The 144,179-nt window shown below is 36.0% G+C and overlaps 7 protein-coding genes across 8 annotated transcripts; 5 read left to right on the top strand and 2 right to left on the bottom strand.

Moving 5' to 3' along the window:
- Nucleotides 1-55,627: 55,627 nt before the first annotated feature.
- LOC141661961 (non-specific lipid transfer protein GPI-anchored 21) lies at nt 55,628-56,836 on the bottom strand. The gene is made up of 4 exons (XM_074468997.1): nt 56,407-56,836; nt 56,291-56,317; nt 56,119-56,184; nt 55,628-56,016 (listed from the first exon to the last, which is right to left on the bottom strand). Exons 1-4 carry the CDS (start codon nt 56,747-56,749, stop codon nt 55,802-55,804), a joined length of 651 nt encoding a protein of 216 aa, XP_074325098.1. The 5' UTR covers nt 56,750-56,836; the 3' UTR covers nt 55,628-55,801.
- An 863-nt stretch (nt 56,837-57,699) lies between these two features.
- Nucleotides 57,700-58,782, top strand: LOC141659252 (non-specific lipid transfer protein GPI-anchored 26-like). Of its 2 annotated transcripts, none has more exons than XM_074466046.1 (3): nt 57,700-58,151; nt 58,272-58,331; nt 58,426-58,782. In XM_074466046.1, exons 1-3 carry the CDS (start codon nt 57,836-57,838, stop codon nt 58,518-58,520), a joined length of 471 nt encoding a protein of 156 aa, XP_074322147.1. In that variant the 5' UTR covers nt 57,700-57,835; the 3' UTR covers nt 58,521-58,782. The 2 variants fall into 2 exon arrangements, with proteins under 2 accessions (XP_074322147.1, XP_074322149.1); XM_074466048.1 differs by having other exon boundaries at nt 57,705-58,151; nt 58,275-58,331.
- Nucleotides 58,783-59,058: 276 nt separating this feature from the next.
- Nucleotides 59,059-64,048, bottom strand: LOC141659251 (protein CDC73 homolog). Its single transcript, XM_074466045.1, has 4 exons — nt 62,966-64,048; nt 62,776-62,858; nt 59,888-59,981; nt 59,059-59,366 (listed from the first exon to the last, which is right to left on the bottom strand). The coding sequence occupies exons 1-3, from the start codon at nt 63,975-63,977 to the stop codon at nt 59,889-59,891; spliced, it is 1,188 nt and encodes a 395-aa protein (XP_074322146.1). The 5' UTR covers nt 63,978-64,048; the 3' UTR covers nt 59,059-59,366; nt 59,888.
- An 8,286-nt stretch (nt 64,049-72,334) lies between these two features.
- LOC141661960 (uncharacterized) lies at nt 72,335-73,047 on the top strand. Its single transcript, XM_074468996.1, has one exon. The coding sequence runs from the start codon at nt 72,459-72,461 to the stop codon at nt 72,822-72,824; it is 366 nt and encodes a 121-aa protein (XP_074325097.1). The 5' UTR covers nt 72,335-72,458; the 3' UTR covers nt 72,825-73,047.
- Nucleotides 73,048-73,922: 875 nt separating this feature from the next.
- On the top strand, nt 73,923-76,458 carry LOC141661959 (wall-associated receptor kinase 2-like). Its single transcript, XM_074468995.1, has 3 exons — nt 73,923-74,848; nt 74,952-75,119; nt 75,185-76,458. Exons 1-3 carry the CDS (start codon nt 73,936-73,938, stop codon nt 76,420-76,422), a joined length of 2,319 nt encoding a protein of 772 aa, XP_074325096.1. The 5' UTR covers nt 73,923-73,935; the 3' UTR covers nt 76,423-76,458.
- A 1,331-nt stretch (nt 76,459-77,789) lies between these two features.
- Nucleotides 77,790-86,764, top strand: LOC141659250 (uncharacterized). Its single transcript, XM_074466044.1, has 6 exons — nt 77,790-77,947; nt 78,637-78,736; nt 79,820-79,864; nt 81,544-81,652; nt 84,219-84,450; nt 84,832-86,764. Exons 1-6 carry the CDS (start codon nt 77,900-77,902, stop codon nt 85,042-85,044), a joined length of 747 nt encoding a protein of 248 aa, XP_074322145.1. The 5' UTR covers nt 77,790-77,899; the 3' UTR covers nt 85,045-86,764.
- On the top strand, nt 85,960-86,442 carry LOC141661110 (uncharacterized). Its single transcript, XM_074468089.1, has one exon. It carries the CDS (start codon nt 85,960-85,962, stop codon nt 86,440-86,442), a length of 483 nt encoding a protein of 160 aa, XP_074324190.1.
- Nucleotides 86,765-144,179: the final 57,415 nt, after the last annotated feature.

Here is a 144,179-nt window from a genome sequence, read left to right as displayed (position 1 = left end):
TGACACCACACACTGATAGTGATGTATCCAGCATGTTAGATTCCATAGGTTATTCTCTTAACTCTGCTAATTTAGGGAGTATTAGAAGAAAAGGCCTTAGGAAAGAATGGAGTTTCCTTGGGGATGCCTTTATAAAGGTTTTCTCTGGGAAAATTAGTAATTTTGATGCCATAACTTCATCTCTGGTTAATATGCTCTATATGCTTGTTTCTGATAGGTATTTTAACTTTAGCAACTATGTGATGCTAGAATTAGGTACTAGATTAGGTAACAAAGCTAATAGACCTAATAACATCTATTATGCTAGATTCTTTATGTTATTGGCTAACCATGTTGCTGAAGGTTTAGTCATAATCAATGAGAATAATAAACTCAAGTGCTGGGCACAAGAGAAAAGAGTTCTTGCAGACTTGATGAGAATGGATCTTAACAACAGTGTGTCATTGGTATATTTACCAATCATGAATGCACCTCAGGTAGGTGAGGTAATTGCTTCTACAACTCCTACTTCTTCCAACCCCTCTATTTCTTTATCTTCTAGTGTGGCCATGAAATCTGTGATGCCCCAACAGATTTCTACTAAGGTCACCAAAACTAAACTTTCAAAATCAAAGACAAAAAAATCCACCTCTGTTGTTTCTCAAAAGACAACAGTTGTAACACCAACTATTAACCCTGAGGTGAGTGAACAGGGTGTGAGTGGTGAGGGGAGGGGTGAACATCAAAGAAACCCCCAGGATAAGGAAGGAAAGTTGAGTGCTTCCCAAGCTAGCCAAACCACAGTTTCTCAAAAAGCTGTGGTGGTTGAAAAGGTATCTAGCACATCCCTAGTAGCATCCTCCCAAAAGGATGTTACTATTGAAAATAGTTCCAAACCAGGAACACAGAACAAACGAGGGAGGGACACTAAAGCCAAACACTCACCAACAAAAGCCTTTATTAGAAGAAAGAAGGCTAGAACCCAATCTTCTACACAGGGTGCACACACTGCACAGATACATCCATCTGTATCTATGCCTTCTCAAACTCAGTTTGATGTGACTCCAATAAATGTGGAGTCACAGCCCCATTCTCTCACAATAATCACACATCAATCACCAAACACTTCATCACCATCTCTGGATGTGGATATGTTATTCCCATCAATTCCTGATTCTCCCTCTTTACAACTCAGGGAGAAGCCCCACTCAAATACAGGTGATCATCATCTCTTGGATGATTTGTTGGATCACCCGCAAATTCTTTCAGATATAATTGAAGGATCTGTGTCACCACATCTCAAATCAATCTACACAGATTCAACAGTTATATCACTTTCAATTTCAACTTCTTTTCCTTCTTCAACGGATATCACTCATCCGTTGACAAGTGGTTGTTCTTCAACGGATAAGCTTAACAGCAGTTATCCGTTGATAACATTAGTTTCACCTTCAACGGATATTCCACATCCGTTGACAGTCTCTACACAAATAACTGAATTAATCCCAAGTGTCGAAGACATGAATACTGTGCAATCACTCTTAGGATTGAGGGAAGGGAGTGACAATTTGAGTGAGAGGCTGGGTTGCTCCCAGGAAAAAGGAGAGATTGAGAGCTCAAAAATGCATGCTATTTCTTCCAGCATGGCAAAAGTAAGTGAGTGGAGTACCACCTTAGTAGGTGAAGGTGAGGGAGTGAGTTGTGTGAGCCAGGGGGAGCCCCTGATGCAAGAACATAGAGAAAAAGAGAGAAAAGCAGGTACAGTAGATACAAGGGTGGAACCAGCCATTGCTAATGAGTCAATGATTGTGGATGATGCTGAAAAGGAAAGACAATTTCAGCAACATTACAAAGCTGTAATTGATAACATTTCCTTGGATGCTGACACTTTTACTCATCCTGTGACAGCCTATCAACTGTTGGCTGCTCAGGGCAATGAGAAAGCAGAAAGGTCACTACATCTAGTGCACACAACAGAATCTCTTCAAAGGGATAAAGCTGCCATTAACAAAATGCCTTCTACAGCTGGTGAGCCATCTGAGGAATTTGGAGCAAATTCTGATGATGATGACTCTATTTCTTTTGATGGAAGCATGAACTTAGGGGGAGATGAAGGCCCTAGTTCAATTCCAAATCTACCTGAATGGGCCTTGACTAAGGAGTACAGATCAGGGGAATTCAATGTCTCTTTAGTCAAACAAATCAACACTATTCAACAGGCCATTCAGAATACTTCACATGCAAGTATCAAGGCTATCCTTCAAGCTCACCTGGACTCACTGCATCTCATGAAGCTGCAGTAAGTGAAGCAGAATCTGAGTATGGATGATCTCAGGAAGGATATTGCTGACTTGAAAACCTATACTTCAGAAAAATTGGATTCAGTCATGCCCTATGGTACATTGCAGGACTTGGTTTTGAGATTGAAGAAAGAATCTGTTACTGAAAAACGGTTGGCCAAGTTAGAAGACAGAGTTCAAGTTATTGAAAATTCTGTGGCCACCATTCTTCACAATCAACAATCTCAAACCAGTCTCCTAATGCAGCTGGCAAAAGCACAAGGCTTGACCCCTCTCCTTGATGATAACAAAAAGGGGGAGAGTAAAAGGGAAGGGGAAGGAGAGCCATCTACAAAAGTCAACATATCTAAAGTGCTAGTTCCTGCCATCACTACTTCTCCAATCATTCAAATCAAGGGCAAGCCTGATGGAATTGATTTGATTCAGCTAGCAGCAGCTGAAATTCAAGTGAAAGAGCAAAGGAGGAGAATTGATGAAAGGTTGCAACTGTTGTTTGGTTCTACACAAGACAAATCAACATCTGTGAAATACAGCACAAAAATTGAACCAATCAACATGGAGCTCATGCCAGTAGGGAGTCATAAGGATGGAGAAGCTTCTTCCAAAGAACTACAAGCTATAATTCTCAAGCCCAATGAAAGATCCAATAAGGACTCAACAAAGAATCCTTTAAAAGAAGTGGACTTTCCTCCTCCAAAAGCTGATGAGAACAAGATTTTAGGCAGAAGTATTGCTTATCTCAAAAAGACCATGGATGAGGCTGTAAGGAGAAATAGAGCTATTATCATTAGAGAGGGAAAGAGCATATGTGTGATGCAAGGACATCCCAAATTCTCAATAGCCAAGAAGGAAGAAGACAAGCAATTAAAGGCTGACAAAAGAGCACAAGCAAAGCTTGAACAACAGCTAAAGTCAAGTCTAGTTGAAAAAAAAAGGGATTGAAGTCAGGGGTGAAGACAAGACTACAAACCTAGATGAGGTTTTAGGGAGTATATTTGGTGAGAGTGTGGAAGAAAGAGAGGAATGGCAGAAGGGAAACAGAAGAAAGGCCAAGGCACATAGAAGGAGTGGAGATAACACTGAAGTAACCAAATCTATATCTAAACCACTACCTTCCATACCTGAACCCCTTGTTGCTGATCCCACAATAAACATCCATGGTGAACCAATCATTCCAAAAGAGGAACCTATTGATTGGGACACTATCAAATTGCCTACCTTTCTAACCACTCTTCCACTACCAAAGAAACAGAAAAGAAAACCAAAATCTACACCTCCCATAACCTCTAAGAAATTCACTCAAAAACAAAAACCTAAGCCTAAGTCACCCATTTCTAAAGATGATTATGTTCACATCTGTGACATAAAAGAAATTTCAGACATTGAACTCTATCTGGATGAGCTGGAGGATGTAAGGGGAATAGCTGCCTACAGACAGTTACCAGAGAGATTAGTGTTCAGATATAAAGGAGCTGGGGAAAGAACATGGCCTCTCCACAGGATTCTGGATGAAGGCTACTCTACCTTGATTAGAGTCTATTCAACTATACAAAAGGATTCTGGCTTTACCAGAACTGCCAAGACTGAAATTCTCAACAAGATAGCCAATATAAGGAAAACTTGGAGGGAGCCCAATGCTTTACCCAGGACTTTACTCATTCAAGAAAGGGAAATGAAAATTCTCAAATCACCTCATTGGTTGATGGAATTTAGAGATGATAAAGGAGTCAGAAGATTTTTCAGACTTGAAGACCAACTCAAGATTGCCAGCAATGAAACTCTCAAAGAAATGCAATCTAAGTTGGATGTCAGTGTTGAAGATGAAGCTGAATTCTTCAGACAACTCCAACTCCAAATTGAGGAAAATGACAAAAGGCTAGGAAAGAAAACCAGGGAACAAAGAAGAAAAAGATGATTTGCTCAGACTAAAGGAGTGTCCTTGGAAACACTGTAAATCTTCAATTATCTCCTAGTACATACACTTTTGCAGCATTTTTAAATTTCAACTTAGTTTCAATTCATATATCTGTTAAGTGTTTTGTTATCATCAAGTTAACCCTGAATTTATGCCTACAATTCTTATAGACATAAATAGGGGGAGATTGTTAGGAATGTATGTGCATTAGTTTGATGATATGTTTAACAAAATACTTAAGTAGAAATTTAGTGTCTGTAGCCTCAACGGATAAGACCACTTTGGCTATCCGTTGATGGTGTAGCTTTACTTAGAAATAAGTCTAGTGTTGTAGCATATTTCAGTCTCTGTATTTAAAATGTAATTCTTGGAAGTTGAGAGAAACTATGAGTCATGTTGACTACTAGATGATATGCAGATAGGAAGGCCAATTGTAAATACTTCATGCCTTGTAATTTTGTATAAGTGAAGTGGTATCAACGGATGACTTAAAGACCTTCAACGGATGAGAAGCTAAGCTTCAACGGATGTCTCTAAAGCTTCAACGGATAAAGTCATCAACGGATAACATCCTTCAACGGATGAGTGCATCAACGGATGAAAGCTTCAACGGATAACATCCTTCAACGGATGAGTGCATCAACGGATGAAAGCTTCAACGGATGTTCTGATGATTAGCCGTTGATAAGGGGTAGTTGTACCTACAGACAGAGGCACATGGGTTGATAGAGACAACTGAGATGTGGTAGCCGAATTTCAGGAACAACAGAAAAAGCAGCCGTTCTTCTCTGGTACAAAGATGCAATAGTCAACAAAGTACTGGAGTGAACAGGAAAAGAAGCAAGTGAAGATCTTATTTTATTACTGTATTTTATATTATTCTTCACTTGTACACTTGGTAATATATAAACCAAGTAGAAGCTAGTAATTAGATGTGAGATTTTCCAGAGCTGTTTAGAAAAATATTGAGAGAAAATTCATCTAGTTTGTACTAGGATGCAGCTGTGATCAACATTGTTTAATCACAGATTTTCAAAAATACCATCTCTGGTGGAACAACAAATCCACCAGAAAAGTTTTTAAGGTCTGTTGTGTTCTTTACATTTGTGCTTGAATATATATCTGTCTGTATTAGCTTAAAGCAATTCACACACTTGTTCTTCTTGAACACACAACTTTCATAAACTGCTCAAAACTTGAAAAAGTTTTGAGATTTACATTCAACCCCCCTTCTGTAAATCTCATTGTTAGTCCACTAGGAATAACAAAACTTAATATACTACATTGTTTAATGCATCAAGTTAGATTTTACTTAAATCATTAAACTTAAAATACCATACAAAAAAAATTGAATAAATTATGTTATCAATAGACTAAAATATAGATAAGGAACTTAAATTTAGCGATATTTATTTGACAACAAAGATACATGTGTATCAAACCCTCAATATTAAAAATAGTCACAACTTGTACTTAAACTATCGTGTCTTTAACAGGCGGAGGAAGTGGATGAGCGAGAGGTGTATGAGTGTCAATGGCAGGTGGATCGGGACATTTAGGACCACCAACGGGCGGAGGACAAGGTGCACCATTTTCGAAATCACAACGACATATCCACCAATATATTCCGGCACCGGGAGCTATGCAAGATGCTACTACTTTTCCAATACCTACATAACAACTTCCGCAAGTCTGTTCACATTTTGATAAATCTGGACACCCTCCCCCTGCTGAATCAAGATTACATCCGCTTACCTGAAATACTGTGAATTCACATTTATTAAAATTAAAATTAAAATTAGTAGAGTATAATTTGTGTAAGTAATGCAAGATAATCTTAATTTATACACGTTATATAAAAAAATATAATTAATTTTAATGAGTACTTATTAAATCTCAGATCAAGAAATAAACCGAAACGAAAGAAGGAGACGTTTTTGTGAGCATATTAAATATACAAAATTATCAAAAGAAATAAAAATCTGCTTTTTTATACTAAACATGTATTTTTGGTGCTTAATAATTTATGCAACAAACTATAATAGTTTAATGTATTTATTTTAAATGGATGCACACACATTATAATTGATTTTCACCAAAAATTTAAAATACTTGAAAAAACTTGATTCGGTAAATATGTGACCGTGTAAAATTGAATCAAACTTTGCAAGTTTAAAATCTTAATAGCGTAAAGTAAGATTCATATAAAATTTATGCATTAATTTTAACTATATGTACCTGGGATGGACAAGAAAAGCATGAGAACTAGGGAAGCAATTAGCTTAGCCATCTTAAGAACAAAAGAAAAATAAGATGGTGAACTTCACTACCTAAAAATTACTTTTATAGTGGAAAGAAAACGTAAAAAATGTAAAGAAGAAAATCCGTTATTGATTTACATTTATTATATTGCTGGATTTTTAGATGATGCTATTACTATTTTTTTAATCCATGTAGATTTTATTTGATATTATCATTAAAATTAATAATATTGTAATCTACAAATATAGATTGTGGATGTTGTTATCAACGCGGATATTATCATCAATAATAATGATAATAATTGACAAGATAATGTTAGTTCATAATCTCAAATATGTTATATTAGTGTGAGTGTGAATAGAATATAAAAGCTTATTCTTCTTTATCATTGGAAGACGCTCGAAAGTAGGACTGTTAATGGATCAGATATATGGCCCGATCCGAAAAAATCTGATTATACTTTATATATATATATATATATATAACTACTCAAATATAAACTCTCTTATAATGAAAACTAAAAACTAAAATAAAATTTCTAAATCACGTCGAAACATATCACATATGGTATGCAAATTGATCATTGGAAGATGGAGAAAAATACAGTGAAGTCGTATTTAAAAAAATAAATAAATTACCGTTTGACATGAAAAATCAAATTAAAAATGGAGGGGAAAATATGAGATTAAAAGTATATTTTCACGCAGAAGGAATTAAATATGAGGCAAAGGAGATGGTTAGAATTGATCAAAGATTACGATTGTACAATTAACTACCATCCCAGAAAGGCGAATGTTGTAGCAGATGCGCTAAGCCGCAAGGAAATACTGAATATGTTAATTTTCATCCGAGGAACTAATCAAAGAATTTGAGAAATTGGAAATAGAGGTGCATGATCCAGAGATAGTAAACGAAGTAATGTATGCGATGTCATTTCAACCAGAAATTTTGGAAAAGGTTCGATATTGTCAAGAACAAGTGATGAACCATGAGAAAGATAAGTTGACAGGAGAAGATGTGAGAACTCCGAAGGATGAAAAAGGAATATATCGCATTGGCTCGCGTATTTGGATTTCTAACATTGTGGAACTAAAGCATGAGATTTTGCACGAAGCACATAACTCGAGATTTTCGATTCACCCTGAAAGTATGAAAATGTACAAGGATTTGAAAGAAAGTTATTGGTGGCCGAACATGAAGAAGAAAATCACGGAATGGATAAGTAAATTTTATACGTGTTAAAGAGTGAAAGGGAACATCAGCGGTCAAGTGGATTGCTTCAACCACTTGATATACCTGAATGGAAATAGGAGTATATCGCGATGGATTTCGTGGTAGGATGGCCAAAGACCAAGTCTAATCATGATGCAATTTGGGTAATAGTTGTTCGACTGACAAAGTCAGCACAATTCTTACCAATCAATGAAAGATTCTCATTGGAAAAGTTGGTCAGGCTGTACTTGGATGAAATCGTAATGCGTCATGGAGTACCAGTGTCTATCGTATCTGATAAAGATCCGAGATTTAACTCAAGATTTTGGCGACAATTTCATGATCATTTGGGAACTAAGTTGAAAATGAGCACCGCGTATCATCCACAGACATACAGACAAAGCGAAAGGACTATTCAAACGATCGAGGATATGTTGAGAACTTGTACACTAGATTTCAAAGGAAATTGGGACGACCATTTGCCGTTGATTGAATTTTCTTACAACAACAGTTATCACACGAGTATCGGCATACCGCCCTATGAAGCGTTGTATGGAAGAAAATGTAAATCCCCTACCTATTGGGACGAGGTTGGCGAGCGCAAGCTTTTGGGCCCAGAATTAGTGCAACAAACAAAAGAGAAAGTGGAAGTGATTCACAAAAGGCTAGTAGCTGCTCAAGATCGACAAAGAAAGTATGTAGATCAAAACAGAAAAGATATGCTATTCGAACCCGGAGATTAAGTATTGTTAAAGAACTCTCCATGGAAAGGTCTATCCAGATTCAGGAAGAAAAGGAAGTTGAGTCCTAGATATATTGGACCCTTCGATGTGTTAAGGCAAGTCGGAAAATTGGCATTCGAGCTAGCGTTACCTCCGCAGATGCAACATCTTCATAATGTATTCCACGTGTCTCTGTTGAAAAAGTATAATACATATGCTAGTCATGTGATCAAGTTAGAACCAGTGAAAATTCAACAGGATCTTTCATATGTGGAACAACCAGTACAAATCTTAGATCGAAAAGATAAAGCGCTTAGAAATAAAGTGGTGCCTTTAGTTAGAGTTTTGTGGAGAAATCCTAAAATAGAGAAATCGAATTGGGAATTAGAAAGTGAAATGCGAGAGAAGTATCTACATCTATTTGTTTAGACTAGATTATGAGGATAGAATCCTTTTAAGGGGTAGATTGTAGCGACTGGGAATTTAGCGGCGTGAATAAGTGAATAAAGTATAATTTTGTGTTGTAATTCTGAATTTATTTGAATAAATAAAAGGTTAAATGATTTTGTGGTTAATTGTCGTTATTGTATAATAGTAACTGGGAACTTAAAGAAACTTGTTCTAGTTTGATGAGTCAGCTAAGGGATTAAGTTGTGTCGCCGGACCGTCAAGTTGAACAGAACCCGTATTTAAAAGGGATGAAAATATTTAAAAATGGGAATGTGAAATATATGTAATGATCTGGCGTGTCTGCATAATATTTGAGGTGTGTGTGTTCGAATTTATGATTAATGTTATTTTTTAAATGCTTTAAAAGGATTTATAAGGATTTTATTGATCTTAAAACATTTTTATAAAATTATAAAAATGTGATCAAGGTATGAAATTTTCTTTGTTGCTTTCAAAATAGTCCAAGGGACTTTTTAAAATAATAGTTGAGTTATTTTGAGGACTTGAGATTTTTAAAATGATTTTATAGAGTTTAAATTCTATTATTTGGATTTATTTGTAAAATCCATAACAAATTATTTATTTGTTCAAAAATTTATATAAAAATACTAGTGAAAAGCTAATTTTGTGTTTTAGTTAATAAAAATCAAAAGTTTATTCATTTGAATATAGAATGTGGGTAATTATTATATTGCAAATATTTTGTAAATAAAAAAATAGAATAAAGGGAAGTGGATTTGTGCAAATTACAGAATTTCCCCTGAAATGTTTTATATATACTCCCTTCCTTCTCCCCTTTTTCTTCTTCTTCACCGACTCTCGGCTCTCTCTCTCTTTTCTCTCACTCTCGAACTCTCTCCTTCTTTCTCTCACTTTGTAATTCCTCCCTCTCATCAAATCTTCCATTAAACCCCATTAATCAAGCTTTTTATGCTATATATGTATGTATATTTGCCTGCATGCGTGTTTAGGTGTGTGTATGGTGTTCGGTTTTGAGAGAAGCCCCGAGTTCTTATTGATTTCTTCAGTTTTAGGCTTGAATCTTTGCAGTCCTGTGATGATTGAGTGTTGCATGTTGGTTTTGCTGTAATTTTAAGCATATTGGTGAGGTTTCGAGTTGGGGGCCAAATTCCGGCAACCCCGAACCCTTGCCGCCACCGGTGATGAACTCCGGTGAACCGGTGGTGTGCTATGATGCTTGACTGAGCTCTATTAATTCAAAAATATTCATTTCGAGTGTTGCATGTTATGGTTTTTGAAAATTTCGAATGTTGTTCTTGAGTTTTGAAAGAAATTGGGTTAAAATATTTGTTGTAGTTGACTTGTACGATGATTGTTCATAGTTTTGATTCGATTTATGGTGTTAATTCGATTGTAGGTGTTAATTCGATTGTAGGATTGATTCGGTTGATTTTTGGGTTAAATGTTATATGCATGTCAAGTTTTTGTGATTGCATGTTATAAATCAAAGTTTATAAAGGGTTAAATAGTTAAATTGCATAAAGTGACATTTTAGAGTAATGTATTTGGTATGCTAGAATGAGATTGATTTTGATTTCGAGTTTTACAAAGGATTTTGATTCAAAAATTTGATAGTGAGGTTCGGTTTTTGAAGGAAATGACTCGAATGAGTGGTTTTGTTTTCCCAAACAATCTAAACAAGAATTACAGAAAGGGGGGGTTGCATGTAATTCTGGCTTCTTTTTCAATTTTAAGAACAGTTCTACTATGAATATATATCTGTGTTTGATTTAGCAATGGTGTTGAATGAAAGTAGTAAAGAAATCAAATCACAAAGTAATCAAATACAAGTATTTAAAAACTTTCTGGTGGATTGAACTTTTCCACCAGAGATATATATTAAGTAGAGAACCCCGTGTTACAATATTGTACACATCTGCTTACAAGTTGAACTACAAGAACAGAGCAATTCTTTACAGATTTTGCCTTATCTATTTCTCTGGTAATTGCTTACTTGATTTCTTAATTCTTAAAGTTCTACTTGCTACACTTGGTTTATATATATCACCAAGTTACATGATAAAAGGACAAACAAATAAGACAAAATGTTTCTAGTCTAATTCCATGCTTCTTCATTTCTCTATCCAGCATCTTTGAATATCTTCAGTTTAGCATGGAAATGGAAATGCTTCTTTGTTCTCTAAACCCTGCAAATAGGCTACCACATTCCATTTGCATATAATCAACGCATGTGACTGTCAAGTCACTATCAACTGCTCTTTTGAATTTGAACATCCGTTGAAGCTTCATTGAATCATTCGTTGAAACTTCATTGAATCATCCGTTGAGACTATGTGAATCATCTGTTGAAGCTTTAGTTGAGCATCCGTTGAAGCTTTGTGAATCATCCGTTGAGACTGTTTTCTTGGCAGTTAACTCCATTTCATTTATACAAGATTACAAGGCATCTAATATTTACAATTAACCAACCTATCTTGCATATCAAGCTAGTAGTCAACATGACTTAAACATTCTGAAACATCTAGTTCACTAAGGCATTATAATATGCATGAATGTGCTACTAAACTTATTATTACATAAGCTACCCTTTCAACGAATGTTGAATTGATCATCCATTGAAAGCTTCAAAATCACTTAAATAAAATCTACTAAGTGTTTTGTTCAAGTTATCATCAAGTACACAACATATTCCTAACAATCTTCCCCAATTTATGTCTACTAGAATTATAGCCATAAATTAAGAGAAACTTGATGATAACAAAACACTCTATGAATACAGAATAAAATAAAGTAGATAAAATTCACAAGTGCTGCAATTTATTGAAAATTCTTACAAAGGAAGATTTGTAGAGTATCTTATAGATCATTTTCAAGGTGTTCCTCTAGACTGAGCAAATTTAGATTACTTCCTTGACTGTCTTGACTTCTTTCCCAGCTTCACATTATTTTCCTCAATTTTATGTTGGAGTTGCTTGTAGAACTCAAGTTCATCTCCAATTGTCTGATCCAGCTTCTTTTGCATCTCCATGAGAGTTTTATTGCTTGAAATCTTTAGCTGATCTTCCAATCTGAAGAATCTTCTGATACATTTTTCATCTTTGAACTCTGTTATGCAGTATGGCCTCAAATGTACCCTATCTCCAGTAAAAGGAATTGTCAATACTCTTGGGAGTGCATTTGGTCCTCTCCAGCTATTCCTTATTTCCTCAATCTTGTTTAGTACCATTTTCTTGGCAACTACGTTGAATCCAAAGTTTTTCTTGATTGAGGAGAAGATAGTCATCAAAGTAGAATAACCTTCATTGAGAATTCTGTGAAGGGGCCATGTCATTTCTCTTCCACCCTTGTACCTGAAGACTAATATTTCTGGAAGATGTCTGTAAGCATCAATGGCTCTAACTTCTCTATCTCTTCCAGATAAAGATTTATGTCTGAGAATTCTTTGATGTCACAGATGAAGAGTTGATCTCCCATGTTGACAAAAGGTTTGGGTTTGACCACTGACTTGGATTGAAGTTTAACAGGCTTGACCATCTTGACTGTTCTTTTCTTTGTCTTTCTTGGTTTGGCATAGATTTGAATGTTTAGATCAGGAAGTGGCAGGCTGTCCCAATCTATAGGTTCATCTTTGGGAATTACATGTTCACCATGGAAAGTAATGTTAAGATCAACCTTGAATTCAACCTCCTCCAATGTAGGTATGGCTGGTTGACTTGAAGTTGTAGATTGGGTTGGCATGTATTCTTCCTTATCTTCATTGAAATCTAGCTTCCTCTTTGCTGGGAATTTGTACCTTATTTTCTTAGACTGCTTTGGTTTTTCTTACTTTCCTTCAATCAGATTCGCAGATATCACAGCAGGTAATGCAACTTCTGTGGTTGCAGGCTTCTTGGCTAGGTTCTTGGCTTCTAAAGCAGCTTGCTTTTGTTGTTGTTTGAGCCTCATTTTTTCTTCTTTCTTAGCCTCTGCAAACTGTGGATGTCCAGCCACTACACATATTAGTTTACCATTCCTGTAGATCTTAGAAATTCTTTTCTTTAGCACTGAGTCTTTGGGATCTTTGAAGAAGGCAATAGATCTTCCAAGAAGTTTCTTCTCATCTGGCTTAGGGGTTTCATATATAAGGTCCAATGGATTTTTGTCTGAGTTCTTTGGATAGTTTCTCTTTGGCTAAAAAATCACATTGGCCTTTGGAGATTTGACTGTTGAGGGTTGACCCCTTTCCATGTTCCCTAAGCTCATTTCATTAGCTGAAATTTGTCTCAATTGAGAGAAGTGAGAAAAGATCTTGTCTTGCTTCCCAATTGGACCAAACTTCTTCTTGATGTTTTCATCAAGCTTCTTCCATTTTTCATTTAGCTCTAACTCAACTACTGCTATATCAAGATTTTTCAACTTGTTATTTGACTACAACTTAGTTGCTACTATCTTGATCAAATCAATACTGTCAAAGGTTGGTGGCTTAGTGAAAAAAATTGCTGGAACAATCACCTTGCTAACTTGTATGTTGAGCACTTTCTCCCCCTCACTTGTTGACTCCCCCTGGCTAACTGGAATAATAGAGTCTTTCGCCCCCTTTTTGTTAGCATCAAGTTGAGTGGAGGTTGAGGTTTGTGCAACCACCAGTTTCTGAAGTAGCAGAGTTTGTTGATCTTGATGGAGGTGAATTTGAGTAATAGATGTTTCCAGGGTCTTGAACCTGGTGTCTAAGGAGTCCACTTTGTTGGTTAGATCAGAGTTTTTCCTAAGATGTCTATTGATATCTAGCAGTGTGGTGTTAGGAAATGTAGCATCCAATCTTGCAGTAATATCCTTTTTGACTTGACCAATTTCTGTCTTGAGCTCAGTTACATCTTGGTTTTGCTTTAGAGATTGAATTTGGTGCAGTTGAAGAGATTCTAGGTGTGCTTGAAGAAGTCTTTTGGTGTTGGCATTTGTAGTAGCTTGAAGGGCTGTCTGAGTTTGTTGAATGATGTGAAAGAGAGTTGATTTAAAATGGTGCTCATCACAGTCTTTGCTAAACATCCAAGATGGATGGTTTGTACTAGAGCTAGGGCTTGCTTCTCCCCCTGTGTGCATGAAATCTTCTTCATCCCCAAACAATTCCTCAGAACCACCAGTTCGATAGTCAAATTCATCACCAGTTGTGGAGGGCATGACAGTGATTGCATCCTTGGCCCTTTGCATAGAAGCAGTTGTGTGCACCAAGTTGAGAATTGTTACGTGCCGATTCTTAATGATCAGGAGAAGCTCAGGATCTGACTATTTTAGATGTCATCAGGATTTGTTGTGCCATCAGGATTTGATGTATCATCAGTATCTGCAGAACATCAGCATCTGAAGGCAGTCTGTTGTAAAGATTGATTCTGTTCCTTATTTTGTGGCATAGATATATGTTACGTTCTGAGTGATAGGACTTTGTATATTCAGTTAAAGATATATATCATTTTCTGTTAGTAATTGATAATGCATATCCTAGACTGATTTGTAGCAGCTGTGTATTATATAAACACAGTTTAGGTCATCACATAGTGATTAACTCGAGCATTGTACGACCTAGCAGCTCTCAAGAACATCAGTATATCTTGAGAGAGTTTGCAACAGTTTTTATCAGAAATATAAAGAACTTATACTTGTTCGAAACGTTTATACAATTGTATCCAACCCCCCTTAAACAATTGTATCATTACTGGGCAACAATTGGTATCAGATCTAACTGATAAATTTACAATCAGAAGCGATCTAAACATGTCTCTGAACAAGTATGAAAGTATTAAAATCCCCATTCTGAAAAAGGCTGAATATCCTACATGGAAGGTGAAGATGCTTATGCACCTGAAGGCTACAGATCCAGATTATCTCGACGTAATCAATGATGGACCCTACATGCCAACAAAACTGGTGCCTGCAACTCCTACTGTTGCTGAACACTATCAGTTGAAGGAGAAGAGTGAGTGGACACCAGAAGAGAAAGTAGCTATGCTGAAAGATGCAAAGGTAAGAAACATTTTGCATAATAGTCTTGATTCTGTGATGTCAAATAGGGTTATAGCCTACAAGACTGCCAAGGATATCTGAGATGCTCTTGAAACTCAATGTCAAGGAACAATGGCCATCAAGAAGAACAGAAAAGCTGTTCTAATTCAAGAATATGAACATTTTGAGGCCAAACCTGATGAAAGTCTCACCGACATCTATGACAGGTTTCTCACCCTTCTCAACAATCTATCTTTGGTGGGAAAAGTGTATGATCGGGAGGATTCAAACACTAAATTTCTGAGAGCCTTGAATGAGGAATGGGAGACTCAGACTTCAATCATACGACATCAGTATGATTTGGAAATAATCACTCTGGATGAAGTCTATGGCATGCTGAGAACTCATGATCTGGAAGTTCAACAAAGGAAAGAGAGGAAAAGCAACAAGGAAAATTCAGTTGCTTTGAAAGTGAATGCTAAAGCTTCAAAAGAAAGGTCTGTTGAAGCTGCAAGGAAAAAGAATAATCTGCCAGAATCAGATACTGATGATTCATCATCAAATCCTGATGATGACACTGATTCTGAAACTGATGAGAACATGACAAATTCTGATGTCATGCAAATGGCTGCATTGCTAGTTAAGGGCTTCAAGAGGATGCAATTCAGGAAGTCTCAGAAGAATAGAAGCTTCAGGAAGAAGTTCACTGGAGGAGAAAGGAAGTCATCTGGAAGAGGAGAAAGAAAGGAGTCTAAAGTTGGAAAAGTCAACAGGTCGAAAATCAAATGCTACAATTATGATGAACCTGGTCACTTTGTTGCAGAGTGCAAAAATACAAAGCATGACAAAGGGAAGAACAAAGCCTTGATTAATTCAATCAAGGATTGGATGGACTCCACTAATTATGAAAATGAATAAACATGCTATGCACTGATGGCTAGCTTTAATGCTCCTGCTTCCTCTGATTCTAAGGTATCAACCCCTTTCTTCTCTTTTGATACTGAAGATATATCTGAACTGAAATCTATTCTTAAGTCTCTCCATGGAAATTTTAAAAATAAGATTCTAGAGAACAATAGACTGTTAACTGAAAATGAAATCTTAAAATTTAGGAATGATCAGTTGGAGTCTGACTTAGTAAATCAGATTGAAATTCAGAAAGAATGTGAGAAAGCTAAACATACAAAAAAGATACTAGAAGCTAAGTATAGTATGTTGGAAAATGAATTAGAAAATGAGAGGAAAACCCTTAAGCCTGGACTGCTTCAGGAAAAAAGGTTCAAGAAATGATCTCTAAGAAAAACTGGAAAGAATATCTTGGTTATGTAGATGGAATTAAGGATGTTGACACTGAAAATAAAACTACCCTTAAGACTCCTGTTAAGTTTATCTCTTCAGAAGCTAATGAACCCAAATCTATCTTTGAAAAGGGTTTAACATCAGCATCCCAAGAAAAGTCAGTAAGTGATAAATCTCAAAAAAAGGAAAATAAGGAAACCATTAAGACTGTTAAGAAGGAAAAGAATATATGACTTTTGTCTAAAAGACAATTGAAAAAGAAATTATCTGAGGTTACTCACAAACCTCAAGCTAAAAGTCCTAAAAGAAATAAGAATGGTAAGCAAGGTATTTCTAAGGATTCTAATTATAAGTTTGTTCTCAATGCTCCCAGAAAAACTTGTTTTAACTGTTGTAATTCTAATCATCTTGCTATTGATTGCAGGAGGAGTAAGAAAATGAAAACTGCTATTCCTGAGTCTGATGTTATGGGTAGATCAGTATTTTATAAACCACAAAATCCTTGTTTTCATTGTGGTAGTAGTTGGCATTCAATTTACACCTGTAGTTCCTATCATAAGCTGTATCACAACTATTATGAACCTCTGCCTAAATTTAATAAAGCTGCTTATGTACTCAATTCTTCTAGTTCTACTAAATCTACTTCTGATAAGACAAATCCTGACAAAGGAAAAATTGTCAGAAGTATTTTTGAATCACAAAGGCTTAAGTTGTCCAAAAAGAGGACCCAACAAGTGTGGGTCCTTAAAAATCCTTCTAATTAATTACTCTTCTGACTGCATGGTAACAGGAAAAATAATCTTGTCTTGGATAGTGGATGTTTAGGACATATGACTGAAAATAAATCTCTGCTGTCAGAGTTTGAGAAGAAGGCTGGCCCCGATGTATCTTATGGAGATGGAAATGTAGGACACACTCTGGGATATGGCAACTTGATAATTAGAAAGGCAGCAATAGAGTGTAGCTCTGGTGGAAGGACTGAAGCATAATCTTCTAAGCATCAGTCAAATCACTGACAGAGGTTATCATGTGGTGTTCTATGACTCTCACTGTGAAGTGGTTCACAACAAGTCAAAGAAGATTGCCTTGATGGGATACAAACATGGCCATATGTATGAAGCTAGACTGCATGAAAGTCTCGAGCAAGAAGCTACTTGCCTTATCTCAAAGACATCAGTAGATGAGAGCTGGAATTGGCATAATAAGCTCTCACATCTCAACATCAATTCAATAAATGAACTTGCCAAGAAGGAGCTAGTAAGAGGATTACCAAATATGTTATACTCATCTGATGGTCTTTGTGATGCTTATCAAAAGTCTAAGCAAAGAAGAGTATCTTTCAAAAGTAAAACAGAATTCTCTATTACTGAACCATACCATATGTTACACTTGGATCTCTTTGGACTAGTAAACATAATGTCTATCAACAAGAAAAGGTACACACTTATAATTGTTGATGATTTCACTAGATACACTTGGGTTTATCTTCTACACAGGAAGGATGAAACTCCAGAAATTCTTCTGGATTATATAAGGCAAATTGAGAATGGATCCACCCACAAAGTGAAAATATTGAGAAGTGATAATGGTACTGAGTTCAAGAACTCAAAAATGGAGGAAGTTAGCAAGTACAAAGGCATACAACAATAATTCTCAGGTCCTGGCACACCCTAACAAAATGGTGTTATTGAGAGAAAGAACAGAACACTGATTAAAGCTGAGAGGACTCTGTTGGAAGAAGCAAAACTACCCACTTACTTTTGGGCTGAAGCAGTAAACACAGCCTATTATACTCAGAATATCACACTGATAAACATACATGGTGTTACTCCCTATCAGATGCTGAAAGAAAAGAAGCCCAGTCTCAAACATCTTCATGTATTTGGATGTAAGTGCTTTGTTTTGAGAACTCATACTGATCATCTAGGAAAGTTTGAATCAAAAGCTCATGAAGGAATCTTTGTTGATGATAAGAAGATTCATGGTTTTGAAGAAGACTCTCATGAAAGTCTAATCTTTGCAAATGAATATGCATTGTTGGAATATGGATCAAACTCCAATGAATCGTCAAATCCTGATGATCCAAATCCTGATACTCCTTCAGATTCTGAAGATGATCATTGTACTAATGAACCTACACATGTTGAGGGGGAGAAACAACAAGGTTCAACTGATGATACTAACACTGAAGAATCAACTCAAGGTTCTTCTCAATCTGGTCATTTAGAATCCAATGTTGATTCAATATCAGATGGACATGAGTCAAGTCCCAAAACTTCATCAGGAGATGACTGCACTGATTCAGGGGGAGCCTCAAATGAATTTGATGAGGCATACAATGCAGGGGGGCATCTAGCTCTAGAAGAACACTTCCCAGTGCCAGAAAATGGACTAAAGATCACACTCCTGATCTGATCATTGGAAATCCTGATGAAGGTGTAAAGACAAGGAGTGCAACTCAAAATGAATGTTTGTATCATAATATGCTTTCAAAAGAAGAGCCAAAGAAAGTAGAAGATACACTCAAGGATGCAGATTGGGTCATAGCTATGCAAGAAAAGTTGAATGAGTTCGAAAGAAATGAAGTTTGGAAGCTGGTGCCTAGACCTAAAAACAGGTCAATTGTAGGCACAAAGTGGATCTTCAGAAATAAGATTGATTCTGATGGAACTATTATCAGAAAAAAGGCAAGATTGGTGGCTAAAGGATATTCCCAACAGGAAGGCATTGACTATGATGAAACGTTTGCTCCTGTTGCTAGGTTGGAAGCAATTAGAATTTTCTTGGCATAAGCTGTACACAAGAAATTTAAAGTCTTTCAGATGGATGTCAAGAGTGCATTTCTCAATGGAGAACTTGAAGAAGAAGTCTATGTTGAACAACCACCAGGTTTTGTGGATCCCCAACATCCTGATTATGTTTATAGACTTGACAAAGCACTCTATGGACTGAAGCAAGCACCTAGGGTATGATATGAGACCTTTGCTCAGTTTCTGCTGGAAAGTGGATTCAAAAGAGGTACAATAGATAAAACTTTATTTTATCTGAATTAAGGTAAAGATCTGCTTTTAGTTCAAATTTATGTGAATGATATCATTTTTGGATCAACTAATCAAAAACTGTGTGATAAGTTCTCAAAGTTGATGTAATCAAGATATCAAATGAGCATGATGGGAGAGATGAGTTACTTCTTGGGATTGCAAATTAAACAGAATGATAATGGTATCTACATTAATCAGTCAAAGTACACAAAGAATCTGTTGAAAAGGTTTAATATGCAAGAGAGTGCAGCTGCAACTACTCCTATGACAACTGCTACAAAGTTTGATCCTCATGAAGGAAAAACAGTTGATGTCACAAACTACAGAGGTATGATTGGTTCTCTTTTGTACCTAATGGCTAGTAGGCCAGACATTATGTTTGTCACCTGTCTATGTGCAAGATTTTAGGCAAATCCAAGGGAGCCACATCTTATTGCAGTAAAGAGAATCTTCAGATACCTCAAGGGTATTGTATCACTTGGTCTCTGGTATGCAAGGGAAACTGATTTTGAATTATGTGGATATTCAGACGCTGACTGCAAGATAGACAGGAAGAGTACATTTGGGAGCTGTCAGTTTTTGGGAGGCAGATTAGTCTCATGGTTCAGTAAGAAGCAGAATTCTATTTCTACTTCAACTGCTGAGGCTGAATATATTGCAGCTGGGAGCTGCTGTGCTTAGTTGTTATGGATGAGAAACCAACATATGGACTATGGATTATCATATTCTAAAATTCCTATTTATTATGCTAATCAAAGTGCTATTGCTATGACAAGAAACCCAGTGCAACACTCTCTTACTAAACATATCAGCATCATATATCATTTATAAGAGAGCATGTCATGGAAGGAACGATTGAGCTTCGTTTTGTTCCTACTGATCAGCAGCTGGATGATATTTTCACGAAGCCATTACCTGGAGCAACATTTACAAAGCTTGTCAATGAACTTGGTATGGTTACTTGGGACATATAAATTCTTTTAAATTTATATTTGATCAAATCCTGATGAATATTGATCAAATCCTGATATGTACTAAATATTGTTCAAGATATAAAGCTGGGAATTTTTGATGTATTTCATTATATGCATGATAAGTTAAGTGAATTTATTTGCTAAATGTGCATGTATACATATATATCATTGTCATCATTACAAATCAGTCTAGTGAGACGTGCTTTAATAAGATATCTTTTGGTTAAATCATTAAGTTAACTCTGCACTTAATAATTAATCAGTCTCCTAGTCCCTTGATACTTTCTTTCTCTCTTGGTTATTTAAACCATCATTCTCATTCAGTCAAATCATCTCTCTCTAAACACAAAATGCTCTCTTCACTTTCATTTCTCATATCTCTTTTTTCTCCATCACAAAAATGGTTCTCTGCAATATGTTCATGAACTACGAAAACTTCAGTGTGTAGTTTAGCTGCGAAGACTGGTAGCAGGAATGGCACATCACTGCCATTCCCAATAAAGTGTGGAACTGGGTTCCACAGGAGGTTCTGACAGATCTTCTGTTCTTCGAGATGGATTGTCGCCTCCATCTCGATCGTCTAGAGGAAGAAAGACCATAAGTTCTTCGTCAGCAAGAACAAATCACCCGTCTTGCTGTGCTTTTCATGGAGAGTAGGAGGAACTAATAAAAATCATCAGCTTCTTCTATTAGACTAGATTATCTTGTAATCATCTATGCATGTAATCGAAAAATTTCATGAAATGTACTCTCTTGAATTATTAATGAAATTTTGTTTATTTTGCTTACAAGACCTAATCTATGCTCTTTAGTTGTGTATGCATGTGCTTGTTCTTAAATGTAGCCTGTTAATCTCTAAATTGCACTATTAACATGTATCTATTGATGATTCTTGAGATTAAAATTGTGGTTTTCTGATAAGCTTGAGTTGTTTTGACAAACACTGATGAATTTGAATCGACAAGTCCTGACGATGTCAAATCCTGATGATAGGTCAGCTTGTTTTAATTTAGAATATTATTGAAAAATGATTTCTGAATTGTTTAATGCTGAAAATTGATTGTCTTCTTAATTATTGTTTAAAAGTGGATGAATTATTGAACAAAGTCACACAACAATTTACTAAAAGAGCAGTGCGTCCTTTGTTGCTAGTTTCGCACATTATTCCATTTTTCACTCCAATTCTTCAGTAATTATCCTCTATCAGAAGTCTAATTCACTAAGCTTCCTTCTCCGAGTGTGTTACATGCAACTAAGCTTCGCAAACTTATATTTGCACAAGAACCTCTGTGACACATATTATCATACACACAACCTCACTATTCATATCTAACGAATACCTTTCTTCAGAGCCTACAAACATCATGTCATCTTCTGAGATTTCACCTTTCTTCAGCCAAACCACCATTATTCATGGCAACACTTTGGAACCAATAATTACTTGGATCCGCTTTCACATCAGCAGTTTCCTCATTCTTTTCATGATATACAGGATTTTTTTACTCAAATGTCCAATTGGATATGCTCTCACAAATCCTACTAAGGTATCATACAGGGCTGTAATGCAAGTATGAGATACAACTCTAGTTAATGAAACAAATACTGCTTTCTCTTTTGAACATAAAGGACGTAGGTATGAGGTTGATGCTGATGTTCTGATTCAAGCATTGAGGTTGCCTGCTTGTGATGGTGCTCCTGATAATTATGCAACTGAGCAGCTGTTTGATATGATCAGAACTCTGAACTATAAAGGTGACATCACAACAGTTGGAAAATTGACAAGGACAAAATTAAAGAGAGAATGGAATTTCTTCTTTGATTGCATCAGCATATGTTTCTTGAATAAGACAATAAATTTTGATGCTCTTCCGTCCACTTCTCTGAAAATTGGGTACTCTCTTATCTATTCTGTTAATTTTGACTATGGTAACACCATTCTGCAATTCATAATTGCTAGGAGAACAGATGCATCAGGAGTAATAGGGTATATTAGATTGCTTCAACTGATTTTTAATTTTCTATGCCCTAATGCTGAATTTGATAATGATGAATTGCTTCCTGTATTTCAAATTTCTGAATGGCTATTACAGATCATATTAAAAGAGATGAGAAGAATAAGTTTTCAAGACCTCATTTCCTTCCTCAGGAGGTCAGGCAATTTCTACTGAGAAATAGACATACTCCTTCACAAGTGCCTGCAAATCCTGATGCTAGCACCTCTGTAACATTTCCTGATGCTGTGAAACAAGACACTACCCATCTTGTTTCTAACCCAAACATTTCTTCTCCTAAATAGAACTTCACTCCATCTCCTAAATTAGCCTCCTCTGATGTCTCCCAAAAGACATCAGTTGTACTAAAGAAAAGGCTGGTTAAGAAATCTGTTCAATCTAAACAGAGAGCTCAACAGGCCTCACTGAGTGAGAGTGAGAAGAAAGAAGAATACTTTCTAGTCCGGAAAAGAAGACCGATCATGCAAGATGATTCTAACTCTGATGATCAGATGCCCATTGGGCCAAGGATGAAGATAAAGAAATCAACAGTTACAATTCTTGATGACTCTGTTGATACAGCTAGAACTAAGGAGCCAACTACTGATGCTAGTGCTTTGATCAAAAAGTTTCCAGTAAACAAAGAAACTGCTGAGCCCAAGAAAATTGACAAGGGCAAGTTGAAAAGAAGAGCCGAAGATGTGGTTAGGTACATCAGAAAGAAGAAAAAGGCTCAGTCCTCTGCTATGGATGTCAGTCCACAAGAACCTAAGTCTCAAAGAGATTTAGCAACTGAGACACATCCAGTAACACAAGAACCATCTTCTCAAAGGGAAGATGCAGACAGAGAGGCTGCATAAATAATTGTTGATTTTGCTCAAGGTGATCTTCTTGCTGACTCTGAACAACTGCTGCAAGAAAAGAAGGCTCATCAGGATGTATTGCCAAAGGTGGACGCAGTTATTAATGATCTAATGTTTGAGGAGAGTACACAAGAACCTTCACCAATTCTTGCTGAAGCAACTCATATTCCTCAGGCCCCACAAGAACCATCAGTTCAAAGTACTGATGCTGGCCTAGTTCATTCTCCTGACAAATCAAATCCTGATGGCACAACAAATCCTGATATTGATCAATTATCCATTCAAGCAGCTTCTACTGATGATTCTTTGTTGCTAACTAGCTTGTCAAAGCATCCTGATGCTTTGTTTATTCCTCCGCTATCATCATTTCCATTTGAGGACTCACCTTCAGGTATTGCTTATTTTCCTCTGTTGTTCTTCATATTTGTATGATTATAAATAGTCTCTTATTTGAGGTTACCTCTATTTATATGACAAGCATACTACTCCTCTCAACCATCTCTTATTTCTTTACAAAATGTGTGATTGTGCTTTTCTGTGAGACTATCTTTTTCAATTTTAAGAACAGTTCTACTATGAATATATATATATATATATGTTTGATTTAGCAATGGTGCGGAATGAAAGTAGTAAAGAAATCAAATCACAAAGTAATCAAATACAAGTATTTAAAAACTTTGTGGTGGATTGAACTTTTCCACCTGAGATATATATTAAGTAGAGAACCCTGTGTTACAATATTGTACACAGCTGTTTACAAGTTGAACTACAAGAACAGAGAAATTCTTTACAAATTTTGCCTTATCTATTTCTTTGGTAATTGCTTACTTGATTTCTTAATTCTTAAAGTTCTACTTGCTACACTTGGTTTATATATATCACCAAGCTACATGATAAAAAGATAAACAAATAAGACAAAATGTTTCTAGTCTAATTTCATACTTCTTCATTTCTCTATCCAGCATCTTTGAATATCTTCAGTTTAGCATGGAAATGGAAATGCTTCTTTGTTCTCAAAACCCTGCAAATAGGCTGCCACATTCCATTTGCATACAATCAACGCATGTGACTATCAAATCACTATCAACTGCTCTTTTGAATTTGAACATTCGTTGAAGCTTCATTGAATCATCCGTTGAAACTTCATTGAATCATCCATTGAGATTATATGAATCATCCGTTGAAGCTTTTAGTTGAGCATCCGTTGAAGCTTTATGAATCATCTGTTGAGACTGTTTTCTTGGCAGTTAACTCCATTTCATTTATACAAGATTACAAGGCATCTAATATTTATAATTAACCAACCTATCTTGCATATCAAGCTAGTAGTCAACATGACTTAAACATACTGCAACATCTAGTTCACTAAGGCATTATAATATGCAGGAATGTGCTACTAAACTTATTATTACATAAGCTACCCTTTCAACGGATGTCGAATTGATCATCCGTTGAAAGCTACAAAATCACTTAAATAAAATCTACTAAGTGTTTTGTTCAAGTTATCATCAAGTACACAACATATTCCTACCAGGTTTTTGGTTTGAACTATAGTTTATGCTTGATTTTGAACTTGCATGATGATTATTGTTAAGTGATACATGATTTACAAAGTTGCATGATGTATTATGTGGTTTGGTTTGAATTTTGGGATTTTAAAAGAAAGGAATGAGTTGTTTCAATATCGAGCTATATAATTTGCAACTATAACTAAAGTATAGAGTTTTGAGTATAAAGGTATAGTATACTATGTACTATGTGAGAGTATTTGTGAGTATATTTGAGTATATACTTTGAGTATTATTGCGATATGGGGTAATCGTTAGACGTTCTGAGAAATGTCGAGTGTTGAGTACATTGCTAATTAGGGGTTCAGTTTTGGATTGTAGATTCGGATAGCGGAGGCATTCAGACTAGTACAGGAAAGACTATCTTAGGTGGCAGTAGCTCAATACCCGTTAATCAGGAAAGCAACTTAAGGCAAGTAACTCTGCCTTCTCTTGTGAAGTTGAGTCTAGAGAGGAAATTTATTGATTCCATGATAAAGTAGTTACTCTTTATTGCAATTATAATATACTTGTATTGATTTTGAGAAACCCTAACATTGTTCCTTGTGATAACTTGATATCAACCCCTGTTCAGACTTTTTATAGTAACTCTGTTAATTCATATCTTGATTATTCTATTGTCCCCTATTTTTTACCTTGAAATCTCGTAAACTAAGAGAACCCTTATAATCTTCCTTACATAATGCTTTGATTAGCCTAGATTCTTCGATAACCTTGAACCCTGTCATGTGTTGATCTTTGAAACTCCTCTAACTTGGAACCAGTACACCCTGTTTATCATTTGATCAAGTTCCCTCAAATGGATTCCTGTTTACATTTGGTTCATTCACTTTCTTTGAAATCTTAAATCGAACTTAAGAATGATTTTCGACTTGAATGAGTCCAAATAATTTCGCATTCTTGGTAATGTTAAAATGAATTTAGTCAACTCTTTTCCTACTTCCAACACAAAGGTTTTCCAAATGACTTCCTAATGGATTGGATAGAGACGTAAGAGGCTAGTGGGAATAGTCCAGTCACGTAAGAGGCTAGCGGGGCTAGTCCAACATAAGGCTGGAATAATGCCATAGGTACCATAATGACCAGATGGAGGTTAGTACGGACTGATCACCCGTATTATATTTAAAAAATTAAATATTCCAATCAAAGGTTCCTTTATGTTCTATAAAAGAGAAAACGTTCACATTCTTTAAGCAATTTGTTTTTTTTTCTTTAAAAAGTAATAAAATGAAATGAAACGACTTGAGTCTTCATTTTGGTTGTAATGTTGTGAACCCTGTCACTTTACGATAATGATAAGTTCCAAAGTTTGATTTATTGTTTCCTTCTATTGAGAAACTCTTTAAAGTCCTGCTAATGATTTGTGATGAATGTCGGCTTTCGCCCAACCTCGAGCCTTTAATCTTGAAAGCCCAAACCCTTGTTCACGATCTTTACTTAGCCAACATTGGAAAGCTGCCACCTATAAATTCAAAAGTAGAATGCCTCGGATACTGCTATTGCTAATGTTATTGAATTATAGAACTGTCTATTTTGTTACTTGCTGAGCTTCTTTGTTCATTTATTTGCTTTGATCTAACCATGACAGTTAAGTAAGAAGATGGTCAGACTTAGGCACACCGCTCACAAGAGCGTCCCTGGCGGTCCCTACGGGGTTGTAGGTTTCCAGATGCCAGAGCAGGTAGTTAGTATGTGTGTGAGCAAGCGTGTTGTTGGAGACTATTATTAGCTGGATCAGATACAATGGGTTATCTGTCGGTTCCATGTCGGAATCGATCATTTGTATTTAATTATATTTTGGGTTGTAATATATTTGTTCTTCTTGGTAGTTATAATCTTGTCTCATACTTAATCCTGTTTAGATCCTGTTAGTATTTAATCAGGGTTTATTATATCTGCTGTTGTTATATTAGTTTAATAATATGCGGGTCCTCATTTCCTAACCCCGAGATTGAGGGCGTCATAGTTATGATCTAATTCTCGGTGTCAAGTGGATGCAAACAGTGAGTCCAATCACTTTTGACTTCACTGCAGGGCACATCATAATTAACTGGAAGTAGGAAAAGGTGGTTCTCCAACAAGATAGTAGCAAATCAATGCAATTGAAGGTAAGGACATGAAGGAAGAAAGGTTGTTACCAGGAATTGAGAAATTATTACAGAATTATGATGATGTTTTCAAAACTCCAGGTGAGCTACCACCAGATAGAGCTCAGAATCACTCCATTCCCATCAAGCCAGGAAGTCATCTAGTAAATTCCAGTCCGTATAGATGCCCTTACTTTCAAAAGGAGGAAATTGAGAGAATCACAAGGGAAATGTTAGATAGTTGAATCATCAGGATTAACTCATCAACATATGTTTCCCCAGTACTTTTGGTGAAGAAAAAAGATAACAGTTAGAGGATGATTGTTGATTACAGAGCTCTGAATGTTATCACCATGTAAAAAATAATATCCTATTCCAGCTATTGAGGAGTTACTTGCAGAATTAAAAGGGTGTTCAGTCTTCACCAAGCTTGATCTAAGGAGTGGCTATCATCATATTAAGGTACATGAATAGGATGTCTTTAAAACTCAACAAGGGCATTATGAATTTCTTGTAATGTCATTTGGGCATAATAATGCCCCTTCATCATTCCAGAGTTTAATGAATGAGATTTTCAGTGAACAGCTCAGGAAATTTGTGCTTGTATTTTTTGATGACATCCTTGTGTATAGCAAGAATGAATTAGAGCATGAAGAGCATCTGGAAATTGTTTTAAGCATTCTAAGGAAGCACAAGTTGTTTGTAAAGAGATCAAAATGTGAATTTGGCAGCAAGCATATTGAGTATTTGGGTCATATAATATCAAAGAATGGAATGGCTGCTGATCATACAAAAATTGAAGCTATGCTGGAATGGCCTAGGACTACTAATATCATATCAATTAGAGTATTTCTTGGTCTCGCAGGATATTATAGGCGTTTTTTAAGAAACTATGGAATTCTCAGCAAACCATTGGCCTTATTGCTGAAGAAGGGGAGTTTTGGATGGAATAATGAAGCAGAAACACCATTTGAGAGATTTAAGCTGGCAATGACTAGCACACCAGTGCTGACTATGCCATAATAGAGACAGATGCTTGTAATTCTGGAGTTGGAGCTGTCTTAATGCAGGAAGGCAAACCAATTGCACATGAGCAAAGCCTTAAGTAAAAAACATTTAGGATTTTCAACTTATGAGAAAGAAATATTGGCTGTGATTATGGCTGTTCAGAAATGGAGATCCTACTCACTTGGTCATAAATTCATCATAAGAACTGACCATGAGGCCATTAAGTATATTCCGGAACAAAAAATCAGTACTGGAGTGCAGCAGAAATGGTTGTCAAGATTATTGGGGTATGCTTATAGAATCTCTTACAAAGAGGTAAGGAGAACATTGCTGCAGATTCAATGTCAAGAATTCATAAAGAAAGTATGGCTTATTCTGTTATCACATCAATCCAGCTAACTTGGAAGGAAGAATTGCAGTATAGTTATGTTGATGATGAGATTGCAATTGACTTATTTTCCGGGTTAAATATTGATGGAAGCACTCCTGGAGACTATAAATTATGCAAGGTGAAATCAAGTGGAAAGGAAGGTACTATGTAGGGACCGGATGCAACTTGATAGCAAAAATAAGCCTGAATATGCATAGTAATATGGAGGGTGGACACTCAGGAATTACAACAACTATTAAGAGGGTAGAACAATTCTTCTATTGTCTTGGGTTAAGAGCTGATGTCACCAGGGTAATAAAAGAATGTGATATCAGTTTGAGAAATAAATCATAGAGTTCCAAACCCCAGATTGCTTCAACCCATTCCAATTCCTGATAACAGCTGGGAGGTAATCTCTATGAATTTCATAAAAGGATTACCAAAATCTAAAGGGAAAGATTCAATATTAGTGGTAGTCGACAAGTTTACTAAATATTATCACTTGATTCCCTTAACTCACCCTTTCTCTGCCAGCAAAGTAGCATAAAATGTGCTAATCCAGGTGATCAAGCTCCATGGAGTACCAGCAGTTATCATCAGTGATAAAGATCCTATCTTCACTAGAAATTTCTGGCAAGAGCTCTTTAAATCCACGGGGACTGACATAAGGCTAAGCTCAGTATATCATCCTCAATCAGATGGTCAAACTGAAAGGGTTAATCAATGTATTGAGATGTACCTCAAATGCATGACTGACCAAAAACCATCTGATTGGTGCAGCTGGATTCTCATGGCAGAATGGTGGTATAATACCACCTTTCATACCTCACTGGGATGACTCCTTATCAAACATTGTACTGCCAACCTCCACCTTCTATTTTATATCAGGGTGCCAAGTGTGATGATCCAACTGAAAACCAGTTTATCAAGGACAAAATTCACACTCAAGGGTTACTCAGGGAGAATTTAATTAAGGCACAGGAGATGATGAAATATTTTGCAGACAAGAAAAGAAGTGATAGAGAGTTCCAGGAAGGAGATGAAGTATAAATTAAACTCCAGTCATACAGACATATGTCTGCAAGGTATTATGGACCCTACAGGGTGATAAAAATGATTGGTAATGTTGCATATAAGATTGAACTGCCAGCGGGAACTAGAATCCATAATGTATTTCATGTTTCCCAACTGAAGAAAAAATTGGGAACCAACAAAGTGGAACACATCAACCTACCTGGAGTGAATGAAGCTGACGAACTGGAGCCTAAACTAGTAAAAATCTTAGAAAGGAAACTGATTAAGAAGAGAATGCAACCAGCAGTGGAGGTACTGGTCCAATGAGAGCATTGCAGTCCAGAAGAAGCAACCTGGGAGAGCTGGGAAAAATTCATTAAGAAGTATCCTCAATTTAATTTTTGAGGACAAGAATTTTCTGAAGAATGGGGAATTGTCATGATTTTGGCGGGAAGACAATTATTTGATTTAAGTAAATGCTGTCATTTTTATTAGAATCAAGTTAGTTATGGGAATTTTAGGTGGCGGTATCCTATTGGTAGAATTATGAGTAGTTGTTGGCCTATCATTTGGGCTATAGTATTGGTCCCCCCTTTTTGTTTATATGTCACAACAATGAACATGGGCTGGCATGGATTTATGAAAATTGTTATTTCCTTTCTGTCTATTGTCTGTTCTTTTTTACATTTTTAGATCTACTTTCATTAGCATTGCTAACAACTCCAGTCCAATATGATGTTGCTTTAGTCAAAAAAATTGAAGCCGTCAAAGAAAAAAGAGAGTCCGATACTAATTGTATTGGCTAGTAAAATGATTATAGTCACCTAATATGGTGATTTGAATATCATTGTAGTGATTTTGTATCCAGAATTTTTGATGATTTTTATAGAAATTTGGTAATTTGTCAATAAATATTCTAGTAAATAGGATTCAAATTTGGTGATTGTGTGTGGATGAAGATTTTGATTTAAATTTTGGTGACTTGAATATGAATTTGGTGCATTGAACATGACCGTGTGATTATGTGATGGATTTTACATTAATGATTATTGTTCATAATTAATGATTCTTAGGTTGGAGTAAGTAGATGTGTAGTGATAATTAAGGTATTGATTTTGATGGTATAATGATAGTGCAAGAGTCTATGGTATGATGGTAATTTGAATTTTGGGGGCCAACTGCCCAGGAAGGACGAGATGGAAGTGGGTGGGTAGAAAAGCTGAGTCTGTAGAACCTGATATTTGTTTGGTTTTGTATTTTACCATGGACGACACTTAAATTACAAAATTACCATAGCATATTCGGCCTAATATTTATAAGGGTTTTCAGTTTTCACAATAGCATGTTTTTATTAGAGTATCCACACACACACACACACATATATATATATATCAATACTATTATATTAAATACGAAACATTAAAAGTTTGGTTGGGAGTCCTCTGGTCACTCAATTCAGAGTCGTTAGATATTTATGATCTAGTTGATGAGAACCGTTAGATATAATCCAAAAATAATTATATAAGGGGCTGCAAAGTTCCCAACATCTTAAATTTATAATATAATCCTAATTTTTTTATATAAGACGGTGAAAGGTTCAAATTCCACCAACAACATATTAAAACTATAATTTAGCCCGCAAGGGTTGACTCAGTTGGTTAAAGAGGGGATAATTATCCTCTGGGTCACATATTCGAATCCCACAGGAGGAGAATTTGTAATTATGCCTCCTGAGCCAGAGCATGTCGCTTAAATGCGGTTTACCTTGGTTCACGTGGTTTACAGGTTATTGCGTGAGCCCTTAGGGTTTACCCAGTGTGCACCCGAAGGGTAGCGGCTGAGGGTTACCTACGATAAAAAAAACTATAATTTAAAATAATATCTTTATTTATCTATTCATCTATACTATATCGTATGGTCACCTAGATTTTGTCATTATCTAAATTTATAGTCATATTAAGTATAAACATTATATTTTTTAAGAAATATAAAATACTCTTATTAATAAGTTAATAATATTAAATATTCAAATCAATTGAATAAGCGAAAGAACATATGAATGAGAGTTATTATTCGGATTAATATTAGTGGAGTATCTCGTGGCTTATTTTATTGGACTAAATTTATTATGAATTTCCCAAAAAAAGAAGAGAAAAAAATAATTGATCTAAATTTGCACTCGCGTCTTTTCGCTCTTTAAGTTAAACTGTTCAATGTGTGGCCACGCATGCATGCGACTTTTAGCATTTTGGAAATTTAAAAGTCGTTTTTTCATTGATATTTTACTTGTTTTCTAAATCAATATTTATATATAACATACAATATTCTCACTGATATATTAATATATTAATATTAATAATTATATTTTAACTGCATTGAACATCTTACCGGGGAAAACATTGTCGGGAGGTGTTGGCTGGAAAATTTTGTACGATGATTCTTTTGTGCTAGTATAACAACAAACTTGGGGCACCGGTTCTCATCTAGGAACTTGCAAGCCTGGATGCAGGTAAATTTTAGCAGATCTCTTTGAACAAGAGTAACACAAGAATTAGGCAATTGTAGTGCTTAGATTTATTTATTCAATATTATTTGTGTCTGTGTAGCTAGAAGAATCAGTGTTATATGCTTAGTTACTGCCTAGGTATGGCCGTCAACATATTTCCCAACACTACCTACAATGATATCTTAGACAATTGATAATAGATATCAATTTAAAGAATAAGATAAAAGAAGAAAATAAGAGAGTAAATTTCTTCCTTCCTATTGTTTCAAGTGGTTTTTTGTGGACAAATTATAACCGGTCAAAACTACAAAGCTTTCACAAAATATATATTACAACTAACCATCTGAAGTCCAGATTCTAGCGTGTCCCTCATAGGAAGCTGCAAGTAGAGAACCGTCGCCCTGAAATAAAGGTATGTAAAAATAAACCACCAATTCAGACCTAAATGGGTCAGACCTGCAATAAGTATGACAGTAAATAAATTCAATATAAGATACAAGAGAAGATAGACAAAGTACATAAAGTAAACTACATGTCAACAATTATCTTGAAGGACTTATAATAGAAAACTTTTAGTGAACCACGTTATGATCAAGGGTAAAAGGAAACATTAGACACTTATATTATGTTTATTTGTAAATTAAATCTCAAAACTGCCAATTGAAGAAATAATGCTTCATTCTCCTTCCTACTCATTTCTTATACAATCTTCGTTATAACAAATGGAGCATTAAAAGTCTGTTTCATCTATGATTTCTTACATACATCCTTCCTTCCCCTTAAAAATCAGTTTCAATCTATCATTTCTTTTCATTCAATTATTTCTCCAACCAAACAGAGCATCACGTTCAACAAAATGAAACGCACGTGTACAAACTTATTTAATTACAGATGCAAGTTTCAATTAATTTAACAGACCAAAATTAATTCAATTTCATAATTTTTTTTAAAAATTTCGAAGGATAACATCTCCACTGATAACATCAGAAACAACTTAAATCAAGTAGCATCACATTGAAATTATATAATTCTACATATATTACATCAGGATTACCGAAACAGCTATAAAAACAACATAAATGATAAATAAAAACATTGGAAATGGAGCAAGATATAAGAAAAGTGTATATAGAAATGGACATGAGCCTTCTAGGTAACGAAAGATAAGGAAATTCAATTCAAGAGCAGTGATCTCAACCATTTTCTTCGACTGAGGGTCTGGATTGTATTGAATTATTCAGGGAATGCGAGAGGCTAAGAGATATGTGATATAATGAAAACCCTAGTTAATGATGATTTGTATGTATACACACATTGGTCACACACACTAGGTGGGGGTGTAGGCGAAGTGTGTTGTTGTGCAAACTCTCACACTAGGTGGGAGTTAATCATATATATTTTTATAATTACAAGTTTTCATTTTAGTTGGTAAATCGATAGGGAAAAATTACTCAACTAATTGAAAAATTAAAAAAATAGGGTTTCAAAATGAAACCCCCAATTCTAAAGTTAGGGTTTAAAACTTACCCAATTCAATCTTTAACCTCCAACTTAGCTTTAAACTCAGACTTGAACTCCAACTTGAACTCCGACTTGAACTTGAACTCCAACTCCAACTTGAACTCCGACTTGAACTTGAACTTGAACTCCAACCTTAAACTTCGAATAAGAGCATATAGGTTTATATATGTTTTATGTTTTACGTTTTTTATTTTAATTTTTATTATTTTTAATCAAAAAGAGGGGGAAGATGTGTGTGAAAAGAGGGGGAGAATTTTGCTAAGGCAAAAAACGAGGAGGGGGGTCGCGCTGATTAAATTTTTTAAAACAGACGTATAACATCGGTATCGATTGGTTAAAACCGATGTAGAAAACACCTTTTACATCGGTTCCAGAAGCAACCGATGTCTAAGAGGCGATATATATTCTACTTTTTCTAGTAGTGCTATTTGGTTACTTGACTATCTATATATCTTAAACTTATTCTTACACACCGTATTTTAATAATATAACTAAAGTGCCCTCATTGCTCGTTTATATATCTTATATTCATTTCTATGGTATTTATCTCTCAACTGTTTGCCAACATATATCCACGTAGCTATATGTATAAGGAAAAAGAGCAAATTTAAATAATTAAATTTAGTTAATCGTGTATATTTTACTTTACTTTGTAATACTTATTCTTATAGCCTTTCGATGTCTCATTTATTGATGTTCAAAAAATCTAAAACTCAAAATATGATTTAAAAAATAATTGAAAAATCTTATTCGGAGAAAGTCTGGCCCGATTTATCCGGACCGCGGGCCTTAAACGGACCTCTTTTTTATGTTAAGTAAAAAAAATGATCGGACCCGTATCTCGAAAAATTCGAATAATATTAAAGTTCAGATTTATAAAAGTCCGGATAAAATTTAAACTACACAATATTTCTAATAAAATTATTAACTATATTACACTCCCTCTATTTCAGTTAAGTTCTTAACATTTGAAATAGTGAGATCGACACATATTTTTTTTTTGCCAAATTCAAAGGAGATTTCATTAATGACTTAAAAGAGATTCAATCGGGACAAACCCCCAACTGATCATGCAACCAGGTTGAAAAACAAATAGAGCTAAATAATTAGCCATTTTGTTTTCGGATTGCTTAACAAACTGAATACAAATATTCTGAAAATTAAAAATGAAGGTAATGGTTTCCCGGACAATCCAGCACGCATCTCCCCCGAAAACAGTAGCTTCACAATTGACCCTCACATTAATTCGATTGATATTGCAATGTTCAGAGGACTCAGTTGCAACAACGGAGTTTAGAGGCCTCATATTATGAACAAATATTTTTTGTGAGAGGTGAGCACATGTGATTTTCACCACCGTTCCAAACGCACCCCAGCTATCTACCTGCCGGACACCAGCTATAGACCTGCCGAAAGTGTTGTTGATGCGAGATATCCAGATCTCCCAATACACCATCCAATTCATTTTCAACACAACCACCACATCGCACAAAGCGAGACACATCGCATAAAGCGAGACAATCAAACACACAAATAATAACTTAAACAAAACAATACGAAAAAACCCAAAATTCAAAAATCTCGGAATAACACCAAATTGTAATATGTTGTTAGACCAGAGATTTTGAATCCAAAAACTGAATTTTATTATAAAATCCAAACTCTTACCTTAGTAGATCTGAAAACTAAAGTGAAAAACTGTAATGGATTTTTCGAGTTTTGTAAAACAAATCTCGATTTTATTAAAGAAAAAGTGAATAAAAAAAGAAGATGAAGATGAATATGGAAATAGAGATGGGTAGAAAGGGGGAAAAAGAAGGTAGGGCGGCTAGGGTTAGGTGAAGTTAGGGCGGCCGACTCTCATGCGAGAGAGAAATTTTTATATATGCTTGTAGTTTGGTCTTAATTGTGGGAGGGTAGGTTAATTTTTAGATCGACACATATTTTAAAACTCTTAAAGTTTATAGTTCTTCCTTCTAAATAATAATTAAATATTTAATTTTTATTAAAAAAGAAAAATTGTAATAAAATTATATAACTACATTTTATATACCTTAAAATACGCGTGTGTAAATCCCTTTGTTTAAAATGCATGCACATCCCTTTATTTAAAATGTTAAAAACATAATGGAAGTACTTAAAGTAATTCTACTGGTTTCTCGGAAGATTTTTGAATTACATATTCATGTAGGTATTACTGTATTATTGAAAACCTTACAATATTGAAAGAAAAGCGTTGGTCATCCTAATTATTTTATTTTGAATGAGTAAAAATAGGTAATAAAGATAATACTGTTATAGAAAAGTAAGTGGATGTGGTTAATGAATTTTTTAAAAAAATATCAATAAAAATTCTGACCAAGATTGTTGTAGTAGTGAATCCAGGTTTTCCCTCGAGGGATTCTAATAACTCCCATAAATAATTTTACTTTTATATTAACATAATTAAAAGGGGGCCCAATTTGATTTTTTATTATAAGTAAAATGGCTCAGAGATATTAATTTACTCTGGACTAATATATAATAGGATGGGAAAACCTTATTTGCACGATGAATAAAATGACTAATAGTAAGGTTTGGGATATTAATTGCTATAAAATTAAGTTAACTCCCATTACCCACATTACTAATTTTCACGAAAATTATAATGGCTCATTAGCCTGCTTTGGAATTATAATAAAAAGGGGTAAATTTGTATTTTCACAATGAATAAAATGGCCAAATTTGAGATATTAATTTGATCTTAAATCAGACTATTTATTTGCTTAAAAGTTAGGTTTAAAAGGAGTGAACGATAAATTACAAATAAATTCATCGACCAACAAAGTTGTAGTTACATAAAAAAACAAAGTTGTATTATACAAATTCTTTTATGTCAAAGTTAATCATACCGACGATATATTATATTTTTGTTTTGACTTTAATCATGTCCATGATAAAAAAAATTGTAGAATGACATATATAACAGCTTCATGACTAAAATTTAACGAAAATTCAAGGTTTTTAGACAAACTCCTTATCGCATTCAAATTGTATGTAGACTAATTACATATCAAAGAAAAGGACATTTAAACAAAAATGTGAGTATTAATATCTAGGTGCAGTCAGCCTATTACATTAATAGGTTTACGAGAAGGTGGATGAACAAGAAAGGCTTGAGGAAGAGAAGGTCCAGGACACTTGGGACCTCCTGTAGGAGGACATGGAGCACCATCTAGAAAGAAGCAACGACATATCCACCAATATATTCCTGCACCTGGCGCTGCACAAACTGATCTTATTTTCCCAAAACCACGAGAACAACTACTGCAAGTTTTAAGACATTTACTTGCATCTGGGCACCCTCCTCCTACTGTATCCACAGTGCACCCCTTTACCTGAAACACTGCAAATTATATTTATTAACAACCAAAGTAACAAAAATAAAGACCTATCTCTTTCCGTCTCATATGTCTAGTTACAGTTGGCTCAAGTGCTCAACCCTAGATTTGTTAAAACCTGTATAAATCCAATTATTAAAAATATAAAGATTAACATGGCATAAAGAATATGTATGTACCTAAGATGGATAAGAGAAACATGAGACGAAAAGCAGCACATATTGTAGCCATTGTATTTGTAGGCACACCGGAAAATATTTCACATATGGATGTTCTTATATAGTGGGAACAAAAACCTAAATAGGGGAATGATTTTTTTTTTTAATTTAATAATTTGATATAATCAAATCGGGTAACGTTTGATGTTTTTCCATTCTATAATCTTAACAGATTACATATTTGGAATTTTACATTAATAAACAGAATATATATGTAAAAGTAAGAAGATTTTGTTAGAGATTAATTAGGATATTGATTAGAATTTAAATATTATAGAAATTTTAAATATTCTTATTTTATTATTCATAATAATTTAATACAAGTCTTAATCAACAAGTAGAATATCTAGTACATATATATTCGAATTTCAATCAATTAACCTGACAAAAAAAAATTCAATCAATTTTGTTACTATTTTCTTATATTCATAATAATTTAATAGAAGTCTTGATCAACAAGCTGTATAATGTCACATAACATATATAATAAAATTTCAATCAATTTCCTAAAATATCTCCAACGATTTCAAAATCTTTTTATTTTTTGAATGGATTTGGTTGTAGTCTTACAAGTGAATCTTTTTTTTTTGAAATACTTACAAGTGAATCTTAATTACAAAAGTAACATATAATTGCTTGCTAAAAGTACATGTCATTCACGGTTTTTGAATGTATTTAAGAGAAAATCATAGAGAAACGCTAAAGGTATCAATACAAGTTAATATATCATTATAAATTTTGGATTTGCATTCTCATTATAAATTTCATAAGGAGTAACAAATACTTTATTTATAACAATTTTGGTACCCTCCAATACTATCATATTTCAAGTTTATTCAATCCTTTTCATCTGATGGTACGGGTTCGTATATTGTTAATAACAATATGTGCATGTCCGTTTATTATCAAATAAAAGAAGTATTGATACAGTTAATTAATGCATGTGTGCAATTATTTTTTAACTTTTCTATGCCTGGTCCATTGTAATTGTTACAACTTTGTTTTTGATTTTATTACATCATCAAAGTAAGTGTATTTGATTAGGTAAATTATTAAATAATCATTTTTTTTTGAGAAAAAAGCTAACTGATTTGTAATGATGACGGTGATGATGATAATCTTTTTAAATGATATAATATATCAAAATTTCAAGAAAATTATTTAAAGCAGGTACAATTATTTTTTTTGCTAAATTAAGCAGGTACAAATTATTTGACCTTGGCGATTTGTTTGATTTTGGTTTTGATGTGTTCTTGAATAGTGATTAAATTGATATAATTACTTATTACTCCATGTTTGTTCGTTAATCAAATTGACCAAATTTATTAATATTCCTAATATTTTAAAATTGAGTAAAAAAATTGTCACTGAAAAATAAATTTAAATTTATAATTTTCGTTTTTTAAATAATATAAAAATAATTTTTAATCATTATTTTTTTTATACCCGTTGATCTTCAGGGGTTGTGGTTTTTCTAGCCCGCTGGAAAAAAAATGAAACTATAGTTAAAGCTTAAGGATCCCGTGCTACTGTACGATCCCCAGTGGTAGATCAAGGAAAAGCTGATACCCTGAATGATAACTCCAATTTTTCTCCGGGATTTTTTTGTCAATCCGGACTCAGCTTCCATTTATACAAAAATATGGATATTTGAGATTTAGTTGTAGGTCGAGTTCCTGCAAAACAGAACCAGAGGGGGTGGCGTCCTTGCGACACCTCCGATGTGAGAATAAGATAGGATTTTGGAGAAGAATAGTAGAATATGAATTATGTAGATGAGTGTGGTGTGTGTATATAGGTGTGTTGGTGAATAGAATGAGTAACCTCAAACACCTTTTGCCCGACCTTTTATAGATTTCCTATTAGGATTTGGGGGTTTGTACCTTAAATTTGGACCGTTGGAGTGTGCTGGATTGGGGAACGCGTGAACGTCTGTCCTCAGATCCGGACCGTTGGATGGTTCCAGATCCTGAAAACCTGGACAGTAGGGATGATGCCACGTGTCCATCCCTTATTGCATTCTTGGACCTGGGCTCTTCTTATTGGGCTGTTTCTTGGGCCTATATTAAACATGGCCTATCATTTGACTCTCACTACCCGTATGGGGGAGTAGATTTTGTTTCTTGTTTAGTCTTTTTGATTTGTTTTCAAGGTTGGGTTCCTTGAACTGTCTAGAAGAAAAACTTGGGGGTTTTCTTTGATTTGTAGTCCCTAACTCCGGGGACTTATGAATATGAGACGTCGGGGTTGACTTGATTAGTCTTTTAGTATTTCTGTTCAAGTTGGAGTTCCTTGAATTACTCATAAGAAAATTTTGGGGTTTTTTTTATTTGTTGCCCCTAATTCCGGGATCTTATGAATATGAGACGCCGAGGTTGACTTGGGTAGTCTTTTTGATTTATATTCATGGTTGGGTTCCTTGAATCATTTAGAAGAGAACCTTGGGATTTTTCTTTGATTTGTCGCCCCTAACTCCGGGGTCTTATGAATACGAGACGTCGGGGTTGACTTGGTTAATCTTTTTTGATTTGTGTTCAAGGTGGGGTTCTTGAGCCATTTAGAAGTAAAACTTTGGATTTTTCTTTGATTTGTAGCCCCTAACTCTGGGGTCTTATGCATATGAGACGACGGGGTTGACTTGGTTACTCTCTTTTGATTTGTGTTCAAGTTGCGGTTCCTTGAACTATTTAGAAGAAAAACTTGGGGGGTTTCTTTGATTTATTGCCCCTAACTTCGGAATTTTATGAATATGAGACGTCGGAGTTGACTTGGTTAGTCCTTTTAATTTGTATTCATGGTTGGGTTCCTTGAATTACTTAGAAGAAAAACTTGGGTTTTTTCTTTGATTTGTAGCTCCCTAACTCCAGGGTCTTATGAATATGAGATGTCGGGGTTGACTTGGTTAGTCTTTTTTGATTTGTGTTTTAAGGTGGGGTTTCTTGAACTATTTAGAAGAGAAACTTGGGGTTTATCTTTGATTTGTAGCCCCCTAACTCCGGGGTCTTATGAATATGAGACACTGGGGTTGATTTGGTTTGTCTTTCTTGATTTGTGTTCAAGATGGGGTTCCTTGAAATATTTAGAAGAAAACTTTGGGTTTTTCTTTGATTTGTTGTCCCTAACTCCGGGGTCTTATGAATATGAGATGTCGGGGTTGACTTGGTTAGTCTTTTTCATTTGTATTCAAGGTTTTGTTTCTTGAATCACATAGAAGAAAAACTTGGGGCTTTTATTTGATTTATAGCCCCTAAATCCGGGATCTTATGAATATGAGACGCCAAGATTGACTTGGTTAGTCTTTTTGATTTGTATTCAAGGTTGGGTTCCTTGAATCATTTAGAAGAAAAACTTGGGGGTTTTCTTTGATTTGTAGCCCCTAACTCCGGGGTCTTATGAATATGAGATGTCGGGGTTGACTTGGTTAGTCTTTTTGGTTTGTATTCAAAGTTTTTGGGATAAAGATGGATGGATAAGGACGAGATGTCTTTGATTTGACAGGACTTTGAGAAGTTTTGGCGGATTATCCGGGGTGTCAGAAGTCTGTTGGAATTCGAAGAGGTTTCATATTTATGCATATATGTATATATATTTTTGTGTGTAAAACTCTCCCACTTTTTTTCCCAAAAAAACGTGCAAAGCTAATAATTACAAGGGTGTAATTATTGATATAACATCACAAGAAATTAACTGCAGCGGTTTCATCACTTACGAGGCCAATTACTTTCCGCCACGTGGAAAAACTGTCTGGCCAGACTTACAAAAACGTTCACCTTTTCACTTTTTACCCCCTATAAATACTTGCATCTTCCTCTTGTTTTTTCTTTCACGCCAACACAAAGTCGAGAGCAAAAACACACAAATTTTTTGCATTTCAAAGCTTTTTTCGGAGATTTTTGAAGCTTTTCTATAGAAGCCTCATCTTTTCTCCTATTTTTTTGTAAGTCTTCTTCTTCTTTTCTCCTTTATTCTTTGCATTTATCCTGCATGCGATTGTATTGTGACTATTAGACTAGTTTGTTCAAGTTTTCGAAGAAAATTTTCTTATTTTGGCTAGTTGTAATTATCGAATGGTGTTTTTGGATTTGATTTTTCGTTTGATGTGATAGGAATGATAAAACTTGTTCGATTTGCTTAAGAAATATGGGTTTTGTTTCTAGTAATTCGGTCTGGGATTGGGGTAATGTTATGGTGTTATTGCTTTTTATGTTTTGATGTATAATTGTCTATAAATGGCGTAGATCTATTTTTAATGTTTGATTTTCATAAAACAATGTTTCTGAATTTCTTTTGTTTTTCTGTTTCGGGTTCGAGTGTGGCATTTACTTCAGGTAATACACATATATAGTATATGCAAGGTAGAAGGTTTAAACAACTGGCTAACCTAAGAAAGAACAATCCGAATAGACCCGAATTTATAGGTGACATAGAATCCAGCTCCTCTTCTTCTTCCAGTGAATCCATAGAAATGCCTCCCCGTGCTGAGACACCGGTCCAATTTTTGGTCGAGACCTTAATTTTAGGCCCCGGGGCACATTAGCAAATGAGGATGGGTCCTGGACGGGAGTTGATTACTATTTTGTACAGTATAAGAGAGATCCCCATCCTTTAGGATTACACTACTCGAATTTGTCTGCGGCCTATGGGGGTTCGCAGGGATTAGATGGTCGGGAGCCATATGATGAAGTCGTTTTGGATAGGTTGTTTTTTAATACTCCGAGGACACGATATGAGTGTGACCCGGTTCATAAAGATATTGGGGATAGATATACCGATGCCGAGGTGGATAGTGTGCTTAGGCAAGCGTTTAACCTCGATGGAGGAGTTTGAGTGAAGGTGGCCGGAACCACATGAGCGTGTATACTATAAGCCGGTCGGGGGCTATGCTGGGATTCCTCTAGAGAACCTCTAGAGGATTCGAATAGGTTTACACCAGTTTACCACGTCATTGTGCCGAGATGTATACGACATCTCTTTCACCTAACTTGCCTCGAACTTTGTTAAGTGGATTAGTTGGTTTCTGGCCTGCTGTCATGCCAAAGAATACCTCCCTACCTTCAAACTTTTCCATCACATTTTTAAAATCAAAAAATCCACAAGTAAACCCTTGTATGAGTTTTTGTTCCGGATCAAGGATTGTGGGTTTCCTTCTGACAAGATGATCCTCCCAGTTATAATGATGAACTCTTTTACAGGGTGGCACAGGGAATTATTTTTGTCCGGGGTGGGGACTTGGAGTTTATGCCACAGTATAAGTGTGAATTAAAAATTGATAAATTTCTGGTCCAAAAGCTCAGACAAGGGGCTCTCACGATGGTCTATTCCATCTGTGGGGCACTCGGAGGGCAATGGACCCGGGACATTTTTAATGATAATGTTGAGATGCATGATGTTGGCTGTAAGTTATTATTCCTTGCTATCTAACATTGTCATTTCTTAATGTCTCATTTGAATCCGGGGTTAATGTTTAATTTGTGCTCCATTTCAGGTTTCCCGAAGCTTCTTCCCCACCCAAATAGAATGTCTGCTCAATTAAAGGACTTGGCAGCACGCTACAGGAGGATAGGGGGATTGAAAAGTTTGGAGGTCAGGAAGGGAAAGAAAGAGAATAAGTCGGGGGTTCGGAGAGCCGGGTTTCCAAGAAGGTCGCTAGTGAGATGGCTCCGGACACCCCGAAAACTCTAAAATCGTTGTTGGCAAGTTTCACTCAGGAGACTCGGAGGAGGGAGCTCTTCAAAAACTATGCCACCATTTCCGAGAGGAGGCAGTACCGGAGGGAGCCCTTTGAGAATTTCATGTCTGGGATACAGGAGTACGTTACGAATGTAAGTGTCTTCTTTTGTACTTGTCTTTTTTCTTGGTAAATGTCCCTTTCTCTTTTTTACGGTTAGTTTTCTTTCAGTCTAATTCCAGGGTTGCGGGTCTCGTGGTGATTGCACGGGCTCTAAAAGTCAAAGTTGATGCCGAGGAGGCCTCGAAGATTGAGGCGGAGAACCTGGACCGGGAGCTGAAGAACTTGAAAATTGAAAATACAAGGGAAAATGCTGCACACAAGCAGATTCTAGATGACTTCCGGGAGAGGTAGGTTCAAGTGGATGCTGGGGAGAAGGGGATGCGGGATGAGAATCAAAAGCTGAAGGAGATTCTAGCTGCTAGGTCGATGCCGTATGAGGTATTGACCAGTTTTCGGGACACTCCAGCATATTTCGAAGAGTTGAATGAGAAGGCGATGGAGAAGATCCAGATATGCTAGAGGGTTGCCTCCCGGTATCTTACTGAGGTCCCAGAGGGTCAGATTGACGGCTTCCTCGATCGCTGTATTGAGGAAGAGATCCGGCTTGAGGAGGAAGCCAGTGCCCTTGCAGTGGGTGGATCCGATTTTGGTGCCTCAACTTCAGCTCATCCTCTCCCAGAGCAGCCTCTGGTCCAGCAACCGCCCCTGCCTCAGGATCAACCCAAGCAGCCTCCTACTCCTCCCCTCGAGCCACAAGTTGAAGAATGATCATGATAATGATTGGCCTTGATGGCTTGTAACTTTTATTCTCGTACTTTAAGCATTTCATGAACTAAGCCTTTTGGCTTGTCAAATTTGTGTGTACCTTTGATTTGCCCGGGGTTGTATTACCCCGATGTTTTTAATTTCATGCTCTGTATTCTGTATTTTTGTATTGCATTAGTATTATTTTTGGGTAAAACTTTTGAAGTTAAGAAATTTCTCTAGCACATGGGTTGTGTTTTAATAGACCCCGATAGGGTTAAAAAATTAAAATTAGGAAAATTTTCTAAGTACACATGGGATGTGTTAAATTGACCCCGGGTAGAGGTAAAAAATTAAAATTGAGAAAATTTTCTAAGTATACATGGGCGGTATTAATTGATCTCGGTTAGGGGTAAAAAATTAAAATTGAGAAATTTTTTAAGTACACATGTGCTGTGTTAAATTGACCCCGGGTAGGGGTAAAAAAATTAAAATTGAGATTTTTTTTAAGTACACATGGGTTGTATTTAATTGACCCCGGGTAGGGGTAACAAATTAAAATTGAGAAAATTTTCTAATTACACATGAGCTGTGTTTAATTGACCCTAGGTAGGGGTAAAAAATTAAAATTGAGAATTTTTAAGTACACATGGGCTGTGTTTAATTGACCCCGGGTAGGGGTAAAAAATTAAAATTGGGAAAATTTTCTAAGTACACATGGGCTGTGTTAAATTAAACCCGGGTATGGGTAAAAAATTAAAATTGAGAAAAACTTCTAAGTACACATGTGTTGTGTTAAATTTACCCCGAGTAGGGGTAAAAATTAAAATTTAGGAAATATTTTAAGTACACACGGGCTGTGTTAAATTGACCCTGGGTAGGGTAAAAATTAAAATTGAAAAATTTTTCTAAGTACACATGGGTTGTGTTTAAATTGTAAAAGTAAACATGCATTTTGGTGTGCAGATAATAGACATGATCTACTACAAGAGTGAATATATTCTAAGCTATGAGATGCTCAAAAAATTGCATTTCATTACAATAGAAACTTGATAGTGATTACATTTCGGGGCAAATAGATACAGACTTTGAATTTCTTAACTGGGTAATAGAAATAATACAGCTTTGAAGTTCTTAGTTAATAGAGAGATGAATCTGGAATGTGCACCTTTTGGTTACTGGTAGAATTTCCTTAGGTGATCCCCGTTCCATGTGTTTGAGACCTCGGTGTCATTCATATAGCTTAGCTTATAGGTTCCCGGGCGCAGTACTTCTTTGATTTTATATGGTCCTTCTCAGTTAGGCTGCAGTTTGCCCTGGTTTGTTGGGTCCGAAGCTTCTGTGTCTCGTAGAACCAAATCTTCAACTTCATACTCCCCGAGTTTGGCCTTCTTCCCGAAGGAGAGTTTTGTCTTTTCGTTGTATCTCTCCATTTTCTGCACTGCACAGTTTCTTATTTCATCCAATAGCTCTAGGTTCGTCTTTAGGCCTTAGATGTTGGACATTTCATCAAAGTGCATGACTCTATGAGATGAGGATCCAGTTTCCACTGGGAGTTTGACCTCCGAACCGTAAGCGAGTATGAAATGGGTTTCCCCGGTGCCTGTCCTCGGGGTGGTTCTTTATGACCACAAGACCTTTGGGAGTTCATTTGGCCACGTCTTTTTGAATTCTTTTAGTCTTTTCTTGATTCCCGGGGTATGGTTCTGTTTGTCACTTCTACTTGTCCATTTCCATGTGGATTTGCAACCGATGACCTCTTGTGTTTGATCTCGAGCTCTTTAAGTTATGCTTCAAAATCTGAGTCTACAACTTGGGGTCCATTATCTGAGACCAATACTACCGGGATCCCGAATCTCATCACAATAGAATCCATGAACTTTATGTAATCTTGCTCATTAATTGTGCTCATTGCCTTTGTGTTGGCCCATTTGGTCTTGTAATCGATGGTCAACAACACGTATCGTAGGTCTCTTTTTTCCCGAGGAAAAGATTATACCCATGATATCAATGCCCCCGACGGTAAAAGGGATCAGGGAAAGAACTGATACAGGAAGGTTCGGGCTTTATTTTGGTACATTGCTGAACATTTGACACCGGTTGTATTTCTTGACATATGCAACTGCATCTGCGTGAATTGTTGGCCAATAATATCCTTGTCTGATTATCTTGTGAGCCAAGACCTTTGCTGCTAAGTGGTCTCCGCAAATGTCTTCATGCACTTCCCGGAGACAGTAATCGGTTTCATCCGGATCCACACACTTTAGAGTTGGAGCTAAAAAAGTTCTCCTATAGAGCTGATCATCCTCAATAAAAAAATAAGCAGCTTTGTATTTCAAGTACCTGGACTTGTTCTTGTCTTCCGGGAGCGTCCCATGTTTCAAATAAGCTATAAAAGAAGTCATCCAGTTCTCCGGGCTACTGATGCACATGATTTCAGTTGTTTCGGTGCTTGGGGCCCGGAGTTCTTCGAAATAGACTAAAGTACTTAAATCTGAAGAATTTTATACCAGCTTGGAGAGCTCATCTGCCTTAGCATTTTCTTTCCTTTGATTTACAGGATGGTGTATCCATGATGGTTTCCAGGATATTTTTTACCATGGCTTGGTATTGTGCTATCTTCTGATCTTTGGCAAAATACTCTTAGTTTGTCTGCTTGATCACGATCTGGGAATCACTATGAATGATTAAAAATTTCACTCCGAATGATTTTTCTAGTCGGAGACCGGATAGTAGTGCTTCGTACTCGGCCTTATTATTTGTTGCTTTGAAAGCGAAGGTTATTGCTTGCTTAGTGGTAAACCCATAAGGACTATTGAGTATGAGACTAGCCCTGAATCGTTCAGATGTTGCCGATCCATCTATATATAATGTCCACACGTGTTTGCTGAGAGTTTCCTCTTTGACGCTGGCTTGCTTCGTAGTGATTAAGGGGGATTCAGGGAAGGTGCATTCCATAACAAACTTTGCCAATGCTTAAGCCTTTATTGTTGTCCGGGGTAAAAATTTGATATTGAACTGACTCAGTTCAATAGCCCAATTGATAAGCCTCCGAATGCATCGGGCTTATGGATAATTTTTCTGAGGGGTTGATCGGTGACCACCTTAATTTCTCGTCCTTGAAAGTATTGCCTTAGCTTCCTACTTGAGTGCACGAGGGCCAAGGCAAACTTTTCCAAGTTTGGGTACCGAGTTTCAACATCCTTGAGAACTTGGCTGACATAGTATACTGGGTTTTGGACTTCTTTTTTTCCCGAATAAGTACAGAAGAGACGACTTTCGGACCTGCCGCTATATAGAGAGATATGGGCTCTCCGGGTTTTGTCTTTGACAGTATGGGTGGGTTCATGTGATGTTTTTTAACTTCTTCAAATCCTGAATTGCACTCTGGGGTTCAGTCTATCATCTTTTTGTTTCGTGCCCCTTTGAGCCACTCGAAGAAGGGTAGGCATCTCTCGGCAAGTTTTGGGATAAACCCATGAAGTGTTGCGAGACATCCGGATAGCTTTTGAATATCTTTCTGATTTCTGGGAACCTTCATTTCCATGATTACATTTATCTTTTCCGGGTTTACTTTTATTCCTCTTTCGCTAATCAGGAAGCCCGAAAACTTACCAACAGGGACCCCGAATGCATATTTTTCGGGTTGAGCTTCATATTATATTTCCTAAGTTATCAAAACATTCTTTGAGATCCTTAATGTGATCTGGAATAGTTATGGACTTAGAGATCATGTCATCGACATATGACTCCATATTTCTCCCTATCTGGCTTTTGAAGATTGTTTTCATCATTTTCTGATAGGTGGCTCAGGCATTGATGAGTCCGAATGACATCATGATAAAAGCATATACTACTCGGTGAGTTATAAAAGTTGTCTTTACAATGTCCTTCAGATCTATCTTGACCAGATTATACCCGGAAAAAACATCCATGAAGCTCAGCATAACATGTCCTGAAGTCGCATCAATCAGCTGATCGATGCTAGGTAGAGGATAGGAATCCTTTGGGCATGCCGAATTCAGATTTGTGTAATCAATATACATCCTCTATTTTCCGTTTGGTTTCTTGACCATCGCCATATTAGCTAGCCAATCCGGATATTTAATTTCACAGATGATGTCAGCCTTGAAGAGTTTTTCCACTTCTTCATCGATTACTTTTTGACGCTCTGGGGCGAAATTTCTCCAGTTCTGTTTGATTGGGCTTTGTTTGGGATCAAGATCTAAGCTATGCATCGCCACATATTCAGCATATTCTTTCAACAAACCGACAAGCTCTTTCTGGAAGGTTGACTCCAAGCTATTTCCAATTTTCAACTTCCGGGTGGGGTTCCCGGGGTCGAGTTCAACTTTTATTGTTTGTGCGGCTGGCTCGACCTTGTCCTTTTCTTTGGTTTCAACAAACTTTTGAATCCGGGCATCTGCATTGGTTACGCTGTATCCCGAATCTTGTATGACATTCACATTCAACTTTGGTCTTTTACTTAGGTGCTCCTGGTGCTTCTTCCGGCTTTGCCCCTTGGGTAGGGACATGACCTTCTTTCTGTTTTCAGGCTCTGTTTCGGCCATGACTAAGGCCTGCCCGTAGCACCTACCTTCCATGTCTCTCTCTCCTTTGAGCTCTCCGATTCCTCCCGGGGTGGGAAATTTAAGCTTCAGGTGTATAGTCGACGGGATATCCTGGATCCTAGTGAGTGTTGGCCTTCTCAAAATCATATTGTAAGATGACGTCGCACTTATCACATAGAACTTCATGACATGGGAAACCTGCTGGGGGTACCAAAAGTAATGAGAAGGTATATAACTCCTCGGATAGGTATTATTAAATTCCCGAATCCATAAAAAGGGTCTTCAAGGCAAGGATCCATGTGTAGGTGGCCCAGCTTCATTCGATTGAGTGTGTGTTCAAAAACTATGTTTGCAGAAGAACCATTGTCAACTAGAATCCTTTTTACCTCGTTATCCGCAACATCTAGAGTTATCACTAGTGCTTGGTTGTAGGAGAAGTAAATAAGTTCATCTTCAAAGGGTTGGATCATCACAACATTGTTGTCCAAGTCTGAACTCCGGGGTGGTGAGGTTGTGCCCCCAAAGACGACATTGACCACGTGCTTGCCGCTTCTCGGCTTTTTCTTTATCATTGGTTTTTCTCTGCACATACTGGTTCATATTTCCCTTCTTGATCTGATCTTCAAAGAATATCTTGAAGGAGAAGCAGTTTTTGGTTGTGTGACCATAATCTTCATGGTATCCGCAGTGTTTGTCTCTCGCCCTGTTCTCATGGGGTATGAATAGGGGTTTCAGAGGATAATAGAAAGGCTCACTTTTAACTTTCCTTAGAATATCATCCTGGGGCCGGTTGAGAGGCGTCCACTCGGGCTCTGTCTTTGGCTCTCTTTTGGCTCTTGGTTTCCTATCATTATTTTCAGTCCTGAGTAACCACTCCGGGGTGGGGTTCCCTGGGAGTGTCGGATGTAGTTAGACTGTTTGTCAACCTTGAACCTTTTATCTGTACTGTATGATGAGTGTCTCTCTAGGGATTTATCATCATTATTGATCCTTCTATTCAGCTTCATTAATTTGAGGAAATAATTCTCCTTTATGAATTTTGAGGCCAAGGAATAAGCAGATGCGAGACTCTGGGGCTCTCTGTGGATCAAGTCTTTGACATAACCTTCGCATGAGACCGGGTGTAGGTTCATCCTGAAGATATTGACTACCTCCTTTTCTTCCAGGTTGGAGAGTTGGTTGACAGCTTCTTGGAACATTTTGATGAATTTGGAACCTTTTAAATGCGTTTTATGCACACATATGGGTTTGATCCATACTTAGTGGTTGTGACCCTATAGGATTAATTTAGTGAGATGCAAAGCTAAACATAATATACTTTGCCGATTAATAGCGGATTTTAGCCAATCATAACAATCACTTAACTAAATTAATTATTGTCAATCTGTGAATGATTCTATTAAAATTGATGCACATTTGAATTAAGGATATAATTCCTTCAATCTCCCACTTGTCCTTCAGACAAGTGTGCATCATTGTTCCTTTATCCCATCATGTCTATATTTAAACATAAGGTAAGAATACATGTCATCCTTATTAAGTTTAAATATTTATTTCTCGAGTTCATGAGTTCAACTCTAACCAGATGATTACTTCATATAACTCATCCGAGCACGGCCATGCATTTTAGTTTCTACTCTTCGAGAGGCCTAGAAGACAACAATCCTACAAATAGGAGGACAATCCCTTTCTTGTACAACTCATACTGATATACTAGATTTTTAGCAACCCAATCACTGCCGTTATAATCCCTTTTCACGGTAGATGTTTGACAAGTCAAAATATACTAGTCCAAAAGTAACCAGCAACAAAGTACTCAGGTGGTGATGAGCAATTGTTAATTAATCCTAAAGATATATGCTTATGACTCTTATCATTTTTAAAGCATTCTCTTAATTTGGGTATGTCCTATACAAGTTCTCAACTTGTATATATGTAAATAAATTATGACCACGTCAACTAAGCCCATGAAACAACGCTTATATAATAACTTGCAACTAGTCTGTTCAAAATCATAATTGTCCAATCTCAATAATTTAGACTAGGGACTCTTATAATCTAAAATGCTCCAGTTCACTTAATAGGGTTTCATTATCTAAGTATTTTGATAACCTATTCAGAACATTTTAGATTAGTTTGGACATTCATCTAATACTAAATCGTGATTAAATGAAATACAATATTCATATTATTATAAAATGATAAAATCAAAATGTTTTAAAATTCATGAACCTGAAAGTATCATAATATAAAACATCTATAAAAGAAAATCACAGCCAGTCACCGACATGCTTGATTCCCATGACAGATTTATGAATATCATGCTTCATTTGCGGGAGTGCTTTAGTCAACGGATCAGCAACAATATTTTCAGTGGCTATTTCGCACATCTCAACTTCACCTTTCTCGACATAGTCTCGAACAATATGAAATTTTCTCAAAATGTGCTTGGTCTTATGATGTTCTCTCCGCTCCTTTGCTTGACTAATGGCTCCCTTACTATCACAATACAGAGCCAATGAGTTAGCACTGCTTGGAACAACACCAAGTTCTGTGACAAACTTTCTTATCCAAATTGCTTCCCTCGCAGCTTCTCCAGCAGTGAGGTATTGAGCTTCACATGTAGAATCAACTATAGTGCTTTTCTTAGCACTTTTCCAGCTCACTACCCCTCCGTTGAGACTGAAAACATATCCAGATTGTGATTTAAGGTCATCACTATCAGTTTGGAAGCTAGCATCAGTAAATCCTGTAACAACTAACTCATCTGATTCTCCATATACCAGAAAATTTTATTTTTTCCTTCTGAGGTACTTAAGAATGTTTTTGGCCGCACACCAGTGCGCCTCTCCAGGGTCAGATTGATACCTACTTGTGGCACTTAAGGTAAATGAGATATCCAGTCTAGTACATATCATAGCATACCTGATTGATCCTATTATAGGTGCATAAGGAATCGTGCTCATCCTTTTCCGCTCATCAACCATTTTTGGTGACTAAGTCTTGCTAAGTTTTATGCCATGAGAAATGGGAATAAGGCCTTTCTTATCCTTCATATTGAACTTATCAAGTACCTTATCAATATAAGTACTCTAACTAAGTCTAATCATCCTTTTTGATCTATCTCTATAGATCTTGATGCCCAAAATGTACTGTGCATCTCCTAGATCTTTCATTGAAAAACAATTTCCAATCCAATCTTTAATAGATTGTAGCATTGGAATATCATTTCCAATAAGCAATATGTCATCGACATACAATACCAGAAATGCTATTTTTCTCCCACTTGTCTTTTTATAAGCACATGGTTCCTCAACATTCTTCACGAACCCAAACCTATGAATGTCTACGTCGAAGCGCTTGTTCCAACTCCTAGATGCTTGCTTCAATCCATAAATGGTTTTTAGAAGTTTGCAAACCTTCTTAGCATTTTCTAGATCAATAAAACCCTCAGGTTATGTCATATACACATCCTCTTCCAAAATACCGTTAAGGAATGCGGTTTTAACATCCATTTGCCATATATCAAAATCGTAGAATGTAGCAATAGCTAAAAGTATCTGAATACACTTAAGCATAGAAACATGAGAAAAGGTTTCGTCATAATCCACTCCATGAATTTGAGTGTATCCTTTTCCTACCAATCTAGCCTTGAACATGTTAGCGTTCCCATCCTTGTCGGTCTTTATCTTAAAGATCCATTTGCAGCCAATGGGTTTAACCCCTTCGGGAAAATCCACAAGGTCCCATACTTGATTTTCAAACATGGAGTCTATTTCAGATCTCATGGCTCCAAGCCATTTATCAGAGTTTTCTCCCATCACAGCTTGGTTGTAGGTACTAGGCTCATTGCTTTCCATTAGCATTATTTCAGAATTATCAGTCATTATGATATCTATATATCATTTTGGCAGACTTCTGTGCCATCCAGACCTACGTGGGGATGCAAAAATGGTAGAATTGTCGTGACCAACATTATGAAACAGGAGGTTCACTAATTTTAGGAATTTGTATATCCATTTGTTGCTCACCTCGAACTTCATCGAGGTCTACATTTTTTCCACTTGTCATTTTGGAAATGAACTCTTTTTCCAAAAAGGCACCATCACGAGCAACAAAAACCTTGTTCTTTGATTGGTTATAGAAGTAGTATCCCCGAGGTTTCGGATATCCCACAAAGAAATATTTGTCAGATTTCGGTGCAAGCTTGTCACTAATTTGACATTTTACATAAGCTTCACAACCCCAAATCTTAAAAGAAGACAATTTAGGAGTTCTCTTTATCCATATGTAATATGATGTCTTATCCACAGCTTTCGACGGAGCATTGTTGAGTATAAGAGCGGCAGTTTCAAGTGCAAATCCCCAAAAATTTAAAGGAAGAGTGGCATGACTCATCATAGATCGAACCATATCTAATAATGTTCGATTTCTCCTTTCGGAAACACCATTTAATTGTGGTGTTCCAGGAAGATTCAACTGTGAAATAATTCCACAATCTTTCAAATGATCACGAAACTCTTGACTCAAATATTCGCCTCCTCGATCAGATCGAGGTGCCTTAATTGTCTTGCCAAGTTGATTTTCAACTTCATTATGAAACTCTTTAAATTTTTTAAAAGATTCAGACTTATGTTTCAGTAAGTAAATATATCCATATCTACTTAAATCGCCAGTAAAGTTATGAAGTAATTAAATCCACCTCTAGCGCAAGTTGTCATAGGGACACAAACATCAGTATGGATTAGCCCTAAAAGTTCACTTGCTCTTTCACCAGTTCCTTTAAAAGGTGATTTTGTCATTTTTCCCAATAAACATGATTCGCAAGTGTCAAATGATTGTAAATCAAAAGATGTCAGAATACCTTCATGTTGAAGTATCTGAATGCGTTTAATGTTTACATGTCCTAAACGACAATGCCAGAGGAAGGTTTTATTTTGATCATCTAATTTTTCCTTTTTATGATTAATGTTATATACTGGTTTATCCATGTCTAGCACATATAGACCATTTACTAAGTGTGCCTTTGCAATAAACATATCCTTTAAATAAATTGAACAAACAGAGTTCTTTATTTCAAAAGAATAACCTTCTCTGTCTAAAACAGAAACAGATATGATGTTTTTTTGTGATACTAGGTACACAAAAATAATTATTTAAAGACAAGACAAGCCCAGAGGGCAAAGATAAACTATAGGTTCCTGCAGCTAATGCAATAACTCTTGCTCCATTTCCTACTCGTAGATCAACCTCGCCTTTTGCCAAGCTCCTACTTTCTTTTAGTCCCTACACATTTGAATAAATGAGAGTACCACAACCGGTATCTAATACCCAAGAAGTAGCAGATGCAAAAATACAGTCTATAACAAAAATACCTGAAGTGGAAGCCACAACCGTGTTGTTCTTCTTATCTTCCTTATACTTGGGACATGAATTCTTCCAATGCCCTTTGTCATTACAATAGAAGCAGGTTTCTTGAGAAGGGTCTTTCACAACTTTCTGGCTTCTTAGCAGGTGGTTGCTTAGGTCCAGAAGGTTTCTTACCTTTGACCCACCGTTCTTAGTTCCAAATTTCTTAAATCCATTCCTTTTTTTAACAAAAAGGACATCCTTGGAACAATTTTCCTTGATAGTTCCTTCAGCTGACTTAAGCATACCATGCAGCTCAGTAACAGTCTTCTCCATTCCATTCATATTGAAGTTCATCTTGAAATTATCAAATGACTCTGGAAGAGAATGAAGAATGATTTCTGTTTGCAGCCTCGTTGGAAAAACCAGACCAAGTTGCTCACTTTGCTCAAATAATCCAATTAATTTGAGATCAGATAGGCTAACTGGTTGATTCATTACGAGCTTAGAACTAAGGATTTCCTTAGTAACTGCAAACTGTTCAACCCTTGCTTGCTCTTGAAATTAATTCTTGAGCTGCAGATTAATTGTGTAAGCATCTGAATTCAGAAACTGCTTCTGCAAATCTGGACTCATTGTGGCTAGCATTACACACTTGACATCATTTGAAGCATCTTGATGATGCTTTTGTGCAGCCCTTTCAGCAGCGGTGCCACCACCTTCTGGAAGTTCAGGGATTGGAGTGTCAATGACAAACTCTTTCTTTTCATGCATTAGAACTATTCTTAAGTTCTTGTGCCAATCAAGAAAGTTACTGCCATTTAACTTCTCCTTTTCGAGAATTGAACACAGATTAAAAGACGGAGTACTAATTGTGTTGTTGTTAGCCATATCTACAAATTGAAGAAAGAAATACAATTTTAAATTTCATTTTATCATGATTAGTAACTCTAAGTAAAGCACTACGTAAAACGAAGTTACTAATATTTTATTCAATTATAAGTTCATGTCCACTTGAATAAAATAATTCCAAGATCCTGTCCCACTTAGCTTAAGCCAGCAATGGCTGGTCACCCCACCTAATGATTCAGGTAAGCATCATGTGTGCTAATTATATCTTGTCATATAACTCTTGGTTGATAGAAAAAAATATTGTTTTACCTATCTTTGCCTCAATATCTAAGAACCCCTTAGTGATATTGTTGAGAAAACCAAACTAACATGTAGAAGTCTAATTTACTCATACCTTATATAATCCAAAGATTAAAAGTAAACGTTATTACAAAGGTAAAATTCGTTACTAGTGAAAATTCGTTACAAAGGTAAAGAATTTAGCTCTCACTGAAACAACAAAGAGTTTGCAATTTCCTAATTTATTTAAGAAAATATGACCAAGGAATTAAATCATAGTCAGACCATCAATCTAATACGTGTAAGCCATGGCTCTAATACCACTGTAAGGAAACTAGATTACACTATACTCACACAGCACAATTTTACTCATGGATCTATACACATACGGATTATGAATCTAAGGAAAACATACATGTAGTGGTGCTTGCTTCCTTACTGAACCTCTGATTATAACTCTGCAAAAAACTCTTGATGCTTCTGACTCTCTTGGAGGACTTTCTTCAGGCTAGAACAATCAGGCCACAGATTTAAGTATGTCAATTGAAGCACCTCTATATGGTAGGCAACCAGTACAATCAAATCGTGAGGATCCGATGGCTTAGATATTATTCTTCACATTGTATATACCAGAGAATAAGAATACTAATTTTCCATTTTAACCGAGGATCTTATATAAGTGTTGTTCACCACTTCTATATTTAATCTCCTCTGAATGCATATATTTATAGAAAATATCTAAACTGATAAGATATTAGATTAACATGAAACCAAACTTGATAAGGTGTCAGTTTTAACAATCATTATCAAAACAGAAGAGTTAAGTACAAGAAAAATAATTAAATTATACTTTAATTATCTTTTCTTTTATTCACCTCTTCCTATATTTTCTCTTCTCCGGAATTAGTTAAATACGTTTTACGCACACATATAGGTTTGATCCATATTTAGTGGTTGTGACTCTATAGGATTAATTTGGTGAGCTGCAAAGCTAAACATAATATACTTTGACGATTGATAGCGGATTCCAGCCAATCATAACAATCACTTAACTAAATTAATTATTGTCAATTTGTGACTGATTGTATTAAATTGATGCACATTTGAATTAAGGACATAATTTCTTCGCATCATACTTAAAATCTTTCAAAATCACTATGTCCATTGATTAGTTGAGACACCAAGCTCGTACAAGCAAAAAAGAACCAACATCAAGTGCTTGAGTAACGCTCTGCAACAAGATCTTGGGATATAATTTTTATCTTGATAATGTCAAGGTTCCAAAAAATACACATTTTGTGCTATTAACACTTGAAGGTGTGCAACAAATAGAAGAAGAGTTAAAAGCTAACTGATCCCGAAAAAGATATAGCTTGAATGTCCATGACAGCGGCTTAATAGAGAAGATATTTCCATACAAATATGCAGATAGCAGCATTTGCCAGTTTCAATGTAGTAATATATTGGAACTCAATCTAAAAGATGTATATTACAATAACAACCTTAGCAACAAAAGCAAAATAGAGTATACTCCACACTCAAAGAATATGTATCTTTACAAAATCAAAATCAAAAAAATTACAAATATAGAAAATCCAGTAATCCACACAAGCCTGAACTAGAAGGCTTTCCATAACCTAGAGATAGTACTTAAAGAATGTAGCTCCAAGAAGAGCTAAAAGAAATGTTGGTGAAAAACTAAACAACGGGCTTGCAGCAGATGGGTTCACAACAGGTCGAATCCCAGAATTTGTAGTTGGAGCTCCGGCAGCATCAGATGGGGGAGTCAAAGCCGGAGTTGCATTAGATCCTGGAGTCATAGCTGGTGATTCTGCTTCAGGAACACCAGAAGCTGCTTATCACAGAAAACATTCGTATTTTAGTTTATAACAAATTTGAACAACAACTAATGATATGTTTTGAACAAAGAATTAGTCAATTAACCGCGTTTTACCTCTAGGACTAGATGCAGGAGAAATTCCAGGAGACAGGGTTGGACCTTGGCCTAGTGCAGCTGGACCTGTCAATTTGAACATACATTTTAATTTTGATCGACAAAAAATGTTATGATTAATGCACTATCTAGAATAAAATAATCTGACAAGTAATAAGTAATTAGAATATACCTGGAGCTGGAAGAGGTGAGCTAGAGGCTGCAATTTTAAAGCATGAAAAAGCTCATATAAGAATATTATTGAACATTCACAAGATTTATAAGATGCATTGCAAAAAAAAGTGTTACCTTTGCATTGCAGAGGTACACCGGGCATGTTACAAGCGCGGGGGAGAGAAATAGCAAGAGTACGATTGATAGGAATTTGGAAGGGAACACTTCCAGTAACAATAAGGCAAAGACAATCTGTGCTGTTACTAGTAATGGACTTGAGGGAATTGCAACAGTCAGAAGTTGGAGAAGTTCCATTGGCAGTGCTATTCGTGAGAAAACTCATGCAAGAACTAAAGCTCGTCAACATTGTGGGACTGCAGGATGTATTGATCTGTCCATAAACTGGCACAATGAGGACAATTATGGCAATGGCCAAAGCAGGAAGAGAACGTAGAAGCGTTGTAAATTGTGCAGCCATTGGTGATATGAGTTGTGGATTTCTAGTATTGGAAGATGAGAAATCGGAAAATGTAGAGGATGAGTGGTGGTATGAAGAGGAAAGGGTGCAAAAGAATTTATAGGAAACTTTGAAGGGAATAAAGTGGAGGGAAAAAAGAAAAGAATAAGTGAACAAGAACAAGAAAGTGGGTTCTGGAGTTCAGCTACCTTAACTAACTATGAAACTTAATCACTTAACAATTTGCTTAGGTGGGCTTGCTTGCTGCTTGTAGCCTATTAGTCTCATTTTTTTTGTTTCCTTGATTTGATAGGTTGATTAGCAAGAGGCGTTTAATTGTGAAATTACTCAACTACTTGAAGTTTTGAGAAAAAAATGAAACCAATGCGTTACAGTTAGCCTAATACAATGCCATTCTCCTCTTGCAAAAAAAAACTAGAGGATTCAATCTTGCGAGATTTTATATTTGGCAAAAAACCAAGCTTGCGAGATTATCTTCAAGTTACTAGTAAATGATTTAAAATAAATGTTGACAGGTACTGAGGTGCATATTTAGGAGGCTTATTAGTAAAATCACGCCGGGTTATCCTAAAGATATAAGATCATGTCGGTAATTTACCCTAACACCTTAGGATTATAGACGGGCCGGATTCATGTTCAGCGAAGAACCTCTGTCCAGTGTCATGGCCTTTTAAATGTACAGATACCTTTTAAACTTTTACAGCTTTGAAACTCATCTTCTTTCATCATTATCAGGCTTGGAATGACCGTCTAATATCTCTGCCGTCAATATCATTACAGAAAACCCTTGGGAGCAGTTAACTTCTGTAAAGCTTGGGTTCACTGCATTTCGAAATAAATTTATAATATAATCAAAAGTTGGTCACTTTAAAAAGAAGTCGGTCACCTAAACAACAACCATTCTCACTTATTCCACATTCACATATAAAAATTCAAATTTCTCAAGGTTGACGACTACTTTCTGACTAGTCAAATGCCCACTTAGCTAAATTTCCTCCTCAAAGCCCCCCCCCCTGAATATTTCCATTTTTCTTCTACCAAACTAAACAAACTCCTCCTCTGAGAAGAGCTCCAAAAGATCATCCAATGGAAAGCCACAGATTCGGGTTTGTTATCGCTTTTATCCTTCTGGCCGTACTCTGGACAACATCAACGGCACAATCTGATTGTGACAACATGGTAATAAGCATGTCGCCGTGCCTCAATTACATTACCACAAAAACAGCGTCGCCCATGCCAGGGTGCTGCACGCAGCTTAGTAGCATCATCAAGTTAAGGCCAGAGTGTCTGTGCCAGGTTCTAAATGGTGGTGCTTCTCTCGGGCTCAGCGTCAACCAAACCCAGGCTCAGGCTTTACCTACTACATGCAATGTTAAAACTCAAGACCTCAGCACTTGTAAAGGTAACAACAATTCACTTACACAACCTCTGTTGACTGAGATTATATTCGCACTTGCAGGAAACACCTATATTATCAACACATAGTTTTGTTGCTAACTTATATTCGATTCCATCTTGGTAGCAGACGGTCCGAACAGAACTCCAGCGAGAAACCCAGATTCAACCAAAGACACACCTCCAGGTATTGCTATTGGTAACAGTAATTTTCTCGCCTTGAATACCACAAAACGTTTTCTAAATATACGATTATTAACTGGTTATTATTTAAGAAACAGGTACTGGTTCATCAGATGGAAGCCTCAACAATTTGGCAGTTCCTCTGCTCTTGCTCATCTTTGTCGCATCATATGCCTCCATCATAACTGGGTAACTCAAATGTAGCAGCACACCTTAGTAGAGATATCCTAAGCAAACTACTCACAAGTTTCTTTTACTGTAATTTTGCTTTAACATGAAGGGAATTATACTTGTCATTGTTACCTTGTAGAACTATAAATAGAAATTCAATTTGCATCGAGTTTTTCTAGTTTTCCTTCCACTCTAGGCTGTCAGGGCAAGGAAATTCTGCAAATGTTCTCTGCAGAATTGTAATTTGTGATATGCATTGAGACTACTATACTTTTGTGATTCTACCCTTGTTGGCTTGCCTAATTGTTTCATAAGATATATCTTCTGGGCGCAATAAAATTGCTTTACCATTCCATATAAAGCATGAATGCGCATATCAATGAAGATGATTCCTGGACCAAAAAGGAAAAAACATAAACTGCATATCAGACGGTCTGATATGCCGTTTATATCCTGACAGGTTGTATGTGGGTATTGTAGGGTGCCAGCACCCAGCAGTTTCGTACTTGCACAAACTATAAAACAGTAAAACTGTTTCTAGCAATAAATAATAAAGCCGATCACAACAGAGCTCTTCACAATCCATAAATTAAAAATCATCATCTTTTCCAAGAAAAAACTACACACACACATCACAATTAAGGTATGCATTAGGAGCTCATACTACTTCCATGTTCGTAAATGTAATTCCATGACTATAGTATCATAATACTACAGTTAACTTGTACAAGACAAACACAACAGATTCATCCAATAAAGTAACACATTCACTACTGCATATAGGCCTTGCACAATCCCTCATTCATAACCATGTCTCTTTTGCAAGTCAGGTCTGTCAAAATTGAACAGGTCCTGGTTTCACATTATCCTGCACAAAAGCAAATATATAAGATGGCATTTAACAATACATTTTAATGCACTGTAAGAAAATCCTCACAAGAAACACTTGCATCAGTTGGCCAGCACGAACTACTACAGAAAACATTATTACTGTTGAACTTCCCTATTAGAGTGGAAGACGTATTATATTACTGCAGACCTGTCTAACTTCAAAGAGACATTGAAAAAAATGTTTTGTATTAATCCAACTACACCCACACTCGATCTGTATTTACTTCTATCTGATATTAACATATTTTCTCAGCATGCCAGTCATCTATCTCTGCAAGACGGCAAGTATAGCATTTCTAAAACCCCAAAACAATTAACAGTTATCTGAGAAAATAGCAACGGTGAAGATACATGCAACCAACTAAGTGAGTGGATCTAAAACAATGGCAATAAATGAGAGAGATCAGGTACATCCCACAAGTGTTTGCCACATACATATTATCCTACTAAGTTTTTCAGACTGCAAGTAGCTTGAACGGTGTTTAAAGCTCAACCAACCTTAAGAACGGGATCTTGACCGCATGAATTCTTCTAGCCTGTCCCATACATCTAGTGCTGCAGCTCTGTCCTGATGCCGCTTGTTTTTGCTAATCTGCATACAAAATCATACATAAAAATGCCAGCCGTATACGATTACATGTACTGAACTTCAGCAAATTAGAACTAAAAAAGTTACTTATACATGCCTAACATCTTAAATGGTCTAATGTATTCACATTTATACATTTGAAAGTGAATCAACAAATTCGTAGAGATTTTCAATCAACTCGTCTCAAACAAAAGGCTCAAGACAAATGGTCCTGAAATATATAGACAAGATTTCATCACCTTCATCAATGTCACAAACAAGATTATAACTAATTCCATCTCTAAAAATGGAGGCTATATAATTTCTTCTCTCTCTACCATCCAGCTGAATCGATGTTGCTATCTTTATTAAAGAACCATAACTACTCCCAAATAACGACGACTCCACAGCTATCTCCCAAATAACGACCACTCCACAACTACCGTGTGATGAGCTAAAATTTTGCATACATAAGTAATTTTCGTTTACCCATATCTGAAGGTTCTAGAATATTCAATGTGGGTAATGTCTGGAATGAATTTAAAGGGAATGAGTAAATCATGGTTGATGACCCATGGACAGCTCAAGGGTGAGAAACATCTTGAAAGATAGAAGATGGTCCGTCACGTCTGGAAAAAACTAAGATGTCCGCCACATGTTGAAGGAGAAGATGTAAGAGCTAAGTGCTATTTCAGAACACAAACTAACTAGAATATTTAAGGGCCACGCCTAGTGAGTGTACAAGGCTCCCACATCAGCAGAATCAAGGGAAGGTCCCAAGGAACGTAGCCTTAGCCTAATACCTTATAGAAAAAGTTGTTTTTGTAGTTCGAGCACGTGGCCTACCACTAGACACTTGATCATCGGGCACCAAATACGATGTAAGGTGACACTTAATCATCAGGCACCAAGTACGATGTAAGGCACTAAATAATTTTGGTAAGAGTTTACAAAAGTAGATAAAGATTTAAAATGTATAAAAGATTTGATTAGCAGAAAAAATAAACTAACAGGATTAAATACTTCACGCGTGTGTGAATGAATACAAACTTAGGAGCCGCAAATCTGAATTCCAAAATGGGCTGCTAAATGGGCTGCCAAATGACATCGTTAGTGGGCTCGATTTGTAACTTTCGATTTTTAAATTGAGTGAACGGAGATAAGTAGAGGGCTATAGAAGTAATTTCGTAACTTTTTATCGACTATTAGGGTTTCCTACCCTATATAAACAATGTGCCACAACTTTAGGGTCACCACTAATCGGGGCCGCACCGAGGTCAACTGGATGTCTCAAGGCAACAATCACAATAGAAGATAAGTCTTATATCTTTCCTTTCTTTTGTCGATATGAATTTTTTTCTGCTTCTCTCTCCAATCATGATGTGATTAACTGTTTTCTATAAATGTACAGGAATTGCAACGAATTAGGTAGAATACTTATATATCGAGAAGGCATAATTGTTTCTTGATCCAATCGTCGCTGTGAATTATTATTGGGACATAGATATCAATTAGATGGCAGTTCCCCAACAAAAGATAAGTCTTCTTCTATCTTTCCTTTAATTTGTCCTTACATTTTTATGCTGCTTCTCTCTCCAATAGTGATATAATGTGGTTATGCGTAGACCTGGCAAAATGGGTCTCGATCCGAAGAACCGAATCGAAATTCATGAAACCAAGATTCGAACCGAGATCCGAATCATACAATCCAATAATTATCCGAAAACCGATTTAAACCGATTCGAAAAATACCCGAACCGAAAATTTAACCGAAAATGATCCGAAATACAAGATCCGATTATAACTTGGAACCGATTAAAACCGAATAATATATTACCCGAACCGAATATGACCCAAAATAAGCAAAATTTATACTTTATACAATTTTATATTTATGATAACATAGTTATTTAATCATATTCTTTTGTAAAAGTACATTATATTACATTAAAAATACTAAATTAAATAAAAAAATATTTTTTTAATCTCAAAAATTGAAAAAATAAATAAGTTATGATCCAAAAATATCCGAACAGAATCTAATCCGAACAGAATTTTGTCCGGTCTTAATCCAAATCTTATCTGATTTTAATCCGAATTAGACCCGAACCGAATCACATCCGATTCGATCCGAATGGTTTTCAAATATATCATAATCCGAAATTAGATCCGATCCGAAATTGATCTGATCCGAAACCGAACCAGTTATCCGAATTGTCAAGTCTAGTTATGCGTTTATGCGTTAGGGATCTAATTTTTACTATTTTCATTAAATGTACAGGGGAAAAATATAGCAATAATTAGGTAAAGTACTTTGATCAGGATGAAATGATTGTTTCTTGAAGATCGGGTAAAGATATCAATCAAATGGCAGCATCTTAAGGAAACAACCACAACAAAAGATAAGTCTTCTTCTATCTTTCCTTTCAATTGTCCATATAAATTGTCTGCTGCTTCTCTTTCTTTTGGATTTCATGTCCTATGTTTGCTTCATAGCTTAAGAATAGTTTTTACGATAAGATACAATATTTCTCATCCTGAAAGTCTACTGGTACACTCTTCAACGTGAATATAGAGGCCTAGAGCTGCACGCTTGCTTCCTACTTTAGGAATAGATTTTACGGGGTAGAGATGTGCAATGTTTATACACAAGAAGTATTAACAAAAAATAGATAGTAAAACTTAGGCAGGGCAAGTGAATAACACATAACTACTTAAAATTTTCAGTAAAAGACTAACAACTTGAGTCACAGTTAATTTTAAAAAAGTTTAGCTTCTAGGTAATGGGTCAATCTAGAGATCTTGCAAAAATTCTTACCGAAATGATCTTCACATTCCACTGCTTTGCAGTCTTCGCCGACTCCACGCTATCATCCTCAAAACGCATATAAAAACCCACAACTGCACCCAAATTTCACATGTAATCAATCAAAAACAATCTTAAGGTAAATCATAGCACAAATATAACTGCATAACTTCAAATAAAATAAATAACAAGTATCACTTACGATTGTTAAAGATCTCAACATGATCCTTGAACGGCCAATCTTTAAATTGCCATTCTTTTCCCAACACAAAACAAGCAACCACTCTGTCCCAGTCTTCCGCCTTTAAAGCCGAAGGCTTATCCCTGACCTCGTAAGCCGTCACCACCCTATCCCTGCTAAATTTTTTCTGTACAGTGACACACTCCGGCTTCGCCCCCTTCATCTGCTTCACCTTCACATCCGTCGGAATATAAACCCCATCCTCCAAAAACTCCTTCACATTATAAATCGTAATCAACGTCTGTGAAGCACTCGGCACCAAAATAATCGGAACACCCTCCCCAATCTTACTCCCTTTCAAATGCATCTTCGCCTTAGGCGTAGCATCAAACCCTACCTCATCCCCATACCTCCTCTCAATCCTACTTTTCGCAACCAACCCATCCTTTCGTTGCTGCATCTCACTCCTCTCCCTCTCCTCATTCCTCTTCGTAGCCGCAACAAGCACGCTATAAAAATCCCTATTACGACATTGCAACAAACTCTCTCGATCCTTAAACGGCCTCTCAATCTCCCTAACCAACATAACCCCATCCTCGATAACTCTCCCGCCAAATCCCTCATTCAAATCAATATCACTCTCCATCACACCTAAATTAGCTTCTTCGGGCCGATACTCATCGAAACCCGAATACTTACTAACACTCTGAGGCGCAACAAACTCAATTGCATCCGTCGATTCAATTTTACCGTGTAAATAATCGATTAACGGCTTTCGATCTAGAAAAGTGACAGCAGGTATCTTGTGTGTGCCAGCAATGCGTATATAATCATGATGTTTCGAATTTAGATTAGTAACGAAATAAACTAGGGTTTCGAGTGTGTATAGATTACCTTGTTTCGAGCGATACGCGGTTTCGATTGAGCACGGGAAGGTGTACGAGTTGGCGAATCGGTAGTGATCTCCAACTCGGACGATCTGACTCAGTTCGTTCCGAGTTGTGAAATCTCGCAGTACGGAGAGAGGGTCCATTTGAGAAGAAGAGAGCAAAAGAAATGAAAGTAAGCGCACTGTGTGTATATTATATATCGCTACTAGGTAATGGGTCCATTTAGGATGTTTATGGATCGGGTTTATTGGGTCCTATATGTATATTTATATAGAAATAAATAATATTAATAATCTAATCCAATGTATACTTTACAAAAATATAAATAAATTTATTTTTATTTATAATTTCTATAAATTCCTGATTTCTGATGAATTAAAATTAGTAAATTAATTTCGGCGGATTCAGTTCGATTAACTATTTTTACAACCCAAACAAGAGAAGTTTATAAAACAACATTCATGCTTACAGATGTTAGTGTCAACATTCTTACTGTTTGTTCATTTCATTGCAATGAACACAGCTTGGATAAAGGTCTAAAATGAACACAATAAATTTTAGTGTATAAGTGGCCACATAATGCTTTAAATTTAATCAAGATCATCCTTCTATCATTCATACTTGGCTGTGGGTAGAATCATTTCCTAGACTTTGCATAACAACATGCCCTATAGAAGCCCTTTACGTCAGCGTTATTGAATGCTCTTCTTCCATCATTTCTGCGACATGGCATCCAACTGTTGTTTCAATCCTCTGCTTTCTTGCTAAAAATCGCGCTTAGGCTCCTTGGTAACATCGCCAAGTTTTTGCAACAAAGCTAATGAAATTGGCAGCTTAAGGTTATGTAACATAATAGACTCAGTTCCACAAATTTACAAGCATCAGCTGCATCTGCCAGTGCCACTGCTGCTGCTATAGCAACTTCAGCACCCTCACTTACATCTCCACTTACTACTCCACTGCCATCAAACTGTTGCGGTGATAGGTCCTGATGGCATTGGAGCAATAAATGGAGTTGCAAGTGCGGCTGGTGCAGTGGCTACAGCAACAGCAGTGGTGTTTGCAGCTGGTGCTGGTAAATTGGTGGATATTAGTGTTCATGTGGATCAGGGAACTGAGTTTATTATGTGGATATTATTTTGTGCTGCCAATTTTATTAACTTTATTATAAAAACTTGGTAGTGTCAAGGAGCCCAAACGGGGTTCTTAACAGGAAAACAGAGGATAGAAACAACAGTAGGATGCCACGTCCCAGAGAATGATAGAAGGAGACATTTACTAACGCTGACAACTAACGACTATAAGAGGCCTAGAGGGCTTCTAGAGGGCATGTTGCTTTGCAAATTCTAGAAAATGGCTATGCTCTCGCAGCCAAATATTAGCTAGAAGGACGATTTTGATTGAAGCAAAAGCATGATGTGGCCAGTTATGTTCTGACTTTTATCCCAGTTATGTCCATTTTATACTTTTATCCAAGCCGTGTTGTGTAATGAACAAACAGTAAGATTGTAAGATTAACATTTATTAGCATGTTTATGCTTTATGTACTGAAGTGACAACTTGAAATAAATTGAAGTTCAAATACGAAAAGCTTTTCAAGTATATGAAACCACGTTCATGCTTATAAATGTTAGTCTCAACTTTCTTACTGTTTGTTCATTGCAATGAACACAGCTTGATAAAGCTCTAAAATGAACACACCTTGTATAAACTTAGAATATAAGTGGCCACATAATGCTTTAACTTCAATCAAAATCATCCTTCCAGTGTTGATATATGGTTGTGGATTGAACCATTTCCTAGAGTTTGCAAAACAGCATATCCTATATGAGCCATCTACGCCTCTTATAGTTGTCAATGTCAGCTTCAGTGTATGTCTCCATCCATCATTCGGATATCTGGCATCCTACTTTTGCTTCAATCCTCTGTTTTCTTGCTAAAAACCCCGCTTGGGCTCCTTGGTCATGTCACCAAGCTTTTGCAATAAAGCTAATGAAATTGGCAGCTCAAAGTTATGCAACATATACTAGACTCAGTTCCTTGATCCACAGGAGCACTGGTATCCACCAATTTACCAGCATCTGCTGCAACCACCAATGATGCTGCAGTAGCCACTTCAGTAGCCTCACTTACAACTCCACTTACTGCTACACTGCCATCAGGACCTACCAACGCAGCAGTCTGTTCACATAAACCAACCACATAATGAAGATAAGCCGTATTGTGTAATCAACCATTAAAACAAGTGATATTAATGGTTGATTAGGTTCATTATGTGTCAGTTTATGTGAACAGACTGTTGTGTTGATAGGTCTGATGGCAGTGGAATAGTAGGTGGAGTTGTAAGTGAGGTCGGTGCAGGGGCTACGACAACAACATTGGAGGTTGCAGCTGATGCTGGTAAATTGGTGGATACTAGTGCTCTTGTGGATCAGGGAACTGATTTTAATAAGTTGCATAATTTTGAGCTGCCAAATTCACTAGTTTTTATTGCAAAAATTTGGTGTGCCCAAGGAACCCAAACGGGGTTTTTAACAGGAAAATAAAGGATTGAAACAACAGTAGGATGTCATGTCCTGGAGAATGATAGAAGGAGACATTCACCAAAGCTGACAATTAATGACTATAAGAGGCGTAAAGGGCCTCTATAGGACATGTTGCTTTGTAAAATCTAGGAAATGGCTCTACTCTCACAACCAAATATCAGCTAGAAGGATGATTTTGATTGAAGCAAAAGCATTACGTGACCAGTTATGTTCTGACTTTTATCCGAGTTGTGTTCATTTTATACTTTTATCCAAGCCGTGTTATGTAATGAACAAACAACAAGATTGTGAGATTAACATTTATAAGCATGTTTGTGCTTTTATATACTGCAGCGACAAGTTAAAAATAAAATAAAAGTAAAGTTCAAATTTGAAAAGCTTTGTTAATGAATTCCAATTTTATTATCAATTTATCTTAAAATTGGAAAATTTTGAAATAGGATATAATTGACAATTTGGCAATAACACGTTTTGCAATTCTTGAGTTCGTATCCAATAGAGAGAATGTCCTGGGGATTCTGAGTGCTGCATGTCATGCTCAAAGGTTTGATTACATTGACTATCTGACATTTTTTTGCAGGTCGAGCTCCTTGTTGCCTTTACCGCGCTACTTGTCTTCCTTTCTGGTGACAGAATCACATTCATAGCAGAGTAATGACTTTGAGGTAAAATAGTAAAATGAACTAGATAGAGGCTCTGCACAGAGGTTATTTTATGTACATAATGTGAAAGACAACCTTGAAATACCACGAGTAGAAGAATGAGAAGACACAGAATGAACATCAGTCATATATCTTACTAAATAAGACTCCTTTTTCAACAAAAAAGAAAATGAAGGATGCCACTTCATGTTTGAGTAGAGAATGTAGCTGCATACAAGAGTGAGCTACTATCCCAGAGACCCTGAGTTAGAAAAATGCCGAGACTTGTGTTGGGAATCCATTGTAACATCATATATTATTTCAAAAATTCAGCATTTGGAACTAGTTCTTTTCTTGTTTGTTTGTTTCCTCTCATTCTTGTGTGATTTATATTGTAAACGTACTGAAATTATGAAATTAAAGCTGGGGCCTGGCATGGAGTCTGAATCATACTAGTTAAATAAGATTGTGTAATTTAAAGAAAGAACAAGAAATTTTTTTGGAAAATGCAGATCGGAGTGGTGTGGAATAAAAAAACTAGAGTCCTGCTTTATCAAAGATTATCTTTATGCATAAGAAGAGAAGGATTAGGGTGCTTGGTGTTGTCTCCACCAGATGTTAACCAAACAATGATGCATGAAAAACGTAACCTGGTGACATGGTTTGCTTCTGATCCCTTTCCTAGGCAAGCAATAAAATGGTAAGCAGCAGCAAAATACAAAGTACCAGAACATCAATGAAGAGGCAATAAGGATGCGACCACTTTATTCCAGTGATATGCAGATGCCATGCATGCCTACCGAAAAAACTCTGCAGCAAACGTAACTTCTAGACCTTTGTGCAGATTACCATTATTATATGTTGGTAGAAACTTAATTTACGTTAAAATCATAACAAAGCTCACAACTAGCGATTGGGTATACAAAGTCAGAATAAAAGAGGCTGCATGAGTTTTGTACAAAAAGAATATGAGAAGGAGAGGAATTATATCTTAGAAATATTCAGCCACTTCGTTCTAACAATTAACAGAAAAAAATGCAGGATGACTATAGAGTTACATGGAGAAAAAGAAGAACTGAATCCCGCGTAAAAGGAGAAAGCTGTTGACTGCAAAGAGATAACGAAGCATCGGGCATACTTGTGGAGAAATAAAGCATAGTGCAGGGGATAAACAATCAAAGCTCAAGGAAGGGTCTTTAAAGAAAAAAATAACATGAATATGCAAGGAAGACTGGAAGAGTACAGAAAATACAAACACACACAAGAAACACAAGAAAAACAGGAGAATAGACGAACCAAGGCAACAGAGATATTAGAGAGTTGAGCTGCATCTGGTGAAAGTTAAACTCAAGATCAAATAATTTGGTTCACCCCCTGAACAGAGTTATTGTTGCACCTCTTCCCAAAAAATTCTAGTAGGCTTAATTTATTTGCACGGAAGTCTTGTTCTAAATGGGATGCTGGCGCTGAAGTTGCTATTCTGGTGCCTTTCGCCTTGTGTATATCTGTTATATTCATTGCCGAATTTATGGACACTTGAAATATATTCTGATTCTCTATATTGCAGTGTTTGATGCAGCTTGTGACGAATATAATTAAATTTGCAAGTTAAAAGTATATATATGTAGTTCTGCAATGCATTTCCTTAACATAGATCAAAGTCAGTGAATTCTATGACTGCCTTATAAATTCAGTGCTCGAGTCTTTGTTTAATAAGGTTACTTCTTTAAGGTATGTTATATTTGGTAGAAGGATTATACATGAATTAGGTTCGAGAGAAAATATTCAAAACAAGGTGATCCTTGCATAATGTAAGCTTCCCTTTTTCTTCCCTCCATAGATATGTGTACCTGAAAAGCTCTCTCTGGCCAGTTTTTCTCTTGGTATTTTGCAGGTTAGATATATGAATATTTTGTCACTTAAAATGGACACAGTAAAGCTAGAGTGTGACTATATACATGATGAAGCGCAATTTGTGCCTTTTGTTCTCATTCTGGATAGTTGATGTGCATGTTTATGTCAATCGTTGTTAGAACCGGTTGCTGATATTGTAAAAGACTTGAACAGAATCTACAACCACATGCATAAGTCATATATCTTAATCCTTCCTCCATGGAAAGGGCGCTTACTATACGACATCTGAATTTTAACTGCATAATTCCACTCTAAAGAAACTTGCAATAATATCCAGGTGACTTGTCAGTAGTCACATAACATTGAGTGTAGTCCAGATGGTGGTTCATTTCAAACATTTACTCCTAACCTACAATTAAGTTGTTGCATTTCTATAAAGATTATAAACTTGGATAACCCAATGCCAAGAATGGAGTCAACACCCCATTGAGCCACATGGATAATTTTCCTGGTGTTTGATTAATAACTATTGAACAACATAAAGCTGAGACATGTCTCATTTATTTGCTAGATTTACCAATGTTGGATAAAAGAACAGAGAAAGTATTTCTTTTCCAGATTTCTCTCTTTACTAGTGACGCCCTTAATCTTTGCGGCTGTTTTATTAGTTATTATTGCCAACTACTACTCAATAGCCCTGCTCACAATTTCAAAGGATTACTAGTAGTTTCAAATCTTGGAATAGTTGGTGTGAATTATTGAAAATATTGAACATTTTTAGTAGTTGGCTTTCAAACCTCATATCGATACGAAGGGTTTAATAGTAGTTCAACTCTCAACATAGTTTATTCATGGTGGCGATAACTGACTGGAATCTGATAATAAAAAATAATTTCAACAATAATTGCAAGGATCTAGCAATGAGTGCAGCAACTTATTTCTCTTTTAGAATTATGTATTCAGTTCAATATGAATATAAATGTTGGATTGAAGGTTTGGTGTACTCAGAGTAAAGTGGTTGTGTGGGCTAGAGAAGAATCCAATTCTGGATGGTAAAAAATAATTAGAGTCCATGTGGAATGCCATGTGAAGGACATTGAATATAAACTCCCCAACTCTCTACTGAGGTTTTAAGATTTAACTAAGTTTTGGATGATAATAGTGTACTAAAAAACAAGACCTCCATGTGCTAAATCATTGAAACTTTGAAGAATGGATCGTAAACTAAACCATGTACAAATGATTATGCACAAGAAGTTTAGAAGTAACCAATATTTAATTTGATTTGCTTAGCTAAACCCCGTCATAAAAGACAGAAGATCAATTGCAGTCATGGTATATCCTTATTTATCTTTTGATCCATCTGACCAAGTGGCTTACTTATCTAGCAGAGTTGGCGCTTCAGGCGCCTGCAATACCCGGTCTGTTGTTTTTAACATGATTTTGTCGAATTTGATTTAATGATAAAAGTGTTTTCTTCATTTGGTACATTTATTTTATTGGCTTGGTAGAGACATTATATCTTAACTGAATGCGGTTTCTTGAAATTCCTTTGCACCTGCAATAAGCTCAGGTTTTCATTTCAGACGATTATTTTACTATGTTCTGGCAACATAAATACATATTAGATAATCACATGGATAAGGGTTAATAGTCTCTAGATCCTTTTAGTTTAGAGCCACATACAAGGCAGAAATAAATGTTGTGTTGAGGTCTTTGTAACTGCTTAATAGCTTACTAGACAAGAACTCACATGTTCTCAGGCCGAAGAAGATGAGTACAAAATTCTAATGTATTCTCGGATAAACATGTTAAATGGTATATATTTAGCTCAGCAACCACACATGCTAGGCCATGTATTGTCTGGGGGACCATTCACCATATGTTTTGAAGTGCACACTTGTAAATATTTCAGAGACATTACTTGACTCTTCTGTTGTAGATCTCTCATGGAGGAAGACAACTTCATTGCTACAGATGCCTGCATTCACCGATGCAATTTATGGTAGTACCATTATTAAGCTCAATTTTCTAGCGACATTTTCAAAATTATCAAGCTGAATTAGAAATGTTTATACCTACCAAATTGCATAGGCTACCTCGTGCTTTTTCCTGCCTCAATCATTAATCCATTAATTTCCACCTAATTATTACTACTGCTACTATCATTATTGGCATTCTTTCCCCTAGCTTAAACGTTGTTAGAAGTTTCCCTAATAAGTATGTCATATACCCCTAAATTCTTAGCCCGGTGTCTGACTTATGTAGAGAAGTTAGGCTAAGAGAGTGACAATGAAGCTCATTAATCAAGCTACATCTGGACATTAAAATATTTGTTCTGACCACTCGTAAGATGAACTGCCAACATCCTTTCGGTCTATTTCCCAATAATTAAGTTTACGATTTTATGATGTTTAGGATTACAGACCAATTAGCGATCTTAAAGGTCTTATCCGATGCACACTTCTCCTATAACAGGAAAATTGTCTGATGAACGCAATTTGACCTTTATTTTTCTTAGTGGGACTTTGCAAGAGTTCAAACTCGCGACTTAACAAAAATTAACTTATTGCCTAATTAAATAAAATTATGATCAATTCATGTTAGAGATTTTAACTTACTCATTGCTGTCTATATATATTGGTAGAAAGTTGGGAATTCTTTAGTATATAACCTTGTGCAAAACATAATCCATGTGAAATTTGCCTAATTATACTTAACTTCTGGTCCATTTTAGTGATGATAAGAAATTAGGTAAATAAGCATGCTCAACTAAACAAAATTAAGTTCCTTGTTTATCACTTGATTAGCATTTTTTACTTGAAAATAATGTTTGAGCTGCCTAATTTTCTGAGTTAATCCTGCAATAGTTGTGAAGTCTGCCAAAACTTGATTATCAGTATGATAGAGAGTTAGAGACAAATAAAATCAGAGTGATCTGAAGTGTATAATTTACATGAATCCTGGTGTCTATGTATTAATCTTAGCAATTTTGAGACAGTAAAGGAGCTAGAAGATGGAAAAGTATATTAAAACAAAAATGAAGCTATGTCATCAACTGAAATTAACAGTCCTAGATCAGCTTAAACTTACATGATCAATCCAATGAAATTTCCAAAAACAAAAACAGGTAAATTATTCACTCTAATTCAAGAACCGGAAATAGGATTTGAGAAAGGTAAGATAGAAATAATATCCGGGGCTCGATTTTTAGGAGAGGACATAATAGGAGTGATTACGTAAAAATTGTAAATTTTATGAAAAATAAGAAAATAAATTTTATAACTAATTGTTCTCATAATATTTAATAACTTTGCTTATTAATGATTTGGTAGGGCCCCTCAACCACATTGTCTTAATTTTCAATTGTCCCATGTCCCTTAGAACATGGAGGAAATTGTGGCAGATGTGCATACTACTATATAAGATCCCTCCGCTTCCCTCTCTATAAAGGCTTACAATCATCATACATCACTATAACTTTAGTCTGCTATAGAAAATATACATCATTTTCTTGCTAGACCATATACAGCTGCAACCTCTTGAATAACTTAATATACAAAAGTCCACTCTGCATCAGAAAATGGACATTGAATTGGCAAAGTGTGAGTGTTGTGGGCTGAAAGAAGATTGTACTCAAGATTATATTAGTGAGGTGAAGTCGAAATTTGAGGGTAAATGGTTATGTGGATTGTGCTCAGAAGCAGTTAGAGATGAACTAACTAGAGGAAATTCCAAGGCATTTGATGTTGAAGAAGCTATGAGAGCTCACATGTCATTTTGCCGAAAATATAAATCAAATCCTGCAATTCGAGTGGCTGATGGGATGAGACAGATGCTACGTAGACGATCTGATGTGTCATCAGGCTCACCGGCTTCTTCAAAGAAGTATTCGAGATCATGCAGCACCTCTCAAGTAGGAGATGATTCTTCATTCTCTTATTATTAGCTATAAAACTAAAAACAAAAACCAGATGACTGCTATGGTTGGAATTATCAAATTGAGACATTGAAGAACCTTTTTGGCTCTCATGCAACTTGTTCTGTATATAAGACTTTTGATTCAGTGCATGCTTAATTCTACATCATTTTTTTTTATCTTCATGTTGATTTCTTCTTCTTATATTTTCATTTATGAGGTTTTGTTCTACACCTGTTCATTCTCTTTAACAAAAGAATTTGCAGTTTGCTTCCCAGAATATGTTGAAGCTTATTCATAAAGTCAACTGCTAAAATCAAATCATTTTCTTTACTTTTGGCATACTACATGCTTTGTAATATTACTAATTTTATTTTATTATGGGTGAACAAATGAAATTAGATGTGTGATCATTGGTTATGAGGAGAACCTTTAATCATGATTTCGACCAGCAGACTAGCCAATACCATACAATTACTCTCATTTTTAATAGATTTTATAATTAGTGATACTAAGAAAAGGTATCTTAACTCTGTAACCTATGATTAAGACAGCCATTCTCAAAATCAGATAATATAATACAGTACAGAGATCTCACTTTCTTAAAAAGCAAAAGATTGCACTCCAAACAGATTTTGGTACACCATCGTATATGATCAAATTATGTCCCGGAGAAAATGTTTACCATCCCAATCACATTACACAATGTAATGTGTTCAAAGTACGGATATCTAACAATTACAAAAGTTTATCGAATATTATCAAATTAAAGTCAATTCGTACATTAAACAATCAGAAAACTGCTACAAAGAGGAAAAAGTAATTAAGATTTGAGGTTTGAATGTAAGTGCGGAAGCTAACGTGTTTGAATGGGATTTAGTATAAATAATCGGGGCTTTAGAGTGTTTTATCGAGCATTTTCCTGATGAATATAGTAGTAATTTTAACTGTTGACAGGTAGCCCTGATCCTGAAGCAGTCGTTTTCTGCACAATTTGGACAAATTCCACCAGTACATTTTGAAAAGTCTTACAAGGATTACGATTGACCAAGTACAGGCCAACTATGCTATTACAGAAGATCAGAGCTATGCAGTAAGAATATAAACGTTAATAACATAAACTCCAGAAGTTATTAGAAAAATGAACAATAAAATGCACTTTTTTCTTCTTCTTATACTTGTTTTACAAGACGTTTCTTGGTGTTTAACTGACGATAATGATTACACTATCTTGAAGTCTGAAGTCATCACCAAGCCGGGATGTCAAAGACAGTGTGGAGACCTGATGGTACCATATCCCTTTGGGATCAAATCCGAGGGTATCGATTGTTCCTTAAACCCCTCCTTTGACATTTCATGCAACTATTCTACCAGTCCTCCCAAGGCCTTCATAAAAACTAGTAATCTTCAGGTCTTTGATATATCAGACAGTCAATTGCGCATTTCTAACATAGTGGCTAGAAATTGCTATAACCAATCCGGTGTAGTTAAAGCCAACTTTCCTTTCACCAGATTGAATCGAACACCTTACACTTTTTCTGATGCAAATGTGCTCACTGTTATTGGTTGTGATGACTACGCATACATATACAAGGATAAAGATCGTTTGCCTAAAGGATGCACTACCACATGTAGCAAACCTGAGGAAGTCCCCACAAACGAATGTGCTGGCAGTGGCTGTTGCCAAGTACCCATCAAAGTTCTCAAGTACTTTCGCATCAAACTAAATTCCTTTTACCGTCATGCTAATATCTCTACTTTTAACCCTTGCGGCTATGCATTTTTTGGCGAGAAAGATGGATTTCAATTCAAAGGTGTTTCTGATGTCAATAGTTCAGAGTTTACGTTTAGGAAGCGAATTCAGGCTAGTGTTCCTATAGTACTTGACTGGGTGATAGAGAATACTACTTGTGCTCTGGCATCTCAAGTCTCTGATTCTTATGCTTGCAAATCTGAAAATAGCTTTTGTGTCAACGTTAGTACATCTGGTGGATATCGTTGTAAATGCGAAAAAGGATATGAGGGCAATCCATATATCAGTACAGGATGCCAAGGTAATAAATAAATCAATCAGAATATTTTCTCTAAATTAAGTCTTCTTAATCTTTGTATCGCGATGAATTAGCAATGATGTGATTGGTGATTATCATTTGCAAGATATCGATGAATGTGCAAATCCACAAAGCAATCCTTGCAAACAGAGTACACAGACTTGCAACAATACTCCCGGAGGTTACAACTGCTCTTGTCGACCTGGCTACTATTTCGATGGTACTGACTGCATTGCAAAGAGCTCCAAGTCCCGACTAATCACCATTATATTAGGTAACTCGTCCTCAGTAGTCCTCAGTACATATATATATAGATTCTGAACTCTGTTGACAGTGCAGGTATAGTAGTTTGTTGCTCCTTCATAATAATTGCAACAAATTGGTTGTATTGCATCACGAGTAGAAGAAAGCAGACACATCTACGAGAGAAATTCTTTCAGCAGAATGGCGGTCTCCTATTAAAACAACAAAGTTTTGCAGAAGGTGGCCCAATTGAGTTGACAAAAGTTTTCACTGATGTAGAACTGAAAAAAGCAACAAACAACTATAGTGCAGATAGGGTTCTTGGACAAGGCGGTTATGGTATTGTTTACAAAGGAATCCTATTTGATCAACGTGTAGTTGCAATCAAAAAGTCTAAAGTAATGGATACGAGTCAAATAGAGCAGTTTATCAATGAAGTGGTAATTCTTACACAAGTTAATCATAGAAATGTTGTCAAACTTTTGGGATGTTGTTTAGAATGTGAGGTACCACTATTAGTGTATGAGTATGTATCCAATGGTACTTTATTCGATCATGTCCACAACACTGATGGAGGCGTGTCATGGTTATCTTTAGAAAATCGGTTGAGAATAGCTGCTGAAACTTCTGGCGCGCTTGCATATCTTCACTCTGCAGCTTCTATACCCATCATTCATAGAGATGTCAAATTAGCCAATATTTTACTGGATGATCATCGTGTTGCCAAAATCTCTGATTTTGGAGCGTCAAGGTTGGTACCAATGGATCAAGCCAAAGTGACTACATTAGTCCAAGGAACTTTAGGCTACTTAGACCCTGAGTACTTTCATTCAGGCCAATTGACCGACAAAAGTGATGTTTATAGCTTTGGAGTGGTGCTCGCAGAGCTCTTAACCGGAAGAAAGCCGATTTGCATGGCCAATCAACCCGAAGAAAGAAATCTAGCCACATATTTCATTACCTCCGTAAAAGAAAACCGATTATTTCAAATTCTAGAGACTCGAATAGTGAGGGAAGGGACGTTGGATCAACTTCAAAAAGCTGCTCAACTTGTAATGAAGTGTCTTAGCCTTAATGGTCAGGAAAGACCTACAATGAAGGAAGTAAGTATGGAAATAGAAAGTTTGCGGAGATTCACTAGACATCCTTGGGCTAATCATCAACATGATATTGAAGAGAGCAGGAGCTTAATAGGTGATAACAAGATTCAGCATTCAGATCTTTATGAAGTTGAACTAAGTTCTCACAATAATGTTGGAAATCACTCAGAAGGATACAATAGCTCAAGTACTATTAGTTTGTTGCACCCCTTCCCCTCAACCAGCCCTCGTTGACTTCTTTCATGTCCATGTAGTTTTTTTACTATGTAATAAAAGCCTAAACAATATTTTAAAGGAAATTTAACAAAAATACCACTTTTTATGAAAATATTTGCAAAAAATGTGGACGCGGTTTGTATATGAGGTTGAAAGACTTGCATATGTGATTGCATTGATCAGCATTTTTGCAAATATTTTCTGTAACTTGGGTAATTATACAAAAATCTCTATTTTAAAAACGATTAATAAAGCATATAAGAAAATGTGCCCTCTTGTAAAGTCCAAATTTATACCGGGCTCTCTCATTTTACTTGTGCAGTTTACCTTTTTTTTACTTAATTTAACATATAGTTCCTTTAAATAGTTTTCAACTTTTTTCGTAAATAAAAATTTGAATTTTTAAAAAATAACTAAAGATTTGCTATCAATGAATTTTAAAATAAGTCTAAAAGTCAAAATAGACAAATAATTTGATAGTATATCGTAATTATATGTGCTCTTTATTTTTACTAAAAAAATTAAGACACCATTTTTTTAAAGAAATTAAGATACCATTTTTGTAAATAGTCTAAATATCCTGACAATATTTCCTTATAAATGATTCTAAAGCTAGATTTTAGGGATGATAATCGGTTCGGTCGAAACAGGTTTTGCAAAAACCAAACCCGAACCCGATTATCTTTGTCAAACCCGAACCCGAATTATCAAACCCAAACCCGAACTGATCGGGTTCGGATTTGTAGATCTCTACCATATTTTTCATAAATTTTATTGAATGATTAATAGGATCTTATTCGAGTAAATGATTGATAGATCTAATGATATTGAAATTTTTGGGTTGAATTAGAGGATTCAGAGTAGGAAATGAATCAAAATTCTAAGGATGAAGTTGTTGGTTAAAAAATGCAATAATCTTAGCCTAGAGTATACTTGTTTCAAACCCTACTACCGAAAACATGTTTAACGATAGTAGTCCACTAATGTTAGACTTTAATGTAATAGTATATACAAAGTATAATTTTTTTACTACTAATATTAGTAATATATGATATCATATATATTACTATCTTTAAAATATAAAATATTATTTATATATTAAGGCGGGTTTCAGTTCGGTTTCGGATTCGGGTCGGAACGAAATGGGTTTCGGGTTTTCGGGTTTTCGGGTTGGGTTCGAAGCGGTATGCCTTAAACCTAAACCCGACTCGAAAAGAGTTCGGGTTTAAAAATCATACCCAAACCCGAATCCGAACCCGAATGTAGGACCCGATCGGATCGGTACGAATCGGGTATCAATCGATTCGGTACAAATTATCATCCCTCCTGGATTTATTATACACGTGTACGGAAAACAATTTTACTGTTTATAATAAACGGGTCGGGTCATAGATAATCATCTATCCAAATCCGAATTCAAACGGTGTGTAGGGTAAGCTTAATCACTATAAAACTGAACCCTAGAAAATTGGGGATTTTTAGCAGTGAAGTGAAGATGGGTGAAGTTTTATTTGAGCTTGAACAAGTTCTTCGTTCCAAGAAGGTACATTTAATTATGATTTTTATCTATCTATTTTTATATACACATATAATTACTCTTCAATTTTGGGATTTTTAGGGTTTAATTTTTTTAGCTTATGTCCTGTAAACAGATGAAATGATGATTTAATTGCGTTGGGAACTTCATATTTACAGATAAAAATGATTTCTTTAACAAGTTTTATAGGATTTTAGTGATTTTAGGACTTGGGTAATTTGCATTTCTTGTTTTTGAGATAAAAATGATTTCTTTTAAATTTTTTTTTTGGATTTGAGTGATTTTAGAACTAGGGTAATTCGCATTTCTTGTTATAATTTTGTAAATGTTGTTTATTTCTTCTTATGTAGTAATGCTAGAATTAAAATCGTGCAATTTGCATTGATCCTAATAGTTCAGCTATCGTATTGCTATTTTCATTAGTTAAGATATGAAATTATACGAAGCTAATAGTTGATTCGCAAGAGGCTTCGTTCTGTAAATGTTAGCTGCCGTATTTTGCAATTTAACTCCAAATTTAACAAATTTAAGCACTTTGTTTTTTTCTGTGTTTGACATACTTAAGTAGATAAGTTATTTCAAAATTTAGAATTTGAAGATAGAATAAGAATGTTGAATGGATTCTTTGTGGAATGGTATGAGTCCTCTTTTCCTTTGCTTACATGTTTTTTATTTGACGTTGTTGGGTGGTGAAGTTAACAAGTGAAGAAGCAAATTTGCTCATGTCATGCAAGGCTGATGCTATCAGAGGTTTTACTATTGGTGCAGGTGCTTCTGGTGGTGTAGTGTGGTTAGGTACTCTTATGCTCCCTTTTAAATTTCAAAACACTGTTCCAGTTGATAATCCATGATTTTGATCATCAAGTGTTTAATGTGGTGCCTATGTTGAAGTTATTTCTTACTCTTTATGCATTCTTTGATTAATAGTACCTCAAGAAAAATAGAGATGGACCAATGCATACTGATTATATATTCTAGTCCCTTTCTATTTCTGATATAAATGATTTTTTTTCCACCCATTCTTCAAAATTTTCTTTTTTACGATTTGCATACGTGGTTAGCTCAATTTCATTATTATTGCAATGCTGTGGGATTGTACATGGTAGTCGGTAGATGTAATATTATTTGTGACAGAGGCCCTGTACTTCTATGCACATAATAAAATTTCTTGCGCTCCAATTCTAGTTCATAGCTTCACTTATAACGAAAGAAATACTAATACAGAATTGTACATCAGATGATCTATAAATCTGAATCATAGGATTGACATATTTATTAAATAGATATGTCATCTAAACTTGAAACTTAGGTTTCAGTTAAAACATTGGTAGTCCAAACATTAATGATGCTCGAAGATACTTGTTATCTGACTTCAGACTGTACATTGTAAAAAATAGTTCTGCATCGAAAAATATTTTAATTTCTCATAATAAATTGGTCCAAATATTTTAAAACTAGTTTGGGACATTTTTGTATTTAATGAATATATAAGAGGATGTTACTGATGTTTGCACATAGTTGAAATATAAGTTGATATTTCTTTAATAAGGGCCGACGAACTATGTTAAAATTGTACTAATTAGTTAACCTACGAAGCTTCTTAGCCACTAACTTCAGAGAAGAGTCTAATTATATTTGACTTCTTGGACTTAGCAATAGGTAAGAACCATAATGCACTCTTAAGACCAATCTTTCCGCTGCAAATCTTTGTTAAGCGTAGTTTTATTTACTTCACCCATTTAGTCATGGCATGTAACATATTGCATGTATTGCTTTATTGGCTTGTGATTTTTTATTTCCCTTTGTGCTTTGTGATATTTTTTACAGTCTACTCATAAAAGTATGTAAATATCTACTAATAAGCTACTTCTCCTGCAGCCACAAGAAGGCTTGGTCATATACTTCGCACAAACCTCGTAGGAGGTGAGGAATTTAATTATAACTCTCTGGATTCTGATTAAACTTCTACTTGATCCTTCCAGATGCTGTTAAGTGGTGCTGAATGATAAAATTGCATACTCTCTGAACTGTGTCATATATATGTTCATGTACTTCAAGAGTTAACTAGTTTTACCTTATTTGGAGTAGACTTTTTCTTGGAAAATGTTATGCAACCGAAGTAATTCTCTATAAAGCAGTCTAGTATTTGTTTTTCGTATTTTCTTGAGGTCAAGTTATTCTTTTTTCGTGCATTTAGAATACATATCTGCGTAGCCCTTCTGTTGCATTTATCAATAGATCCAAGCGCATATATAGTGAAATAGCTATCTTGCGCAGCTGCATGTAGTAGGACACATCATGCTGAATCAATGTCGCAATAAATTTGCACATGGCTAAGAATCAAGCCGTTAGCTCGTGTCAGAAACAATAGCATGAATCAGATGCTACTTACTGGAGTTCTAACTATATTGACAATCGGCTGTTTTATGAAATTTCCTCACTGTAGATAACTAACATGGAAACCTTCATGTGTACATATACTGATATACATTATGCATCACACCCTGGTAACAAAGGGAAACCTGTCGGACTGCAATATACAAAGCAAGTCAAAACATCAATTCTGGATTTATAGCTAATGTTACCACCATTGTACTCAGCAGGAAATATAAAAGACCAGTGGCTCACCTTTTACATATAAGCACCAAGCTTCTCTGTTTATCCAAACATTTCTCAGTTTATTAAATAAATTTGTGGCATACAGAGAGAACCCTTTATCCCTAAAAGTTCCCTAGATTATTCTAGCATTAAAAATCCTCCCAACAAAAGATAAAGTTACAGACCAATGGTATCCTCATTATCTTGTCATCGTATATGTTAAAATGGCATAAAAATAAATTCAATTTCTTTTGTATTATGTGGACAAAATTTTATTGGTGGAAAGTGTGAAGTGGGAGAGTGCTATTTAAATCAAACTCTTAACCTTTTATATTTAAAAGATTTTACTTCACACGGAATATTATTTCTGGAGACTCTGATATACAGGTCTATGGAAGAGAATGTGACTAGTTTAAGGTGATGGTGGTTATCCTAAGTTTGGTTTTTGGTGGATTTGAATTGTGGTTGTCATTTTCCTTGTAGTACACTGATAGCATTAAGCATTTTGTGATCTTTTGAAGCTCTAAAGTGTTGTTTGAATTTAACTCAGTAATTAATCAGAAAATATAAACATATGTGTAAGTTTGTTGGTTAGGACACTGATTGCAGGGATAATAGCTAAATATAGCAATCCAATATCTCCCAAATAGGAGGGACTCACAATAAGCATTGATGTTCAGTATCTATTGATTGCTCTTATTCTGAGATTCTATATGCTGAAGTGTGTAGACCAATCCTTGAAAATTATAACATACTTTACAATTGGGAATATACGTATGCCAACTTTTGCATCTCGTGAAGGTTCAGGCCACCATGTTACGGCATGTTGTCTAGGTTCAGACAGTCAAACTTCATGTTTTTATGTCCAAATCAATAGTCTGACCACTTCTTTTTTCTATTTCTATGGTATATTCTTACCACTTGAAGATTGATTATTTGTACATAAATATTTACCCTAACTGGTTGTATGCATTGCTTAACTGGCGGACTTTGCCTATTCGTAGGAATTGCTATATTCTCTGGACTGTATAGATTTGGGAAAGCACTTGATTCTTGTGTGGAAAATATTCTAAACCAGAAGGGAAGTCGAATGCAACGAGAGTTGGCAAATATGTATGTTTTGTATCTTGTCTGCTAATTTAGATGCATACTTCATATGTTTATTTGCCTGCATGGAATAGTGTTCTGTAAAATTTGCATTTTTATTTATTGGCATTTTAGGAGTGATATGTAAGCGTCATCTAATAACTGAGAGACCCGTATATTTTCCATACCTGATGTCGTCACTTTGTAAATTTGTGACAAAAGTTGGTACCCGTATATATGTGAAACTTCATTAACGCTATACAGTAACTGTAGTTCCCATTAAATAAATAAATTCTTGTATATTTATAAACTAGTGATCAGGCAAGAGTTAATTAAAAGGTTGGTATTGTTTTTTTTTTGCTTCTCTCCCACGCTACTACATTATACTTTGCTCGACCAAAATGCTCTTCAGCATGTGTTGCCAATTAGGTCTACTTCTCATAGGCTCGTTTATGCTCAGCCCTGAAATTTTAAAGTAGGATGAGTTCGGAGAGTCTTGGACCAGGGAGGCAGGGACAGATTTTTGTTATATTATGGCAGTGCTTAGAAATTTGATGCACTGAATACATCAATCTATTATAAGTTACAGGTGAGTTCACCAGATTTATAGTTGATTTCTTGACTTAAGAGGAGTGCATCAAGATTCAAGCATGGCTTCACTTTCCAACCTAGATTACAAATTAACCAGATGTTTTTTTAAGAACAAATATATAACCATCAATATCATCAGAGGAAAAGATTCCTTTGTAACTTAAGGCCTTCCATCGCCTATCACTTGCCTCAGTGTCCAGTGCTCGTTCAACTATATCTGAGTAAATTCTTAATTGTAGCGGTATAAACTTATCTTGAAATTTCCCTCTTTAAACCCTTTAAAAACCTTTTTGATTTTCTAGCCTCTCCTTTAATCAGATATGAAGCAAACCTGGGTAGCTGGGTAAATTTGACTCATACTGGGACATTGTCAACCCGTTTTAATCAGATATGAAGCAAACCTGCTCTTTTATCTTTTACCCATTTGGAGATATATTTGGAGATGTATTTTGCAAAGAACTCAGAAGCAAACCTGGCTTTTGAGTGCGTAGAATTGTTTAAAAAAATGTGTCGTTTAGGGAGTCAGTCCAGCTCAATCACTCTAGTGGATGTGATTTCTGGCTGTGCTGAGCTTGTCTCCGATGATAGAGTCGTTGCTCTCTTTGCTGGAAACGCTTCCAGGAAGTATACTCCTTGGGATGTTAGCCAAGAAATGGAAGGTATAAGCCTTTTATATGGCGATGTGGATCTTCCTTACCTTTACAAGAATTCTGGCATCTCTTCAGATCAGTTTCCTTTGCAACAAGGCATTGTCAAGCGAGCCGCGGCTCTGGATTGTTATTTTCAGAATCCACTAGAAATGGTTCCAAAACTGTGTGGACCATCAACCTGGAAGCTTAGTCCTTTGGATGATTTTCTAAATTCTGATGAGAATCCTGAGATGATTGAGCGGATTATGGTAGATGTAACTAATCAAGTTGGACTCACGCCAAGGCCTCAAACTTCTATAACCAGGTTGCTAACTGGATTGAAATTTGAACATGTCGTCTTACCAAGAGCTTCACTGGGTGAACAAAATAGAAAAATTGAGTCAAGCTTTTAAGTTTCTCTGCAGACAGAAATTGAAGAAGTACCACGGTTATTTAAACTCCATCCTTGAGGACAAGGATGTTTTCAGGAGGGAGGCATGGTCACGAATTGGACCAGTTGGGGTTGATAGATGTTTAATGGGCCAGTCAGTGTAATATTGGGCCATGACAAGCTGGATATCAAGAATAGGTTGCAAGCCCAATAGTAAAACATGTGCTTAGGTTTAAGATCAATATATAATGCCTTCTCTGTATCTGGGATCATTATCAAATGGAAATGAATGTTTAATTTTTCTCTTATCTTTACTTTCTTGCATTTTTCCTTCTTTCATGTTCTTACTGTTCCTACTGTTCTTAGTTTAATTCTTCCAAATACACATTTAATTATATATCCAATTTGACATATCACAATAAAGTAAACAACTAATCCACGGATGACAAAATAAAGAGTTGTAAAATAAAACACATTAACATATACATCAAACGATATCTTACATATATGTAAGATATCGTTTGAAGTATTTGTTAATGTATTTTACAACTCTTTATCTTGTTATCCAGGTATTAGTTGTTTACTTTTGTGACAACCGGAATCAATTCCCGAACCTTTTTTGAAATTCGGTCAAGTTCCGATTTCGAGTCCATAATAAGCCGAAGCATACTGACCCAAATGCAGCCAAAATTAGGTAATCTACAAACCCACCACAAACTCCCAGAAGATTATGATTTGTTGGTGGCCTTGGTAGTATTAGTTTTTCTTATAAACTGAACAAATTATGTGGGAGTGGGTTGTTACATGTCATGAACATATCCTTACATATTATTACTATTGTTATGGTTGTTGTTATTGAAATGATGTATACTAATCCCTTATTCAGAAACAGTTTCTACGGAAGTTTTTGCTTCAGTTCTCTAATATATCCATTCGTGTTGTATTTTATATTTACATTGTTAATTTCTTTTTCTTGTGGCAGAATGGTAAGAAAGTATCAGGATGATCAGCCAATGATGCAGCGTATATCAAAGCACTTCTACCCTGAGAATGTCTTTGATGATTCGACTGTAGACCAGCCAAAATTAAGGTGGCGTTACCGAAACTTTTTCGTTGAGGATGTTTCTCAGTCCGAAAATACATGGGATGACTCTTATAATGAGAAAACCGATGTGAAACTTGAGAAAACTGGTGTGAAAGCGGAGCCAATCTATGTATGCACATTTTTCCGACCTATTAATTTATTTAACAACTCAGTTCCAAAGAATTATTGCATTTATAGAAGTTTAAACATGAACTTTTGTAATGGAAAGTGGTGCCACATCCTCTCATTTCTGTAGCAGTTTTTGTATCATATATCTTGCGCTTCCAAACAGTCTTTTCACATGTGCATTCTATAAGCAGTGGTAAGGAGTTATTATCTAACATATTAATGCATTATTTTCGTGATACTTCCTAATTTAGAATGTACAATGTAGAAATTAGCCGGAGATCAATACATTGTAAATAAATAAACTTGTGCATTTGAATACTGATATTACATTATTTAATTTCTTTGTACAGTGCACATATTAATTAACCTATTCATTGTCCAGGTCAACAGAGAAGTAGAAACGACGTCAGACCCTTTTGATTCTGTTTTTGGGAGGATCCCACCTACAGTTGACGAGGTAAATCATCCTGCTGCTTCCACCATGGTGCCTAACAGACATAGCCGGAGTCATAAAAGATCCAAACGTAGGCAACGGATTCTCAAACGGGAAGCTTCCTTAAACGCGCAGCATGCTATAGCAAATTTGAATATATAAGTATTGCTTATGATGCTCATATGCACGCTGGGGTGAATAAATAATGTCCTGTTAAGTTGGAGTTTCGAGAAGAAACTGATGCCTATAATCCAAACCATAGCTAGACATGGCGGTGGATTTTGAATCACCATTTAATTTTGGTGATACTGATGCAATATTACCGCATAATGCCCAATGTGAACAGCTTCTTATAAGGTTTCTTTTGGAAAATGTCGAAGAACGCCAACTTCTGAGATGCACCTGCAAACTCTGTTAAGATATTGGAATTTAGGGGCACCCCTTTTATTTGTTGCAAGTTGGTTGGTGTTCAATTATTGCATAGCAGCCACTGTCTAATATTTACCAGGTTTATTGAACCTTGCCTTCCATCTATCAAGCATGTTGTGTTTCAAATTTAAATTCAAATATTAAGAGGAGAACTCTAGAATGACTACTATCCCTTGCATACTGTTTTTTTTGTACACATTCAGAAAAGTGAATGACTTTTGTTTTAGTGATGCAACTTTAGATTACATTATCTGATGGTGATTCTGAAGCGAATGGTTGACAACATTGATGCTTCGGTTAATCAAGTGAATATATACCCATGTCTTTATTTAGAGTTTTTTTAATATTCCTTAAAAATTCTTTGCGTGTAAAATTATTTCTTTGTATGAAAATTTTATATTGAATACTAATATTCTTTAATCTTTAGGATATAATTTCATGGAGGTGCATGGTTCCCAGAATAAAGTACCTAGGGAAACCTATGTGGTTCCCTGTACAGCATCTTCAGCAAGAAGAAGAATCAGATTCCATGCCATAAACTTGATGATTCCATTCCATATCCATCCCGGTCTTGTTAACATTTTTGTGATAACCTCATTATTATTCTATTCCATTTCTATCATCTCCCCTCCTATACATATCAGAGCCATGAGGGTTCTTCCTCTCTCAACCAAACGCAACGTTACATTCCTCAACGACCACAATTCTCCGATGGATCAGACTAACTCTCGCAAGCTCCGTCGCCTCCCTCACGTCTTCGGAAAGGTTTTGCAGCTCCCCTTCCGGGCAGATGCTGATGTTATCATCGAGGACATGGCTGATGCAATACGATTTATTGCAGAAATCGAGGACTTTGATTTTTCTGGAGCCCGAAATGATGTGAGGGCGCATGCAGTTGAGATTCATCCTGGCATTACGAAGATTGTGATCAGAAATGGAGAAATGGGAGAGCTGTTGGTTGATCAACTTAGGGTTGATGTTTGGAGGTACAGGCTTCCTGCAGTGGCGTTGCCAGAGTTAGCAACAGCGGTTTTCGTCAATGGAGAACTCATTGTAACGGTGCCAAAAAGTGAGGAATTCGGGGTGTTGAGGAATAACGGAGCATTTCCGAGATTTGTTGTTGTACAGTAAAATTTTGTGCAGAACATATTTGGCTGTGTTCATAAGTAAATATGAAGAAATAAAGGATGGACATGGATATGAACAAAGGGTATTCTCCCTCTTGCTGCGCATTCAGGATGGGGAATCTTTAGCCCAGGAAATTTGTTTCGAATTTTCTTTCCTCATGTTTGAAAAGATTAAGATGCGAAAAAGGTGATTTCTTTTGGGATGAGTGTTAAAATTTTGAGGAAATGCTTTTAATTCAAGAAATTGGTTGTATCACCAGAGAGATCGAGCACAGTTTAACCCAACTGCCAGTTTTAAAATGCTTGCGCTTATTTAAGTTTCATGATATAGTAGATTTTAAATTTAATTTTCAACTCTAGATATTGTCAACGTTTTTATAATGTAAAGATTAACAAGATTATTATCAGGCCATCTCATCCAAATTTGGATGACTAACTGATCAAAATACTGATTCAAATTTATGACCAACTTCATGTGATCCAAATTTCTGATCCAAATTACTTTTTTACATATAATAATATATAAATATGATATTAAACAATTTTATCTTAAATTTTATCATTTAAACATTATTAATAATTTATATCACATTTCATAAATTAATTAAATCAAAAAAAATTAATACACACAAAAATATTAAAATTGTGTACTTAATTCACGAAAAACACATTTATTGCAATAATTAACACACAAAATATCATTGACACACACTAATTTTTCGAATTAATATATTCTTCCCACAAATGCTCAATTAATGCATCTCTAAGTGGAATATGTGTCTCTTTATTTTTTATTTTTTAATTTTAATGAAATTATGTTTTCTCATTATTTTAAGTTTTATTTTAAAAATAAATTTTTTCAACTATTAATTATATTCTATTATTAATTATATAATTAAATAATCAAAAATCAATTTAAAATATCATAAACTACAAATAACAAAACTATTATTTTATATTAAATCAAGTGATCCAAAGGCCACTGTTCACTTATTCAAATTTGGATCACCGTTGGAATGAAATTTGAGATAATCTACCCCAAATTTGGATCTTTGGATTACTGTTAGATTTGCCCTCATAGAGAAATGTTCTAATTGGAGATCACATTTTTATCGGAGATCTCGAAAACCACCTATATTCTGCAATCAAAATATTATAAAATATATTATTTTGTAAAGTATGTTATGCAAATATCATTAATTCATTAAAATTGTAGAAGATCATTTAAGTTTAATAAGTATAATGTGTATGTTCTGCAACTAAACCCCTCGTTCCGCCCCCTACTAGTAGGATTATGACCGTCCTCTATCCCTAGTTGTAACTGACCTTTCTCGACTCACTTCTCTCTCCTTAATGCCCGATACCATTGCCCCCATTGCCCCGCTACTCTCCCTGTCTTCTTGTGGCCGGGTCGGGTCATTCTTCACTCCTCTTACAAGTGAGACCTCTCTTCACATACCGACCCTACAGTTAGTTCCAATTCTGGGGAATATTAGCTAAGCACTGGGTTATAAAGGTCTACGGTGATTATTAACATACTTTTCCAGCCCTTATCTTCTCACCTCCGGTCACATGAGCTTTCGAGAGCCTAGTCTGATTGAAACTCTTTTTTATGTATATCTCATGTCTTTCAGCTGATCCAGAGAAAAACATGCCTATCTACCAGTTCTAAGTGGCAATATCAATAAAACAAAATAGGCTCAAGGGAAGAACCAATTTTCTTTTTATTATATATCCTATCGTATACATCGGAATAGAGCCCTATTTTTAAGATTTAAGAAAGGGACCTCTCTTAAATAGGCCCGCACCTTTTAGGTGATGCAAAAGGAATGGAATGATTAGTGTGATGTGAAACCTCCACAAATAAAAAGCTCTTTGGACTTCCCTATCCCATGTATTTTGAGCGCATGCTTGTTGCTTTAATAGAGAAAGGGCTTGGCATTCCACTCTTTATTGTGGGGTTGTCAGGGTAGAATAAAATAATTTATAATATTCGGTATGCAGTACATGTATGATATTTAAGATTTTGAATAAAATAATAACTTTTGTAGAACATTATTCGTGAAATAATATGTTTTGTAATATCTTTACGCAATATTTTAGTTGCAGAACAAAATAATAACTTTTGTAGAATATTATTCGTGAAATAATATGTTTTGTAATATGTTTACGCAATATTTTAGTTGTAGAATATAAGTGATCTCCGTGATCTAAAAAAATGAAATTTCCATAAAACTTGACTCTAATATTGTACATATTTATTGGAGGTGAAAATTTTATAGGGAAAATACACACCCACGCCTTCATTATTTGTTGATTTTAAGGATTTGAAATGGCAAGTGAAACATGCTGAGCTAGACATTATTTATTAAAAATAGCAAAAAATTGCTTAACTAATGAAAAAGATAACTAACTAATTACATACGAATAAACTACCAATCTTGGGCGTAATTTCTGGTTAAGCAACTTGTTCAAAGAGAAATCCTACACGAACCAAAATAATTTCCAAATTTTATTACAAAATTACATGGCTGGCTATACGATGTATCGTCTAACTCACATAAGTAATTATTATTGTAAAAATCAAGTTCCTTGGCTTTATAATCGAGTCTCCTACCTAGCGAAATTGGCTGCGTTGCTTTCGATTTCTTCAGATCGCCATACATCTTCAGTGCTTTAGACTTGGCCTTGACAAAAGCTCCAGATTCATTCTTCACTTTTCTCTCATACACGTGCATTTTTTCATCTTTGTGGTGGTGTTGACCACAGAACTTGTTGTAACATGTACTTTTGATTTAAATGAAGACTTAATTGCACTGCTGTGATCCTGATTATTATTTTTTAGCAAGAAAAAAGCTCAACTATAGAAATTATCATGGGAGGGGCTGGACAATATTTTATAACACACGATAGCATTCCGTCAACTTGTGTAGACGAACGTTAATTTTTGAAGGGTAAAAATGTAAAGTTATATATACTTACATACGCTTATATATATACATCTCCAGTTACAACTGAATCCTAGATTGCAAAATTTTATATTGGATTTGCATTTCTCTATGCTATATTTGCATTTCTCTTATAATATTAGATGTCACTTGCTTTGTTATAACTGCTTCCCGCAGTTTCTTAAAATTTCGGGCCAAAATATATATATTTTTTAAAATTCATGACGTGATTTTAAAATATATATATATATTTTTAAAAAAATATTATGTATAAAACATTATATGAAGTAGGATTTTGGGTCAAAATGCTACATGATATAATATTTTGGTGCTGAAACGCGTTAGCACACAACGCTACATAATATAGCGTGTGACTCAATTTTTTTTTAAAAATATAAGATAGAAAATACTGCATCGTGTAGCATTTTGGATTGTTTTGGCCAACACTAAATCATGCATTGGAGTGTCATATATTTTACATATAATTTATAACATCATATTTTAGCAGGGGGTTCCGCCCTTTTGGAGATGCTTTTACGTTCCGGTTTTAGGGAGACATTCTTCGAAAATATTTACATCATCCATTTTATAATTTTTACTCTCTATGTCCCTAATTGATGTCCACTTTGATTTTCTTGGAGTCAAATTGACTTTTTTTTTACTTAACATCAAAAATTATATATTTGTTATTTTAAAAAACTAAAAGTCACATTTCAAAGTGGATTAAATGTTTGTCGCACACTATTTATTTGATTACATACTAAGTTTGGTGTTTTCACGAAAACAACCTCTCTACTTTAAGAATAGGGGTCCGGACCCTGTTTTGAACGAGTTATAACGAATATGTTTGGTTTTCTATAAACTAGTTTACTAAGTCGTGCTTCACAGTGGCTTTCTAAAATAATTTTTTAAATATTTTTTACATTTTATATATAATATTGATAATTCTAAATTTTTTAATAATATATATATATAACTTAAAAAACCGTTCTCTCGTTAAATATGTTTATTATAGTGAAACCATTTCTGTTGTTTGAATTTCTATTCTATAAAAATATAAAAAAGACAGTTATACATGTTATTATTTTTCATATTATTTCCAATATCATTATAATTATATAAAAAAATTCAAATTCAAATTTTATGCATATTTTAAAATACATAATATAACATCAATATTAAAATGTTACATTAATATACTTAATGGGTTCTTCTAATTAACCTGTATAATATATAAGTCTAGAACAGTGACGATAGATCGTGTTGTTGAACATATACAAAATAAAAAAAAAAGCACTTACGAATCAATTAAAGTTGAGCACAACTTAAAATTATGATCCAATACCAATTAGATCAGTTGATTGAAACCGAGGTTTTAGGGTACCACACCAAGGTCATGGGTTCGATTTCAAGTGAACGCTCAAATTTATGTAGGGGATCAATATGGCGGGGTGTTGTGCTAGCTCACCACATGATAAGTAAAAGTGTGCATAAGTTTTGTAAATTAATTTTAAGTTACCTACAAAATTAAAAAAGAAAAATATTAGCAGTGAAGCTCTCCTCTCTCTTCTCTTGTAGAGACTCGAGATATCCTCTCTCTTCGCTAGTAGAGACTCGGGATCTCCTCTCTCTTCGCTAGTAGAGACTCGGGCTCTCTGTTAGGTCCAAAAGGTACATACATAGGGGTAAATGTATGTTCTTCGTTTTTACTTGAAAATGCAACGAATATTGAAACTTTAAAATGAAATAAACAAACACAAGAGATTTCAAGGAATAATTCTTATATTAAGAAATTAAACCGCAATGGGTTGCTTACATTTTTGAACAAATATTCGAAGTTATAAAAAGATAAAGCCAATACAAGTTATAAGCTATCAAATCTATGACTTGTATATATCACTCTAAAGACCTATGACTTTTATCAAATGATTAACAATACAATCAAAGAAGATATAAATGACGAGTTTATCTAATGTGTAAGTCTTTATATGGTGAGTAAACAATTGAGTATGACCTCTCCTTGTCAAATCAAGCTTTTTAGGTGCTGAGAATATTTTATAAGAGCTTCTCAATATTCAATAAGAGAGATGCAATTCCAATATGCATCTGATTGATTATATATACTGGTAGGTAGGTGAGAGAGAGAATGGACACATGGCTGCATAATACCCAAACATTTTAACTTTGACAACTTGCAAATAGATGCAACTTACAATCCTGATGCTTCAATTCTTCATGACTTGTGTCTATAGCATTCCCAAGGACCTCACTTGCGCTTAGAGTAGGTTAGAGATGCTTTTCCTTAAAACAATTTAGTAAGTGGTGACTACTAGGAGCATTGAAGATCTCACTTGCGCTTCCTAGGTATGAAAATACATTCACTTGCCCCTCCTTGCTACTAGGAAGCTCCTTCCTTAGATTTTAATGTTAAGTTATGACTAGGAAGATCATTAGAGCCTTCACTTGTGCACACTAGCATCCAAGGAGAGTTGACTGGCGACTACAAGAGCTTCAAGGGAGTTTTTGCCTTAGAAAGAATTCCAACTTCCGCCTATAAGCTCTATAGTAGCTCCACTGGCGACTTCAAGTAATCCTGAGGTTCCACTGGAGCCTACATGAAGTTAGGAGGTATTCTTACCTTAAAAAATATCCATGCAACAACCATAGAATCTCCCACTGGCGACTATGGTAGAGCAACATGCATTTTTTACTTAGTTTCTGCTCTAATTTCTTCCCAGTTGCTCCTACTAGGTCAAGATCAACTCTGGTACTTAGATTTTAAGCTGTATTTCAAAATTATTGCTTCTAATGAGTAACAGAGTGGCCATGGTGACTCCTACTACAAGGTAGTGATCACTTTGACTTAGTTTCTATAGAGCACTGTAATCCTTAAGTTGTCTTGTCTTCAAATCTTCTCTCTGAGTCTTCGTATAAATCATATAACCTGTATATCCAGATATGAATCCTCACTTAACAATATTCCTAATGATAGTACTTAGTTTCCTTTCACGGATCACGGACGCCTAGTGCAATAGTCTAGTTCACAAGCGACTAGTTCCGCTCTCAGGCCTTCGTATTATAATCTTTACAAACCATTGTCAAGTCTTCTACCATATACAATCAACTTCACATAGAATCCTTTAGGTCTTCACACCAATCCTAATTACTGCTTCAAATAACTTTAACCTTATTCCTCCGTTGCCTAAACATATTAATGAACTTCATACGGATCTCTGTTGACATCTTCTTCACTGCAGCTACCAAGATTATCATGTGTATGCCCAATAAACATTCTATATTGATTATAGTGGAACATAGATTATTTTCAAGTCCTTTATTCTATGTTGAGTTATCCAAACAAGCATTGTTGAGTTATACATACAACTTCAATCTTGCTCAACGCTCTCGTCTCTCTTCGCTAGCAGAGATTCGGGCTCTTCTCTCCCTACGCTAGCAGATAGGCTGTAATATCCGAGACATAGCGTGTAATTATTTTTATTAATAAATGATTATTATGTGATTATTATGTAAATTTTGGTGAATTATCAGATGATTGGTGTTGATATGTGGATGTTTATATGTGGTAAAGTATAAATATGTTAATTTTATTATGTCCATAAAAAAATATAGGTAATTAAGGTATTTTTCTGGTAATTTTTGGAGTGTTATATAATTTTATATTGATTTATGAAATTATTAATTATTTTCGAATAATTACAAAACTATTTTATAAAATCGGGAATCATCCAACTTCAACCGTTTTTACGTTTTTATAACCCGAAACTCTTCCGAAAACTCCTTCCTAACCTAATCTGGTAATTCCGGACATCTTCCGTGTTTTGACTTTTTTGATCCGGATTACGGTTTGACCCGTACACGTCCCGGCGTACAATTTCCGATACGATAATCATTTCAATAAATCAACAAAACCCGTATTCTCGAAGAACGGGATATTATTACATTATTTTCGTATAAAGTGTTTTATAAGAAGCCCAGTTTGGATAATTATCCAATTAGGGGTATCAAATCGGATCGTTTTTGCAGTTACTTAGCGGCTAAACAACTAATTTATCGATGCAATACGATCCAAAACGAACCAATATTACATAAATATAAATAGCCCTTTTCTTATTTCATTTTATTCATATAATCATAATCAACCAGTTAAAACTATTAATTTACAGAGAAAAACCCTAAAAACGTTGCGTTATTCATAATCAAACCCACGAACGAAGGTGTTATCGAACTCCGATTCAAGCGTGCGATATATCAAATCGAAGCTCTCGAAAAGCTCTTTCTGAATCAATCAACTATTGTGGTGCAGAAATCGAGGTAATTTTCTTATTTAATTGTTTTACTTCGAATTAATTAAGGATTAAAATAGGAATTTTTGTTCTTGATGTTGTTGATATGATTTGATGCTAAAATCATGTAGATCTTTTCTTCCTGGTAATTTTGGTATATTATATGACTAATTTGGAATTCAATAACATATAGAAATTGATGTTTGATTCTCGAATTAATAAAATTAGGCTTTATATTCATATGAATGTTCTTGATTGATTTTGGGTATTTTTCCTGTGAGGGTTATTAGCTTAATTGGTTTACACCAATAAATAGATCGTGAAAAGACAAGCCGATTGGTATATGCGTGATAAAAAAACGGTAGCCAGAAGGCCTTCATCGGAGAAGAGGGTCGGACGGCGGCGGATTTTTTCGTCCGTTTTTCTGGTTGATTCGATATGTTTTTAATCGTTTTGATGCCACATAAAGATTCCTGCATGTCTGTAGAACATCTCCTGTAAATTAATCACGTTTCTGGGCATTGGAGCCGCCGGAAAAGCTCCATGCATGGCCGCTCGAGTGAAGAAGATGGGGAGGGGTGGTCAAATTACATTTTGATCCCCCTGGTTTGCACAGTCTTGTATTTCAGTCCCTGTAGTTTCCAAAAATCATAAAAAGTAGATTTTTGTTTTAATTATTTTCAGAAATCATATTTCTAATTAATTTATTTTTAGAAAATTGTTTTTAATTATTTTAAAATTTCAAAAATTCATTATTTAATTTCTGAAATTATTTTTAATTTAAAAATAAATCTTAATTATTTAATTAATATTAGTTGATAATTAATTAATTAATTAGTCAATTAATTTTAATATTAATTGATTAATTAATTTAATTAGTTATTAATTGATTTTAATTGATTATTTAATTAGATTTATTTATTTATTTGGATTTAAAAATCCTGAAAAATAGTTTCTAGCTTTAAAATATTATTTAAAATTATTTTCAAAACTCGATAATTTTATAAAAATATTTTAAAGTCAGATTCTGATATTTGAACCCTATTATTTAATTATAAAATGATTCAGAGACCCGTTTTAATTCTGAAAAATGTTCAAAAATTTGTAATAAATACCTGGAAAATTATCTTGACCCCGGATCTTCTTTGAAAAATTATTTTGATCGAATATCTTGCATACTATGTGCTACGTGCTATCTGATTGATGTGCTATGTGCCTATGTGGTTATTGTTTGACGGTTTTTACTGTAACTTTCAATCCGTAAATCGGATTTGGGTAAAATGAAGGGTAGATAAAAGCTTATGATGTCTATGTGACGATTAGAATGACACGAGATTGAGTATTGATAGATACTTGTGATTCCTAGCAGAGTAACCGAGACATAGAAAAAGAAAGTCAGTGATCCGTAAATAGAACTGAAGTGTAGAATGAGAAGGCAAGTCATTGATGAATAGAAGCAAGGCATAGAAGGAGAAGGAAAGTGATTGATGAGTAAAACTGTTAGATGAGTACAAGTAAAGTTGAAAATCATCTATGATAAGGCAAGTACTTCTGAACCTTCTCCGAGATATATTGCAAATACTTCTGAACTTTCCTATAACATGTTGCTAGTATTCAAAATAAATCCTGTTTTATATTGCAAGCGCTTTAAACTATTTAACCTTGAACCCTGATCATATCATTGAACTTGAGCTATAAGCAGTCTTTCTTGTAAACCACCAACCATTGATTTTCCAGATACTGAACCATACAAACACAATAGTACTCTACAAATACATACACACCATAAACCAAGTATTGCAATCGAATTTCTTGAGCATACAGAAACTTATACACCCTGGAATATCATATCACATCAAAGACCTATACCCTATATTATCATTGAACCATTGTTCATCAGATACTTGATTCTTCATCAAGCTTGAAGCCGTCCTTCATATTTATACCTTGATATACCCTAGTGATACCTGTGAAATGTTTTACGTTCTGAGATGAATGCTTTATCAACAATAATCATGAATCTATTTTATTGAATTACAATGGTTATTATATTGAATTGTTTTAGAATTGGATAGTTTTATAAATATGGACCAGATTCGTGGTCAGACTAGATTCGTGGTCATATTAGGCCAATGTGTGCCTTGGATCCAGTATAGAGAGCAAAGCTGTGTGCCCTGCTCGGGGTTAGTACGTGACTAATCAGCAGCCTAACCTTGATTTTTTAAAATGAAAAGTAAATATCCAATTCTAATCATTGCTTATTCAGAAACTTGATTCTTCTGAATTATTTCAATTGATCACTGTTTAACCTCAGTTATTGCTATTATGACCCGTTGAGCTAGTTAGCTCACTCTTGCAAACATTTACATGTTTTCAAAAGTTGAAAAGGAAATTGTTGGTAACAAGGATTCCCTGTCTAGTGTGCGAGCTACGATTCCCGGTTAAGTTGGATCGAGCTAGCAGGAGCTTCATATTGTAGATGAGTTATGTAAGATTATAAGAACGATATCAGTATCAGTTGTAAGTGGAACTAGTTGGGATTTGGTACGATGTAATAAAAGTTAAGGTTGTGGCTTGTTTTCATACTTTAACCCGTTGCAATTCATGGTTTTGTAAAGATGGGTCAATGCATATAATATTTTACATACATGTTTATATATTGAGTGTGTGTTGTAAATCCCAAACTTCTAACCCGGGTTTGGAGGGTGTCATATAGGCTCTCCTCTCTCTTTGCTAGCAAAGACTCAAGATCTCCTCTATCTTCTTTAGTAGAGATTCGTACTCTCCTATCTCTCATGGATACGGGCTCTCCTCTCTCTTAGAGATTTGGGATCTTCTTTCTCCAAGTGACTCGGTCTCTCATGTCTAGTAGATATTTGGGCTCCCCACTCTCAAATGGACTCGGGCTCTCCTCTCTTTAAGGGATTTAGGTTCTTCTCTATAGTAGAGGTTTAGGCTCTCCACTTTAGTAGATGTTCATGCTCACCTATTTAATGAGCTCGACCTCACTTCGCTATGAGAAGCTCCAATCTCACTTCGCTAGCAAAAGCTCTGGCTTTCAACATATGAAGGATTTAGAAGATGGGTCACAACCCCATAATACTTGGACTATTGTGAATACTTGAAATGTGATGAGCCGCAAGCCAGCTCACATCATGACTAAAAAAACATTAAGGAAATACCAAAAAGAGAACGAAGAGAGGCCACAATGCCTAACTTCATGACTTTATTGGGAGGTGAAAATGGCCCCACCAGGAGGGCTGGTGCAAGCCGAGGTGGCCATACCTGCTTGCATCGCCCAAATTTGACTATGATATGGATAATGACCTATAGATGACTGGATTTTTCGTGAATATTGGGGCTGACACGGGATATTCCTACCTATACATATGGAAAAAATTTCCGCGAGATTATAGGGAAATGTGAGAGGCTGGTCGAGATTTACGTGATTAATTAACTGAAATCCTGGTTTACAGATGGGATTGGGCTTCATGGGGATAAAAAACCCTCCCTAATTATGTGACTTTTTCCTAAAATACGTGAGACTTGATCACAATAAGTATGGTACATAGGCACCTTGTATGATTATGTGAATTGACACTCGACATAGAGTAAGAGAAAGAACTCATTCTCTATTCATTTATTGAGGAGTCATCATACATGCCCAACCACCAACAGAAAAAACCTTCCTCGGCCACCAAACACCACTTCTTAAATCTTTCTTCCAGCCACGGACCTCCAAAATGTTGTTGTACTAAATTCTCCCTATAAAAGCAGGATACTTCAGATAGGTAACAACAACGTCGTTCTCTAATTTTATAGGATTCGTCCTCTATTAGGTATGAAGTGCAACATAGAGGGGGTGAATGTGTTTTCTTGACTTTCTTGATTTTACTCTTGAAAATTAAACAATGTTTTGGCTTTTGGAACTTAACAGCCAGAGTTGAATCTGTAGTGATAAATGACTGAATGTAAAAATACAAGTGATTTGTCAAAACTCATTTGATTTATATTAAATCAAATTTGTTTATGCGATAAATATGTGTTCTTGAAAATAAGAATTCAGCTACTTCTCTTGAGAGAATACAAGATTTCTAGATCTGTTTTGTTACCTCTAAACAAAGGACCCGTGACATGTTTTATAAAACATGCACAACTTACAAAGATTATACTAAAATTGACCAATACATACTTTAAAGTCTATTTGTATATTTCCATTTTTAGGGCAACAAATCTTCATACAATCTAACAGGCCTGTGATCCTCCTTTGTCCAGTTCATTTTGGACCTCTATCTTGCATTCTTCAACCTCCATTTGTATACTTTCCAATTCCATTATATAATTGTTTTTTGACTGATAATATTGGATCTTCAAGTTGTCTGTATTCTGAATTTTGATGCTGTTGTCGAGATCTATTTTACTATATAGAGAAGTCACATATCGATATGTTGAATTACTTATCAATATCTCTACTTGTCTACAAGTATTATAAATTGTCAAGATCTCCAGTTCTCTACAAGTAGATTGACTTGTTGAAATATACAGTTCTCTATATAGGCTTTTGACTTGTCAATATCTCCAGTTCTCTACAAGTAGATTTTGACTTATCAATATTTCCATTTCTCTACAAGTAGATTTTGACTTTTCGATATCTCCAGTTCTCTACATGGACTTTTTGACTTGTCGATATCTTGAGTTCTCTACAAGCAAATTGACTTATCGATATCTTGAGTTCTCTATAAACAGATTGACTTATCGATATCTCTTTGGACCTCTCTATAAGTAATTTTTGACTTCTCGACATACATCTCTATTCTTCTTAATCCGTGACTTGTCGATATGTGACTTAGAACATTTTTACAAATATAACATTATTCAAATCTAAGCTTCTACATTTCTCTCTAAGGCATGATCAAGATTGATCTTCTTCTAGTGTTTATTTCTTAGCTTGATGGTTGTTCATAGAAAAATCCTCCAGTCTAATCTCTTTATCATTTTTACAAATACAAGAAATATAATAAGATTATCATACAACTGATTCTTAGGGTTGTCAGAGTGATTTAGTTTTGTTATGTACATGCATATCTTGCACAAAAATCTCCCCCAATTTCTTAGAAGATTACTTGTCAAAAATTCATGTCTGATAACAAGACTAACCCCAAGATAAAATTAAAATAAAAGAATGACAAATTGATAAATTATAGGCTTTATACATGCTTGCTGTTACATTCAGAATTGAAATTGCTGAATCATCTAAATTTCTTATATCCTGGTTGTTCTCTAATAAAATCCGTGAGTTTGACAAGGAACTCAAGTTCTTCAATAATTCCAGTCCCTCTTAGAGCATCCACCAGTTTGATCCATTCATTCAACGAGTAAATGTCAAGATATTTTATCCTGTACCTTGATAATTTATGAGTCTTGACATTAATAATCACGCCATCAGGAGATACTCTACTCAACCCTTTAGCTTTTAGCTTATTTGACCTTTGCTCAATCATTTCAATTTCCTTAACATACTTTATCTCATTTGCTTCCCTCTCAGCCTTCTCCATTGCATGCCTCTCATCTCTTTCTTTTTACTTTCTAGCTAATTCAACCTTCTTCATTCTGGTAAAGCATCATTTCCATTCATCAAGCTAATTACTCTTTCAAGCTCTGCTGTTGAGTAATTTTCAGTCACTTATTTGTTAAGTAAGTTGAATGTGCCATCTTTATAGTATATTTTCACCTCTCCCAAAGTTTTTACACAAACTTTGACTATGTTTTCAGCTAATTGATTTTTGTATTCATCATCTGATATATCTTGTGAAATTGGTAGAAAATCCTCTTGATTGAAGCAGTTCCACAGAGCACCGGTTTCAACTTTTATTTGCTTTGGTTTTCTTTTAGTAGACTTGAAGTGAATTTTGGTTAGAGGTTTGAATGATGGAGGTTATATCAATTTCTTTGGAAAGATTTGATTGGCTTGAATATGTATTTTGAGTTGGGAGTTGGATGTAGGTTTGTAGAGGAATTTAAGCTTAGAGGTTTGGATGTTTTGAGTTGGTATTTGGCTAGAGGTTTGGGTTGAGGTTTGCAGAGTCTTGGATTTTTGTCTTATTGGTGTTTTCTTGGTGTCTTTACCATCTCTTTCATCTTTCTTCTTATCTTCATCTTTCCCTTTTTTCTGTTCATCCTTGCCACTTTCTGCTTTCTTATGACTCCTACTACTTTTGCTTGATTGACTTGGATTTTAGCCAATAGATTTGTATTCACCTTTCCTTTGCTCATCATCATCCATGTTATCATCTTTCTCATTGATTTTGGTTTATGATAGTATGGCATCTGCATTCTTCAAGTACCTTGCAAAGATCTTGATAATCTCAACATCCTCATTTGTCTTGTTTTTTTAGTCTTCAACTCAGTCTCAATAGTCATCATCAGCTTCTTGTTTTTCATGCCACAATATTTTGTAATTGAAAGTTTCTTCATCTCTCAGTGTTAGGGCATATGTAAGCCACTCCTTTTATAGGTTTCAGATAAGCTTTATGAAAAGCTTATTGTTTTCCTGATTTTAGTTTATGTAGCAAAAGAGTATCCTACGGACTCATCTCCTTGACTCTATTGGTGATTAAGTTCAGTTCTGATGCTCTTCTTGATCTTAGAAATGAGAGAGAGACTTGCATGCATCTATCAACTCCAGAGTTATTTACATTCACCACAATTTTCTTTTCTTTGAACATTTGTCTGGTGACTAGTACCACTCTCAGGAAATTGATATTGTTGTTCGCAGCCTTCTTGTGGGATAAATGATTGAAGTTAAGTGAGACTCTTAGGCCTTCAATAAAATCACCAAACTCTTTGTGAAGGCAAGGGCCTTCAGCTGCCATTATGAGTCTTTCAATCCCAATATCATCCTCACATTGGCTTGATTTTATCTTGGGGCTCCATTATCTCCCCCTTAGGCTTGGTAGCAGGCAAGTTGATATTGTGAGGAATTTGGGCCCTTATCATTTGAGGAGTTTCATGAAGAGGGACTTCCAATGCATCCATGATAGCTCTGAAAGACACACCTGTTTGTATTTAAAAATATTTTTGAGAGTCTATCAGGGATTTGATGTTTTTTTGTTGACTTTGGACCAGAGTTGTGAGTTGAGAGACTTGAGATGTCAAGGATGCATTAGATGCTTGAAGTTCATTGACTTGACTTTGTAGAGCTTGAAATTGGTGAGATGAAGATGTGGAAGGAACATTTGTAGATGCTATATAGGTATCCAAAGGTGTCATGCACCACTCTTTTAATTTCCTCCATCATCAAGGCTTAAGGCTCATATCTAGCCTTGTGAAGTTGATCCAATTTAACTTTGGTGTCATTGTTGTTGGAGATTTATTATTGGATCACATTATGAAGAGAAATGAATGAGACCATGAGCTTCTTCATGTTCTCTTTTATAGGTGAGAGATTCAGAGTAACAAGTTTATCAGAAAACTTGATGAAATTGGTTTTGATTTCAGTAAGAGTAGGCATGAGTTCATCAGTTCTCTGATTAACCAAGTTCTTGACTTCACTTTGATGACCATCCAAAGTTTGTTCTAGAGCTTTTCCAATGAAATTGAAAGCCTTGAGTTGAGCCTTGTAGACCTCTGTGATGGAATCATAGACCTCTTCTGGAGTGAATACTTTGTCATTGCTGCTCATAATAGTAATGTACCCATCTCTAAACCTTAAAATTGATTCCTCTAAGTGTATTGTGATGTCTTTGAGAGCCAAGCATCAACATTTCCATCTTGCTTAACTTCATTTATTATTTTAGCCTTTTGATCCTCAACCTCCTTTCTGTAGTTTAGCATAATAGCTTGATAGTTTTGATTAGACATATCCGAGGTGAGAAGTTGTTGTAATATATTGGCGAACCCTTCAATTTGATCCACAAGCATAACATCTACAGTCTGTGGTTGAGCTTGGGTGTCTTGAAGCCATTAAATCATGAGATAAGCAGGAGGCTGAGTAAAAGTGGAGGGTATGTTTGTGTCTAGTTGGCTTGTGGTTGAGGTGAATGGGATGGAGTGGAGTGTGGTACCTGTGACTGGAGTCGCATTTGAACTCATAGTTGAAACTGTGTTTTGACAGTGTGTTGTTCACTTGGTAAGTGAACCTCCAGTTGAATTGGAGGAGAGTTAACAAGGTTACTGTTATGTACCATGCTCTCAAACCCTTGTTCTTCTTGCAAGGAACTAACACATGAATGTTCTACTGTACTTGCCTCCCTAATAGCTGGATATTTGGAAATTGGACTCCTAGCTTCAATTGTCAAGGCAATTTCAGCTCGGGTTTTGAGGGGAATTATTTCTTCAAGAGAAACATCCAATGGAATTGGAAAGGACTTGAGTAGCTCCCCTTAAGAGTATTACCCTCAAACCCTGTAGTCTGTGAAGATTGTTGCGCACATGAAGGTGCATTGGAAATTGTAGTCGTAGGGTCTTCAGTAAAAACTGATAAAACTCATGTGTTTGTGATGGTGTCATCAAGGTCTACCTCAGTATGTAGCCTCTTACCATCTAAAGGTGGGTTTTGAGTGATGATCATAGTCTCAAGAACTGTGTCACTTGATTTTGGCATAGCATGAGAGGTGGATTCAAGTTCTTCATTATATGAAAAATAAATTTTGGAGATAAGATTTGTGATGTTAGCATTGAGTGTTGGCAACTCTCCTGAGTAAAAAAGGGATTTTCAAAAGATGTGCTCTCACTTAAGTGTGTGTCATCCAAATTACTTCTTTTACCCTCTTGAGAGTGCTTAAGAGGTAGTGCAGACTCATTACAGATTACACTTGGGAGGGTGCTTGTTTCAGTAGTGACATCTTGATGAGAAAATGTTACCAGGGTCTATTAATTCTTATATTTACAACTGTAACTTTTTGAGAAGATGAGAAGGTGGTTATTTGAGTGGCCAGCTCTATCTTTTTCTTCTTTTTTGGCTTTTTGACCAAGGATGACACCCCCTCACTAGGTTCCTCTTCGATCTCACTAACTACTAGGTTAGTATGCTCTTTTTTTTATTAACTCCATCTTTTTGAGAGGATAAAGCAGTTGGTTTGCTAGCCTCTAGAGATTTTGAAGAAGGGTTTTCAGCTATGATAGACCCATGTGGGTTGTCTTGTTTAGGTTCTTCTACAAGACCATAGGCCATAGCTGTACTAAATTTGCACTGCTTCTCATGTCAGGCATTGGGTAAGGGTAAGTCTAAATTTCTCCAGCATGAAGTTAGTGATTTTTAGACTTACCTTTACCTGTGTAATAACTCAAATTTTTGAGACCTTGTAAAACGTTTAATGAATAGTAACCCTGACAAAAGGGAAAAACTTTTGAGCCCACACTATATAGTGCATGAGAAAATGAGTTTCGGAATTGATATTACGACTATACGCACCAAATGAGTGTATGTAAACGCTATTAGTTTTCGAAGAAAACGAACTTTGAAAAACGACCGTATTTATGACTTATCGAGGATTACGGGAATCATAATATAACTACGAGATTAAAATCCTACGGATTTATATTCAAGTAGGATAAATAAAAATATAAGGAATAAATACGAAAGGAATTACATTGCGAACCATTTACGAGTTAGTATTACGGAGAACGTTAAGTAACCGAGCGAACGCGTAAACAATTAATTAAACTTTACGCACTAACTAAACCATGGTAAGAAAGTAACCATGGTTACTTCATCAAATAGTGAGCTAACCATAGGATGACCAAGCTAGCTAGCAAATAGTCTGCTAAGAAGCTAACCTTGTAGTTTAGCTTGTAAGCTAGCAAGCTACAAAGATATGTCCATGGATTTGGCAACAAAGAATAAACCTAGAATGCTATCCTAGGAAGAATAAAATCAAGTTGCAAAGATATCAAATCACCTTCCAAGAAGCAACCTAGAAATCATCCAAGAGAAGCAACCAAGTGCTATAAATACCCCCCCCCACAAAGCTTCCATTCGGCAATTTGAAGAAAAAAAGGGAAATGGGAATTCAAAACTCCAAGCTCTAGTTCTTGTAAAATCACCCAATTAATTCCCAAGCCTCCTAGCAACTAAAATAAGGTAAGAAAAATCTTTCATCTCTTTTTATCAAGGTTTGATGGGTAGAATAAATTCAAGAAACTCACTAGTGAATAGTGTGAATAGTAACCTCTCTTTGGTTTCTTGATTTTAATGGTGGTTTTAGGTTCTAAAAATCATACCAAACACTTCCAAGCCTCCACCATCCTCAAGAACACATCTCAAAATTTCAAGAAAGGTAAAAATCTTTGGCCTAACTTTATTTAAGGTTCATTTTTAAGATCCATTTAGTATGTGGTAGTAAACCTAACTTACTAAGTGTTATTGATGAAATCTTGATGATTAAGTTAAGTAGATTTAAGGTTGGTTGTTGTTGCCTCAAGAACATGATGTTCTTGAGAGTAGTTTATGTGTTGATGATGATATGATGATTGTTGGTGGTTGTGTTGATAGTTAAGGCATAAACGAAACCCCGATCGTAAACGTAACTTCGTTAAAACCAACAAACCGTAACTTTAAGTTTCTGCAGAAAGTCCCGAAGTTGTAAACTGTATATTCTTGAAAAATAACCTTTTTTTAGGATAGAAAATGTTATAAGGATCGTTTAGGCGCTTAAATCACTTGATTCTGATTTACGGATCAAAAGTTATGGTCGTTTTAGTAAAAGTGATTTACGCGACAAAAACTGCTACGAATTATGAACTTTGAAAATATAAAGGATAGACTTAAAGTATTCATAAATCATAAAATTTTTACAGAGAGTAAAATATTGAGTTTCCTAATTGTCATAAAAATTTCAAGTGAAAATAATTATTTCTCAATTTTATAAAAATGTCGGAGCCGAGACCGCGCGAGTAGAAACCGTAAGAATCTTTAAGCGGAGCCGACAATGATAATGACAATGAACTCAAGATACTTAGGAAAATGAAGTGACCATAAAGTGATTATGACTTAAAAGAAATGTTAAGGGTAGTATGAGTTGAGAGGGTGTATAATGAGTAGCACATGAGTGCGAGTTACCGTAAATTAGGACGGAACCTAACGAAATGAACTATGTTTATGGTTATAGATTTCCGATCGGAACCTAGAGCATCCTCCACCTCGAGATACCCAGGCAAGTTTACAAATCCAACTCCATTTTTACTGTTGTGTTGTGAAAGGATTGTTTTACTATTATCGCTTAAATACCATGTTTGCCATGATACGTAGTTGTTGAATTTTCGCATAATATAGCGATGTTGTACGATAAGTATATATCGTGAAATGTTATTTCTCTTTAAGCGCGATATATTATATAAGACCGAGGGTCGGTCGGGATTTAAGATAAAACCCGGAAATCATTTCAGAGATATTATAGGACGGGTATAAGTCAATAATAGTACATTTTAAAGGGACTCATCGTCCATTTACGAAACATTAAAACACCTCGAACTTTTAAAACAATTTCCCAACGAGCCTATTCCCTCAACTATATTTTATTGATTCGGATAATAAATATTATATACGTATTCCTTTATTATTAGAGTAGTATACTTCAACGTTTATTTATTCAAACCCGATTAATCATTAAAGATTATTAATTATGTAAACACAAACTAGTTGAGGAATATTATTTAAATAAATCTTTTAGAGAGTAAACTCATTCGAGGTATGATTAATATCAATTATCATTTAATTAATTATAGACTATTATTTTATTATTATTATTTATTAAAGGATTGTTATTGATTTAAAGATTATAGATCCTGATATAAAACATACTTTCTGATTTAGAAATATTATTCGAATAATTTCAGATCGTCGGTGAATATTATCCCGACTTATTATTATATTGAATATAGTTTCGAGAAGAAACTTTTCCCCTTATTAATTATCTGTTGACAACGGTCAACTCACATCCTTAGTACTTCCTCCGAAATTCTCAGAAGTACGTATATACATATATATACACTTATATTTTAAAGAGAGAAACTATTTCTATCAACAAGCAAAACGCTTGGGGAACTTCGATGTGGTTCGAGTTCTCGAGATTGATAGAATTATTTTAAAGAACAATGGAGGGGTAGACTCTGGTACTATGTGTGCTAGATGGGCTACCAAAGGTACCGCAGGCGAAGGTACTCAGTGTACTCAGGAACTTGTGAAGTATTTGCATACCCGAAAATGGGACACTTAGCCCGAATGCGGCCAGGGTAATACCCGAGAGATGACGGTTTCGTCCTTTTACTAGTAGAAAAGGTTATTTCCGTAGTACGACTGATCATCGTATGCGATGGCTCCAGTGAATGTCCAAATTCTTCCAATTGGAATTGAGATGCAATACCGTAACCCAAGCCTAGGTGCTGGGATTACTACTAAGGTATTCACAGATTATAAAAACCCCTTAAAAAATTGTTTTCGTAAGAAGGTGTGTGACACCAAGGAAAAACTATTTTCGAATAAAACATACATATAATATATGATGTTATCATACAGTCATTTTCATACTGTACATTATTATGCTGAGCATTATAGCTCACACTTGTTTTCTTAAATTGACACAACACAACAGTGAATCAGGATGCCTGCCATGAGAACCACAGCTAGGAAACGGGTAGGAAATGGCCAGCTGTTCCGTAGATTTTTTGGTGCTGTACCTCAGGTAGTCAGAATAAGCTGGATTAGTTTTCAGTTGTTTATAGTTCGGCTTATTTATAAGTATGGTTTATGTAAGATTTAAAATAAGAAATTTATATTTGGCCGGCGGACTAACCTTACTTAAAGGTCACTTCCCGGTAAGACTAATTATATTTGGGTTTTAATAAAATTTCTCTAGTAATGATGGTTCATTTCCAAGACAATAACCTGTAAGTGTGTTTGTTAAGTGTGGGGTCGTGAAGCATGAGTATTTACATATTGTAGTGTGAGTTGTGCGAGTTTAGATGGAGTGGCTTCCGAGACTCCCGACCCCGGGTTTTGGGGCGCCACATAAATGGTATCAGAGCCTTAGGTTATTAAATCTTGGAAACGATAGGATATAAAATACGTAGACCTAAGAATAATAAAACAATCAATTAGAGCTCAAGTCGAGTTCGTCGTCAGGCTACATGGGTAGTCTTGGCTGTTTTACCCTCAAGGGAATTCCAACTCTAAGTTAGTAATACCTTGCCTATTGTGTCAGGTACCAGTGGAGCCTAGGAGGGAGGTTGAACCTGTTGATGATATCATGATTCCTGAGCGTGACCCTATTCCCGAGCCAGAGAGCCCACCCATTGATAATTCAGACGATGACCCTACTGAGGATGTCCTAGAGGAGGAGACTGAGCTTCCTGTCCCCGTAGCTAATGGCGTAGTATGGAGAGATGTAGAGATGTACCCATACCAGGCTATTCGCTCTCCTACACCACCCCCAGGGATCCAGAGCCCTATGTCCCATACTGATGACGATGATGAGGAGGTGATACACGCCCAGTTCCATGAGGTCCATGAGATATCCTCTAGCGACCCAGATTCACCTCTACCACCACCGGCGACCATACATGTAGCCGTACACAACTGGATAGTGGGTCAGCTTAACGCTGAGATCACTGCGGCATCTGCTCGCATTGCTGAGTTATGCCAGGCACTGACAGCTGAGAGAGCCACACGACTAGGATACCCAGGAGATTTCAGAGCTGCTTCCCCAGCCATAGCCCACAGAGAGATCGATGAGATCGAGCTCCGTACCAGGGTTCAGATGAGGATGACATCAGTGGGAGGATACATCCCGGTAGTGGATACAGAGATGATGATTGCAGGAGCGATGAGGAGGGTGCGTGACCTCACTCGCAGTGATAGTGACTAAGAGATTAGTGACTAGATGTAGACCTTAAAGAACGCTGAGTGACTTGTCACCAATTTTGATAGGATTGCTAGTAGTAGATAGCGTTCCTAGCCTTTCAGGGTACACGGCTTATGTATTTTCATTTCAGTATTTAGAACTAGTAGTGATAGATTGTAATCAGGCATGTATGAACTCGGCTAGTTGTTTCATCCCCAAGATATAAATGAGAGATCTTATGAATATATATCTAAGCAGTTATTAACAAATGATATCTATATTACTGCACTTTATAAAACCTGTTGAAAAATTAATGACATGCTTACATATGAATAAAATAACCCAACTGTTATAATCATGTGACCAATTTTCTTTATCAGAACAATGCCACCTCATAGAAGAGGAACCAGGGCACAGCCCGCAGAGTCTGTTAACCAACAACGAGGTGACCCAGTAGTAAATGAGGAAAGTGAAGAAGACCTAGACTATTACAAATATGATGAGGAAGAATATGTAGAAGAAGAGGCTGAGGATACCCAACATGGAGGGAACCCCATGAATGAATTTATGTAACTGCTAAGAGCAAATCTGAACCAACAGCTTATTCCACCACAGCCCCATGCTGCCCAACAGACTGCAGCTACTGCCTTTAGAGCCTTCAAATCCCTCAAACCCCCAGAGTTTCTAGGATCTGCCGACCCCGTTGAAGCACGAGCCTGGCTCAAAAAAATAGAAAAATCCTTCGAGATACTAGGAGTTGAGGAACGACATAAGACCATTTTCACCTCTTACATGCTGAAAGGAGAAGCTAACTATTGGTGAGAGTCCAAACGAAACCTAGAAACTGATGCTGTGATCCCATGGGATAGATTTACCCGACTGTTCTTAGACAAGTACTTCCCTAGGTTCATGGAAACCCATATGGAGATTAGGTTTCTGGAGTTGAAACAGGATAAGATGACTGTGGCAGAATATGAGGCCAAATTTACTGAGTTGTCTAGATTTGTGCCTGAGTTTGTGAATACCGAAGAAAAGAAAGCGCGAAGGTTTCAGCTTGGTCTGAAACAATGGATACAGAACCGAGTAGCAGTGTTAGAGCTGACAGACTATGACACCTTAGTACAGAAAGCCTCGATTATTGAAGCTGGCAGTGAGCAGATTGTGAAAGAAAAGGAGAATAGGAAGAGGAAGATAGGAAGCCAAGGAATAGGAACCGGGAGCAGGAGCCTTCCAAGCAGGTTTGTCAGGGGAGCGGTGTCCCAACCTGCATGAGGCCCCGGATTCAGAAAGGCCTCGAGTGAGAGCGTTGGCCAAGGCGGCGGACAATCTAGGGCAACATTCCATTGCCAACCATGTGCCCCAATACCAGTGTGTCAAACCTGTAAGAAGAGACACATTGGAGTGTGGACCCAGACAAGAGCTCCTCTGAGATGTTACCTATGTGACCAAATCGGGCACCTTGCCAATAACTGCACCCGACCTAAAGTAACGTGTTTCCAATGTGGAAAAGCAGGACACATGAAGAGGGATTGCCCAATGTTGAAGCCCCCAGCCTCGGGAATGAGCAAAGCTGCATCCAACCGACCTCCAGCCGCTAGGACCTTCAACATGACTGTTCAGGATGCTGTCCGAAACACTGACGTGATAGCATGTACCCTTTTGTTAAATTCCGAGCATGCAAATGTCCTATTTGATTCTGGAGCAACCAAGTCTTTTATATCTCAAGATTTTGCTAGAAAGTTAAAACTTAATGCCATACCCTTACGTGAGGTATTACGAGTGGAAATAGCAAACAAAGAAATAATCCCTGTAAATCAAGTATACCCTAAGTGCAAGCTGAAATTAGAAGGGAAGATCTTTGAGGTCGGCCTAATACCATTCGCATTAGGAGAATTTGATGTGATCTTAGGAATGGATTGGTTATCCAGTAACGGAGCGCAAATAGATTGTGAACATAAGAAAGTTAAGATAAGAGTGTAGAATAAAAAAGAAGTAGTGTTTAAAGGTCAACGACAGAACCAGAAATTTCTGACCATGCTTCAAGCAAAGAGATTGTTAAGGAAAGGTAACGAGGCCTATTTGGCTTATGTGATAGATACCAAGAAGGAGGTCCCCAATATACAGGACATACCCATAGTAAACGAATTCGAGGATGTATTTCCAGAAAACTTACCAGGATTACCACCTGACCGAGAAATAGAGTTCGCTATAGAGTTAGCGCCAGGGACGACACCAGTATCCAAGGCCCCATATAGGTTAGCCCCAGTTGAGATGAAAGAACTAGCTTCTCAACAGCAAGAGTTATTAGATAATGGAATGATAAGGCCCAGTGTGTCGCCATGGGGAGCGCCAGTACTATTCGTCAAGAAAAAGGACGGCAGCATGAGATTATGTATAGACTATCGAGAGCTGAATAAACTGACTATTAAGAATAGGTACCCTCTTCCCAGAATTGATGACCAATTCGACCAACTCAAAGGATCTGTACATTTTTCCAAAATAGATTTAAGAACAGGATATCACCAGTTGAAAATCAAACCAGAAGATATACCGAAGACTGCTTTTCGCACTAGGTATGGACACTATGAGTTCTTAGTCATGTCATTTGGATTAACCAATGCACCCGCAGCCTTTATGGATTTGATGAACAGAGTGTTCAAAAAGTACCTAGATATATGTGTGATAGTTTTTATAGATGATATTCTGATCTACTCAAAGACAGAGCAAGAACATGCAGAACATTTGAGGATAGTCTTAGAAATCTTGAGGAATGAGAAATTGTATGCCAAGTTCTCGAAGTGCGAATTTTGGTTGAGAGAAGTTCAGTTTTTAGGACATGTGGTGAGTAGCAAAGGAGTTTTAGTTGACCCTGCCAAGATAGAGGCGGTATCCAATTGGGAAAGACCAACAACCCCAGCAGAGGTTAGGAGTTTCGTGGGTTTAGCAGGATATTACCGAAGATTCATGCAAGACTTTGCTAAGATAGCCGGTCCACTGACTAGACTTACCCGGAAGGCAGAAAAGTTCGTATGGACGGAAAGGAGGCTGGTGTCAGCACCAGTGCTCACTCTTCCCGATTGTAAGGGAGAGTTTGTGATATACAGCGACACATCGCTTAAAGGATTAGGATGTGTACTAATGCAGCACGACAAAGTTATAGCGTATGCCTCTCGGAAATTGAAGGAATATGAGAGCAGATACCCTATGCATGATCGAGAATTAGCAGCCATAGTATTTGCCCTAAAAATTTGGAGACACTACCTATACGGTGAGAAATGCGAGATTTATACTGACCATAAAAGCCTTAAATATATTTTTACTCAGAAGGAACTGAACATGTGACAGAGGAGATGGTTAGAGTTGATAAAAGACTACGACTGTGAAATTTTGTATCACCCGGGTAAAGCCAATGTGGTGGCTGACACCCTTAGTAGGAAGGAAAGACTCAAGATGATAATGACATCGGAGGAATTAATTAAGGAATTTGAGAAGATGGAAATTGACGTGAGAATGACCGGTAAGGGAACAGAAGGATTATTTGAGATTAAGCTAGTACCAGAACTGACTGAAAAGATACGAGTATGTCAGGAAAAGAAGATAAGTGAGGAAAAAGGGACATTGACCGGTGAAGAAGTGAGATGCGAGAAGGATGAGAAAGGGATCATGAGGTATGCGTCCCGGATTTGGATTCCGAATGTGCAAGAATTAAAGGACGAGCTGTTGCATGAAGGGCACAACTCTAGATATTCAATCCACCCAGGAAGTACGAAAATGTACCGTGACCTTAAGGAATATTATTGGTGGCCTAACATGAAGAGAGAAGTAGCAGAGTGGGTCAGCAAGTGCTTGACATGCCAGAGAGTGAAGGCGAAACACCAACGACCTAGTGGACTGTTACGACCCCTAGAAATTCCGGAATGGAAATGGGAACACATAGCCATGGATTTTATGACGGGCTTACCAAGGACAAAGACTAATCACGATACTATATGGGTTATCATTGATAGACTGACCAAGTCCGTACACTTCCTACCAATCAACGAAAGGTACACCGTAGACAAGTTGGTAGATATTTACTTGAAGACATGGCGTTCCTGTAGCCATAGTGTCAGATAGAGACCCGAGGTTTAATTCCTGATTTTGGAGAAGCTTCTAGGAATGTGTAGGCACCAGACTAAACATGAGTACCGCTTACCACCCCCAGACTGATGGACAAAGCGAAAGGACTATACAGGCCCTAGAAGATATGCTGCGAGTGTGTGCCATCAATTTCAAAGGAAATTGGGATGATCACTTACCCCTGATCGAATTTACTTACAACAATAGCTATCACGCTAGCATAGGAATGCCCCCCGTATGAAGCTCTTTACGGGAGAAGATGTCGCTCTCCCTTGTGTTGGGATGAAGTTGGAGAACACATATTAGGACCAGAGTTAGTCCAGCAGACCAGAGAAATGGTAGAACTCATCAGGAAGAGACTGGTAGCAGCCCAGGACAGACAAAAGAAGTACGCCGACCAGACCAGGAAGGATAGGGAATATGAAGTAGGAGATTCAGTGTTATTGAAGGTATCTCCATGGAAAGGAGTGATGAGATTTGGAAAGAAAGGGAAGCTGAGTCCCAGATTCATAGGACCCTTTGAAATTTTGAGGAGGATATGACCTCTATCTTACGAGCTCGCCTTGCCTCCTAATTTGCAATAAGTACACAACGTGTTCCACGTGTCCATGCTGAGAAAGTACCATGCCGATGCCCGACATGTAATAGAGTATGAGCAGGTAGATTTACAACCAGACCTGACCTACATCGAGCAGCCAGTTAGGATAATGGACCAGAAAGAACAAGTGCTGAGGAACAAAACGGTGAAGCTAGTTAGGATCTTGTGGAGAAATCAAACTGTTGAGGAATCAACTTGGGAACTTGAAGACACAATGAGGAATATATATCCCCACTTATTTTCTAATTGATTCCGGGACGGAATCCTTGTTAGAGGGGAAGACTGTAATAACTCGAATTTTTGAGACCTTGTAAAACGTTTAATGAATAGTAACCCTGACAGATGGGAAAAACTTTTGAGCCCATACTATATAGTGCATGAGAAAATGAGTTTCGGAATTAATACGACTATACACACCAAATGAGTGTATGTAAATGCTATTAGTTTTCGAAGAAAACGAACTTTGAAAAACGACCGTATTTACGACTTATCGAGGATTACGGGAATCACAATATAATTACGAGATTAAAATCCTACGGATTTATATTCAAGTAGGATAAATAAAAATATAAGGAATAAATACGAAAGGAATTACATTGCGAACCATTTACGAGTTAGTATTACGGAGAACGTTAAGTAACCGAGCGAACGCGTAAACGATTAATTAAACGCAACGCACTAACTAAACCATGGTAAGGAAGTAACCATGGTTACTTCATCAAATAGTGAGCTAACCATAGGATGACCAAGCTAGCTAGCAAATAGTGTACTAAGAAGCTAACCTTGTAGTTTAGCTTGTAAGCTAGCAAGCTACAAAGATATGTCCATGGATTTGGCAACAAAGAATAAACCTAGAATGCTATCCTAGGAAGAATAAAATAAAGTTACAAAGATACCAAATCACCTTCCAAGAAGCAACCTATAAATCATCCAAGAGAAGCAACCAAGTGCTATAAATACCCCCCCTCACAAAGCTTCCATTCGGCAATTTGAAGAAAAAAGGGAAATGGGAATTCAAAACTCCAAGCTCTAGTTCTTGTGAAATGACCCAATTAATTCCCAAGCCTCCTAGAAACTAAACTCAGGTAAGAAAAATCTTTCATCTCTTTTTATCAAGGTTTGATGGGTGGAATAAATTCAAGAAACTCACTAGTGAATAGTGAATAGTAACCTCTCTTTGGTTTCTTGAGTTTAATGGTGGTTTTAGGTTCTAAAAATCATACCAAGCACTTCCAAACCTCCACCATCCTCAAGAACACATCTCAAGATTTCAAGAAAGGTAAAAATCTTTGGCCTAACTTTATTTAAGGTTCATTTTTAAGATCCATTTAGTATGTGGTAGTAAACCTAGCTTACTAAGTATTATTGATGAAATCTTGATGATTAAGTTAAGTAGATTTAAGGTTGGTTGTTGTTGCCTCAAGAACATGATGTTCTTTAGAGGAGTTTGTGTGTTGATGATGATATGATGATTGTTGGTGGTTGTGTTGATAGTTAAGGCGTAAACGAAACCCCGATCCTAAACGTAACTTCATTAAAACCAACAAACCGTAACTTTAAGTTTCTGAAGAAAGTCCCGAAGTTTTAAACTGTAGATTCTTGAAAAATAACCTTTTTTTAGGATAGAAAATGTTATAAGGATCGTTTAGGCTCTTGAATCACTTGATTCCGAATTACGGATCAAAAGTTATGGTCATTTTAGTAAAAGTGATTTACGCGACAAAAACTGCTACGAATTACGAACTTTGAAAATATAAAGGATCTTAAATGTATTCATAAATTATGAAATTTTTACAGAGAGTAAAATATTGAGTTTCCTAATTTTCATAAAAATTTCAAGTGAAAATAATGATTTCTCATTTTTATAAAAATGTCAGAGCCGAGACCACGCGAGTAGAAACCGTAAGAATCTTTAAGAGGAGCCGACAATGATAATGAGAATGAACTCAAGATACTTAGGAAAATGAAGTGACCATAAAGTGATTATGTCTTAAAAGAAATGTTAAGGGTAGTATGAGTTGAGAGGGTGTATAATGAGTAGCATATAAGTGCGAGTTACCGTAAATTAGGACGGAACCTAACGAAATGAACTATGTTTATGGTTATAGATTTCCGAGCGGAACCTAGAGCATCAACCACCTCGAGATACCCAGGAAAGTTTACAAATCCAACTCCATTTTTACTGTTGTGTTGTGAAAGGATTGTTTTACTATCATCGCTTAAATACCATGTTTGCCATGATATGTAGTTGTTGAATTTTCGCATAATATAGCGATGTTGTACGATAAGTATATATCGTGAAATGTTATTTCGCTTTAAGCGCGACATATTATATAAGACCGAGGGTCGGTCGGGATTTAAGATAAAACCCGGAAATTATTTCAGAGATATTATAGGACGGGTATAAGTCCATAATAGTACGTTTTAAAGGGACTCATTGTCCATTTACGAAACATTAAAACACCTCGAACTTTTAAAACAATTTCCCAACGAGCCTATTCCCTCAACTATATTTTATTGATTCGGATAATAAATATTATATACGTATTCATTTATTATAGGAGTAGTATACTTCAACATTTATTTATTCAAATCCGATTAATCATTATAGATTATTAATTATGTAAACACAAACTAGTTGTGGAATATTATTTAAATAAATCTTTTAGAGAGTAAACTCATTCGAGGTATGATTAATATCAATTATCATTTAATTAATTATAGACTATTAATTTATTATTATTATTTATTAAAGGATTGTTATTGATTTAAAGATCATAGATCCTGATATAAAACATACTTTCTGATTTAGAAATATTATTCGAATAATTTCAGATCGTCGGTGAATATTATCCCGACTTATTATTATATTGAATATAGTTTCGAGAAGAAACTTTTCCCCTTATTAATTATCTATTGACAACGGTCAACTCACGTCCTTAGTACTTCCTCCGAAATTCTCGGAAGTACGTATATACATATATATACACTTATATTTTAAAGAGATAAACTATTTCTATCAACAAGCAAAACGCTTGGGGAACTTCGATATGGTTTGAGTTCTCGAGATTGATAAAATTCTTTTAAAGGACAATGGAGGGGTAGACTCTGGTACTATGTGTGCTAGATGGGCTACTAAAGGTACCACAGGCGAAGGTACTCAGTGTACTCAGGAACTTGTGAAGTATGTGCATACCCGAAAATGGGACACTTAGCCCGAATGCGGCCAGGGTGATACCCGAGAGATGACGGTTTCATCCTTTTACTAGTAGAAAAGGTTACTTCCGTAGTACGACTGATCATCGTATGCGGTGGCTCCAGTGAATGTCCAAATTCTTCCAATTGGAATTGAGATGCAATACCGTAACCCAAGCCTAGGTGCTGGGATTACTACTAAGGTATTCGCAGGTTATAAAAACCCCGTAAAGAATTATTTTCGTAAGAAGGTGTGTGACACCAAGGAAAAACTATTTTTGAATAAAATATACATATAATATATGATGTTATCATATAGTCATTTTCATACTGTACATTATTATGCTGAGCATTATAGCTCACACTTGTTTTCTTAAATTGACACAACACAACAGTGAATCAAGATGCCTGCCATGAGAACCACAGCCAGGAAACGGGTAGGAAATGGCCAGCTGTTCCGTAGATTGTTTGGTGCTGTACCTCAGGTAGTCAGAATAAGCTAGATTAGTTTTCAGTTGTTTATAGTTCGATTTATTTATAAGTATGGTTTATGTAAGATAAGAAATAAGAAACTTATATTTGGCCGGCGGACTAACCTTACTTAAAGGTCACTCCCCGATAAGACTAATTATATTTGGGTTGTAATAAAATTTCTCTAGTAATGATGGTTCGTTTCCAAGACAATAACCTATAAGTGTGTGTGTTAAGTGTGGGGTCGTGAAGCGTGAGTATTTACATATTGTAGTGTGAGTTGTGCGAGTTTAGATGGAGTGGCTTCCGAGACTCCCGAATAATGGAGTCAAAGACAAAAGATCACTCCCTTCTCAGGTACTTTTTGTTCAGCTTGACCATGTCAATCTACTCATTGTAATTGATGAAGTCCATGAATTCAACCAATTCCTGAGTAGTAGGTGCTTCAACCATGTTGTCAGTAGAAATTTCCAGAGCTTTGTTAAAGTCATTTGCATTAAACTCAACAGCCACACCCCTGATTGTGCAATTGACTACCATGGAAACTGTTTGATTGTCATTGATTTTGGTGTAAATGATTGCAATGTTTCAGAACTTGTTAAGAACATCCCTGTAAAGCACTGGGTTGGCTGTTAGTGCTCCTGTTAGATATGAATCAACTATAAACTTCACTAAGCACTTGAAATTTTTGGGTGCCTGTAATGGGTCAACAAATGCAAGGTAGTTGGTTCCATTCTTGGGGATTACAGCTCCTACAGTGTTTGAATCCATTTGAGAGATTGGGTTTTAGTGGGTAAGAGTTTTTGAAATAGAGAAAACTCGAAAAGATTGAGAATGGTGAAAAATCGCAGTGATTAGGTCAATTGAGATATCGAAAGCGTAAAAAAGGGTTATGTCGAGATGTATGGGTATTTATAGTATAGAGGTGTGACTTATCGATAAGAGAAAAATTAACGGCTAAAAATTTATGTAGAGAAGTCACGTGACTTGTAGACAACTCATGTCGAGATGTCATTTTCTTAACTCTTATCGAGAGCTAGATAGTGACATATCGATATGTTGTACAAATACCCAATTTGTCCTTTTAGGACTTATTTATTCTAATTTATATTGAGAATTCAAAATAAAATTAGAATTAGTTTTATATTAAAAGTATTTTGCTGAAATAATTTATTGAATTAAATTATTTCAATTCTGAGTTATCGAGAAGTCTAAAATTTGAACAATAGAGAACTTTATATCAATAAGTATATCGAGATCTCTACATTGATTGTCGAGAAGTCATGAAAAGACTTATCGAGAAGTCTATCTAGAAGTCATGAAAAAGGCATATCGAGAACTCTATCGAGAAGTCATTTAGAGACTTATTGATAAGTCATTTAGACTAATCGAGAACTTAGATCTCTACATACTTTTGTTCTTACTGGATTCTGTCTTATATTAACATCATATATTAATAACGTGTAATAATATTTGGATAGTTTTTATTAGAATAGGAAAATTACAAGTTAAATTTATTTTTTAGAAATAAATATATAGAGAGTTCTGAGATATTTATAAAACGTATTCTAGTTAATTCCTTATTATATCAAATTTATTTTGATTCGTTAAGATTTAATCTGCTGCAACATGCTAGTTGAGTTCTTACATTCGGATGAAGAATTTTGCATACCAATTGCAATTACAAGTCTAGTAAAAGTTGCTTCATCCAAAGGTTTAGTAAAAATGCCAGCTAACTATTTTTCAGCTGGAACAAAAACAAGCTTAATAGTACCATTTGCAGCATATTTGTTAGAAATATGTTATGGGCTTGATGATAACTTTAAAAAATACTCTAAGTAGATAAGTTAAATGATTTTGTAACTATCAAAGTGATGGAGTAGTTATATTTAAATAAGTCTGTAGCACATTCCTTTACACTACAATATCTTAGAAGTTTAGAAGTTGTTAGAAATTCCAAGTCACGTCGACTACTAGTAAGATATGCATAATAGGCTTGCCAATTATATATAGATGATGCATTATAATTCTGCATAAGTGAAAGAGTATCAAGTGTTATGGAAACACTATCAACGGATAATCTGCAAAGCTCTCAATGGATGACTTAAGCCACCTTCAATGGATGATTCATAACAGACTCAACGGATAATGCTGAAGTCTAAAAGAACAATCAGATCTAAATAGCAGTTGAAAGTGACTTAACAGTCACATGGGTTGATTGTACACAAATGGAATGTGGCAGCCTGTAATCAGGATTATGAAGATCAAGAAGCATTTCTATTTTCATGCAAAACAGGGACGTTCAAAGATGTTGTATCTATCTGCATTGCATGGGACAGAGAAATGGAAAAACATGTGATTAGACCTAGATAATAGATGTATGTTTTGTCTTATCACACATGTAACTTGGTGATATATGAACCAAAGGTAGCAAGAGTTAAAAAAATAGATTAATTTGACACAGTCAATATAAGAAAGAACAAGAGAGCATTTGTAAGCTGTATCTTTAGCACTCTCAAGTTCAGTTTGTAAGAACTCTTGTAAGCAGCTGTGTGCTTTTACATCACAGAGATCTTCTACATTTATATATATCTCTGGTGGAAAAATCAATCCACCAGAAAGTTTTTAAACATCCTTTTTTATTTACTTTGTGTTTGAATACTTGAATATTTCTTATTTGCAACTAGCTTATTCAAACACTGCTATATGTATTTGTAAGAAGTTTTAAAATTTCCAAAAGAAACCAGAATTCCATTCAACCCCTCCTCTGGTAATTCTGTTGTTAGATTGTTCGGGAATAACAATTGGTATCAGAGCAAGCTCTTGACACACTAAGAGTTTAAAGATCAAAACAACTAACAGCATGAACATGAAGGATGTTGGAGTGAAGATCCCTTTTCTGGATAAAGACAACTATCACCACTGGAAGGTAAAAATGCACCTGTATCTCCTCTCTCAAGATGACAGGTATGTTGATTGCATCGAGAAAGGTCCTCATGTTCCTCGAAGAGCTGATACAAATACTGATGGAGCTGTAGGAAATGAGCAAAGCATTCCAAAGCCATAATTTGAGTGGACAGATGAAGACATTGAGCAAGTGCACAAAGATAAGAATGCTATGAATATTTTTGTTCAATGGTCTTGATAGTGATATGTTTGACAATGTTATCAACTATAAATATGCTAAGGATATTTGGGATACAATTCAAATCATATGCGATGAAACTGAACAAGTGAGGAAAAACAAGATGCAACTCCTAATCCAGCAGTATGAGCACTTTCATTGTGAAGACAGTGAATCTTTGAGTGACATTTTTAGTAGATTTCAAAAAATATTAAATGCACTGAAGCTGCATGGAAGATGTTAGATATATTTGAGATGTCATGTCTAATCTGATTTGTGTTTAGTTTTCAGAACTTAACAACAAGACTTATCAGGACTTACTAAGTCAGAACTTAATATCAGAACTTAAGGCGTCAGAAGATATATATCAGGACTTAAGTGCGGGAAGACTTCAGATAAGGAATGCGGCTAATTTATAGGAGAAGATCTGGACTAAAACAAAAGAAGATATGCATGAAGACTTTGAGGACTAGAAGACTTGTAGAAGATATCTGATTGATATATTTTAGGAGACAGAATTATATTCCATATCAATTAGAAGATATCTTGTAACTGTGTACTATATAAATATAGCTTAGGGTTTACACTATATGTGTTACCATTATCGAGAAGATTAAACATTATAACCTAGCAGCTCTTAGTGATATTGTTCATCACTGAGAGAGAACAACAGTTCAATTATAACAGAAGAGTCTATCAGACAAAAGATCCTAACCTGAAATTCCTCAGGTCTCTACCAAAAGACTGAAAGCCTATGACTGTTTCACTTAGAAATTCTCAAGATTATAAAGAGTTTACTTTGGAAAGACTTTATAGAATTCTGAAAATTTATGAGCTTGAGTTGGAACAAGATGACCAGTTGGAGAAAGGAAAGAAGAATTGAGGATCTATTACACTGGAAGCTGAACAAGAGAGAGTGAAAGAGATAAAGGTTGAAGCTGTGGAATCTGCACCAAACTCAAGGGTTTGTGAAGGCAAGGGCAAAGGGTTATGTTAGGAATATGTGCATTAGTTTGATGATAAGTTAAACAAAACGCTTAAGTAGAAATCTAGTGTTTGTAGCCTCAACGGATAAGACCATCTTGGCTATCCGTTGAAGGAGTAGCTTTACTTAGCAATAAGTTTAGTATTGTAGCACATTTCATTCTCTGGATTTAAGTTGTAATTCTTAGATATTGTAGGAAAGTATCAGTCATGCTGACTACTAGTGGATATGCAAATAGGAGGGCTAATTGTAAATATTTCATGCCTTGTAATTCTGTATAAGTGAAGAAGTATCAACTGATATTGAAGACCTTCAACGGATAAGAAACAAAGCTTCAACGGATGTCTCTAATGCTTCAACGGATAATATCCTTCAAAGGATAAGTGCTTCAACGGATAAAGACTTCAACTGATAATGCATCAACGGATAAAGCTTTAACGGATAAAGCCTCAACTGATAAGGCATCAACGGATGAAAGCTTCAACGGATGCTTAGTTCATTAGCAGTTGATAGTGACAATTCACAAGCTGACAGAGGCACATGGGTTGACAGAGACAAACTGGAATGTGGAAGCCTCTAGGAGGAATCAAGAAAATGCAGCATTCCCATTCTGATGCAAACAAGGAAGTATTCAAAGATTCACAGATTATCCTAGATTGCATTGGATAGAGAAATAAAGAAGAAACATGTGAAGAATCCTTTCAATTGTATTTTACAGTTTTGTCTTCACTTGTAAACTTGGTGTTATATAAACCAAGTAGCAGCTAGTAATTAGATAAGAATTTTCCTGAGCTGTTTAGAAATATCAAGAGAGAAAATCATCTAGTTTGTACTAGGAAGCAGCTGTGATTTAATTCTTTAAATCACAGATTTTCTGAAATAACATATCTCTGGTGGAACAACAAATCCACCAGAAAAGTTTTTAAGTTCTTTGTGTTCTTTACATTTGTGTTTGAATATATATCTGTCTGCATCAGCTTCAAGCAATTCACACACATTTGTTCACTTAAACACTTAGCCTTAGAAACTGCTCAAAACTTGAAAAAGTTTTGAGATTTACATTCAACCCCCCTTCTGTAAATCTCATTGTTAGTCCACTGGGAATAATAATTGGTATCAGAGCAAGCTCTTAACATACAAAGAGTTTAAAGATCTATTTTGCTAACATCATGAGTGCACAGAAGAATCCTCCTGCTACCATCATGAGTAGGAAGGATATTGGTATAAAGATCCCAGTCCTGGAAAAAGATAATTATCATCACTGGAAAGTGAAGATGCATTTACATCTTCTTTCTCAAGATGAAAGCTACATCAACTGTATTAAAAATGGTCCTCACATCCCTCACAAAGTAGCCACAGCTGCTACTGCAACAGTTGCTGTTGGACAGTCCATTCCCAAGCCAAAAGCATAATGGACTACTGAAGACATAGAAGAAATCCGCAAGGACAAGAAAGCCATGAACATTTTGTTTAATGGCTTAGATCAAGATATGTTTGACAATGTCATCAATAGCCAAACTGCAAAGGAAGTTTGGGATACTGTACAAATCATCTGTGAAGGTACTGAGCAGGTTAGAGAGAACAAGATGCAGCTTCTTATTCAACAGTATGAATACTTTCACTTTGAAGAAGGTGAATCATTAAATGATACCTTCAACAGATTTCAGAAACTGTTAAATGGATTGAAGCTATATGGTAGAGTGTACCAAGTCAAGGATTCCAACTTAAAATTTCTCCCTACCAAAGGAATGGAAGCCCATGACTGTCTCTTTAAGAAATTCTCAAGATTATAAGAACTTCATACTTGAAAGATTATATGGAATTCTGAAGACTTATGAACTTGAAATGGAGCAGGATGAGCTGTTGGAAAAGGGAAAGAGAAAAAGAGGAACAGTTGCTCTTGTAGCTGACAGTGAGAAGATGGAAGCCAGGAATGAGGAGAAGACAATGCCAAGTCTCAAAATTGGCACAAGCAAATCAGAATCAAGCAAGGGTAAAGAGCAAGCAGCTGAGAATGAAGACAATTCCAGTCAGGATGACTCTGATGATGTTGATGAACATCTGGCTTTTCTGTCCAGGAGGTTTGCAAAGATGAAGTTCAGAAAAAATACAAAGTTCACTAAGCCAAACAAAAACATGGTGGACAAATCAAAGTTCAAATGTTACAACTGTGGCATTAGTGGACACTTTGCAAGTGAGTGTAGAAAGCCAACTTATGGTAAAAAGAAATTTGAGCAAGTTGATTACAAAAAGAAGTATTTTGATTTACTCAAACAAAAGGAAAGAGCTTTTCTCACTCAAGATGATTGGGCAGCAGATGGGGTCAATGAAGATGATGATATGGAATATGTCAACCTAGCCCTGATGGCTAATTCTGATGAAAATGAAACTAGTTCATCAAGCAACCAGGTAATTACTACTGATCTCTCTCAGCTTTCTAAACATGAATGCAATGAAGCCATAAATGATATGTCCAATGAATTATATCATTTGCGTGTTTCCCTTAAATCACTAGCAAAAGAAAACACTAGGATCAAGGAGAATAATGTGTTTTTAAGTGATAGGAATGTTGTGTTAGAGGATAAGGTAATTGAGCTTGAAAAGATAAAACTTAAATGCTTAACTGTTGAGAGTGAACTAGCAGAAGCTGTTAAGAAAGTAGAAATTCTTTCTAAACAGTTAGAAAGTGAGCAAGAGGTAATCAAGGCCTGGAAAACAACTAGGGATGTTAGTGTTCAAATTGCAAAGGTTCAGGGAATTGAATCATTCTGTGAGGATGCCTGGAAGAAAAACAAAAAGGAGTTAGAATTAATTGATGGATTGTCAACGGATGTGGAATCAACGAATGATGAAAGTTATCCGTTGAAGGAAGAAAAGGAGCATCCGTTGAAGGCTCATCAATTAAAACATGCAAGTTCTTTTAAAAATAAAAACCTCAATAAAAAAGAATGATTCAACTCTCAAGAACTTTGTCAAAGAAGGAGCCAGCACATCCAGAGATGTCAGTAAGGTGAATATAGGACACATGACTTTAGATCAGCTGAAAGATAGGCTTAAGTTGGTTGAGGATAAGAAGGAAACTAAAAGAAAATCTAAAAGAAATGGGAAGGTAGGGATTAATAAATATAACAATTACACACCTGATAGGTATGCTCCTAGAAAAAGCTGTGTGCATTGTAAAAGTGTTAATCACCTATCTGATAATTGTAAATCTGTTAAAAATGCTCCCATGCCTTCAAATCCCTCCATGCCTAACATGTCTATGTCACCTCTGCATGCTATGCCTGTTATGTCTCACCAGAATCCCCATGCACATTTTGCAAACATGCCATATATTAATAATCCTTATTTTACTGCATTTAGTATGCCTTAAATGCCATACAATATGTCTATGTGGAATAACATGTTTGCACAACCTATGCCTTATCAAATTCAATCAAATGTGTTAAATGATTCTGTGACTAACCCTACACTTCAACCAACCACATCTGAGACCAAGGTTGACCCAAAGTTACCTAAGTCAAAAGATGCAGGAGGAATGAAGTCTAGGAAAAAGACTAACAAGGCTGGACCCAAGGAAACTTGGGTACCAAAATCAACTTGATTGATTTTGCTGTGTGCAGGGAAAAAGAAGGAATCTATGGTACTTGGACAGTGGCTGTTCAAGACACATGACAGGAGATTTCACCCTGCTCACAGAGTTTAAAGAGAGAGCTGGCCCTAGCATAACCTTTGGAGATGACAGCAAATGGTTCTCTATGGGATATGGCTTGATTTCAAAAGAAAATGTCATCATTGATGAAGTTGCATTGGTTGATGGTCTCAAACACAATTTATTGAGCATCAGTCAACTATGTGACAGAGGGAATACTGTTTCCTTCAATTCTGAAGCATGTATTGTCACAAGTAAGAAGGACAATAAAGTGGTTCTAATTGGAGTTAGAAAAGGGAATGTGTACCTAGCTGACTTCAACTCTACAGATGCAGAATCCATTACTTGTCTTTTCAGCAAAGCAAGTGCAGTTGAAAGTTGGCTATGATACAAGAAGCTATCCCATTTGAATTTCAAGACAATGAATGATCTAATCAAAAAGGACTTAGTTAGAGGAATGCCTCTAGTGGAATTCACTAGGTATGGACTGTGTGATGCTTGTCAGAAAGGAAAGCAAAAGAAAGTATCATTCAGTAAAAAGCTTGAATCTGCAATTGATGAACCATTACAACTGCTACACATGGATCTTTTTGGACCAGTCAATGTATTGTCAATTTCAAGGAAAAGATATTGCCTAGTGATTGTTGATGATTTCTCTAAGTTTTTATGGGTCTATTTTCTTGGATCAAAGGATGAAGCTAGTGAAATCATTATCAATCATATCAAGCAAGTCAACAATCATCCTGATTTCAAAGTAAGGAATATTAGGAGTGACAATGGAACTGAGTTCAAGAATTCAACCATGAAGTTCTGTGAAGAAAGTGGGATCATGCATGAGTTCTCAGTTCAAGGACTCCACAACAAAATGGTGTGGTGGAAAGGAAGAACAGATCACTAATTGAAGCTGCAAGGACAATGCTTGAAGACTCAAAACTCCCAACTTATTTTTGGGCTGAGGCTGTTAACTGTGCATGTTACACTCAGAACATTTCTCTAATCAATCAAGCAAAAGGCATGACTCCCTATCAATTATTCAAGAGAAGAAAACCAACTTTAAACTTTCTACATGTCTTTGGTTGCAAATGCTGCATCTTAAGGAATCAATCTGATCACAAAGGGAAGTTTGATGCAAAGGCTGATGAAGGAATATTTGTTGGTTATTCTGCTGGAAAATCTTATAGGGTCTACAATCTTAGAACAAACATTGTCATGGAATCTGTGCATATTGTGTTTGATGATAAAAAGATTGATGGACTAACAGATGAGGGACATCATGAAGGGCTCAAATTTGACAACATTGAGATATATTGTGATGATAGTGAAGATGAGAATGATGAAGAAGGCATCTCAAGAAGAATTCAGAATCTGCCTTTGGATAATGCACATAATGCTGCATCCGTTGAAAGTCATAATTCAGCTTCCGTTGAAAGAAGCAATGCAGCATCCGTTGAAAGACAAAGTGCATCATCCGTTGAAGTTCATAATGAAGCATCCGTTGATCACAGTCTGTCAACGGATAATCAATTCACTTCATCAGTTGATAGAGCTCCCAATTCCTTTCAAAGGATCAGCAACTCAGGGGGAGTTTCAACCAATCAACATTCTATTTCACATCATGACAATACTGAGGCAACCTCATCTAGAGCTAATCTACCACCTCAAAGGAAATGGACCAAGAATCACCCTTTTGAACTGATCATTGGTGATGCTACATCTAAAGTGCAAACTAGAAGGGCTACTCAAGATGAATGTCTATACAGTAGCTTTTTATCACAGGAGGAACCTAAGAGAGTGGAAGAAGCTCTATTGGATCCAGATTGGATTTTAGCAATGCAAGAAGAGCTAAACCAATTTGAGAGAAACAAAGTATGGAAGCTGGTACCCAAGCCAAAGAACAAGAGTTCTATTGACAAAAAATGGGTATTCAGAAACAAGATGGATGAAAATGGCATTGTCATAAGGAATAAAGCCAGATTGGTTGCTAAAGGCTACTCTCAACAAGAGGGAATAGATTTTGATGAAACATTTGCTCCAGTTGCCAGACTTGAAGCCATCAGAATCTTTCTAGCCTATGCAGCTAATGCCAATTTCAAAGTCTATCAAATGGATGTCAAGAGTGCATTTCTAAATGGGGAATTAGAGGAAGAAGTTTATGTAAGCCAACCTCCAGGATTTGAAGATCCAAATTTTCCAGACTATGTGTATTATCTGTTGAAAGCACTCTATGGACTAAAGCAAGCACCTAGAGCCTGGTATGAGACTCTGTCAAAATTCCTTCTAGATAATCACTTCACAAGAGGTACTGTTGACAAAACTCTCTTCTTTAGAAATGTTGATGGCTCTAAAATACTTGTTCAAATTTATGTAGATGATATTATATTTGGATCTACAGATGATAAGCTTTGTAAAAAGTTTACTAAGTTAATGCAAAGTAAATATGAAATGAGCATGATGGAGAGCTAACTTATTTTCTTGGTTTACAAGTTAAACAAGTTAGTGATGGAATTTTCATTAGTCAAACTAAATACATTTATGATCTTTTAAAGAAGTTTGACTTAATGGATTGTTCAACTGCAAAAACTCCCATGGCCACTGCCACCAAGCTTGAATTAAACAAGGCTGAAAAGTCTGTGGATATTTCAAGTTATAGAGGCATGGTTGGCTCACTTTTATATTTAACTGCTAGTAGACCTGATATAATGTTTTCTACATGTCTCTGTGCTAGATTTCAAGCTGACCCTAAAGAATCTCACTTAGTGGCTATTAAAAGAATTTTCAGATATCTCAAAGGGACTCCAAATCTAGGAATTTGGAACCCTAGAGAGTCTGGTTTTGATCTAATTGGCTACTCAGATGCAGATTATGCAGGCTGCAAAATAGACAGGAAAAGCACAACTGGTACCTGTCAATTTCTAGGGAACAAGCTTGTGTCATGGTTCAGCAAGAAGCAGAATTCTGTTTCCACATCAACAGCTGAAGCTGCTGCTGGTAGTTGCTGTGCACAGATATTATGGATGAGGAATCAACTATTTGACTATGGTCTGACTGTTGACAAGATTCCAATATTCTGTGACAACACAAGTGCCATTGCCATTACTGAAAATCCAGTGCAGCACTCAAGAACCAAGCACATTGATATCAAGTACCACTTCATTAGGGAACATGTGATGAAAGGTACAGTGGAACTTCATTTTGTTCCAAGTGAACAGCAGATTGCAGACATATTTACCAAGCCACTTGATGAATCAACATTCACAAGATTAGTAAGTGAGTTAGGTATGCTTAATTATTCATAATTTATGTCATCTATATAATCTGCCTTGAAGCCTGAAATGAATTTACTGCAAGAATAAAGTTGGCTTTAAGTAAGACTTATCCTATCAACGGATATTCCCCATCCGTTGAAAGCCAAAATTATTCTATCAACGGATGTTCATTATCCGTTGAAAGACAAATACATTTCTGGTAATTTTATCCTTCAACGGATAAAATGGTGTTGATCATCAACAGATAACTATTTACCTTATCCGTTGAAGTGTCACATCAGTTACTATAAGTGAGTCATAGCCGTTGATTCTTTTACTCAACCGTTGATATAGATATACAGTGTTGTATGTCTTTGTATTTAAGGTAGTTTTCAGAATTTCTACAGTTTTATTTATTCTTGAACGGCTATAACTTACTTAAAAGTATCATTTAATCATTTTATTTACGTTTTAATTCAAGAAAGTATAAAAGCCCAATTGAACTCTTATTTTCACTTTACGCTTTCTTGCAATTCTTATTCTCCTTCTCTCCCAAAAAATTCTCAAGTTTTTCTCTGCAACCTCTACTCACAACAATGGCACCAGTAGTCAAAATTATGTCTCAAACATGATTTGTTTATGAAAAGAATAATTTCGTAGCCTTGGTTGAAAAGAATGAAGCCCATTCTGATTATCACAAGATGATGGACTTCATTAAAAACTGCAAACTAAGCTATGCAATGCTGGAAGCCCCAACCATCTACTGTGAGGTGATTAAGGAGATTTGGACAACTGCAGAGTTCAACTCCACAGATATGACTATTGCCTTCTCTCTCAAAGGTAAGGACTATTACATTAACTGTGATGATATACAATCTTGCTTTAAGTTGCCTGAGAATAATGCCATGACACCACACACTGATAAAGATGTATCTGCTATGTTAGATTCCATAGGCTATGCTTTTGATTTTGTTAGTTTAGGTAGTATTAGAAGGAAAGGCCTTAGGAAAGAATTGAGTTTTCTTGGAGATGCCTTCATTAAAGTTTTCTCTGGGAAGATTAGCAATTTTGATGCCATAACTTCATCTCTTGTTAATATGCTCTATATGCTAGTTTCTGATAGGTACTTTAATTTTAGCAACTGTGTTATGCTAGAATTAGGATCCAGATTAGGTAACAAAGCTAATAGACCACATAACATCTACTATGCTAGATTCTTTATGTTATTGGCTAACCATGTTGCTGAAGGTTTGGTTATATCAAATGAGAATAATAACTCAAATGCTGGGCACAAGAGAAAAGGGTCCTTGCAGACCTTTTGAGAATGAACCTCAACAGCCAGGTGCCATTGGTATACTTGCCAATCATGAATGCACCACAGGTAAGTGAGGTAAACACTTCTATAACTCCTACTATTTCCAACCCCATTATTTCTTTGCCCTCTAGTGTGGCCATGGAATCTGTGTCTTTGTCCAAACAGGTTCCTGCCAAAGCCACCAAAACCAAAGTTTCAAAACTCAAGTCAAAGAAACCTACCTCTATTGTTTCTCAAAAGACAACAGTTATAACAACTACCATAAACCCTGAAGGGAGTGAACAGGGTGTGAGTGGTGAGGGGAGGGGTGAACATCAAGAAACCCCCCAGGATAAGGTGGGAGAGGTGAGTGGTACCCAAGCCAGCCAAGCCACAGTCTCTCAAAAGACTGTGGTGGTTCAAAAGGAGTCCAACACATCCCTAGTTGCATCCTCCCAAAAGGATGTAACTATTGAAAATAGTCCCCAACCAGGGACACAGAACAAATAAGGGAGGGACACTGAAGCCACACATTCACCAATTAAAGCCTTTTCAAGGAAGAAGAAGGCCAAAACCTTAGTTTCCATACAAGGGACACACACAGCACAGATACATCCACCTGTATCCGATCCTTCACAAATTCAGCTTGATATGATTCCAGCAAATGTGGAATCACAGCCCCATTCTCTCATAATAGAAACACACCAATCATCAAACTCTCCATCACCCTCTCTGGATGTGGATATGATATTCACATCAATTCCTGATTCTCCCTCATTAAAACTCAGGGAGGAGCCCCACTCAAAACCTGTTGATCATCATCTCTTAGATGATTTGTTGGATCATCAGCCAATTCTTTCAGATGTAGTTGAAGAATCTGTGTTACCTCACTTAAAATCAATTCCCACAGATTCAACAATTATGTCACTTTCAATTTCTACATCTTTTCCTTCTTCAACGGATATCTCTCATCCGTTGACAAGTGGTTGTTCTTCAACGGATAAGCTTAACAGCAGTTATCCGTTGATACCATCAGTTTCCACTTCAACGGATACTCCCTATCCGTTGATGGTCTCTACACACATAACAGAAACAATACCAACTGTAGAGGACATGGCTACTGTACAATCACTTTTAGGTTTGAGGGAAGGGAGTGATCTTTTGAGTGAGAGGCTGGGTTGCTCCCAGGCAAAAGGAGAGGATGAGAGTCACCATATGCATGCTATTTCTTCCAGCATGGCAAAAGTGAGTGAGGGGAGTGCCATCTTAGAAGGTGAGGGTGAGGGTGTGAGGGTGTGTGTGAGCCAGGGGGAGCCCCTGATGCAAGAAAATAGAGAAAAAGAGAGAAAGGCAGGTACAGAAGCTATAAGGGTGGATTCAGCCATTGCTAGTGAGTCAATGAAAGTGGATGATACAGAAAAGGAAAGACAATTTCAGCAACATTTCAAAGCTGCAATTGATAACATTTCCTTGGATGCTGACACTTTTACTCATCCTGTTTCAGCCTATCAATTATTGGCTACTCAGGGCAATGTGGAGGCAGAACAGACATTATACATTGTACACACTTTAGAATCTCTTCTCAGAGACAAAGCTGCTGTTAACAGGCTGCCTTCTCAAGCTGGTGAACCATCTGAAGAATTTGGAGTGAATTCTAATGATGATGACTCTAATTCTTTGGATGAGAGCATGAACTTAGGGGGAGTAGCAGGCCCAAGTTCTGTTCCTGATCTTCCTGAATGGGCATGGACAAAAGCCTCAACACCAAGAGAGTTTAGTGTCACTTTGATTAGACAAGTCATGAAAATTCAGCGAGCCCTTCAGGAGACTACAGATGCTGGTACCAAGGAAATTCTTCAAGCTCATCTGGAATCTCTGCATCTCTTGCAGTTGCAGCATTACCAACAAAATCTAAGTGTGGATGAGCTCAAACAGGACATTGCTGATCTGAAATCCTACAATGCTGAGAAGTTGGATTCAGTCATACGTTATGGTACTATGCAAGATTTGTTGGGGAGACTGATGAAAGAATCTGATGCTGACAAGAGACTGGCCAGATTGGAAAACAGGGTTCAAATCATTGAAGATTCTATGGTCACCATTCTTCAGAATCAACAAACTCAAACAAATCTACTCATGCAGCTGGCAAATGCACAAGGCTTGACTCCTACCCTTGATGATAACAAAAAGGGGGAGAATAAAGGGAAAGGGGAAGGAGAGCCATCAACAACAGTTCAAATTTCTCAAGTGCTAGTTCCTGTCATCACCACTTCTCCAACTATTCAAATCAAAGGAAAGCTTGATGGAATTGATCTAATCCAGATAGCAGCAGCTGAATTGCAAGTCAAAGAGCAAAGGAAGAAGATTGATGAAAAGATGCAACAAATATTTTGTTCTACAACTTCTCAATCACAATCTGTGAAGCACAGCACAAAAGTGGAATCAATTATTATGGAACTCAAGCCAGTAGGGAGGAATAAGGTTGGAGAGACTTCTTCCATGGATTTGAAACCTATGGTCCTCAAGCTCAACAACAGATCCAATAAGGACTCTACAAAGAATCCTCTGAAAGAAGTGGATTTTCCTCTTCCAAAGGCTGATGAGGACAAGCTTTTGGGTAGAAGTATCTCATATCTCAAAGAGACCATGGATGTGGCTGTAAGGAGAAACATGGCTATTATCTTCAGAGAGGGAAAGAGCATATGTGTGATGCAAGGACATCCCAAATTCTCAATAGCCAAGAGGGAAGAAACCAGAAGGTTGAAGGAAGAAGCCAAACAGCTAAAGGCTGACAAAAGAGCACAAACAAAGCTTGACAAATAGCTAAAGTCAAGTCAGGCTGGAGAACAGAAAGAAATTGAAGACAAAAGTGAAGATGAAGCTATGGGGGACATGCTTGGTACTGAGATGGAGGAAAGAAGTAAGGGAAGGGAAGAATGGCCTTAAGGGAACAGAAAGAAGGTCAATACAAAAAGAAAAATGGTAGATAAGACTGAAGAAACCCAATCAATATCCAAAACACTACCCTCTATTCCTGAACCCATTGTGCCTGACCCCTTCATGAACATTCATGGTGAAACAATCATTCCCAAGGAGGAACCAATTGATTGGGACACCATCAAATTGCCCACCTTCCTAACCTCTTCTCCACCATCAAAGAAGCAGAAAAGAAGAATCAAATCAACACCCTCTAGAGCCTCAATCAAATTCACACAGAAGCCTAAGCCTAAACCTCAAGCCTCTAAAGATGATTATGTTCACATCTATGACATAAAAGAATTTTCAGACATTGAACTCTATTTGGATGAGCTGGAGGAAGTAAGGGGAATAGCTGCCTACAGACAGCTACCAGAAAGACTAGTGTTCAAATACAAAGGAGATGGGGAAAGAACCTGGCCTATTTACAGAATTCTGAATGAAGGCTACTCTACCTTGATTAGAGTCTACTCAGCCATACAAAGGGATTCTGGCTTTACCAGGACTGCCAAGACTGAGATTCTCAACAAGATTGCCAACATAAGGAAAACTTGGAGGGAGCCCAATGCTTTGCCTAGAACTTTACTCATTCAAGAAAGAGGAATTACAATTCACAAATCACCTCATTGGTTGATGGAGTTCAGAGACAACAAAGGAGTCAGAAGATTTTTCAGAATTGAAGATCAGCTCAAGATTGTCAGTAATGAAACTCTCAAGGATATGCAATCTAAGTTGGATATCAATGAAGAAGATGAAGCTGAATTCTACAGACAACTTCAACTTCAAATAGAGGAGAATGACAGGAGGCTAGGAAAGAAAACAAGGGATCAAAGGAAAAGGAAGTAATCTGCTCAGGCTAAAGGAGCACCCTTGGAAATAATGTAACTCTTCAATTCCATCTCAGCATACACATTTTTGTAGCACTTTTGAATTTCTGCTTTATTACAGTTAATATATTTGTCAAGTGTTTTGTTATCATCAAGCTAAACCCAAATTTATGCCTACAGTTCTAGTAGACATAAATAGGGGGAGATTGTTAGGAATATGTGCATTAGTTTGATGATAAGTTAAACAAAACACTTAAGTAGAAATCTAGTATTTGTAGCCTCAACGGATAAGACCATCTTGGCTATCCGTTGAAGGAGTAGCTTTACTTAGCAATAAGTTTAGTATTGTAGCACATTTCATTCTCTGGATTCAAGTTGTAATTCTTAGATGTTGTAGGAAAGTATCAGTCATGTTGACTACTAGTGGATATGCAAATAGGAGGGCTAATTGTAAATATTTCATGCCTTGTAATTCTGTATAAGTGAAGAAGTATCAACTGATATTGAAGACCTTCAACGGATAATAAACAAAGCTTCAACGGATGTCTCTAATGCTTCAACGGATAATATCCATCAACGGATAAGTGCTTCAACGGATAAAGACTTCAACTGATAATGCATCAACGGATAAAGCTTCAACGGATAAAGCCTCAACGGATAAGGCATCAACGGATGAAAGCTTCAACGGATGCTTAGTTCATTAGCAGTTGATAGTGACAATTCACAAGCTGACAGAGGCACATGGGTTGACAGAGACAAACTGGAATGTGGAAGCCTCTAGGAGGAATCAAGAAAATGCAGCATTCCCATTCTGATGCAAACAAGGAAGTATTCAAAGATTCACAGATTATCCTAGATTGCATTGGATAGAGAAATGAAGAAGAAACATGTGAAGAATCCTTTCAATTGTATTTTACAGTTTTGTCTTCACTTGTAAACTTGGTGTTATATAAACCAAGTAGCAGCTAGTAATTAGATAAGAATTTTCCTGAGCTGTTTAGAAATATCAAGAGAGAAAATCATCTAGTTTGTACTAGGAAGCAGCTGTGATTTAATTCTTTAAATCACAGATTTTCTGAAATAACATATCTCTGGTGGAATAACAAATCCACCAGAAAAGTTTTTAAGTTCTTTGTGTTCTTTACATTTGTGTTTGAATATATATCTGTCTGCATCAGCTTCAAGCAATTCACACACATTTGTTCACTTAAACACTTAGCCTTAGAAACTGCTCAAAACTTGAAAAAGTTTTGAGATTTACATTCAACCCCCCTTCTGTAAATCTCATTATTAGTCCACTGGGAATAACAGGTTAATAGCAGTTGTTGAAGACTTTACTAGTCAGGATGAAAAGGAGGATCTAGATGAACATCTGGCTTTCCTATCAAGAAGATTTTCCTAGCTCAAATTCAAAAAGAATTTTGGATCAACCAAGCCAAACAGAAACATGGTGGATAATTCTAAATTTAAATTTTCAGATGTGGCTTATGCGGTCATTTCACCAATGAATACAAAAAGCCCAATTATGAGAAAAAGAAGTTTGAGCCAGTTGACTATAAGAAGAAATTTGAATTGCTCAAATAGAAGGAAAGGACTTTCCTAACTCAAGAAAATGACTGGGCAGCAGATGGGGAAGATGAAGATGAAAAACCAAGCTATGTCAACCTAGCTCTAATGGCCAAATTAGATGAAACAGAAGTCCGTTCTTCAAGAAATCAGTTAATCACTACTAATCTAGCACACCTATCTAAAGATGAGTGTAATGAATTTATAAATGACATGTCAACTGAATTATATCATTTACGTGTTATACTTAAATCACTCACTAAAGAAAACACAAGAATTAAACATAACAATCTATTTTTAAGTGAGAAAAATGTTGTGTTAGAAACTTAATTCATTGAGTTTGAGAAATTGAAGATAGAGTGTAAGATTGCAAAAGATGAATTGACTGGATCTTTGAAGAAAAAGAAGATTTTGAGAGAAGCTTGAACGAGAGCAAGAGGTAATCAAGGATTGGAAGTCATCAAGAGCTGTACATGCCAAAATTGTTAAGGTTCAAAGAATAGAGTCATTCTATGAAGAAGCCTGGAAAAAGAGCAAGGAAAAACTGGATCATGAGTTTGTAGAAGGTGTATCAATGGATGAGGAGTCAATGGATGATGAAGTTTATCCGTCGACAGCCAAAAATGATTATATATCGAAAGACAAGGAACCACATCCGTCAATAGAAAAGAAGCCTATTAGCAAAGCCAAGCTAGCTAAACTCAATGAGAAATATGGATCAGTTTCCAAGAACTTTGTTACAGGGGAATCAAGTCAAGTCAAGCTGAACAAAAGAGTAAATGTGGGGCATCTGTCAATGAAGCAATTGAGTGATAGATTGGAGAAAATTGAGGTCAAGGCAAATTCTAAAAGGAAGAACAATAGGAATGGGAAAGTAGGAATTAACAAACATAACAACTACACACCTGACAAATATGCACCAAGAAAAATATGTGTTAAGTATGGTAGTGTTAATAATTTATCTGTTAATTACAAATCTGCTATGCCTGCACCCATATCTGCACCTCCCTCATTTTCCAACATGTCCACATTACCAAAGAATTCCATGCCTATTATGCCTGCACAAAATTTGAATGCAAAATTTTCTAATATGCCATTTGCACAAAATTCTTATTATGCTGCATTCAATATGCCACAAATGCCGTTTAGCATGCCATACTGGAATAACATGTTTGCACAATCTATGCCATATCATGTTAATCAAAATATGCATAATAATTCTATAATTGATCATGGGATTCATAGTCAATCCCCTAGGACTAAGGTTGATTCTCAGTCACCTAAGTATGATGGTGGAAAGTCTAAGAAAACTAAGAAAAAGGCTAACAAAGAAGGACCCAAGGAAAATTGGGTACCAAAATCAACTTGATTTAATTTTGATGTATGCAGGGAAATAGAAAGAATCTTTGGTATCTGGATAGTGGTTTTTCAAGGCACATGACTGGAGATTCTACCCTGCTCATTGGGTTCAGGAGAGAGCTGGCCCAAGTATTACTTTTGGAGATGACAGTAAATGGTATACTGTGGGATATGGCTTGATTTCTAAAGACAATATCATCATTGAAGAAGTTGCCTTAGGTGATGGATTCAAGCACAATCTACTGAGTTTCAGTCAGCTATGTGACAACGGCAACTCAGTAACATTTAATTCAGAAGCCTGTGTTGTTACAAACAAGAAGAACAACAATATGGTTCTCACTGGAGTGAGAAAAGAAAATGTGTATCTAGCTGACTTCAACTCATCAAATTCAGAATCTGTCACTTGTCTTTTCAGCAAAGCAAGTCAAGATGAAAGTTGGCTATGGCACAAGAAGCTGTCTCATCTGAACTTCAAGACTATGAATGAGTTAGTCAGGAAAGACCTAGTCAGAGGCATTCCTCAAGTTGAGTTCTCAAAAGATGGACCGTGTGATGCTTGTCAAAAAGGAAAATAGATCAAGGCATCATTCAAAAGGAAGCTTAAATCTACAATTGAAGAACCACTGCAACTATTGCACATGGACTTATTTGGACCAGTCAATATGTTTTCAATCTCAAAGAAAAGATATTTCCTAGTGATTGTGGATGATTTCTCAAAGTTCACTTGGATATATTTCCTAAAATCTAAAGATGAAGCTAGTGAAATCATTATCAATCATATAGGGCAAGTCAACAATCATAATGATCTCAAAGTAAGAAGAATCAGGAGTGACAATGGAACTGAGTTCAAGAATTCTACAATGAGGTTATTTTGTGAAGAAAATGAAATCATACATGAGTTTTCAGTAGCAAGGACTCCACAAAAAAATGGAGTGGTGTAAAGAAAGAATAGATCTCTTATTGAAGCTGCAAGGACAATGCTAGAAGAATCAAAGTTACCAACTTATTTTTCGGTAGAAGTTGTAAATACTGCATGCTACACTCAGAATATTTCTTTGATCAATCAAGCAAAATGCATGGTTTCTTATCAATTGTTCAAGAACAGGAATCCAACACATAACTTTCTTCATGTCTTTGGCTGCAAATGCTATATTCTAAGGAATCAAACTGAGCAACATGGAAAGTTTGATGCCAAAGTAGATGAAGATTTTTTGTTGGGAATGCAGTTGGAAAAGCATACAGAGTCTACAATCTCAGAACCAACATTGTTATGGAATCTGTACATGTTGTGTTTGATGATAAGAAGATTGAAGGACTACAAGATGAAGCTGTAATAGCCCGCACTTCTGGACTAATAATTCTATAATCAAAACTAATATACAATACAATAATCAGTCCAAAATTCTTATTACAAAGGTCACTATTACAAAAAGTGCAGTTAACGGAAGTCCAAAAGTCAATATACCCCAATTCTAAGTCCTCGAACTGCAATGCTATCCAACTCGAACTCTTAGACGAAATCTAAAATTGTAAATAATGAGCTATACAGCCCAACAAGAAACCAATCGATCCAACTAGTAGGCCAAGTAACATATACAATATAACAAAATACGATAATCTATGCGGTACGATATACATATTAAAGACTTTCGATACAAATTCTTATTCTTATTCTTATTCGATACATACGATACACATAACACATAAACAACATTAATTCAAAACCCATATTTCATGCCACGACCACTACAACCCGGTGATAACGGTCCTAGATTTTCAGAAAATTGTCACTACAATCCGGTAACTGCGGTCCTAAATTCTTATTCGATATTTTCACAAACCATGACACAAATCACAAATCCAAAATTATCGTGTAGACATCACACATATACACAACAATGCATATACAGTAACACATTATACTTTAAAATACATAATCACTTAGCTCAAAACCTGATCAGATCTGAATTTACTCTTTTTGACCCTCGAAACGATGTTTTATTGGATAACACAAAACACGAAAGTTTTAGATAACGAAAAGACCTTTCCGAAAAGTCTAGAATAATTGAATTCCAACTTACGATGAATTTTCTACGAATTTTACAAGATTGCTAATTTATGCTGAGAAGAGCCCTACGAATTTTGATATTAAAAGGAGGAAAACGAATATAATGTATTTATAATGATACAAAACCCTATATCTTAACCTACAAGTTATCCATATTAGAATCTGATCCAAATTTTAGGCCCATTAGTCTAATTCAATTTTAAATCGTAATCCTTATCCAGTTTTAATCCTTTTAATTCTATTATTCTATTATCAATCTAATTTTAACAATTACGGGATATTACATAAGGTTTCCATGAAAGCCTCAAATTTTACAATGTTGAGATGAACTGTGATGATAATGATGATGAAAGTGATCAAGAAATAATCTCTAAGGAAAATACAGAAAAGTCAGCAACAAATGAAGCACAGAATTCTACATCCATTGAAAGACAAGGTGCATCATCCGTTGAAAGACAAACTACATCATCTTTCTTAAGGCAAAACTCAACATCCATTGAACCATCAATAGGAGTTAAAAGTCAGTATAGAGCACATACAGAAAGGACCCCAACTTCAAGTCAAAGATTCACAAACTCAGGGGGGGGTTTCTTCTAATCAAAACTCAGTTACACATCAAGACAACTTTGAGGCCTCTTCATCTAGAGCTAATCTACCACAACAAATAAAATGGCCTAGAGATCACCCATTTGAACTAGTTATTGGTGATGCATCTTCAAGAGTGCAAACACGGAAAGCCACTAAAAAAGAATGTCTATATAGCAGCTTTCTGTCTCAGGAAGAGCCAAAGAATGTAGAAGAAGCTTTGTTGGATCCTGATTGGGTTTTAGCCATACAAGAGGAGCTAAATCAATTTGAAAGGAATAAAGTATGGAAGGTGGTATCCAAACCTAAAGGCAAAATTCTATTGACATCAAATGGATATTTAGAAACAAGATCGATGAAAATGGCATAGTTGTCAGGAACAAAGCTAGATTGGTTACCAAGGGCTACTGTCAACAAGAAGGAATAGATTTTGATGAGACTTTTGATCCTGTTGCAAGACTTGAAGCCATCAGAATATTTCTAGCTTATGCAGCCCATGCCAATTTTAAAGTCTATCAAATGGATGTCAAAAGTTCATTTCTGAATAGAGATTTGGAGGAGGAAGTCTATGTAAGTCAGCCTCCTAGTTTTGAAGACCCCAACTTTCCAGATTATGTGTACTATCTTTTGAAAGCACTTTATGGATTGAAGCAAGCACCTAAAGCATGATATGATACTTTGTCAAAGTTCCTTTTAGAAAATCATTTCACAAGAGGTACTGTTGACAAAACTCTTTTCTGTAGAAATGTTAATGGCTCTAGTATACTTGTTCAGATTTATGTAGATGATATTATATTTAGCTCTATAGATGAGAAACTTTGTAAAATGTTTTCCAAACTGATGCAAAGTAAGTATAAAATGAGCATGATGGGAGAACTAACTTACTTTCTTGGTTTACAAGTTAAGCAAGTTAGTGATGTAATATTCATTAGTCAAACAAAATATATTCATGATTTTATAAAGAAGTCTGACTTAATGGGTTGCACATCTGCAAAAACTCCCATGGCCGCTGCTACTAAGTTTGAATTGAACACTACTGAAAAGTCGTGGACATTTCAAGTTATAGAGGCATGGTTGGCTCACTTTTGTATTTACAGTAATAGCCAGTAGGTGAGATATAATGTTTGCTACTTGTCTTTGTGCTAGATTTCAGGCTGATCCTGGAGAATCTCATTTAGTAGATATTAAGAGAATTTTCAGATATCTCAAAGAAATACCAAAACTTGGCATTTGCTATTTTAGAGATTCTGGTTTTAATCTAATTGGTTATTCAGATGCAGATTATGCATGTTGTAAAATAGACATAAAAAGTACTACAGGAACCTGCCAGTTTCTAGAAAACAAGTTTGTGTCCTGGTTTAGTAAGAAACATAACTCAGTTTCTACTTCTACAACTGAAGCTGAATATATTGGTGTTGGTAGCTGTTGTGCACAGATCATGTGGATGAAGAATCAACTGTTGGACTATGGTCTGCATGTGGGCAAGATCCCAATTTTCTGTGACAACACAAGTGTCATTTACATCACTGAAAATCATGTGCAGCACTCAAGGACAAAGCACATAGACATCAAGTATCACTTCATCAGTGAATGGTACATTGGAACTTCATTTTGTTTCAAGTGAGCAGCAACTTGCAGACATTTTTACCAAGCCACTTGATGAGTCCACCTTCACTATGTTGGTAAGTGAGTTAGGTATACTTAATTATTCCTAAGTTATTTTGATGTCTAAGCAATTTATAGTGCAACCATAAATAATTTTGACTTTATTAAAGATACAAATCAGGATTTGCAAGTTATCAGATCCCGACATTGGCATCATGATTTGCAAGTGGTCAGATCCTGACATTAACCATCAGGATTTGCCAACTGTCAGATCCTGACACTAAAATCAGGATTTGCGAAAGGTAAATACTGATAGCATTTAACGGATAAGAATTATCCGTTGAAAGTCAAAATATTCTTGGTACTTTATCATTCAACGAATAAAGGTACAACATGTATCTGTTGAGTTGATTCAATATTAACCGTTAATTCCAAACCCTAGCCGCCGACTTTACTTATAGCGTGTATGCATCTGTCGATGGATTAATTTAGGAATTTCTACAGTCTGTTTTATTTTTAAACGGTTATTTTTGGCAAATTTTCATTGGATACTTTAGTTTATTTTTTTTTCTTTTCAGAGTTAGTATAAAAGCCCAATTCATTTCTATATTTTACTTTTATCTCTCTCTGAATTACTTAGCAACTTTTACTCTCTTCATCTCCATAAACCCCCTTTCTCTGTAACTGCTTTTTAATCACAACAATGGCACCATGCTTAAAGGTAATGATTAATGTATTAATTGTGATAAAATTCAAGCTTGCTTTCATTTGCCTGGAAACAACACTAATGTTCCATACACAGACACATATGTGAGCACCATGCTTAAGTCTATGGGTTATTCTCTCATTCCCACCAAGTTAGGTGAGATTAGGAGAATGGGCCTTAGAAAAGAATGGAGCTTTCTTTGTGATTCTTTTATCAAAATATTTTCTGACAAAATTAGCAATTTTGATGTAGTTACTTATGTCATGGTTAACGTGCTATACTTGCTTTTGAATTACAAGTACTTTAACTTTAGTAACTCTGTCATTATGGAATTAGGGTATAAATTAGGAGACATTAAGAAAAGGTCAAAGAACATATATTATGCTAGATTCTTTATGATGTTAGCTAACTTTGTTTCTGAGAACCTTGTAATTGAGAACCCAAACAACAAGCTTGATTGTTGGGTCCAAGAAAAGAGAGTACTTGCAGATCTGAGCAGGAACAACCTCAACAATGGAGTGCCCCTTAAATATCTTCCAATCTTTGAGGAACAACAGGTAACTGAGATAACTACTTCTGCTTCAATCTCTTCTCAACCCATTACTTCTTTGACTTCAACTGTGGCAATGTCATCTATGACAGTGACCAAACAGATGCCTACCCAAGCCATAAAATCTAAATCTAAATCCAAGTCTAAGAAGCCAACCTCTGTTGTCTCTCAAAAGACAACAGTTATAACAACTACTACTTCACTTGAAGGGAGTGCTCAGGGTAGTCAGATGGGTGAGGGAAGGGGTGAACATCAAAGAAGCCCCAAGGATAAGGAGGGTAAGGTATGAGTGACCCAAACCAGCCACAGTATAGTCTCCCAACATACTGTAGTGCTTAATAAGGAAATTAGCTCATTGCTAGTTGCATCCTCCCAAAAGGATGTAACTATTGAAACAAGCTCTCAACCAAGAGCACATGCCAAAAGGGGAAGGGACACAGACAAAACCCAAACTTATATCAGAAAGAAGAAATCAAAACCAATGGGGGATTCACCGGGTGCACACACAGTGCCAACTGAAGTCCAAGACTCAGTTACTACACCATCTCAAATTCAGATTGATATGTCTCCAACAAATGTGGAGTCACAGCCAAAATCTCTCATTATCAAAACACCACATACATAAAACTCTCCAAATATCTCTCTGGATGTGGATATGATACACACATCAGTTTCTGATTCTCCATCTCTTACATTTATGGAGGAGATAAAATCTAGTGCAACTGAGCATTGTCGTATTGATGATTTGTTGGCTCGGTTGCCCATTCTTTCTCAAACTATTGAAGATTCTGTGCACCTAAATTTAAAATCAATCTCCACAGATTCGAAAATAGTTTCAACTCCTATCTCTATTATTTCTACATCTTCGACAGATATTCCTCATCTGTTAATTAGTGATTTTCCTTCGACGGATAAGCCTAACATCAGTCATCCGTTGATACTCACAACTGCTACTTCGATGGATATCACTCATCCGTTAATAGTCTCTGCACCTCCTGAAATATCTAAAATTGTTTCAAGTGCATATGATTTAGTAGTTGTTCAATCACTCTTATGATTGAGGGAAGAGAGTGATATGAGTGAGAGGTTGGGTTGCTCCCAGGAAAAAGGAAAGGAAAAGAGTGAACATACACATGCTATTTCTTCCAGCGTGGCAAAAGTGAGTGAGAGGAGTCCCACCTTAGATGGTGAAGGTAAGGGTGTGAGGGTGGTGAGCCAAGGAGAGACCTTGATACAAAAAGAGAGAGAACATGAGAAAAAGGTAGGTACTGGAGCAATAAGAGTGGAAGCCATTGCAAGTGAGTCAATGAGTGTCAATGAGGCATAAAGGAAAAGACTATATCAGCAAGAATACAAAACTATAATAGATTCTATTTCCCTAGATACTGAGACATTTACTCATCCTATTACAGCCTATCAGACTTTGGCTACTCAGGGCAATGAGGAAGGAGAGAGGATTCTCAATCTGGTACATACTACAGCTTCAATGCTAAGAGCAAAGGATGCAATCAAATCTCTTCCACCTACAGCTGGTGATTATTTTAAGTATGATTCTGGTGACTCTTTTGGTGATGAGTCTAATGTGGAAGATTCTGATGAAGCTAGCATGGACTTAGAGGGAGTTGTAGGTCCTAGTACCTTTACTAGTACTCCAGCCTAGATGCTAACCAAGGAATGCAACTATCACCATTTCAACTCCATAATGTTCAAGCTAAAGATGAAGAAAATGCAAGACTGGAAGCTCAAAAAAGAAGATTGAAACAGACCACCAAAGGAGGAAAAAGGAAACTGGAGATGCCTGCTACTTCAAATATAACTGAGAAAACTTTAGCTGATGATCCAAATAATAAGGAAGCACGACAAGAGTGGGTAAAAGGAATTAGAAGGAAGGCCAATGCAAAAAGGCTAGTCAGTCCTACTGAAAGGGAAACTGATCAAGTTCAATCTACAACTTCAAGTCAACTAACTATGTCCACTAAGGAACCTGTTGAAGCCAAGGTTTATCCAGGCATCAACTTTCTTGGTGAGCCTATCATACCCAAGGATGAATCAATAGATTGGGACAGTCTACCTTTACCTGATTTGAATCTTCGAGTGTCCACCAAAAAGAAGAACAAAAGAAAGAGGAAGATTATGAGAGTCAAGTCAAATCCACCTCAACATAAAGTGATCTCCAAGCCTAAGCGCAAAGTCAACACAAATGATCAGTTGTTTAGATGTGACATCAAGGAATTCTCAGACCTTAATCTCTACCTGGATGAGCTTGATAAAGTAAGGGGAATTGCTGCTAACACCAAGCTACCAGAAAGATTAGTGTTTAGATACAAGGGAGGCAACGAGATAATTTGGCCTCTATACAGAATCCTCAATGAAAGCCACATTGTTCTAATGAAGGTGTTCTCTGCTATGAAGAAGAATTTTGGTTTCACAAAAACAACCAAAAGTGAAGTTCTTAACATGATCAACCAAATTAGAAAAAGCTGGAGAGATCCAAATGCACTGCCTAGAGTTTTAACTATCCCACATACTGGTGATACAGTTTATTTGAGACCTTACTGGATGATGGAGTTTAGAGATGAAAGGGGAGTCAGAAGATTTTTCAGACTTGAAGACCAGCTGCAAATATCTAGCAATGAAACTCTCGAAAAAATGCAGGACATGCTGGATCCCAGTGATGGTAATGAAGCTGATATCTATAGACAACTCCAACATCAAATTGAGGATAATGATAGGAAGTTGGGGAAGAGGTCCAGAGTTTCAAGAAGAAAGAATTGATTAGCTCAGGCTAAAGGAGCATCTTGAAATGACATGTAACCACACTCAACTCTCTTTATTCAAATTTTATTTGAAGCATTTTGCAACTTATCTATTGCTTAATGTCTTAGTCTTTAATTAGGGTATTTTTTATCATCAAGTTAACCTGAATTTATGCCTATAATTCTATTAGACATTAATTGGGGGAGATTGTTAGGAATATGTTATAGGCTTGATGATAACTCTATAAAACACTCTAAGTAGATAAGTTAAATGATTTTGTAACCATCAAAATAATGGAGTAGCTTATGTTTAAATAAGTCTGTAGCACATTCTTATACACTAAAATATCTTAGAAGTTTAGAAGTTGTTAAAAATTCCAAGTCACGTTGACTACTAGCAAGATATGCAGAATAGGCTTGCCAAGTGTATATAGATGATGCATTGTAATTTTGCATAAGTGAAAGAGTATCAAGTGCTAAGAAAACACTATCAACGGATAATCTACAAAGCTCTCAACGGATGACTCAAGCCACCTTCAACGGATGATTCATAACAGACTCAACATAAAATGCTGAAGTCCAAAAGAACAATCAGATCTGAATAGCAGTTGAAAGCGACTTGACAGTCACATGGATTGATTGTACACAAATGTAATGTGGCAGCCTATAATCAGGATTATGAAGATCAAGAAACATTTCCATTTTCATACAAAACAGGGATGTTTAAAGATGCTATATCTATCTGGATTGCATGGGACCGAGAAATGGAAAAACATGTGATTAGACCCAGATAATAGATGTATCTTTTTTCTTATCACACATGTAACTTGGTGATTTATAAAACAAGAGTAGCAAGAGTTAACAAAATAGATTAATTTGACACAGTCAATACAAGCAAGAACAAGAGAGCATTTGTAAGCTGTATCTTTAGCACTCTCAGGTTTAGTTTGTAAGAAATCTTGTAAGCAGC

The sequence above is a fragment of the Apium graveolens genome, chromosome 5 (genome assembly GCF_009905375.1).
Source record: "Apium graveolens cultivar Ventura chromosome 5, ASM990537v1, whole genome shotgun sequence".
NCBI lineage: Eukaryota > Viridiplantae > Streptophyta > Magnoliopsida > Apiales > Apiaceae > Apium > Apium graveolens.
The sequence above is the reverse complement of the archived record's forward strand: the minus strand, read 5'-3'. Positions and strand labels throughout refer to the sequence as shown.

What these genes read in the sequence shown, in the direction of transcription:
- LOC141661959 (XM_074468995.1), top strand. Translation starts at nt 73,936, where the DNA reads ATGAACAATAAAATGCACTTTTTTCTTCTTCTTATACTTGTTTTACAA. An exon ending in TATCAGTACAGGATGCCAAG is followed by an intron (nt 74,849 to 74,951) that starts GTAATAAATAAA and finishes ATCATTTGCAAG; the next exon opens with ATATCGATGAATGTGCAAAT. An exon ending in ACTAATCACCATTATATTAG is followed by an intron (nt 75,120 to 75,184) that starts GTAACTCGTCCT and finishes TTGACAGTGCAG; the next exon opens with GTATAGTAGTTTGTTGCTCC.
- LOC141659252 (XM_074466046.1), top strand. Translation starts at nt 57,836, where the DNA reads ATGGAAAGCCACAGATTCGGGTTTGTTATCGCTTTTATCCTTCTGGCC. An exon ending in AGACCTCAGCACTTGTAAAG is followed by an intron (nt 58,152 to 58,271) that starts GTAACAACAATT and finishes CCATCTTGGTAG; the next exon opens with CAGACGGTCCGAACAGAACT. An exon ending in AACCAAAGACACACCTCCAG is followed by an intron (nt 58,332 to 58,425) that starts GTATTGCTATTG and finishes TTTAAGAAACAG; the next exon opens with GTACTGGTTCATCAGATGGA.
- LOC141661110 (XM_074468089.1), top strand. Translation starts at nt 85,960, where the DNA reads ATGAGGGTTCTTCCTCTCTCAACCAAACGCAACGTTACATTCCTCAAC.
- LOC141659251 (XM_074466045.1), bottom strand. Translation starts at nt 63,977, where the DNA reads ATGGACCCTCTCTCCGTACTGCGAGATTTCACAACTCGGAACGAACTG. An exon ending in TGTTGAGATCTTTAACAATC is followed by an intron (nt 62,859 to 62,965) that starts GTAAGTGATACT and finishes ATTTGGGTGCAG; the next exon opens with TTGTGGGTTTTTATATGCGT. An exon ending in GGAATGTGAAGATCATTTCG is followed by an intron (nt 59,982 to 62,775) that starts GTAAGAATTTTT and finishes TTTTGTATGCAG; the next exon opens with ATTAGCAAAAACAAGCGGCA.
- LOC141659250 (XM_074466044.1), top strand. Translation starts at nt 77,900, where the DNA reads ATGGGTGAAGTTTTATTTGAGCTTGAACAAGTTCTTCGTTCCAAGAAG. An exon ending in TGGTGGTGTAGTGTGGTTAG is followed by an intron (nt 78,737 to 79,819) that starts GTACTCTTATGC and finishes CTTCTCCTGCAG; the next exon opens with CCACAAGAAGGCTTGGTCAT. An exon ending in TCGCACAAACCTCGTAGGAG is followed by an intron (nt 79,865 to 81,543) that starts GTGAGGAATTTA and finishes GCCTATTCGTAG; the next exon opens with GAATTGCTATATTCTCTGGA.
- LOC141661960 (XM_074468996.1), top strand. Translation starts at nt 72,459, where the DNA reads ATGGACATTGAATTGGCAAAGTGTGAGTGTTGTGGGCTGAAAGAAGAT.
- LOC141661961 (XM_074468997.1), bottom strand. Translation starts at nt 56,749, where the DNA reads ATGGCTGCACAATTTACAACGCTTCTACGTTCTCTTCCTGCTTTGGCC. An exon ending in TGTACCTCTGCAATGCAAAG is followed by an intron (nt 56,318 to 56,406) that starts GTAACACTTTTT and finishes TTAAAATTGCAG; the next exon opens with CCTCTAGCTCACCTCTTCCA. An exon ending in TCCTGCATCTAGTCCTAGAG is followed by an intron (nt 56,017 to 56,118) that starts GTAAAACGCGGT and finishes TGTGATAAGCAG; the next exon opens with CTTCTGGTGTTCCTGAAGCA.